Source organism: Sceloporus undulatus, chromosome 6, assembly GCF_019175285.1.
Source record: "Sceloporus undulatus isolate JIND9_A2432 ecotype Alabama chromosome 6, SceUnd_v1.1, whole genome shotgun sequence".
In the NCBI taxonomy this organism is placed as follows: Eukaryota; Metazoa; Chordata; class Lepidosauria; order Squamata; family Phrynosomatidae; genus Sceloporus; species Sceloporus undulatus.
The window spans coordinates 164755893-164867753 of NC_056527.1; the positions used below are offsets into that span (position 1 = coordinate 164755893).

Genomic DNA, 111861 nt, shown 5'->3' on the forward strand with positions numbered 1-111861 from the left:
GCCTGTGATTTGCATAGCATCCTTCTGTGGGAGGCCAAAGCTTGCTTACTGTTTGCTGGATCCTAATAATGAAATTTCTTAAGTGGGTGCTGTTTATTTTTATTGCAATTCTACTACACTTTCTCTACTCGACATGTCCCTTTTACTCCTAAGTAAAAGCTTAGCTCTATTCCAGAAAGGGCTGAAAAACACAGTGACATCAGTGGAACAATACCAAATCCAAATTAAGAGACTGAAGGTGGGGTGTTATGATCCATGCAAAACTGCACATGCCGCATTATTTATAAACTGTATATGCCTGCGATAAGCCAAGGCCGAAGGGCAAGCAACATAATCTTATGATCAGTTACTTAGTAACTCCAGACCCATTCTTCTACAGCTTCTAAGTAATCTATTTCCAAATGGGCACATCTTGTAGTGTGTGTTTCCCCCTTTACTCTCACATGCACACACACACTGCTTTTCTTCTCCTCCCAAACAAACGGCATGCTAGACCTTATTTGGAGACAGCACTGAGAGGTGAAGAAAAGGCTATCGAGAGTATGACTGTTGTAATCTCTGAGCTGCATTGTGCCCAAAAGCCAACCAGGAACGGAGACACAGGATCATACCTCAGTGTTGTACACTTAAGATAAGGGTCTTTGGAGATAACGTCCTGATAAAATATCCAAACCAACAGCTTGGTTTTGTCCCCCGGCTACATTTCGTGTCTCAGAGAGCAGGTTCACAGGGGCTGATGCTGAAAAGAGAAAATGCATTGTTGTTGTTTTGGGCCCAATTGTTTCTGACTTGTGGCAACTGTAAGGGGGAGCTGTCATGGGGTGGGTTTTCTTGGCAAGACATGTTCAGAAATGTCATTATTTTTGATCCAGCTAAGAGTAAGTAAGCTTTGGCCTTTCTCAAAAGTGGGTCTTTGCCATCGCTTTCCTCTAAGGCTGAGAGCGCGACTTGCCCAAAGTCACCCGGTGGGTTTACATTGCTAACTTTGTGGCTACTTCATCTCTGTCGGAACACATTCCCTTGGTCTCCAATGATTCCCTTTGGAGACCTGGCTCTCCCCTGTAAGTCTCAATTTACATTGTAGGTCCAGGGACACATCCCCAACATAAATGCAGACCTGCCTATATTTACTTATTCTCCCACCTTCCTCCCAATATGAGACCCAAGGTTTGCCCTTGCCAGCCTTTGAGACTGAGAGCGCATGACTTGCCCAAGGTTTCATGACTGAGTGGGGATTCGAACCCTCCTCTCCAGAGTGATAGTCCAACACTCAAACCACTACACAACCTTAGCTTTGTGTGAGTGTGTTTGTGGGGTGGGGTTTACCCTTCATCCAGGTTGCCAAGGATCATGGGCAAGGCTTGGGGTTTCACCCAGCTGGGCCAAGTCACCCTTTTTCTCTCAAATCTCCTCTGGCCCTCTTTCCTCCTCAGTTTCCATTCCCTCCTGGCCAGTTTAATGCCAAGAAAACCCCAGGAGAGGTTTGCCTTAACATGGCCATAAGTCCGGAAGGGCTTGAAGGCATGCAACACAACACACAGGAGGCAGGGATGGACCTTTCGAGGAGGGTTTGGAGCTTTGCTTTGGCTAGGGCCTCCAGTTTCCCTGAAATGTCCTCCCTTTTGAGTCTCACTAGGAATCATGCATGGGCCTTTCTAAGAGGGCTTGGAGAGCCAGGGCTTCCTGTTTTCCTGGGATGTCCTCCATTTTGACTACAGGAAGCATGAATTTCTAGGAACTCTGCTTTAACTAAGAAGCAGGGACTGACATTTCTATGGAGGCTCTGAGCTTTCCGGGTCCTCCAGCTCCTTCCCTTTTCAGCCTGAGAAACTGGAATAGGGCTTTCCAGGAGGGCTTGGAGCTTTCCTTTGGCCAGGCCCTCCATTCTTTCTGCCATGTCCTCCCTTCTGAGCCTGACAAAGAAGTGTGAGTGGACCTTTCTTTCTAGGAGGCCTTGGAGCCAAGTCTTCCCCTTTGGGCCAGACTAAGAACCAGGGGTGGCCCTTTCCAGGAGGGCTGGGGGCTTTGGCTTTGGCCAGGCCCTCCAGCCTCTCTGCCATGTCTTCCCTTTTTCAGCCTGGATGGCCCTTTCTAGGAGGGCTTGGAGCTTTTCCTTGGCCAGGCCCTGCTCCAGTTTGGGGCCTGAAGGGCCCTGTCCTCCCTTTGGGGCCTGGCCATGGAGCAGGAGGGCTGGGGGCTTGGGCTTTGGCCAGGTCCTCCTCCAGCCTCTCTGAGTGGCCCTTGCTCTTGGAGGCAAGGAGGGCTTGGAGGAGGAGGAAGGGCCCTCTTTCTTTCCCGGGGGCTGTGGGGCTCTGAGGGGGAGGCCTTGGAGGGGAAGGTGGGTGGGTTCTTCTTCGGTGGGAGCCTTCCTCCGTCCTCCTCCTCCAGCTGCTGCTGCTCCTCCTCTCTCTAGTCTCTGCCTCTCCTCCTCCTCCTTCCCTCTCCGCCCCGCGCCATGGCGAAGTGAAGCAGCCTGGAGCCTGGAGCCAGGGCCGGCTGGGGATGCTCTGCTGCGGCCCCTCTCCCCGGCTGCCGGGCAGAAGGAGACCTCGCCCCCAGGAGAGCCAGAGCTGGAGCCGGGAAGGAGCCTCCGAGCCATCGGGGGAGCCCTGAAGCCCAGCCCCGGCTGCGGAGAGGAACAAAGCCTTGCGCTGGCTGCAGGGCGCAGGAGGAGCCAGGAGCAGAGAGGGTCCCCATGGCTGCCTCCTCCTCCTCAGTCTCAGCCTCCTCCTCGCCTCCTTCTCCTTCTCCTTTTCCTCCTTCTCCGCCTGGGGAGCCCAGCTTGGCCGGCTAAGAGGCAGCCCCCCTCCGCCTTGGGAGCCAGCTGGACTCGGAGGCAAAGGAAGGAAGGAAGGAGAGGGGCTGGGGCTTTTTCCCCTTCTGCTTTTGGGGCACAAAAAGAGGAGGCCGGGGGGGCAAGGAAGGTTGCTTTGGGGAGGGAAGGTGGGAGAGGAGCCTCCTTTAGGAACCCCCCCCAGAACCCCCTGCAATTGAAACCCCAAAGAAGAGGGCTGAAGATGCAAGGAAGCCCCTCTCTTTGAGGCTAGACTCTCCATGAGATTTCTCCCCCCTCCACATACACACACACACATTGGGGGGGTCTATTGCTTCATTTTTGGGGTGCCCCAGGCCCAGCATTTGACCTTAAAGGCGAGGAGAAGCCAGCTTTGGGGCCCCCAAACCTCCCTGAAGTTGAAACTTAGAGGCAACCCCCAAAAGAGGAGGGTTTAAGATGCAAGGAAGGCCCTCTCTTTGAGTCCAGATTTCCATAAGATCCTCCCTCCCCACACATTGGGGGTGTTATTGCCTCAGTTTTGCCCTAGGGACCCCCATTTGGGCCCCAGCATTTGACCTGAGGGGTGAGGAGAAGCCCTCTTCCCTGCAGCTGAAACTTGGGGTGCTGGAAGGGAGGGCAACCCTAAAAAGAAGAGGTTGGAGGATGCAAGGAAGGCCCTGTCTTTGAGTCTGGACTTCCATAAGTGTCTGCCTCGCATGCACCGCGGGCTTCGTTGCCTCAGTTTTGGCCCCAAGAGCCCCCATTTGGACCCAGAGCATTTGACCTTAGTGGTGAGGAGAAGGCCCTTTTCCTGCAGTTAAAACTTGGGGGGCTGGAAGGAGGGCAACCCCAAAAAGAAGAGGTTGGAGGATGCAAGAAAGAAGCCCCCCTCTCTAGTTCTAGCTATAAGCCTCCCCCACACAGTCTCTTGCCAAGGAAAGGGGATTTCTTGTTTCAGTTTTGGCAACATTTGGGGTGTCCCAGGCCCAGAGCGTTTGGCCCCAGGGGTGAGTTTTGGGGGTGTGCTGAGGCAGGGGGTGTGGAATGGCTGGCAGAAGCCGCCACTCCTGGCTCAGCGTGTTGCTAGGTCTGGTCCTGGGCTTCATCCTTGCTTCCCGGCTCATCTTGCCCCGAGCCTCGGAGCTGAAGAAAGCCGGGCATCAGAGAAAAGCCAGCCTGGAAGGGTGCAGGGCCAAAGGCGGCGGAGGCGGGGGGCTCCTGCTCCACCGGGACTCTCGGGGGGCTTTGCTTTGGCACCAGGAGGCGGCCACCACCACCCAGCGCCAAGGCGAGATCCGGCCCGCCAAGAACTTTCTCTTTGTGGGGGTCATGACGGCTCAGAAGTACCTGCAGAACCGAGCCGTGGCTGCATACAGGTGAGCATTGGCATGAAGACACCCTCTCTCACACCCCCCCCCCTTCGAAATGGCAAAAGGGTCTTAGCCCCTTTGCCACCTCCTAAGCTGGCTTGTCATCTCTCCCTGATCTGTCTCCTGCCTTGGCATTCACCTCTAGTCTGCATCTGCTTTTCTCTTTCATGCCCATATTGTATGTGGCAGGGAGTGCCTCACTTGCACCCCTCACCTTCCTTTCCTTCTCCATAATTATGTGGCATGTCTTCAGCTTGTCTCTTTGCATAATAAATGGGGAGCAGTGCCTCTATGCCTAACCTTTTCCCCCTCAGGATTTGAGGCTTGCCCATGCTTGTCCGTTATTTCTTCCTCGAAGGGCAAGATCCACTCCTTCTGGGCCACCTTTTGTTCAAAAAGAACTATCACTAGGATACAGAATGCTGCCTTTCACACGACACACATTTACCTTCCAGCACAACGCACACCCCTTTGGAGAAGGGCTTGGCCGTGGGTAGAAAAGGAGACCCTCACGCCTCCTTTGTGCATCTGGTTGGCTTTCCATCTGGCCAAAAGAGGAGGGATTGCATTAGAGACAAAGGATATCTGGTTTGAGGTCTCTTCTGGCTTCCAATAAGCACCTCAAGCCTAAATCATCTTTGCGGGTGCGAGGGATTTCTTATGGCATACCTGCTTTCTAAGCACAGACAGACGGAGGACTGTCATGACTGAGAAGGCCTCTCTTGTGTCTTGAGGGGCAACCAGTCCTTCTAAGTCACTGGTTCTCAAGGAGAACCTAAGGAGAACTCAAGGAGTTGCCTAAAATCGTCGGAAAACACATATTTCCGGTGGTCTTAGGAACCGAGACACCATTCCTCTATGGTCGAGGGACACCACAACATGAACTGTATTAAAGGGTCGCAGCATTAGGAAGGTTGAGAACCACTGTTCTAAGGTTTCCATGCATGCTGTTTTGCCGTCTTTATGCAATTGAAATCCTACATGGATAAATTGCACCCTGGATGGATAAAACTCCTGAGGATGACCATCAGGTTGAGTGGTTTTGTCAGAAAAGGGTGGAGGAAACATGTATGTGTTCCGCGTCCGTGAAAAAATAAAGCAGACTGCTTTGTATACATGAGTATACAAAGACTGAAATGTTGGCCAGTCCCCTCCTTTTTAAAATGGAGCAAATTTCAGACGCACAGCACCCAGCGCCTTTAATCCAGGCTGAAGTCACGTTCTGACATTCTTTTGAATGGGTTTTCCTCCTCCCCCAGCTGCTGCTGCTTCTTTGGTTGGAGGCTCTGCCTTCGCTTGAGGCTTGCAGCAGGAGAATGACTGAGTTGAAACAGCTTGGGTGGGAGGTGATGATGACTGGCTAGACACCGAATAACCTGGAGCTGTGAAATTCTCCTGTCTAGCAGCGGCTGCTCTTGCAAAAAAGGTTGCTGGGAAGGAGTTCACAGGAGCATGACCTGTGCTCTAGGTCAAATTATTCCTCTTGTTTTTGAAAATATAAAAGTTAAATTGGTATTTTGTTCAGAAAGGAAGGCATCGCATTCCTTGGGTCCTCGACTATAAATCAACCTCATGTATAAGTCGAGGGCAAATCCAGGGCCCAAAATTATAGATTCTGATATGACCCATGGATAAGTCGAAGGTAAAACTTAGGACCGTGTAACAAAGCAGTGGTTTTCAACCTTTGGTCCTCAAGATATTTGAAACTTCAACTCCCAGCATTCCTCAACAATGAGCAGACTGACTGGGACTTCTGGGAGTTGAAGTCCAAAACATCTGGAGGCCCAAAGGTTTGATCTAAAGGATGAAGCAAAGGAAAATGCCAAAGAACACAAAATTCCAGCAGACATAACTGTTTGTGCTCACACTGAAGGCTGGCTGGATGAAAGAATAGAAGACGGACTGTGTTTCTAGGACAGATTATATTCTTGCTTTTCACCAGGGAATGGTTCCTTTTTATATATATAAGAATTAAAGTACAGTACTTTCATTGACTCATGGATAAGTCGGCTCAGAACTTTTGGGGCATATATACAGTATGTAAGTGTTCTACTTGTTTCACAAATGCCAGAGGCCTGTAAAATTTGATGGAGAGTTCCAATCTGTTTCCTAACCCCTAAAGCAAAGATGTTGGCTTGACTTCAGCTCCCATAACAATGTCCTGCAGGGCGGTTCGATTTATTTTTTCAGTTGTGTTTGTAGTCTGCATTTTTTTGCCGTTGAACTCACAGTAATTTGACTCTCTTTTTTCCCCATTTCATCTTTACAACATCCCTGTGTGGGAGATCGAACTTAGAGTTCCCAGATTTACCCACCGACTTTAACAGTTCAGTGAGAGACTTGAATTTGGATCTCCTTAGTCTCAGTCCAGCTACTAGATCATACTAGCTATAGTGTCTTTATCATGGGTATACTCTGTGGCATGAAGACCTATATCACACTCCTATGAAGGATCCAGTGCTAAGTTGCCAGCAGGTGATGGCTTTGGCTACTTAAATGATGCTCACAGCTGCCACAATGTTTAGTTCCCATGCAAATGAATGGTCACCATTCACTTCTATGGAAGAAAGGAAACACTCAGTGATACCTTCAGTGGAAGAGACTACTCTTAAATGGTGCACAGCTTTGGTCTGAATACCTTCCTCTCGGGTTCTGTTTCCTGGGATCCATCTACACTGTAGAAATAATGCAGTTTGACACCACTGTATCTGGCTTGGCTTTGTCCTACAGAATCCTGGATTTGTCATTTTGTGAGGCATCAGCACTCTTTGGCAGAGAAGACCAAAAACCTTGTAAAACTACAGGTCCCAGGGTTCAATAGTGGTGCAGCTGCAGCGCTTCAAGTGGTGTCAAACTGCATTATTTCTACAGTGTAGGTGCACCTTTGGTCATATGAAGAAGTTTAGGAGAACGTAGCAGAGAGCTGAGGTCTAGCTATTATAGATGAATGGGTTTTTAGTGGAAAACTCATTTTAGGAATAGGCTGGACTTCGCTATTCAAGTGTATACTGGAGCACAAACTGACTTGTTAAAAGTTGTGTGGGTCACCTGAAAAGAACGGTTAAAAAGTTTCCTTTGTTTGTGGTGGTTCTTTTTTGCTCTGAGTCATTTATGTGGCACCTACTATGTGTCCTTGTTCTCAATGAGACGCAGAACATCTAATGGTCGTGTACTGAATTATAACTTTTGGCAAGAAATCTGGCACAAATGAGTCTGTAATTGAAACCAGCTCATTTTCATTTCCCCCTTCAAACAAAGTGGAAGCTTTTAAATGAAATTGATTGAGAAATTATTTGCCCCTATTCTTGCAAGCCAGCAGGCAGAGAAAGTTGCACTTCTGGGGAACAAACTGCTTTGCTGGCGGAGGATTTCCGGCAATCCTAGGATTGTCTGCTGCTTTTTTAAAATCGGTGTCCTATTAATAAACACATCACCAGTATGTTCACAATGTTTTATACAGACATTTGAACCTTCATTTTGTGGTATCAACCCTCTAGGCTATGTATTGCCTACTCTGAATGGCAACAGCTAAGACTATAGGTAGTAGATGTTTTTTCTCAACTCTATTATCTGAGCTCTTTTGACTGATAGTGCAAAATGGGTGCCTTTTCCTTGAGTTACAGCCTTTCCATGGCAGTGTTTTCACAGCAAAACAAGCCATGGCTTGTGTTAACTACAATTCATTGTGTAAGTCAGAGAGAGCATGGCAGATGATCAAACAACAAGCATAGCTTGTGTTCTCGATTTCTGGTTTGCTTTCTTATTTCCCTCTCACCTCTTTTATCAGTCCTTGCTTAAGGATGCACAGTTGGGGAAACAATCCAGAGACTAGTCATTGTTGCAGATTTGGAGGTCACAACAAACCATTATCTAAACCAAGCAAAGTTTGTAAACTGTGGGTGGGTTTTGGCTCATTAAAAAGCCATGGCAGAAGGAGGTTTGCACACCTAACTGCGAGATATCAACAAGCCGCACCATGGCTTGTTGTGCCGTAGAAATGCTGTTTGCTGATCAGCATTAATATTTGGAATGGCCATACAGAAACCTGCTTACTTTTTATGTATCAAATAAGCTTGTCTTGGTAATTCTTGTTCCCTAGTTGTTCTGACCTCATATAGACCTGGAGCCCTTTCACTCTGCAGAATTACAGTCCTATGATTTTGCTTCAACTTCCCTCTTTTTGTCCTGTGGGATCTTGGAACTTGTAGTTTAGGGAATAATATTTAGAATCCTCAGTCAGAGAATTCTAGTTTGTCACCAGACTACAGAGTCCAGGATCCCATAGGATGAAACTATGGCTGTTAAAGTGGAATCATAGATGCATACATACATACATAGTGTGAAAGCCCCTCTGAATTGCTCACTGGCCTGGGAGGCTTCAGCCTGAACCCAGACATATTTCCCAAGAGGCTGCAAAGTATCAATTCTAAATAACCTTTATCAAGTCGGGAGGAGAAGCCAGGATACAGACGAGAAAAGTAGCATCACTTTTTTTATTTATGAGTTACATTTATACTTCACCTTTTCCTTCAGTGAGCTCAAGCCTGCATAGGTTCTCTCTTTCTCCTGACTTTCTCCATACAATAACTCTGTAAGCTAAGACAGGCTGAGAGGGAGTGACTGGCCCAAATATCACCCATTCTGTCACTTAGGATTTAAATCTGGATCGCTCACATCCCAGCACAAACCCCAAACCATTATACCCAAACTCTCTTCTCAGTATAGCTTGAATTTAGAATCATGGAAGGGACCACAAGGGCCATTTAGTCCAAGTGTTTGCCATGCAGGAATAGATGACAAGCACTCCTGAGAGGTGGCCACCCAGCCACTGTTGGATGGACTTCCAAAGTCAAGTCCATCATTCTCTGAGACAAGTCTATTCCATTGTCAGATAGCTCTTACAGTACATTCAGTCCTCCACGTTTGTGACTTTGGCTTTTGCGGATTTGATTGTTTGAAGATTGTATTAATATGTTATCCCTAGGAATCTCTGGGTTCTCCAACATGTCTCTATGGCCAACTTTTGCCAGAAGTTGCACAGGTGGACATAGAGAGTCCTAAAAAGAAAACTTTCTAGGGTCCTCCAGCACAATTCTTGGGTCAATTTCCTGTGGATGTTGACCATAGAATTGCATCAGATGATCTAGAAAATCCTAGAGAAGTGTTCTCTTAGGTTAAAAAAAAGGGGGGGGTTTGTGTGTGATTTTCCCACCTTAATGGAGTCCTGTGTGTATCCCAGTGAATGTGGATGTCCCACTGCACATAATTTCTTCCTAATGTTTAGGGGGAACCTAAACATATCTCACTTTATACCTGAGCAGAATGAAATGGTCTATCTAGCCCAGTGTTTCCCAAACTTTGGTCTTCCAAGGCCTGTTATAGACTGCCAAAATAAAGCTGCTTCGGGTCTCTTTGGAGGTATGCTGTTTAAATGATGCATGGGTCCTAAGAATCCGGAAGCTGCACCAAAGCTGCACTCCAGTGCTTAGGAATGGAGTATGGCTTTGGCGCGACCTCCAGACTCTTAAGACCCGTGCATCATTTAAATAGCACACCTCCAAAGAGACCCGAAGCAGCTTTATTTTGGTAGTCTGTAACAGGCCCAAGTGTTTTCGACTTCAGTCCCCAGTATGCCTTACTGTTGACTAGGCTAGCCAGGGCCTCTGGGAATTGAAGTCCCAAACACCTGGAGGATCAAAGTTTGGGAAACACTGTGTATCTAGCCCTTGAGATATTTCTCAGTGCATGCATGTTTCTTATTTTTTGACATCTAGCTGGCTTTGATTGATGGTAGTTCTATGAAGGAGACACCTCTTAAGAGTCCCAGTCACCAATTGCCCTGGCTAAGATCTTGCAACACATAGTTGAATGAAACCATCTGTAACATTTCCTCATCTCTTCCTATTGCCTTCTACTTTACTGAGTGTTATCATGGAAGACATTTTAAAAAATCCCCTTCCTTCCACCATAAGGGGAGAAAATCTATCTTGGAACTCAAGGAAGCAGGAGGCAGGCTGAATATAATAGAATTTGTGCATGCTGGGCTTTTCTTTTTGTTACAGGGGTTTTATTTCTCTATTTCTGTCTATTTGCTCTGGGAGCATAAAAATAGTATCACCTATTTGGGATGGAATAGTTGATTCAACTTCCTAATTCTGTGCATTGGTAGCTCAGTTCTAAGGCAGCTCCATTTAGCATAGTGTTCAGTTCTGCCTTCAGTAAAAGTTTCTTCCTTCTCCCTTTTCCTTCTCAATAGCTGTGTAACTGAAGTACAGTCACCCCTCCTTTTTCGTGGACTTGGGGACTGCGTCCCTTGCCCATTTGCAGGCAGCAAATGGAGGGAGACACAATGGGTTGTGTGCCGCTGTTCAAGCCAATGGGGCTTGAATATTGGCAATTTTCCATTTTCGTGGAGAGGTCCGGAATCGATCCCCCACAAAGAGGGGTGACTGTACTTGTGGTTTAGGATGTATCTACACTGTAGAAATATGGAATCTTGGGATCTGTAGTTTTACAAAATGACAAATCCCAGGATTCTGTAAGATGGAGCCATGGCAGTTAATTGGTATCAAACTTCATTATCTCACCTCCATTGATCTCGTTTGTACTATTGTTGATGTGTGCTTTCAGTTTATTTCTGACTTATGGTGACCTTAAGGCAAACTTATTGGGGCTTTCCTGGCAAGGTTTCTTCAGAGGTGGGTTGCTATTGTCTTTCTCTGATACTGAGAGAATATTACTTGCCCATGATCACTGGATGGATTTCTACAGCTGAGTGGGGATTTGAACCCTGGCCTCTCAGAGTCCCAATCCAGCACTGAAACCACTATACTACACTGTCTCTCTATGTGCCATTAGCATTCTGCATTTTCTTTCTGAAATGTGCAATTCTCTCTCTCTCTCTCTCTGGTTAATAAGTAAAAAGTGATAGCGAGGTTATAGATTATTGCTGAAGAAGCTGAAGGAGAGAATTGAAAAACAAAGTCCTTTATATGAAAAATCTATTTTGAGTCATATTCTGCAATTTATATGCACACAGACAAAGGCAGATCATGTTTGATACCACCTGAATGGCAATTAGGGCAGGGAATTCTGTATTGTCCAAAATAATGGTATGCACTATTTATTTTACCTTGAGATTTATATCTTGCTTTATTATTCAAATAAAAATCAAAGCAGGAAAAACCCAAGTAATTAGTGCCAGTATCTATTCATTAAAAAAGCAGCACTGCTAAGGCCGATACTTTAAACAGCAAGCATCAGTAGTGCTAAAACTATAGTCTTTTGTGGGTTTTTTGGGCTTTGTGACCATATTCTAGAAGAGTTTATTCCTGACGTTTTGCCAGCATCTAAGGCTGGCATCTTCAGAGAATGTTCAGATCATTCTCTGAAGATGCCACCCACAGATGCTGGCGAAACGTCAGGAATAAACTCTTCTAGAACATAGTCACATAGCCCAACCCTCCCTCAAAAAACTATGGATGCTGGCCATGAAAGCCTTTGACTTCAAAGTGCTAAAACTGATACAAAATGCAACTCGCCCAACCAAGTTAGCATGAGTAACGAAATGCTTACCATCCAGTGAAAGGCAGTAAAAAGGAAGGCTGGCAAATCTGTGCCTAGAAAGCATTTCACGGTGGTATACAAATCTGTGATCCCCTGGTTGTTCCCATACGATCCAAGTTTGGAATAGTTTCATGACATGAACCTATGGGAAAAACTAGAGGACCACATTATGCCTATCAGTGCAAGATAGCTTCCTTTGTTTCTACAGTACCTTACCCCAGGAAGCTATCTTTCCTTGAATCAGCCCTTTGGTTCATGTAGCTCAGCAATGTCTACCCAGGCATGGAGAACCTGTTACTCTTCAGGTGTTGGACTCCAGTTCCCATCAGAACCAGTCTACCTTGCCAGTGGTCAGTAATGGTGAGAGATGCAATCCAGGAACAAACACCTGGAGGACCACAGGTTCCCTGCCCTGATTTATTTGGAGTAGCTACAGTTCTCCACAGTTTGAGGCTGTTGTTATTCTAGTCCTGTCTCAGGGTGCCAAACCAGAAACCCTCCGCCTCCCATTTTCTTCCATTATTTAACTTTTTACTTGGCCCTAACTTGAAGTAGCTTCTGGTGATGTAAATGATGCCCTCCCTTCTTTGTCATCACAAGAGTTCTGTTAGGTAGATTAAGTTGAGAGATTGCATCTGGCAGCTTAGTTTCCCCCCAGTGAGAACTGTTAAGTTGAGTGAAGATTTGAATTTAAAATATAGTTACTTATACTTATAAAAGTATAATAAGTAATTAAATCATACAATATGTCGAGTGTTACGGTAATTTTAGATTAACAAGGCAAAGTTGAAGGGGTAAATGACTGGCAATTGGAAGAGCAGCTGTTAGAATGGATAAGGTGTGATAAAAAAATTTATGAGTGAATATACTGATGAATCTCTTCTGTCCCTTTTTTTATTAAAGGTTGGAGTACAAAAATAATTCTTTGAATACTTAAATTAATTCAATATGGGTTGAAGCAGCAGCTTGAATATATCGTGTAGTAGAAAGTATATATATTGTGTGTTAAAGAAAATAGGTTAGTAGGATATGAAAATAGATCGATTTTTAGAGATATGGGGAGGGTTTCTTTCTTTTTATTACTTACTGAGCTTTGATTTAGGGGCTGTCCGCACAGGCTAAAAGCTCCATGTCCCCCCTGTCTTCATGATGTCCTGTATGGACAATGCAGGCCAAAACCCTGTTGTGTATATATATATATATATGTTTTTAGAAAGAATTTTTAAAAAAAATATTTTATGTGTGTCCCAAAATAGTAACCACTCTAATAAATGTACTTTTATTTATTTTATAATAGCCCCCCGAAGAACGCCAATTGGTGACAAGACCAAAATGTGTGAGACCTCTTAAGATATTAAAGTTTTTGGACCATCACACAGTATGTAGGACTTTGGCCCCTACAGACAGGCCAAAATGAAGCTGCTTCGGGACACTTTGAAGATATGCTGTTTAAATGTTGCATATGTCCTTAAAGTCCAGTAGCTGCCCCAAAGCTACAATCTAGTCCTAAGGACTGGTTCGCAGCTTTGGCGCAGCTTCCAGACTCTTAGCATGCATGCATCATTTAAACAGCATACCTCCAAAGTGACCCAAAGCAGCTTTATTTTGGCAGTCTGTATGGGCCCAAAGGAGCCTGTCCAAAGGAGGGTGACTACAATGGTGAAGTGTCTGGAAACCATGCCCTATGAGGAATGACTTAGGGAACTGGGTATGTTTAATCCGGAGGAGAGAAGGTTAAGAGGTGATATGATAGCCCTGTTTAAATATTTGAAGGGGTGTCATATTGAGGAGGGAGCAAGCTTGTTTTCTGCTGCTCCAATGACTAGGACCCGGAACAAGGGATGCAAGCTCCAGGAAAAGAGATTCCACTTCAACATTAGGAGGAACTTCCTGACAGTAAGGGCTGTTCGACAGTGGAACACACACTCCCTTGGAGTGTAAATTATTATTATTATTATTATTATTATTATTATTATTATTATTATTATTGGAGTCTCCTTCCTTGGAGGTCTTTAAACAGAGGAAGAATGGCCATCTGTCAGAGATGCTTTGATTGTGTTTTCCTGCATGGCAGGGGGCTCGGATTGGATGTCCCTTGCGGTCTCTTCCAACTTTGTGATTCTATTCTAGGGTGTCATCTGGTGTGTTGTGAGCCTCCTGCCTCTACCTGGTGACACCCCTGAAACTATTATGAATGAGAAGTCCTAATCATTTGCTGCATCTCACCCAGGAATCTATTACTGGATCAAGATCTACATTCTACTTACCCTGGCAGAAAGCTACACTGACCGTGTGATGGAGCATCCAATACTTTGGTGACAGAACTGTGTGCAGTATGTTAGTGTTATATAGCAGACCGTGGGGGGTGCCTCACCGGAAATCAGCAACCTTTGAAACTTTCAAAGCAACTGCCTTGGTTGAATGTGGTGTTTGTGCATTGAAACTGCTGGACTATGTTTTCTCACTGTTGTCCCTTGCAGTTAATCTTTCATGGTGCTGGGAAGCAAGTCAGATAATTAATTGGCTTTTGCAAAGGGAAGTCATTAACGGGAATAGCTGGGGAGAACCTAATCTTGCCACTTTATCAGATGAATCTGTCTGGGGTGGGGGAAGTGCTCTTTGGTATAAGGTAGGGCTGCATCGACCACAGTGAAAGCAGCTTTCAGCGACAGATTAAACAAAACACAACACCGGATGTATAGTGCTGGATTTGGGGAGGGATGGCATTTCTTCACAGCTTCTTCTTTGCATTTCTTCTTAGGTTTTAAAATTCCTGATGATACTTCGGGAAACAAAAATGACCCAGAGTTGATGTTTGTTTGTCTCTTTCTGGGTTTTGTGGTGATGGTGGGGGAGCAGCAGTTTTGTTTTGGTTTTAGTTTTGTTTAATTTGGAGGAGAGGGGAACCCATCTTCTGGAAGTGATTTCCTAAGAATGAATGAGGAATTCTCTCCCGTCCCCTTTTATTTACTAGCTGCTTGCTGTAAGCTGTAGCCCTGTCTGTCTGGATTTAAAAGTAGTTGGCATGGGTGAGGAAGGAGGGAGAGAAGTATGGTCTCTCCCACAAAACAATATTTGCGTATGTGTGGGAGGGGAACAACAGTTTCCTAAATGGATCAACAATACCAAATTCTGGCCTTCCAGATTTTAAAAAAGGTGGATTTTAATCAAGAGGAGTTGTTCAGTTCATCTCTTGAGTACTGTACAGGTTGCGTATCCCTTATCCAAAATGCTTGGAACAAGAAGTGTTTTGGATTTCAGGTATTTCATTATTTGCACATACAAAAATACTTGCATTCAGTGGCAGAGAACAAAACTATATGGAACATTGAACTATCTCAACTGAAAACCATATTGGAAACTAATTGGAAATAGATCTAGAGACTAAATTTGAGAACCGATCTTAAATGGTAAACAGTAGCAAATCAAAACAGTTGGAAGTAGCAGTCTTCAGTAATAAGTAACCAGAGGGCTTTTCCTAATTGATATTTTCCTAACTGAAAATATAGGATCTTATATTACAAAAATACTTTCATTCAGTGGCAGAGAACAAAGCTATATGGAACATTGAACTATCCCAATTGAAAACCATATTGGAAATTCGTTGGAAGTAGATCTAGAGAATAAATTTGAGAACTGGTCTTAAATGGAAAACGGTAGCAGATCAAAACAATTGGAAGTAGCAGTCTTCATTAATGAGTAACCAGAGGTTTTTCCTAATTGATTTTGGTCTTTTGCTCTGCAGAACGTGGTCCAGCACCATCCCTGGCAAGGTTGAGTTCTTCTCCAGCGAGGGTTCGGATACCTCTCTTCCAATTCCAATAGTGCCACTGCCTGGTGTAGATGACTCTTACCCACCCCAGAAGAAATCCTTTATGATGCTCAAATACATGCATGACCACTACTTGAACAAATACGAATGGTTCATGCGGGCAGACGATGACGTTTACGTCAAAGGGGACAAGTTGGAGAACTTCCTCCGGAGTTTGAATAGTAGTGAACCTCTCTTCCTTGGACAGACAGGGTTGGGTACCACCGAAGAGATGGGGAAACTGGCCCTGGAACCCGGAGAGAATTTCTGCATGGGGGGCCCAGGTGTGATTATGAGCCGGGAAGTGCTGCGGAGGATGGTCCCTCACATTGGGGAGTGCCTTCGAGAGATGTACACCACCCATGAGGATGTGGAGATCGGGAGATGTGTACGAAGATTTGCAGGAGTGCAGTGTGTGTGGTCTTACGAGGTACGTTGGTGATGGAGCCTGCTTTTAATATTCACTGCTTTTTAAAAAAACAGTCAAAGTACTATTGTCATTCTAGGAGAAATCTCAAATTAGGTGACATAGTCATCTGGAAATCTGTGTGCTTTGTTTTTTGTTTGCTTCTAACCCAAAACATGTGGGCTGAAAAATTCCTCAAAAGGAGAATGACGCTGGAGGACTTCCAGGAAATCTGCTTTCAGATTTCACGGTTTTGGTTTTGCAAAATTTTGGTTGAATTTGAATCTGGGAAATAATCCTCTCTGCAGTTGTCAGCAGGGGGAAAAAGTTGTGGCTTGACATTCATGTCCCTGTGCTCCATCCTGTTGTTTCTGATTTGTTGGAACTCGGTTCAGGTAAGAGTTCATTGGAGCTTAGTAAGCCTCTAGATTGTCTTAAGCTCTTTAGCACTAAGGGAACACCCAGAGGATAACTGAAGGAGAATTCTGCAGTTTGCGCTTCCTTTACTGACATGTTGCTGAAGACAGCAACCCTGCTGTTTATTCTAGCTGCAGAATTTGTATATGAAAACTCTTAGGATAAGGCAGGGATATTAAATCTCAAACAACCTAAGGGCATGCTGCCTGGCGGATCTGACACATTTGGAGTATCCAGGTTGGAGAAGACTAATAATTAATGTTTTCATATTTCCCTTGTATCTTTTGTATACCTAGTCCATGATGGCAGGATTGATCCAGTGTAAGGACTAGTATAATTCTTACCCTTTAGTTTTAATTGATTTAAGAGTACCTTTCCCCTCTTGGCACCCTCCATATGTTTAAGCCAAAGTTCCCATCACTGTCCAGACAGGGAAGATGGGACCCGTAGTCCAAACCATTTGGAGAAGACCAAGTTAGAAAAGGTATTACAATTCAATAAGGAACTGAGGCCCATTATAAATGGGCACCCTAGGACGGACTCAGTCCGTGCTAGGGTTAGAAAGGGGCGTCTCTTCCAGACGACCCTAACCCTACCTGAACTCTCTTCACTCTATTGTCCCAAGCACTGAGAATAGAGACAAAGGGCTGGTGCAACAAGAGCGTGGCTGTTTTGGAGTTATCTTCCTTGTTAAAGAGCAGTTACTAGAGGGTAGGATTTTAACTAACGGCCAATTAAGAATCGTAGCGAAAGGAATCTGCATGCTGCCAGAAGCATAATGTAGGCAGGTGGTAGTTAAACAGTGTCACATCAATGTTATCTCTACGCAAGCCTCTAATATTACTGGCTGGTGACTGGTCAACTTTGTCTTGAGAAAGTAGCTTTTCCTTTCACCAGAGATGATAAAAGGAATTGCGCAGCTGTGATTTTAAGACAATGTGTTCTGTGTTAGTTCAGCTGTGTTACTTTTAAATCTTGATTGTCTTATGATTGACCTTCCTGGGATGGTAATAGGAAGGAGAGGGCAAACAGTGCATTGGGTTTGTTTATGGGGTAAATTGCTGGGAGAAGGGGAGACTGGCTTTCGTGAGAAGATGCACAGTTAATCTGCTTCCAGTTAGTTAAATGACCTCTCATAAGAGACTAAGCTGTTGGAAGTGAGAGATTGCCAGTATGTGCAAAGGCAACAACAATTGACTATGAAGTGGTGATGCTTTGCAATAAATGTATAGATACATGTGTGCATGGTTCTTCATCTAGCCTGTCTAATATCATGTAAATTCAGTTTCTTACAAACTTTACACCAAAAGGCCACCATAATCCAAAAGACATGGCATGCCTAAAATACCCCCAAATACATAATAGATACCCTACAGTGGCCCCACCAAAATCTCCACTGCAAGATAAAAGCAAAAAATGCAATCTTCTCCAGTCTTTGCAAGACTAATAACAAAATCCTTTAAACAAAGTCACACTGGGGAACTATTAAGTATCAAAGTGGATGACCAGATGATGTCCAGGGACGAGGTCTCGAATGTTCTTTGTTTTAATGTTGCCGTTTAATAATAAAGCACAATAGTATAGAACTGTTTTGTTTTGGGGTTTTTTCCCATTTAAAGTAAGAGAAGCAATGCTCTTATGAGTAAGTTTCTTCCTCTTCTTATTGAGCTTTTAATACCAGTTTCTTAGCGGTGTGTGCTTTTGAATCCCCCCCCCCCCCAAAAAAAGTCCAAAAACTATTTTTGAAGTTGGAAATGGAAACAATTGGCTGGATGTGAATCTGCTGAAAATAAACCTCCGTATGGTTTACAAAGGTGTTGGTGGTGGCCAAGCGTCTCCTTTGCAGTGAGGGTTCTCAGTTTTGCATGTGCCATTTCCAAAAGCTCCTTTGCTCTCTCTCTTCCCTCCCACAAAAGTGGAGCCTTATGACTGGGATGGAAACTCTTGCACAGACTGTCTCCTGGCAAAATGTGCAAGGGCTGCCAAACTGAATCCCATCCTCTCATCTGTGCCCTTCCAGGATCCTTCATTCACAGGCTTAGGTTACATCGAACCTTGAGCACTGTAGCTGCTGCCAGTGTTGTGGCAGTCTTAAGAGTTGCTGGAACTGAGCTGGAAACTTAGCAGGCATTGCATTGCTGTCCCATGTAATGAACTGCCAAGGGTTCAGCAGGGCTAAGCTGTGTGCGGTGATGTGTTCCTAGATTCCAGTGCTGTTGTATATGCCATACAAACCAGCCATTGTCTTTCCTCCTGTTCCCTGTATTGATCCTTGCCTGGGCAACATTTGGCTAATGTTTGCTTCTCACTAGCTCTGGGAACACATGGGTTGCATTTTGTTCTCTTTGCAGGACTGTATAGGGCACATTCGGACATCACAACAACCCATGGTTTGTGTTAACCTCAGTTTGTTGTTTAAAACATGAATTGCGTGGTAGACAACCAACCAAACTGACTTATCATCCCCATTTCTAGTTTGCTTCTCTCTCATCTCTTTTGCTAGCTCCTGTTTTATGGTTGACTGTTGGGCAAACAAGTCAGGGACAAGCCATAGTCGCAGGCTTAGAAATCACAACAAACCATGGATTAAACAAGTTTCAGTGAAATATATGAGTGGGAATCATGCGGTACTCAGTTTATTGTTGGACTGTAGCTCCCATCAGCCCTGACCATTGTTTATGTTGGCTAGGCCTGATGGGAGTTGGATTCCACCAACATCTGGAGGGCCTAGAAGTCTCCCAACCCCACTGAGTTACTGCAAATGTGAATCTCTTTTCTTGCTCAGTTGTGGGTTTAGTTGGATATCCTTTGGCAAACTGGATTTCCTTGTCCAGGTTAAGATAAGCTGTTCATATATTTTTTATTGTTGTTGTTATGTGACTTCGAATTATTTTCTGCCTTACGGACACTTAGGCAACCCTGTCACTGGGTTTTTGTGGCAAGATTTGTTCAGAGGGGGTTTGCCATTGCCTTCCTCTGACTTGCCTGAGGTCACCCAGTGGGTTTCCATGGCTGAGCCAGGATTTGAACCCTGATCTGTGAAACCTTAATCCAGCACTCAAACCATTACACCACGCTGGCTCTATGCACTCATATATTTACTTCCCCCAAATTATTTCTAATAGGAAGACTTTTCATTTTTTGCAAGATTGCATACAGTATCTGATCACGGCAATTCCCTGGCATGGTACCCTTTTCTCACTTCTCTTTATTGGCCTGTATGCTTTATGTCTACTTGACACTAGGAAACCCTAAAGGGGACAGAATAATTTCCTAATGTTGATGGTTATTCTGTTCTGACTGTTTGTTTTGTTTTAAGTTCCTCAAATAAAGTGGCAGAGCATCAAAAGGTCCTTGCAGTTTAGGATCTTGTAACTTCATTTGTATTATTATTGTTGTTGTTGTTGTTGTTGTTATTATTATTATTATTATTATTGCAAAGGAGTTCAGTTTGTAACTATTGCCTGACTATTGTCAGTTTGTAGCCCTTGTCTATTGTCTGACTGAACTGCATTTTTAATAGTCAAACATGACACATTCATGCCAGACAAAATTGTATGATTGTATCATATTATGTATCCAATAGAGGTCCAAAACACACTGCAGAAATAATCCAGTTTGAGACCACTTTAACTGCCCTGGCTCAATGCAAGAGAAGTCTGGGAACTGTAGTTTTGTCAGTCATTGAGCCTTTTTTTCAGGTGCCACAATAAACTACAATTCCCAGAATTCCCTAGCACTGAGCCAGAGCAGTTAAATCAGTCACAAACTGGATTATTTCTGCAGTGTGCTTTGGACCTATGTTCCCTAAGCAGCAAAGTGGGATTCAATCCATAAAGGATACCAGCATCACATTTTTCCCATTTCCACCCGGGAGAAAAAATAATCTCCCATAGCTTCAAATCTTCCAAGTATTTTACATCTCTGGTAGTGTGGTGTAGTGGTTTGAGTATTGGACAAGAGCGATGGGAAGCGAGGCAGGATTTGAATCCTTGTCCAGCCGTGGAAACCCAGTAGAAACCTTGAGCAGATCGTATTCTCTCATCCTTCAATGAAGGCAATGGCAAACGTCCTCTGAATAAATCTTGCCAAGGAAACCCAATGATAGGAGAGTTGCAAGTTGGAGTTGACTTGGAGGCTCATAACAGCGACAATTAGCACAAAACCCGATAGTGGTTTGGACTGATAAATAATTCAAGAGGGGGATTAAATGGTTGCCTTGTTTGGAGCTCTCTGATTTCAGCAAATGAATTTGGGTGTTTTCTGTGCTTGAGCTGCTGTGTTTATCCTTAATTGGGCTCTAAGACTTTAGCAGCATTTTTAGCTGTAATTTCCTCTGGGCAAAAGCTTATCTGAACCCCTGACGGTGTGAACTTTCTTGGCAACCAGCTGGAGCCTTCACAAAGCCTTGCCAAAAATCCTAATTGTCTAAAAGGGACAAAGTGACCTTGGAGGCTCTGATGCCAAAGCTGGAATATTGCAAATATTGGTTGAACTTTTGAGAAAGTTCAAACAGCTGGTTGGTTTCGTTTGAAGTAATGGGTGTCTCAAATTTAAAAGTTATTTTGATAGATAATGACCCTTTGAATCCTATTAGTTAGCAAAGATTTGATCTGTTCTGTTGCTTTACAGCAATATATGGAGAGTTCATCTCTTCCTTTGTACACAAAGACCAGATATTCCCACTTTTGCTCAATCCTGCCTCGTTTCAGTGGCAAAGAGTGCTGGACAAGCTCCATTTTCCTAAGTCTTTGGTAACAGCTATTTTTAAACCATCATTTATTTTTAGAAGGTCAGGTATTCATTTCTTAAATTGCTTTCAGAATAGATGTCTAAAATTTTGTGAGGTTAGAGCTTATGTATCAAGTGTGATGGGGGAAAGGTTTTTTTTTTCCTGCATTTGCCATATACCTAGACTTTTTTTGGACAGTAGTTTGCAGAATCTCCCGACCAGCTTTGCCATAATGGCTATCTCATTTTGGTGAACTAATGACAGGATCATGTCCAATGTTGGCTAGGGGACTCTGGGAGTTATAGTCCAAAACGTCCCCCCCCCCAAGGAAAGCTGTTCCATTTCTTGGTGTTTGGTGTGTCACTTCAAGTTGTAGTTGGGGAGTATTCAAACATTTCCACAACTCAAAATACAACTTTCAGATGTAAACCTATAGTACAGCAGGAAGTTTAAGCTAGCCTTTTTTTTCTGAGCCTATTTCTTATTGCTGCGTCAGTTTGCTATCCTATTTTCCTTCATGCAAGATGTGATTTTCTTTTCCTAGGGGAATATTTGAACTAAGAACAGGGTCCAGAATATGCTGTACCATTTATAACACCATTTAGTGTTGCTAACAAAGTACATGACTGTCCCTTCCTGCCAAGCCAACCATAATTGTGCATCCCCATCCCCACAAATATATGTCTTCTAAATCAATACTATTCTTTTCCTTATGCTCTCTGTGCCATCCTTCCACAACTGTTGCACTGGATCATTCTAGGGGCTTTTGGAGTCCATGTATTCCAGTGCTGTTGGCTATAATTTGCGCTATAATTCTTCTGCAGCCCTTACCCCGATGTTATATAGTGCATACCCAATACTGGGATGCTTCTGAAGTCATCCATTCCCTTGGAAGACTTATGTACCAATGTGTTGTGTGGCTCTGTCATGCAACAGCTGGTATGCCTCCTAAGATACAGTATGAAGTTTCTAAAGTTCTGTTTCATTTCACGATACAAAACAGTTATACAGAATTCTGGTATAGACAAAATCAAGTGTCCATGTCAAAGATCACCTGTTTTCAGTAATAAATTGAGAGAGATTATAGTGTTTTTGTGCAGCAGCTGAAGATCTGATTCACAGCAATGAAATAAAAGACTCAGCTGGGACCATACATAGTCGACTAAGCTTGTGACCTACTGACACTTTGATAAGAACAGCCCTATTGGTGTCAGTCGTCTGCGTAATTTTAAAAACTATGTCATCCTTCTAAACCATCCCGTTCTGATCCTTATAGGAGCTTTTGTAATAGTCCCACTGAAGCAGATTTTGAATGTAGCTGTATGTTTAATGGTGGAGTGATGAAGGCTGGTAACTAAAACCTACTGCAAATGAACCCCTCTATTCGCATCAAAACTCTGGATCTATCTCCTTGGTTCGTTCCTTCTTCACTTTCCCTTTGTATTAAACTGCAACAGCTAAGTCAAACCTGCTCTTTCTTTCTTATCCTTGCTCCTAACAGGTGCCCAGCTCTGAATGTGAGTGGGGAAAATGTTAACACTTTTAAAAAGCACTTCCTTTGAACAATAACCTCGGGCCATCAAAGTCCTCCTGTCAGAATGCCTTCCTGAAAGGAAGTACAAGTTTTTCTCTTGAATAACATCAGTGAAAGTATTCCTTTTATTGAGTTGGATTAGTGAGTAACTCAGGACTAGCAAAACTGATGGCTAGGATGGAATGGAAAGAATAGTCACAATATCCTTTTTTAATTGCAAAACAAAGTCCATATTTTCATGTGTCTATAAGCCATGATGAGAAGAATCCTGGATTGGTAAGAATGTTATCAGAACATATTGCAATTATACCCTTATTCTGCATAAAATTTGCATGTGGTTGTTTTGTACAGAAAACAACCTTTTCTGTGCAGGGAACAGCCTTTTTTGCACAGAAAGTAATATTTCTGCATGGATTTATTCTGTGCAAACAAGGCTGTTTTCTGTGCCAAAAAACCGCTGTATGTAAATGTTGAACTGAATTGCAAATGGACTTTGGGATCTATGTCGTTTTCAAAGACTCTTGCAGCAGGAAGGAAATGGTTAAAATTACCCATTGATTTCTTTGATAAGAGAATTAGTGAAGCAATGCATTGCTAGTAGTGGCTAGCCATTGCTCTGTGAATAGCGCCTCTACACTGATGAAGCTGTAAAGTGTTTGGCTGTGGTGATTACTTGGCAACAAGTCTCTGGAAAAAAACTTACTTGAACTAAACCAAAATGCATGGGCTATTGGCTTTGCCCCATCATGTTGGTGTGGGATGCTGAAGAACATGAAGGTATTTGTTTGATAGTGAATATAGTCTTGAGCCAGAAACCTTTAAAGAGTCTGACTGTGTAGCATGGTTACTACAGATGACAATATCAGCCTCCAAAAGTAATACTAGGACCAAAACACATCTCCCTCAAGTCAATCTTGAGATGGGGAGCAAAATCAGGGTGTAGTATTGCAATGATGATTAACTCCCCTCCACTGAGGCTGAGAGCATGTGGCTTTCCAAAGGTTACTCTGGGTTTCATGGCCAAGCTGGGAATTGAACTCTAGTCTCCAGAGTTATCAACCAGTTATCAACCAGTAAAATAAATGTATTTTAAAGGAACACCAATGTGAAAGCGAACAGTAAAGGAAGAATGAAGAGATTTGGAGGCGTATATTGCTAATTGCATCAAGGCTAACAATAAGGAATCTCTTCTATCAAGAGCAGGGATGTATTGAGCAGATGGCTGGACCATTGGTGGCAAGAGTGGATGTGTATGAAGGAGGAAAAGGAGAATACAGGGAAGCTAAACATAGGCATGTCAGGATGTTTTTAAGTGATCTATGGCAGCTGCAGAAGTCTGTTAGCAGTGCTTCAAACCTCAGCCTCAGTTTGGTGGCTGCTGCATTGTTTTGTCAGTTTAATAAGTGTATCAGAATCTGCCTTAAACCAGCAATTGTCCGTCTGATTACTGTAACTTGAGTCTCAAACAGACATCTTCCACCTCACCTGCTGCCTGATCCTCTTAACTGGAGATATCCGAGGTTGAACCTAGGACTTTCTGCTTGCAAAGCATTACTCTACCAATGCAGCTCCTTTTCAGGAGTATTTTAAAGTGTCCTAGCTTTCCCATTATTGTAAAAACAGTGTTTCTGGAAATGAAATTTGGGGAAGGGAGGGGGTGAGTGTGCACATGAGCTGGCTTGGCAGCCAAGCTTTTGTAAGCAAGAATTGCTTTATTTTTCTCCCGTCTCTGTTGGCAACACATGCTTAAAAATGGTACATTTTAAAAGACCCAAGGCAATGGAGTTCGCTCAGAAACATTTTTGAGCTGTGGCTTTCTTGCTGTCTTTCTCATGAGCCAAGAGAGAGCAAATTTCCTCACGCTATGATGGAACAATCTGTTAAGATAACATGGGCCCAATAGAATTGCTGCGTCCCATCCTCCATTTACAGAAAGAGGTAAGTTTGTGATCATTATCTACCCTGGTCTAAAACAACTGTAGGTTCAGTCTTTAGAACTGAACATACTGTATATACTTGACTGACTTATACATGAGGTCAAGGACAAGTTTTGGGGCTAAAATTATGGATTTTGCTATGGCCCGATGATAAGTCGAGGGTAAAACTTAGGGGCACGTAGCAAAGGATCTAAAGGACAAAGCAAAGCAAAACAATGTCAAAGAACTTATAAAATTAATTCTATGTGCTTATTCTTAAGATTGAATGGATGAGAGAGTAGAGGGGGTCAGTGCTTCACTTACTATACTCTTGCTTTTCATTAGGAGATGGTTCCATCTTTTCAATAACAATTAAGATACAGTATTTATATTGACCCATGGATAAGTCGATTCAGTTTTTGGAGGTCAGGTTTTTTGACCTACATTTCTAGACTTATACATGAGTATATAGTATGTTAGGGCAGATAGTAGTTCTCTTGGCAAATACATTTTGGGGCTTTTTTTGTGACTGAGAGTACAGTCTTTGCTTTGTTGCATAGTGGTGACATAGAAAGTGTAAGTCTATGTTCTTCTAATGGAGAGATCAGCGCCGCCATAATATCTAGGGGAGGAAACAACAGCTAAGGGTCATTTTCTGGGATTTGAAGTTGTGCAGATATATAATCAGTGATAGATCATAAAGGTCCCAGGATCATTGGTTGATTGAGTAGAGTGGTACTTAAAACCAATTGCTTTGCAATTCATTATAATTGCTGATGAATTTCAGGGTGGATTAAAACCAGTGCTTTAATTATTTTTTTAATTGGATGTTTTTATTTATATTGGATTTTGAAAGCAAATCTCAGCACAAGCGTGTTATCTTTTATTAACAGACACATAACATTGATGGCTCTGCCACACTGACAGCCACGGATTTACCTTCAACCAGAAATAAAAAACAAGAAGAAATAATATCTCTGCTTCAGTCTGTTAATAAAAATTAAACCAGGAACGTGGAAAGTAGGATCTGTCTGTACAGGTTTTAAGTTCAGTGTACATGTATTTACTGTTGCGAGTTTAAAAACGTAATTTTTTAAAATGACTTTTTTTTAAAGGAAACAAAGCAAAATTGAAATGTTGGCCAAATGGTTGAATCCGTGGATGTAGAATCCGTGGATACGGAGGGCACACTGTAGATAAAAAAGCACTGCTAGGTATGACATTATACGATTGTATTAATGTGCACAATTCTTGAGGAATATAATAACTATGTAATACTTTTATACTGGGTGGAATCATAGTGTTGTAATTGGATTTATATTGCTATAATTGTATAGAATGAAAGGGCCCTAAATCTAGAACATGAAGGGTAAATCTTAAAATTAATGCCAAGTGGAGTCAAAGTTGATGAACAGAAGAAAAGAAGGCATTCCAGAGGTAGTGTCCCAGTCAGCTCTGTTTGGGCTACTGAGAAGCACATCTCTCTTGCAGAAATAGTCTCATTCCTCTGGGATTGACACAAAGGCTCTTTTGTAGCAGCTCCATTGCACATCTGTTTTAGTATCTCTGACTGCCAGAGGTTTTGCCTTTTTCAGCGGATATAGTTTGCAGTACCTTGCTCTTTTCATATATATATATATATATATATATATATATATATATATAGAGAGAGAGAGAGAGAGAGAGAGAGAATGTAAACACACTCCGATAGTAAATCTCTGAATATAATTCCGATGTATTTATCTTTCCTCTGGGGTAGATGCACACAATACACTTTCCAGATTATACTGTCGTTCTGACTATTTGTTCCCCAAAGCCATCTACATGTCCACTTGCAGGAATGCTGAATGCAGCTGTTGCTTCACTTGGCACTGCATTGATGAAAATGTTGTATAATTTAGAAATCTGCACTTAATTGCATTCACACATGGCAAAGAAACACACCAATGGAGGGGTTCAGTGGTAGTTTGTGCTTTTGTTTTTGTAAATGGCCTTAAGGAAGTTTGCAAATGGCCTTGAGGAAGTTTGCAAAGAGATTCAGTAAGGCGGGTTACAAACGGCCCTCAAGGGGCCGTTTTCCCGCCGCCGCCATTCGCTGCGTAGGGAAGCCCCAGCTGCCAGATCGCGAGGCTTCCCTGCGCAGCAAAAAAGGAGCGGCGAAATGCCGCTCCTTTTTGGAACGCAGAAGTGGCGCCGCGAGGGGTGGAGTGCGCCCTCACGATGTCACTTCCGCCGCGACACGTCTGGACGCACAGTGTCCAGTACGTCAAAATGGCGGCGCCCATGTGGATGGGCGCCGCGAAAAAGTACACGCTCCGCACGTACTGGGAGGAAGGGCCATCAGGAAGGTAAGAACCTTCCTAACCCTAATACGGCCCTTCCTAACCCTAGTACGCACGGAGCGCGTACTTTATGGCGGTTTGTAACCCGCCAAAGTTTACTGCCTTCCAGTGTCTCATAATGATTTTTGCTTAAGCTAGAGCTCTGCTTTTAAGACCAACAGATTAGAGCAATTCTTGCTATTGGACAAGCTTGGATCACATTATATATCCATCCGGTTCAATACTGTCTACTCCCAGTGAAGTCATTCAGTTATTTCTACTAGTTCACCCAAACTGGTTTTTAAAATGTGTTGGGTTTGTCAAACCACTTGGGGACAGAAAACACAAAATCGTTAAAATTCTTGGGCGCTTGCTAAATGTCCTACAGCCAAAGTGAGATGAAAACAATAATAAATTATTATAGGGGTTATGAGCCCGATTCATTGAAGGTTATATGACTCATGTGTAAATATTTGAAAGTAGTTGATAGGACATAAACCACGATGGCTCCTTTGCCTCTGCTCCAGCTTCTCCCACTCTACTAAATCAGGAATTAAACACAAATATATTTGGTCACTTTGCTGGAGAAAGAGCCAAGCTGTGTCCCAACTGCTCTGTCTCCACCATTCCTGGCTAAAGGCTAATGAGATGCTGCCCAGGAGGATTCTCCTCACCTGGACCCTGGGGCAGCAGAAGCTTCTGAGATATGAAGGAGCCCCTGCTACAGATAAGAAAACTGCTTGCAACATAAAGCTCTGTGCCAGCTCTAGCTGCAGCCGCCCTGCAGCCCTTGGACCTCATCCTCCTTAACATATACAGTCAGCCCTCCGTATTGGTGGGACTTTGGTTCCGGATAGGGTTCCCATAATGGAGGACCTCCGAACTGGGACAAATGTAGGACCAGGTTTGAAAATGTAGGACTTTATTTTTTAAATTTCCTGGCTAGGAAATTAAAAAAAAAAAGTCCTACATATTCAAACCCTGTCCTCCTCCTCCTCCTCCTCCCGGCTTCGGAGGACGCCTAGGCCGGCTCTCAAGCCAGGAGGAGGAATGGGGGCCGCTTGGAATCGTGGCGATTGCCGCGGTGCCAAGCAGCCTTGTCCTCCTCCCGGCTTGGGAGGAAGCCTAGGCCTGCTCCCAGGCCGGGAAGGAGGCGGGGGCCGGCTCCCATCGCGGCGATCGCCGCGTTGGGAAGCTGCTTCCCCCTCCTCCCGGTCTGGGAGGAAGCCTAGGCCGGCTCCCAGGCCGGGAAGGGCGCGGGGAAGCTTGGCATCGCGGCAATCGCCGCGGTGCCAGGCTTCCTCCCCCTCCTCCCGGTCTGGGAGGGAGCCTAGGCCGGCTCCCAGCTGGGAAGGAGGCGGGGGCCGCCCCTCATCGCGACGATTGCCGCGGTGGGAAGCGGCCTCCTCCTCCTCCCTGGCCTCGTGGAGGCCTTGAGGACTCCGCGGCCGGAGCTCCGACCGCGGAGCCGCCTCCAAGGCCTCGCTGGGGCCCGGGAGGGAGCGTCTCCGCAGCTGGAGCTCCAACCGCGGAGAGCCTTCCCAGGCCTCAGCAAGGCCTTGGAGCCGCCGCGGGGGCTGAGGTGGCCGCGGTGGGCGGGGCCGTCCCGGTTTGGGCGCCAAACCGGACCGGGACCGGGTTGGCCCCGCCCAAACCGGGATTGTCCCGCCCCCCGGCGGGATATGGCAACCCTAGTTCCGGATCCCAATGCAGATCCTAAAAATTGCAGGAACTCAAGCTCCATTATTGTTAATGGACACAGATGGCTAGTCCACCAATACAGAGGGCCAACTGTGCACATTTTGAATGACACCACTGTCTACTTCTCTTGACTTGTGGCTTTCCAGGCTCTGTAGCAAAAGTCTTTTCCATCTCCTCCTGCTTAATCTTTCTGATTTTCTTGCATTTGTGGTTATGTTTTATGGTGTAATCATTGACTGTACAGTGTCCAGAAAAAGTAAAGAAAATGGGCATCAATGACACGGATCGGACCTGGGCCTTTCTTGTCTCTGAGATGGACACTGTCCAACTGACTTTCAGACACTGAAACACTAGCCAAGATATGAAAAACTTAGGATGTATTCTATATCCATACAAGCCTTGAAGTCCTATTGAATCCAGTGAGACTTTGTGATGTAAAAACATGCCAGTTCAATGGGTTTATGGAAATGCGTTTCTGTAATTTGTCACGTTTTATTCCACTTTTAGTGCAGAATTCTAGATCTCTTGGATAGGACTTCTTGACATTTTAGGATAGTGCACAAGTGATCATATGAGAGGACTCCATGTGTTGAACCAGGAGGCTTTAAAGAACTTTGGTTAGGAAGATTGGTTTGCTATTCCTAGACTCATGCATGCATGAGAGGAAATGGAAAGGACCAAAGGTCAATTGCTCTAATACGGTAGTTTTAATTTAGCATTTTGGCCAAGCAGGCGACCTAATTAAAAGTCTCATGCATGATTCAAACATCAATCCTTTTACATCAAAGAAAATTCCAATGTGTCTTAGTGGATGTTTTTCTTGCACTGATGCTCTTATCATGAATTTCAAAGTCTTTTCTAACTGGAAAGGGGAAATAAGAATACAGTATGTAACACTTGTTTTAATTTTTAAATGTGCAACTGTAGTTTCCTAAAATGTTGTTCTATGGTATATGGTTATCAGGCAAGAGACCATGTCCTAAACAGAGTAACTCTTCCAATTGCAATGTCTGCTGTTGCTGAAACATTATGGCATTCCCAATGCCAAAGGAAAATGGGGGAGTGCTAACATTCACTTAGAGTTGATCACAGTTCTTAGGCTGTAGGCCTCTGAATGGTGTCAGAAGCACAAGTGAACATAGCATTTGAATTGACTGGGCCTGACAGAATTCTTAGTGATACTTTCTCAAGACTTTCTTCTTTGTTCCAAGTCTTAAGATGCCACAAAAAGCAATGTCTTGCCAGTATTGATCTATAGCTGGTGGTAGCAATGTGTTTTCGGTTGTGTGATGGTAACTGCAGACTATTCAAATAAAAAAGCCTTTGGGGATGTTTTCAGAGCATTTTGGGTCAGTTCAAACCACACTGCTTATCAGCTTTTGTAGAAATGTGTTCACTAACACACCATAGTCCTTTTAACTTGTCTTGCTTCCCCACTTCCTTCCTGGCAGTATTACACACAGCCTCAGACCTACTTTTATCTTGGCTCATTCTTTCTTTAGTGGCTTGTTTTCACCACCTACTGCTACTTCACCTTTTAAAATTTCAGGGCATTCTGTCTGTCCCACTTCTTTTAGGTGCCTTGTCTCTTGCTGACCAGTTTCTATAGCATATCTGTCTCCTACCCTACATAGTGAAGTCCTGCACAGTGAATTTTCTTTGGAGCAGACCACAATGTTCTTTCATTAATTTGTTCTTCCATCCATTCTCTTTTCTGCCTTTTCCCCTTGAATGTTATTCTTCTCTTAACCTTCCTTCCTTTAAAATTCAGAGCTTACTCCATCTCTTTGTTCAGTTTCTTCCCCTTTAAATGCTTCTTCTTTGCCTCCTTGTATTCTCTGATGTTTCTTTAGATCTCATTATGTCTTATATTGAGGTTTTCATTCCAGGTAAACAGCTTTTTTCCTTTCCACAAAGAAGCTGGATTCTCAGCTTCTTTGTTCCTTGAGCTACTGGTTACTCCATGCATTCACACCAACTCAGCCCATCAGTGCCAAAGTCTTAATTATTGTTTTATTTTACTGCAGTCTTTTAATCTTCCCTGCATAAAGCATCTTATTCAGTAAATTACTCAACATAGAATCCAGACCAGAATAAAAGATAATTTGGAAGTAATGGGTCAGGAAATTGGTCCCACTAGCCTAAATTCAACTGCCTCTGCTAACAAAGTAGATAAGCTTCCTGGGCATTATTTCTTTAGCAGAAAGTTTAGTAGCAGAGGTAGAATTAGTAGGAGAAAAACAGGTTCAAACTGTATAAAAAAGAGCAGTTCAACATGTTTCTATAAAGTTTTTATTCAACATTTTACAATATGCATGCTTGAAATAACCAGATCTGATAAACCTGGCACAAGTGAACAAAAACATTACGGACCTTTCTGAAACCACTTAAAGACCACTTCCAAAATGCATCCAGTGATATCTGCATTGCATTTCTTCCATATCTTGTAACAGCTCACTGTGGCAGGCTAAAGCTCTGAGCATAGTTCACTTTACCATAAAGTCAGGATCATTTCAGACCAAACATGTAAGGCACAAGAAACCTCACTTGTGCAATCAGACACAATCTTTGTTGTTAGCAATCACTCACTCTGGGACAACATCTTCATTGTTTTATGCATTGCCTGGGCTCTTTTTGTGCCCTTTGTTTCTCTATTGGCTCTTGCAGTTCCTTATTCGCTAGTGGCCCATCAAAGCTATCCAATAAATCCTGGACATTGTCTCTGTCAGTGTCATCAAAGTCAAGTGCCTTCCTCATTTCTACAACTTCACTATTAACTGCAGGAAGCTCGTGTTTCAAGCCAACACAATCTTTTATCACATCAGACCACAATTTCTGTCAAAGGCCATTAAGGCACTTGCCTGTCACCTCCTCCAAGGCACCTTTGATATTGCTGAGGTATGGGCCAAAAAAGGAGACAGAAAGGAGGAGGGGGACAGCAGTGTTGTTGTCCTAGGAGGCAAAGCAGTCTGAGGTGCAGCAGAGGTGGCTTCAGAGTGGGGTGAAGATTTTTGCTGGAGCAGAGTCTGTACCATTCATGTTGGAGTGAGTGAGTTAAAATACAGTGCGCTCTTGGTATCCACTGGGGTTTGCTTCCAGAAACCCGCATGGGTACCAAAAACCATGGATGCTCAAGTCTCATTAAATATAACGGCACAGTAAAATGGTGTCACTTATATAAAATGGTTTGCTTTTTGGAATTTATACATTTTTTTGAATATTTTCAAGCCATGGGTACTTGATTGAATCAGTTGCCAGAATAACTTAACAGGCCTTGTGTTCAGCCTAACATAGCAGGCAAAGGAGATCTCCCACCCAAACAGAATTCTGTTGGCTGTGGATCTTGTGCACCAGTAATGCAGGTGGTGTTAGCATCTGAAACCACCTTTAAGTCCTACTGTTATATTATGGTCAAACAGGAGTTCTGGTTAGCCATAACCTTGTTTAGTGTTGGTCAGCATAGTCCTTAACTGTGGTTGAGGAAGGAGGGAAGAATGTATTTCTTTTTATTTATTTACCCTAAGATTTATAGCCTCCTTCTCCTCTCCGAATGAGGCAGGTAATATCCGTTAAAGAAATGTTGAAATGCTGTCAGTTCTATTTAAAATTCAAGCAACCAAAACTTGATACTGTGTGTGTGTGTGTATGAGCAAAATTTAAAACAAGCAATCCAGAAGACCTCTAAGGGGCAATAAATGTATCGATGCTTTTTGCTAGTGTTGCTTATATTTTCACATAAGATGGAGAAGTGCAACCTTGCAACTGGCCTATGAGTTTTTAGCCCTGATTTCTTCATTTTGGCCCTTGTGTGAGCTAGCTGGAGAAAAGCACTGAGTCAGTGAGGAATAAGCAAGACTTTATGACAGAACGCCAAGTGGAAATGTGGTAAATGAAGATGTGTGGGTCTCAACCGAGGAGAAGGAGGCAGAGGTGTGGAGGTAGGCTGTCATTGATCTTGTGCAGAAAAATGAGCCCCAGAGCTGTAAGCGGATACAGCTTGCAATGCGATTTCTAGCTAACTGATTTCTAGGAAATGGGATACAAAAGAGTCTTTGTCTGTGGCGGCTGCAAAGTCCCTTTTCTGGCCAATGCAAAGTCATGCCAGCCAGTCGCGACGATGGGTGATGCATGAGAGTAACAGATCTGTTACTGTGCAGAACTCCTGGCGGCCGCCCCCTCGGAGCTGGAGCAAACTCCCCACTGAATCCTGAATGAACCATTGCTATACTGACAGCCAGCCCTCCTTTATAGGGAAAACACGTGATCAAGGATTTAGCTGCGTTTTAAAAACTGTCTGCTCTCTCGCAAGATGTCTCTCAAGTTTTTTTTTAAACTGCTTTTAAAATGCATTGCAAATATTGTCTCTCTTTGGAGTTAAAATGTGTGTTTTAAAGAAGCCTAAGAATTTAAAGATTTAAAAGCAAATAAGCAAAACCACATCCAGACTGTGCTCTTTATCCAACTCAAATTAACTGTTCTGGTGAATGACATTTCAGCCGTAACACACTTTCTCAGCATCCCGCAAAGCAAAACAACCAATTCTTGAAGTTGAAATTCCCAGCAGTTGTACAGGCTTTTCCCATTCCTAAAGATTGACATCCCTTTTCTAAGGTTTAGTTATTGGCAATTAGAAATTGAAATTATGGTAAACATGTGGGATGTGGCCTCTGAGATCCTCTGTTGCTCTGATACTTGTGCCATGTGATGGCTGTATGGATTAAGTCAGAGTTTCAGCATCATCTTCCTTAGCATCACTGGCTAGACATTTCAAACCTGGCTGGTACTGTATAAGAAAGCTGTGAGTAATTGTAACCAATGACTCCAGTGCCCACATTTGTCAGCTTGGAGAGAGGATTCCAAGTTAGATGATGAAATTTCCAGGCAAATCTAAGCTACGGCACCTTCATTATTAACCATGAGTGTGTCTCCTGAGTGTTGGCATATACCACCTCTCCCCAGTGTGATATATCCAAAGGGTGCTGGATCATGAATCCTCCTATGGCTATTCTGGTTGAGCATGATGGGACATAGAATCATAGAATAGAATCATAGAGTTGGAAGAGATCAAATCCAGTCTGCTGCCATGCAGGAATACATATGTAGTCCAACACATCTGGGAATGTCAGTGTGTGTGTGTGTGTGTATTAAATTAGTAGTCTAAAAGGATTGGCACTATGCATACTGAAGTTGATTTTTATTAGAGTATCATATATTTCAAGAGAGGTAACCAGGCATGTGTGACCCACTGAGTCATTTGTGTAGCTTTCCAGCCCCTTCATGGTTGCGCACTAAGAGCAAACTCCAATCCTAAGAGTGCTTATTCTTTTACAGCATTCATGCCCATCAGGTAAATATCAGCAGGCTTTGAGACTCACAAAGAATTATTTATGTATATGTGTATGTGGCACTGGGGAGATTAAGGAGGCAAAAAGTCTCAGATGCAACCCAAGAAGGACTGAGCATGCTTCATGGCCATGACATACCGACTGACTACTTACTGGTTACTGCTGGGGAAGTTAGGAAACCGCACATCAAATGAGTGTGGGATGGAGTGGACTATTGTGGAAGAAGGCATGGCTGGATGGATAGAGGAATAGGAGCTGTCTACCCTGCGACATTTTGTTGCAGGTCCCATTTGGCATCCATAATGCCATGTTAAATTCAGTTTAAGAAAATGCATGTCCCCTGTTGGTTAGCAAATTTGTGTTTCCATTTATGGTTTTTTGTAAACAAGCTGTGATCAAGTACATTTAGAATCAGCCCAACACAGAGAACTGTGGCAGAGGAAATTTTCCTGGCATACAGAAAGTAATATCAGTGTTTTAAGCTACTGTTAGAAGTAATAGAAGCAGAACTGGTCGAACAGACAGTAGTCTTGTCTTCAGGGAGGATGAAGTGAGGACTCAGTCATTCTCAGTGGAAGACGTCAGTATTGTTTCCTACTAAAAATATTTTTGTTTACTCATAGTAACTAGCACTGTCAATTTGCAGATCATTAGGATTTAGTTGCAAATGATGATTTTGTAGCAATGGGGTCAACAGAGAGGCTCATAAGACAGTAAATGGAGGAATAGAATTACTCTGTATAATTAAAGACTTATGAATGCTTGGACATGTCTTGACTTGGAACGCACTGTTTTGTTCAGGAAGTGAGACTTTATTTCAGCAAAAACAGTATGCGATTCACCTTTCTGGATAAGGCCAATTTCTGTCTTATTCAGAAAACATTTCTATAAAGTTCCAAGCAGAAAACATGAATGAGTTTCAGATTTTCCAGCCCAGATCTGTTTGTGTTCTGGACATTTTGCCTAGATAACATAATTGAAAACCAGACCACTATATGTGGGTTTCAAAAGTGTGGCCACTGGCTGGGGATCCTTGGAATCACAGGACAAAAAGGTAATGTTTCCAAGCTTTGGTTCACCAATAAGAAAATAAGGCTGTAGTTCAGTGGCACTTCCACACAAAAGGTTCCAGGTTTGATCTGTGCCATCTTTAGGTAGAATTAGGAAAGATTCTTCCCTGAAATCCTGGATAGTTACCACTATTCAGTGGCAACAGTACTGGGATACAGAGGTCAATGATCTGATAGGCCAGAAGACAGCTTTCTGTATTTTATTGCTTATCATCTCTTACCCAGTATCCCTGGCAATGCCCAGGGATTCCTTAGTACAGAGGTCAACCCAGAACACTGCCATGGCTCCATCCTATGGCATCCTGGGGTCTGTAGTTTGATGAAGCACTAGAGCACTCTGACTGATCATTCTCAATTTTCCTCCCTATACTACAAATTCAGTGGGATGGAACCATGGCAGTAAAAATGGAACAATAGCTCTATAACTATGTAGCACAGTGGTTCTCAGCCTTAGGACAAGAAGCCCCAGCCAACTTGGCCAGTGGACAGAAATTATGGGAGCTGAGGTCCAAATCATCTGGAGGACCAAAGGCTGGGAACCGCTAGCATAGTGTAAATGGACTTGTGGTTTGGCAGCACCCTCAGAATTCCCCCTGAGAACTGTTTCTTAGTAGTGACAGCATCTACTTCCCATAGCTATGTGGTAGCAGGAGGGGGAAAGCTAGTCTATCCAGTAAGAACTATCCCTTGTGCCGTCCACTATTTTAATTCTCTGGGGCCCTAGCCTAGCATTGCTCTGTAATAAAATATTTGCTAGCCTCAAAGGTTCTCATATTGATAGGTGATAGGCTATAGAGTGGGGAATCTATAGTCGGCCAGATGGTATTCGACTCCAGCTCCCATCACTCCCAGCCAGGTGCTGGTGGTGATGGGAGGTGTAGGAGATTATCACACCGGGGAAAGTAACAGGAGTTTACCAGGATGCTTTCATCACTATTGCGTTAGTGTGCTAAGATTATCAGACAACATTGCGTGACGTCACCATAACCCTGTCGTTTTCATATGATTAAAAAATCCTGTAAATTAAAAAGTCCCTTGAATAAAAAGCGGCCATAGAATTCCACTTTATTCACCCGATAATGATGGGATTATGGTGACGTCTTGCGATGTCATCTGATAATCTTAGCACACTAGTGTGGTAGTTTCAAGAGCATCCTGGTATGCTCCCATCACTTTCCCTGGTGTGATAATTTCCATAGTCCAGTAATGTCTAGAAGGCCAAAGATTTCCAATCTCTGCTGTGGATATTATTTTTGGTGCTTGAAATCAACAGCAAAGTAGGCTGTTGGAAGTTGCCCTGTGACTCCTAATGTCAAGCCAGTTTGCTTCTATACCTAACCCATCACATCTTAGCTATGTCTATGCTGGCCCCTTAACTGTCTTAACTGTTCATTGCATGGGTGAATCAACTTCCAGGATTCAGAATAAAATTTAAGGCAGTCTAACATAGTATGTATATTTTCATAGAATAGATCATGTTATTTACAAAGCATTCATCAAAACTGCAGAACATGTTTAATCTAATATATTATTTTACCTGTTTATTTTGATGCCCTCTATTAGAGTCATTTTTCTTAGGTGATAACCAGTCTTGATTTCTATGCATGTGTGTACTTGCTTTGTGTTATGTGTGCGGTTTTTTAGGTTGAAACTTCCTGTGATAAAGACAGAAAATAGCTGTATTCTGACAACAGATACAGCTAAATACAGAGAGCTTTGCCCCGGATGCTTTTGTGTCTTGTCTAAAACTCTCTTGTATGTGTGGTTTCTTTTAATGTTGAAACCACAAAGGATTGACTGTCTTATGAGCTCCTATCTCTCTCTCTCTTTCTCTTTTTTCCCTCTTTTATAAGTGCAGGCATTTCCTGCACTTGAAGGGTTTTGTTAAATCTTTCTCTGTGCAACTTTTCTGAACCTTGCTCTTTGTTGACTCTGAAAACCCTTTTAGAAAACACAGTTCCCCTTTTAGAAATGTATGCACTAACAGGAAGTGCGTAGCAATTTTAGCATTTGGTTTCTGCTACAAAATTCATTACGTCTTTTAAAAATCACAGCTCTGTGTTTATTGAACAGGACGGCTGTCTCATTGGGGAGAAAAGTATTGCTCAGGTTTGGATCTTATGTTTATTCTTTCCATGGATCAACAGGGTTACAATTGATTTTCATGCGTCATCATCATCATCATCATCATCATCATCATCATCACATTTATTTCTATCCCAGAAAATATTTTTTAAAAATAGTTAAAAATGACAGCAATCAAAATACATTAAAATCAGTTAAAATATAAACTATAAAAAACACAACAGCACAACCAAAATAGCTAATGGAAAAACCAGCAAATTGTATAAGGCCACCTGGTCAAAACAGAAACATCTTCACATATTTATGGGAAAGGGTTGGGAAGCTTTTTGGAATATATATATATATATATATATATATATGGAATATTTTCAAGCCATAGATGGTTGAATCTGTAGATAATGAATCTGTGGATGTGGCAAGCCAACTGTATTGCTCTGATATATTACTCAGCACTGGCTATGGCTTTTATGGATCACAAGTGCATGACTTGGGCCCTTTACCTCCACTACCCAAGCATTCCCTGTTCACCTCATGAAACAGGAAAGACCAAAAGCCATTACACCACTCTGCTTATTTAGCTAAAACGTCATTGCAGTTGTTTCTAAGAAATCCTCTTTCCTTGTCATCTGCAGTACTGCTGCTGCCTAGTAGCTGTTTGGCACATTTGATTGGGGTCTTCGGCTAAAGCCTATCTAACATGGTTGACTGTCAGTAGCATTGCCACTTTCAGCATGGCCTCTTAATGCATGGGAATATATAGTTTCAGCACTGGGAATGGCAGTACTAAATTTAGACTAAGGACGTTATCAGACAAGGTGGAAGTGTAATCCAATGGCAATCCGAACGCAATCATGGGGTTTAACGTTATTGCATGATAGACTACTACACGCAAATTCGGGCAATGGGAAGTCAGTCCAAGCACAATCATGGGGTTTCACATTATTGCATGAGAGGTAATCACATGCAAATTCGGGCAATGGCATGCTATTTTCAGGCAATGGGAAGCCAGTTTGAATGCAATTTGCATTCACGTAAATTAGCTGAACTAGCAAATTCAAGTAAATGTGTTCTGGCCCCACTTTCTTTTCCTCCAAAATTAAGAGAAATTCCTCACGTGTGATAAAGTCCTAAATTACTAAAGTGAGGCTATCATACTTTGGGCATACAATGAGACTATATGATAGAAAAGATGCTAACAACTGGAAAAGATGCTAACAATTGATAAAACTGAAGGTCATAGAAGAGAAGGAGGACTGCTCTCAGATGGATGGATTTAATAACTCAGGTTTGCAAGGTTTGAGTAGATTCAAGTGCCAAGTATCTCCCCATTGCAAACAAGATACACTCTCCTCTCTAGTAACTCAGCCAATATGTTTGAGTGGAGAGTGCACAATGATAGTAGCCCCCTTAAAATAGCTTGTGTGGTCCCTTTTGTACTGTCAGTGGAACTGGCTGTACTAAAATGCTTTAGTGTGCTACCTATTCCCATCTCTTTGTTTTGAAAGAAAGGCATTCAGGTGGATTATGTCCTTCAGGGTGAATTCATCCATTCAGCAAAAGTAAGATGTATGAGACTGTACAGTGTGTTCAAAGGCAGGCAATTCCTTGGCAGACTAGTTTTCTTTGCTGGTAGGCTGTTGGGGTGCATTTTATCATGGAGAGAGCATTTGAAAATCCAGATCCCTTAGTAGTCATATCAGGTATAGATATAGATATAGATATGTATGTATCCCTTGTTTTTCAAAACTAGAAATGATTTTTTGTCACTTTTGGTTTTGCATTTCTGGCATTTAGGGGAGTCCATGCAGCCCTGCGATTGATTGATTGATTGATTGATTGATCGATATAGTTTATATCCTGTTTTTCTCCCATATGGTATCCTGGGATGGTCTCAGGGGCAGAAAACCTAGTCCCCAGACCAACCACCATTTCCAGCCCCTGCTTCAAAAGATGACTAGGGCAGACAGGGAGGCAACCGTGTCTTTTTCTGAGCAGTTGTATCTGCATCTGTATGCAGACTGTCCTCTCTGGCGAAACTGTGAAACTGGCCTAATTCTAATGGCTCACGTGGAAGCCATAAATCTTGTTTAAAAATCCCCAAAGCCTAGGACAGCCATTTTGCTCATAAACAGTGGCGACTTTATTGCCCAGTATTTGCGGCTTTTATAGGGTTCCCCTGCAGTAATGTGTTTTCACACTGAGAAGCGGCAGCAGTCCTGTAAACGGACAGTAATGTATATCCTTTGAGCATCACTATAAAAGTACATATGAAGAAGCTTTCTTGTCCTGAGTCAGGTCACTGCATTGTTTAGTTAGTTATCATCTACTCTAGAGCAATTCTTCATTGCCTCAGCAGAAGTCCTTATCATCCCTTTCATCCGAACATTATGAGATGGGGAATAAATCGGAGTTAGAGAATGGGCACCAAATTACTGGGTCTTCCCAATCTGTTCAACCAATTTTATTGTCACAGATCCTCTAAGACAGCGGTTCCCAACCTGTGGGTCGGGACCCCTTTGGGGGTCGAATGACCCTTTCATAGGGGTCGCCTAAGACCATTGGAAAACACCTATTTCATTACAGTTATGAAGTAGCAATGAAAATAATTTCATGGGTTTGGGTCACCACAACATGAGGAACTGTATTAAAGGGTTGCGGCATTAGGAAGGTTGGGAACCACTGCTCTAAGATTTCTCAATCATGGTTCCCTGGGACCTTAAGGTTCAGTGGATCTTGTTGGACTGTAATTACAGCCCTTCAGAGATATGCAAAGATTTGGAAACTTGGAAATACAGTTGGCCCTTCTTATACACAGATTTTTTATACACGGATTCAAGCATCCATAGTTTGAAAATGTTAAAAAAAAGGTATACATTTCAAATATCAAACCTTGATTTTTCCTATTTATATAAGGGATACCATTTTGCTATGTCATTATATTTAATGGGACTTAAGCATACACAGATTTTGTTATCCGCGGGGGATCTTGGAACCAAACCCCAGCGTATAACAAGGGTCCACTGTATAAGGATATGAAGATTAATAATTTTGGCCTTATCTTTTTTCTTTCATTAATAGTTAAGATGGATTCCAATTGAATAAGTCACAAGAAGAATTTACTTATAGATAATAAGTAATTTTGGAGCAAGGTCTGTCAATTATGTGATACTTTCCAACTCATTTAGGTCAACAAGGTTGTCTTTTCGCAACCCATTCTGTGGCTGGTAGTGATCATCAGCCACTAAACCTTTCTCTACAATGGTCCAATGACACTAATACAAATCCTGGCACTCACTTAAGTTTTGATCAGGCACTGTTAATATCACATATGTGGATCCAATTGAATTCCCTTACTACAATCTGAAACAGAAGCTCTGTTCACAAAAAAAAAAAAAACAAAAACCCTTATTATGACTAAGGACTGTAACTCCCGACAGCCCTAGCCATATAACCAGCGATGAGGGAATGCTGGAAGTTGCAGTATTTTGGAGGACCACACATTATTCATTTCCTTTTAAAGAGATTCCTGTTCCATACATTAAACTCCCTTTAGTTCCAAGGAGAAAGATAATGACTGTTCAGTTTCAGAGGTGGATTTGCCAGTTCTTCCTCTGAAATATAGCCTGCAGCACCTGGTTACTTGTTGGTGGTTTCCCATCCCTGCTTAGCTTCCAAGATCAGATGGGATCTGGTGCCTTTAGGGTATTTAAGCCTACAAGGGGGAGTATTTTTGACTTAATATCTTAATAAGAACATTTTCCTCCATTAAATCGTAAGCTTTTCTGTCTTCTTGTGATTCTGTCAGCTACACGCTTTGCGTTTTTTTTAAAAAAAGATCATTGCTGAAATACATTAAGCTTTTAAAAAAACTCAGCAGATTTCTCTTCTATTCGTCCATTTATTCCTCTTTCAGCCTCAAAGCTGTTGATAAACAGGCGTCTTTCCAAATTTCTGCCTCCCATCACAAAGCAAAGCTTCTTCCAAGAAGATAATGGTATCATTAGTTGTAAGGCCACCTCCTTTTAAGAAGCTTTCCTGGTCCATGAACACAGGAAAAAATTATCTTAAGCAAAATATGCAGGTTTTCCTCTGAAAAATCAAAGGGGCCAAAAGAGGTTGAACCGCCTGCAGCTCAAAAGCTGCTATTCTTCATTCAAGGCTGAAATCTTTCCCCAAAATCAGAGAGCAAATTCATTCCTCAGGAAGGACTGCTGTGGCATTTTGCTCCCTGACGCAGGTCACCTTCCTCCAATCCCTGATCAAAATTCACACACATGCAAGGGATCGTCTAACGGATTTTGCAACTTGAGAGAAGTTGTGTAGTAGTTTTTGTAAAGAAAAAATACTCTGTTGTTTTGTTGGTTGGTTTAAACTTTTGTTTGTTTAAACATTCACATTTTAATGGGGAAAAAACTGAATCCCGCTTATTATATGAATATTGTGATTTATGTATTACAAAGCTTTGCTTTTTTGGTAATATTTTTTTTGTAATGGCCTTTAGGGCCTCAATTGGGTCTCCAAGGCATTTGTCAAGCCTGAATATACAAACTGATACGGTGAAAGATTGAGAGGAATCAAAATGTTAAACCATAACTTACAGTGTACACCGTCTTTAAAAAATATAATTATGTAAACGTTATCTAGCCGTTTGTACAGCTTTTTAAACATTGTCTGCCTTGTTTTTAAGTAATGGTTTATCCAAGTATATGATGATCAGGGAGTGGTCTCTGATCTTAATTTTTAAACAAACAAACAAATAAACATTTGTATTGAAAGTGCATTTATTGAATTATTTTTTTCTTCCCATTAGCATGTTGCTCTTTTTATTTGGCTTGTTCTCTGTTTGCTCAGTGGAGAAACAAGCCAGAGTGCTGGGTTTGGATGTCATGATAACCAAGTCAAGGATGAAAGGTCTGTTGTCTGTTTAACTGCTCCTGCTTTTGTGGAGGTGATGTGTCAGAAGGCATCAGCCAGCAGCTTCATCCCCAATAAACCAGGATTCTCAAAGGTTCTGCCTTGTTGTTGCATGCAGATACTCTTTCCCTTGTTGTTTTGCTGAAATTATGAAGTCTTCTAATGCTTCCAGGTTTGATGCTTCCTGCTGAAGCCCTCTGCAGCCAAGCATTAGCTGTTTGGCTTCTATTGTCTTCCCAGACATCTTTAAACATTTTGTTATATTCTGCCTTGTCCGGTCCTTGCGTATGTTTGAAGATGGTGATTTCTGAGTGCATTTGGGGGAAGTGAGAGAAGATACATTAATTATCCACAGGGGAAGTCTTGAGGATATCTTTAACTTTGCCAAATTCTTGAATTGGATTGTTTGCCTGGTTGACATTCTAGCAAATGTAAAAACCATCAGTTGACTTGGGAGGAAGTTTATACCCCCAGGTCTTGGAGCATACACCTGTTTGGATGTCTCTCCTCAACACCGTGACTCACCTTTTGGCCCTTTCCTTTTGCTTTCCTTGAAACTGCAAATCGTCTCCAACTCTTTGCACAGCTATATTTGCAGAAAGAGGCAGGATCTGGTTCTGAAGTTTCTCAGTGCTGTGTTTTGGCCTGTCCAAGTTAATCTGGTTGGAAGGTGATCTTGCATGTACTCGTTTATTATTTATGCAGCTCCATCAGCGTATGTGGCAACTGACAGGAGGGAGGGAGGGTTTTCTTTCTTCAAGGAACATAGAAATCTAAAATGGAGACTTCAGGTGGACCACCTGGGTCCCAGAGATTCTCATTTTAATTTCATGTGGCCCATGGCCTAATTTCAAATGCTTTCTACAAATGATCAGTTTAGATTTCTTTGGGCCTTCCCCTGGGAGCCTGCTGGGCAAGGAGGGAGAGAGAGAGAGAGAGAGAGAGAGAGAGATGGAGTGACAGAAAGGGAGGGAAGAAAAGTGGGTGATCGTTCACTTTTGGCATTGAGCATTGATTCCCAAACCCTGACTTTCCAGGTGTTTTGGACTTTGGCTCCCAGAATCCCAGACCCTTGGCCAAGATGGGATCTGAAGTCCAAAACACCTGGAGGACTAGAGTTTAGCAATCGCTGAGCTAGAGCCACTCCTGGCCTGTAGCCCCCAAAGATTACTGCCTTCCCAAAGGAATGGAGCCTTTGACAGAATAAATCTTTATCATCCTCGGTTTATAGTGAATGTATGAGAGTCTCAGCTTAGTGTCATCAGGCATGCGGGCACATTCCTGCGATCCCAGTGAAGTCAGTAGAACCATTTAAATGACTATTTGCAGACTTCTGAATTTCTAAGAGGTGTTAGGGTTGAGTCAAACTCTGCAGTGTTGAGATCTTGCAGAGATACAAGGCCTTTTTATACAAAATTTGCCAAACATGAAACTTAATACTGCCATTCACAATGGCTGTTTATCAGTCTTGCTAAGGGGAAAAAAAAGGAAAATGCAGAGTGGTACAGTGGTTAGAGATGTCTGTGGTGGGAGAAGCCCAGGATGAAATACCTATTCAGCTGTGAATCTGAATGGAAAGCAAAGAGCAGAGTTTGGGATGGAGAAGACAAGGGCAACAAGACTAAATATCTACAAAATACAGTTGATAGTCTTTAAAACTACATCACAGTTCAGAATAAGAGTTATTCCCAATCCCACTTTTACCTTTCTAACTGAAGATTGATTTGAAAGAAGGAGCAGTAAATAAACAATATATATATATATACTTGCATGCTTAGGAAAAACGTTCCACACATGGCATAGTGTATGCATGTAGTGACATCTAATAGATGGAGTTGTTCAGAAGAGATTTTATCAAAACATTAGGAAGAACTAGTGCGCTTCTTCATTTTTCCCCATCTGCAGGGATACGCAGAACCAGAACCATGTATATGGAAAGGGCCCACTCTAAGCTTGTAATGATCTTTGTATGGCTCACTTGTGAGAGAGCTTCTCCTTCACATCAGAAGGCAATACCTCTCAAGATCAAGTGGCACATTATGTTTATTGCACAAAAGCAATTAATGTTCAGAGTTAAAAAAGCTGCCATGGAAATGGGGTAGCCTGCAAGATCAAGACCAGAGGATAAGGACTAACACTTTTTATGCAATGCAGCCCTAATGAAAATCCCCCTTCCCCACCTGCGTAACTTGAAGGAAATCTTCTGAGGTCAGTGGTTCTGTGGGGCAAAGACTTCAATCAAGACTGTGGCAATGGGGGCAAGGGATAGTAGTTCTTCTCCTCTCATGCTACATTTTTGATCATCCTTATGAAATCTTGTAGTGATTATTTAAATTAGAGTAACTCATTTTTTGGCTCTAGTAATTTGTGCATATATCTAAACTTGCCTTTGTTGATTCCTATTTAAATTGCAGATTTAAGTCACTTATCCACCATGAAAAAGTATACTCTGACTACCTGTGGGGTCTGCATATGCTTGCATGGGAAGGAATTCACATACGATTGCTCCATGCTCTCCCCCTCTGTGTTCTTTTCTCACTGCACTTTTTGTTGACTCAGCACCAGTGTTTCAGCCAAAATATGATATGAGCAAGAACAGGAAGATGAATCTCTTGTCCTCCATGATAACATGTACAGGACAGACCAATGGGGAGACATGCCCCTTGTGTAACTGCATTCCAGGCAGGCCTCCAAATTGCAGTGGCTCTGTTAGCTCCAGAAAGAAAAGCACCACACTACACTACACACACCCCATGGAGATTTGAGAGCTGGCATAATAGAGAACAAGGACCAGGTCCTTGTGCAAAAAGGTCTGGGGAGGCCTTACTTTGCATGAATAAACTGCCACATTCAGTCTTTTTGCATTTGCATTTGCTAAAAGAAAGGGGAGGAAACAGGCAGCATTTGATTTCAAACTGAGCTTTGTATCTGGGAGGACTAGATTAAATTGCAACTATGGTAAATTTCTCTAAATTGTAGCAGCATAAACCTGTGTTCATGTTTGGCAACATAAACCCGTGTTTATACCCACTCCAAGTGGGAGAATGCATGTTGTATGTCTGGAATGCTTCAGCTATCTGCAGCCCTCCCTCCACCTCCAACCATTCTGCTGTTTTCTGTACTGGACATACATTTAAAATAGTCCTAGTTTTGTTTGGAGAGTTGGCTCATTTTAGGAAATTCTCATTGTTACAGTTCTTGCTACATTTCATTTGTGTCTTCTTTGCTTCATAGTCTGTGGATCTCAGAGTTTGATGGTTTATAATTGAGTTCTGGATTTTACTACATTGAATGCTCAGAGCCATAGTTGCAGCACTTACCAACATAAGCATAACTTAGTACTGTATATGCTTGGAGCACTTTTTTGGTATGCAAATAGGCCTTTCTTTCTCTTTCTTTCCTTTCCTTTCCTTTCCCTTCTCCTCCCCCCCCCCCCCTTAGTAACTCTAGAGATCAGCAATGGACATGTTTCTGCTTGAACATGATTATACCATGGAAAATTAATGATCTGAACTGATTAGCTACACTGAGATGGAGTTTGACTTCCTGTGCTTTATGGGTGTTCATTCACCCTGCGGCTACTAAGACCTTTTACAAGGCCTCTCCTCAAGGCCTTTCCAATCCTGCACATGGTAAGCAATTGGGAGCAAGTCTGGACAACACATGAGAAAGCTGACTTGCCTAGTTTTGTAAAGCAATTAACAAACAGATATGCTAAGAGGCAAGACTCCTGAATAGTTCTTAATTGGGAGAGCTCAATTTGGTCTTGCATTGCTTACTTTTTAACAAAGTAGTTGCCCCACAGAGTGTGTTTAAATTTGCAAAGCACTAATGCTCAGGGAAGGCATAACTAATCAGTGTTTGATGATGTTTTTGCTAGGAAATGTCAGAGGTGCCTCACTGAACCAGATCAAAATTATCTAGTTCAACATTCTTTGCAGGAATTCCAGAAACCAGCAGGTGCTAAGTGCTTTCCTGCAGTTTTCATAATTGTAGTTAAGGTTGGACTCTAAGCTTGTATGTGCCCTAAGCTTGTGCATCTCAGGTTGTCTGATATGGGGGAACCAACAATTATATTTTACCAGTGTGCCAGAGAGGAATCCAAGATGATCCAACTGAGGCTATTGTACCTTGGCCACATCAGGAGAAGGCACGACTCATTAGAAAAGACATTAATGCTAGGAAAGGTGTAGGGAAGTAGAAAGAGAGCTAGACCACATGCTAGATGGACGGACTCTATTAAGGAAAACATGGGCATGAAGTTACAGGATCTAAGGAGAGCAGTGGAAGGCATGGAGTCTTGGAGGTGTTTCACCCACAGGGCGAAACACATGGGTTGGGGATGAATCAAAAAGACTGGCACTGCATTGCTGCTCATTGATTACCATTTTTAATTTATTTCTTGGAAACTTGCCATCGACCGCAACCAGTCTAGGAAATAGCACCTTGAGTAGCTATAAGCCTCTGTTTTCTGTTTTTTAAAACAAACAAACAGTTACCACTTTTGGTGTGACTTATCTTAGGTTGGAGCATGGACTGCTAGATGAATCCTAGTAGCTTCAACCAATGGTTTTAAAACATTCATGCTTAGGTCAAGAGTGAAGAACCTCTTTCAGCCTAAAGGCCACATTCAATTTTTGATAAGTTCTCAGGGACCCCAGTCTAACAGTGAGTGGGCCAAAGGAAAAAGAGTGAGAACAAAAATACAAGCAAATTTTAACTTATCATTTGGAAGTAAGCTGGGAAATCACCAAAGGATGTTGCCAAGGAGATGGGTGCCTGAAGAAGCTTATAGGGCTGCGTTGAGCCCTAGGGCCTGTGCTTATCCCTTCCTGGTTTAGATGGAATACATTCCAGAGCAACTGCTCTCTGCTAGGGCATCTCTGCAAGTCTGCCACAGGATTCCTGTGCTCACCAAAGGTGAGCCTGTTCATTTCATATATTACAGTCAGACCTCTATGTTGGGGGGTGGGGGTCTGTTCTGGAAAGCATGGACCTCAAGTCCCATTATTGTCAAAGGACATGGATGGCCAGCCTGCCGATATGGAGGGCCAACTCTTTATGATGCTTGCCCGGACACTTGGGCGTCATTGTTACCTTGCAAAGAGGTGACCTATAACAGTACTAAAGCAATCTGATGTGAGGGACTGGTAATTATTTTTCCCCCACTTTGCCAGGGACTGGCACTAAACTTGTGCCTATTGGGTACAACTGTTTCTTCCTTTCCAGGAAGCTTGCCAGGGACCAGAAGCCAATTACTCAGTCCAGTCCTGGATGACTGAATCTATGGATAAGGAATCCATGACCTTGGAGGGCCACTGTACTAAGTTGGGATTGTCTGTGCCATCATATTTCCAATTTCTATGTATGGTTGTGAAAGCTGGACAGTAAGGAAAGCGGATAGGAAGAAAACCAACTCATTTAAAATGGGGTGCTGGAGAGGAGTTCTGTTCAAAAGACGAATGAATGGGTCCTAGAGCAAATTAAGTCTGAACTCCCCTAGAAGCCAAGATAACTAAACTGAGTTTGTCATACTTTGGACGTATTGTGAGAAGAAACGACTCACCAGAAAAGACAATAATGCTTGGTAAGATGGGAGGCAACAGGAAAAGAAAAAGACCACATTCCAAATGGATAAACTCAATCAAGAAAGCCATGTTTGCCCTGAGTCTGCATGGTCTCAACGGGGCTATGGAGGATAGGGTGACTTTGAGGTCTCTCATTCATGGGGACTCCATAAGTCAATGTTGACATGATGGCAATTAACAACAGAAATCAATGAACTAGATGAGCAAGTGCGTTACTTCCTATGAACCTTCTGGATTCCTTGCAATACAATTTGAATGGAAGCCATTGGTCTAGGCTAGGCAACCTTACAGAAAATGTCATTGAACAGAGTTCCCCCCAAGAACTGGCAGGTAAAAGAAACAAAAATTGCTGCGGGCTTCTCTTTCTCCTCCTCCACCTCACCCCTGCCTTTTTGAACACAATCTGTGGCTCTAGGCATTCCATTACATGCAGAGTTTGCAGTGTTGCAAGTTGATCTCATGCGCTGAAATTCTTGATTGCAGGAGAGAGGAGCAGTGAAGAAGGAAATTCCAGACTGAAACCTCTTCTGTATTAAAGTCAGATGCTTGACATTATTTCCAAGCAACTTCTTGTGCAATCCCCCCCCCCTTTCTTCCTAAAGTTACTCAAACATTTTTAAGCACTCTGACAAGATTGCTTACTTTGCAGATGTCTGTGGTTCTTCTCTCCTTCTTTTGTTTTTGCTCTGCAGTCTTTCCCACACAGTTTATCAGAGAAGCTAAGTTTTCCTTCCCAAGTGTTTCTGAGTGCAATGATGTAGCAGCTTGTACACACCCTCTTTGCTTTGGCAGGAATGTTTCCTAGCTAGACTTGAATGACATTTCAAACACATTAACAGTCTGACTCTGGATGTTCTCTTTCCTATCCCATGCTGTGCAGTCCTGGTTCTTACCCTCGCAGCTGCCTGCAGCAGGTTTGGCTTCAGCTCAAGGGGAATGGTGCCTTTCGGCAAGATGTCCTTTGTAGGACCCACCTCATCCTTACTACTGTTATCACTTTCTGTTTGCATACTTTCTTCTTTTAGGCTCAATCCACATTGCTACCTTGAGAAAGTGTTCAAAGGCTGGTATTCCTTCTCCATTCTTCTGACACTGCTTGGCACTTAAAGGACTTTAGAGTCATCTGCTTCAGACTGAAAACTCCTCACCCTTCCATAGGGATGCACAAACTCTTGGTAGCAAGTCTAAAGTATCTCTTAGGCCTGTTACAGACTGCCAAAATAAAGCTGCTTCGGGTCTCTTTGGAGGTATGTTATTTAAATGATACATGGGTCCTAAGAGTCCGGAGGTCGCGCCAAAGCCACACTCCAGTCCTAAGCACTGGTGTGCAGCTTTGGTGCAGCTTCCGGATTCTTAGGGTGCATGCATCATTTAAACAGCATACCTCCAAAGAGACCCGAAGCAGCTTTATTTGGGCAGTCTGTAACAGGCCTTAGTATTCTGGCCAGGTTTGCATTGCAAACCTGAGCAGCTGGAAACCTGGTGCTTGTTTTTCATTTTAAAAATGGAAAAAAAGTGTAACCACAGATAATATCAAAATCGGTATATGTGTACATGTACACACACATACATACACATTTTATGTTGAATTTCTCCTTTTGTAGACACTTTTGTATGCAGTTTTTGACATGCATTCATTTTTGTACACATTTCTTTGGCTGGAGAACTGCATTGCAGAATGAAGTGATCTACAGAATCCCTTGCAAAAACCACAGGTTTGGCATGTCGGGTGTGTTGGAATTTGAAACAAATAAATGTCCCCACTTTTATTCTAAAATATAGGTGTAGCGACCGTTAGAGGTTTAACTGTCTTTTCTTCAGAAGGCAGTGTTTGGAAATGCTATGAAGCAATTGATGGTTTCAAAGGGACTTATCTGGTATTTCTAATCTACAACTCTTCCGTTTAAGATATAGCATAATGCTACAAACATTTTAAGAACACAAGGCTGGGGTTCCTCTGTAATAAAAGCTTCCTTCAAGTTTGTTACAGTAATTTTTCCTCTTCCAATTAATGCTTTTGGGATTGCCCTGCTACAGTTGCTGTTTGGTTTTTGGGTAACATTACTGGCCACAAAGTGGAAGTAATGAATTACAAGAAATATAGTTACCAGTAATGGCCTACTCCTACTTACTAAAACATTGTTGTCATTATTGATGTATGTATTTGGTAAGAAGGATGAAACTAAGGCCTGGGACAGATGGGCCAAAACCAATATTATTATCTTAAAGTAATACAAAGAAACAGAAATATAATGCATTATCCTCTTTTTTTTGGCACATACAGCTGTCCAAGGGGCAGGACTCAATCTCCCAAATAGGTTCAACTGCTTTGGATAGCTCCATTAAATTGTAGAGTAAACTCCAGCAAATATCATGAAAGCTATTTAACTGGTGTGTATGGCCATACATACTTTTCCAGATTGTTCATGGGGAGGAGGAAAAGAGCGAGCCTTTGCATTTGTGAGCTCTCCGATTATCTGCCTTGCCATGCCCCTTGCTGTGAGGAGAAATGAAAGCCCAAACATGACATTTTATAGTTATTGGATTGCTATTGAGTCTGGGATTAAACTCATAGAGAATATGTGAGCTAACATTTTGGTTTCCCTCTCTGCAAGAACTGGACAATAGGTCCTATCAGAACACAGAAAGAGATATAATTATAAAAGTAATTTTAGTTGTGTTTTTCACTAAAATAAAAGTAATTCCATTTGTGTTTGCACTCCACCATCTTAAAAATATCCTCGTTGTGTTGGCAAAGGGCTTTCCCTGAAAGAAGGCTCAGGAAAGATGACCGTAGGGGTAAAGGGAGGGAGAAAGGACTAAGTGGAACAACAAGTCAGATATCTGATCAAAAATATTTGCCTTGGTGAGCCACAGGGCTCTCTAAACAAGCCAGCTTTAACCTCACAGAGATATCTGCTAGTGAAAAGTTCTGCGTATCTTGAAAGTATCAGCCATTTGACATGAACTGATCTAATAATAGACTGTTTCTTGGTCATTTGCACCGAGGAGTTAGATGCAAAGTTGTGTTTTAAGATGATGTGTGTTCAGTTGTAAAATGAGTGGGAAAATGCTGTGGGAAAACAAAGGCCTGTTACAGACTGCCAGAATAAAGCTGCCTCGGGTCTCTTTGGAGGTATGCTATTTAAATGACGCATGGGTCCTAAGAGTCCGGAGGTCATGCCAAAGCCACACTTCATTCCTAAGCACTGGAGTGCAGCTTTGATGCAGCTTCTGGATTCTTAGGATGCATGCATCATTTAAACAGCATACCTCCAAAGAGACCCAAAGCAGCTTTATTTTGGCAGTCTATAACAGGCCTATGAGAGCAAGAACAGTCTACTTAGTCCTTTGCTGTCTCATTTGAGTGTGATGGAGAAACACACTATCAGTCTATATCCAGATGGGATTTCCAAGCCCATGTAGAGTGGAAAGAAGGTCTTAGGCAAAGCATCTTGCCAGTCTCTGCTGGATGAAATCTTTTTAAACCTAAGACTTTCTACACAAGAACCTTGTGATCCATTGCATATTGACAGTCCCACAATATGCTGTCCCTGTGTCTATTTAACACAACATATAGTATCTTTTATGTATGACCTTCAGGCATTGCTCTAATGCTGCACTCCTGAGAAAAACTTTCAGTTATGTGCTCTTGTGAATTATAGCAAGGACAAGAGCATAAAATGGAAGACCATTATCTAAACCAGCTCTGTTTTCTTTAGTCTGGAACAGAGCTACAAAGGAAAACAATTATATTTTTTTGTATTAAATGTTGGCAAAGTGTTTCTTATTTAAAACCCTGGAAATTAGAAGTTGGACAGAGGCTCTTTTGTCATTTAAATGGCAAACCTGTGTTTGGATTGGATTACATACATCAGCTTAAAAGTGAGGCTTCCCATAAGACTTCTTTCCTGCCCTGTCTGGAATTATCAGAGAATTGAAAAGAGAACCTTCTTCAGCCCATACCTCTGTGTTTTGAAATTTCAGCAGGCATTACCTATATGCTTTTAAAGCTATTGGGCCCAAACAGACAGGCCAAAGTAAAGCTGCTTCAGGTCACTTTGGAAGTGTGCTGTTTAAATGACACATGTGTCCTAAGAGGCCAGAAGCCACACCAAAGCCATGCTTCATTCCTAAGGACTGAAGTGCAGCTTTGGCGCAACCTCTGGCCTCTTAAGATGTCTGTGTCATTTAAACAGCTTACCTCCAAAGTGACCCGAAGCAGCTTTATTTTGGCCTGTCTGTTCAGGCTGCAAGGGTTAGATACTGCATTTTTAAATGAAGAATGAGATTCTGAAGCTGCTTAATTCTGTATCTTGAACTGCATTCTCTAGATCTTCTGAAATGACGTCGAATGACAGTCAAAGTTTCCTGCAGATGTGGTGGTGATGAAATGAGTACAGTACAAATATCTGTCAGCCTGAAGGTTAAGATTGACTCAGTGCTGAAACACTTAAAAGTCGGAGATGGAGACCACAGAATGAGGTATAGGTTAAATTCCTAGTGGATCACATTAGCTTAGAGGAAATCTCTGGGAAGCAAATGAGTCTCAACTTCTGATTCTTTTTCATCATTATAGTTTGTTCCATTATTCTTGGTTCTTGGAATAAGCTTTTCCTGGAATAAGCTTTCTTGCCCTTCACTAAAGTTGCTTTTCTTCATCTATGATTGCACTCTTCCGATTCTCTCATCCTCACTCTGCACCCCATTTGCCAAAACTGTATCCATCCATCTTCCTTCAACTTGTTTTTTTTTTTAAACAACTTATCAAATGTGTTTTAGGATTGCTGTCCTTTTTTTTAAACCTGCAAAAATCGTCTTGGTCCTGAACTATTCTGTGGCACAGATGATATCCTTTATGCATGCACAAACTTTAATAATCAGCACCTATGGCTGGTCTGCATGTAATAGCCATTACATGCAGAATCTCCCAACCAGGTACTAACCTGGACTGCCTCCACTTAGTTTCTAAGAGCATCCTTACCCTGTACCTTCCAAATAGGTACAGGGTAAGGATGAGAGAATTGGAAGGATATAATGATAGATGAGGAAAATGTTGGCACATGGCTTAATTTTGGAATGATAGAAGCAGAAAGATGTTAAACCTCCCCAACCTATGATATTTTGCACTACAACTCCCATCTTTCACTGTCCACAGCCAGTAACCCCATAGGTAGGACTCTGATACATCAGGCTGGTGTAGATGATGCTTGATTCAGCCAGACCTAAAATACACAGCAGCCCATTTTTCTGTGTATATTTTTATAGGGTACGATATATAGGGTGCGATTGCTTGCTATGTGTCAGTTTTGTGCATACGGTAGTTTGCGTGAGATTCGCTGTATAGATTAATAGCCCCATTTAGCTTTAAAGATAGGCTCTTTTTCTTGTAAATGAATACTGGGAAAGATTTATAAAACAGTTGTTAATTTGCAAACAGATTTACAGTCTTCTGAGTTCTTTCTGCACAACAGCTGCATGGGGCTTGTCTTTCCTACATCCCATTTCTATGTCTTGAGGTTGAAAAGGGACGTTGGGGAATTGGGTTGAGCCACTGTGTTAAAAACAAGAAAATCCGAATAATTCCCTATATTCAGATCCCAAGACCTAGATGTGCAATGTGTAGGGGTATGTTAACTGTGCTTTTGCTCTTTCCCTTCCTCTCTTGGACACAAACACCTATTGTAATGTAGAAAACCATGAGCCATGATTTATGTTGACAGCAGTGTAGTGTAGCAATTAGAGTTCTGTACCGAGATTTGGAAGATCAGATTTCTTCTTTCTTTATTCAGCATGCTGCTTTTCTCCTGATGCGGGACACAAGTCAGCTTACAACAAAGCTAAAACAAGATGATAAAAACTTGATAATAAAAAAGTTGCAACACATTTCTAGCCCCCACTGAGCCATGAAATTTACTGGGTGACCTGGGGCCATTCACTGCTCTCAGCCTGACCTGCCTTATGGAGTTATTGTGAGGATAAAGAGAAGGAGGCATGCATGCTGCTTTGAGCTCATTGGAGAAAAGGCACCATAAATGCTAATATTAACAACAACCAAGCAAAAATCTGTTAACTATGGCAGGGGGGTTAGACCAAATGGCCTTTGTCCAACTCTGCGATTCTGTGATTCTTCAGTTTGTTGCTGTAACCACGAATTGTCTGACTTTTGTCTTGAGGGAACAAGTAGACTTGGACTAGGAAAGCTTGGTCTACAACTTCTTTCTCACCATTAGTATCAAATGTGCTGCTACACACTCTTTGCATACTGTTGACACATGTTTAGCTTATGGTCTGTTAAGACCCCTAGTTCCTTTTTACTTCTGCAGCTGTGAAGCTGTATCTGTGCATTTCATTTTTCCTGCCTGCATTTATCTCTGTTGAAATTCCTTTTGTTAGTTTTGGCCCAGCTCTCTGATCTGTTAAGGTGACTTTGAATCCTGATCCTGTTCTGCAGTATGAGCAGAAGAAGACAGGATTTGGTGTCATCTGCAAATTTAATAAGCATGCTTTTTCTTCCACTATCTAAACCATTTATAAAGATGTTGAACAATATGGGGCCCGGTGGATGAGCAGGATGAGCAGTCACCATTAGTGAGCTCTCTTTCAGTTTAGCATGGCCTAGCCCATAGTTTACCAGCTTCAAAACCAGTATGGCAACAAGCTATTCTGTGTAGGGGATTCTGGGAGCTGTAGTTCAAAAATGAACTTTTCTATGCTCCTAATACCTGAAAGATTGGATTCAGATTTCCACTGTTTCTACTCATTTGTTCAAGTGTCTTATTTGAACCAGCTTGAGAGCCAGTGTGCTGTAGTGGTTTGAGTGTTGGACTAGGACTCTGGAGACCTGGGTTCAAATCCCAGCTCAGCCATAGAAATCCACTAGGTGACCATGGGCAAGTCACACCCTCTCAGCCTCAGAGAAAGGCAATGGCAAACCGCCTCTGAAAAAACTTGCCAAGAAAACCCCATGATAAGGTTGCCATAAGGAGGAAACAACTTGAAGGCACATGACGACAACAAATCCCAAGTCTTCAGAGTTATTTTAGAGGTAAAATGCATGGAGAGAAACATTTATGCTCCTGTAAGTAAGAGTCTCAGAGAAAGAAGAAGAGAAAAATGTACCTGCCAGCATTGGAAGATGGCTCTGCTTTAGGTGTAAGAGAATGGTTTTGTTCAATATAATACAATGAGCAGACTTCAGGGTTGTCAGAGCTACTTAAAAGAAACCCATACCTACAACAAGGGAACCTTTGAGCACATCCTAAATCTAGGGATTTGCTTTCAGTACCAGAGCTGAAAAAATAAAGGACGGGCATGAACACCCTGAAAATAAATGGTGTCCTAGAGAATATATTGTCCAAATCTAAAACAACACATGACTAGCATTTTTTAAAATGTTGAAAGGTCAAAAAAGCAACATGATTCAATCGTTTTAAGCCAACTCATGAAGGTCTTTGCTGCTAGATGAAATGGGTTGTGTTGACTTGTTGTCCACAAAAGATAGTTCAACAATAGCAAAATAGTTCACGAAGCCAGCGTATCAGTCTGTTTTGAAATCTTTCCCCATGAGCAGCGCTAGAGAAAACACAGCTGGAGGAAAATCCACTAAAATGTTCTGCAATAGATACATTTTTTTATACTTAAAGCGAAGCTGGATATAGTTATCTTCTTCCACAGCTGCATCCAAACGATAGTCTTGATAATGCCCCTTAAATTCACATTTTGTAATCTTAACCCAGAAGGGAGACAAAAGAGACCTTTGTCCTTGCAGACTGTTAAACAGAAGTCTGCTATTCTCAAGAAGATTCTTGCTTGGGTGCTGATGTTGTTTTTGGAGACGCACCCCCCGCTTTACTCTTTTCTGGGCTTTTTTGTTGGAAACTCTTGGTCTTTGTGTGACTGACTCAGGAAAAAGCAGCTTTGTGAGTTTATTACCTTTCCATTTTGGTCCCAAGAGTGAGTGAGGATCTTCTTGGTCAGGATGTGAGTCATACTCTTTCTCCCACCTCTTCTGGGCTTCAGAGTGGCTTCAGATTCAGAACAATTGTTCCAGGGTAGTGCTGAGGTACATAATGTACATCTTTCTGTATGTTTCCTGTCTTAGAGTGCAGTGGCATCACTAAGGTTGGCATCACCCGGTGCAATAACTCACAGTGTCACCCCCCATTGACCTCCTCCCATCCCACACTAGACTGAATCCTTAGTAATATTTTTTGTACTGTTACTCATCAATCATAGTTTCTGCACATCACTGCATGTAATGGCAATAGTTGGGACACAAACAATTAGCAAATTTAAAATTACATTTAAATAACACTATCATATGCAAGCCTAAATGTATTTACATGTACATAGTTTCGTGTGGTTACAGTGAAAAACTGGTTAAATGTGATGTTTTTAAATAATATTTTAAAGGTTAAAATTGTAAAATTTTAAATGTAATTAAAAAAACAGCAACTGAGGCCTCTTTTCTCCTCCCGCTGAGCCTCACCCCACTCACACCATCTCTTCTGCTGAGCTCCATTGTTTTCAAGGGAGGCAGGTGAACACCATCGCCCATTTCTTCCCAACAGCAGATGATTGGGAAGCAGTGGTGTCACCTGGAGCAGCCCACATACCTCTAGTCATGCCTCTGTTGGAGTGTACATCTTATGCCCTTGCAGCAGTGTTGTTATTTCTGCCAGAATGGTTTCTGGAAGGCTGCCTTGAGAAAAGGAGAATGGGAGTGTGACATGGTCACGTGAAGAGCACCAGTCTACTGCAGTCTGAAAACCAAAATGCTGCAGCAAAGTATATTCAGTGCAATGAATTACAGTACAACAGATTTGCTATTGATTATACAAAACACTTAACCCCTTTGATCTGATGGTATGGCTGAACATGATCTGTTAACACTGGGATTAGTTTACTGTGTGCAGGGGATCACTTCTGACGATGAGTTTTCTTAAACCAGCTAAGGGACACATAATTTGCCCCAAATGTGGTAGCCATGCATTGCAGAGGATTGTAGCAGAGGGTCCTAAGTACTACAAGCATAGAGTTAATTTGGGGTGGTGGTCAGGCCTGCTGGGCCTTCATTTTTTTCCCCTTCTTAATACACATACTAGGTGTACCTCTCATTCTCTTCCTCCTTCTTTTGTTCCTTCAAGTCATTTCCAACTTGAATCCTATCATGGAGTTTTCTGGGGCTGAAGAGTGTGTGAATTGCCCAAAGTCACTCAATGGATTTCCATGGCCAACAAGGAATCAAACCCTGATCTGAAGCGTCATATTCCAGTGCTCAAAGCACTGCATTGTGCTGATTTTTCTAATGGTTGCATATTGTAGGTGAAAATTGGTAGTGTCAGTGGACAAATCATATTCGGTCATGAATGATTTACTCAGTATGGAATACTTGATATAGTTTTAAGGAATCCTAGGATTCCACAGAACATATATGAAGACAATGTCTTTAGTTTATAGAGTCAGTCTTAAGTGCCACAAAAATAGTAGCTCATTTTGCATCTGTGTGCTCTTTCTTAATTGCAAATGTGCACAAACAGTGATGTTGTTGTGCCTTCAAGTCATTTTTGACTTACGGTGACCCCAAAGGTAAACCTATCATGGGAGGTTTTCTTGGCAAGATTTATTGAGAAGAGGTTATACTACTCATAAAAGTAGACAGCAAATTAGGAATCTGTAGAAAGCCTCCTGTTTTAATTAGAGTGCCACCTTTTGATGGCTTGCATGTAGTGTGATGATTGTCTTAATTGGCTCACTCTGTTGGGCAATTGTTCTGACGTTTGGTGATCTTTCCTGATAAGCTGCTGTGGAACTGCAAGTTTCCTCAGAATACAGTTTTCAAATTACTAGTATAAGACTTACAAAGGAAGACTGTTCTTCTTTTCCTAACATCTGAGTCATGAAAAGGAGCATGCATCGCTCTCACACACTGTTTGCAAGAAGTCTAGGAGTGGTTGCCTTCACAGAATTGCTTTTTCCCTTTTGAAACAGACGTGAGGGACGTGGCACTTTTTTTGAGATGTGAGAGGTCAAGATAATTGTGGGAAGAGCTATGCATAATAGCCATGACAGCCTGCTTAGCTTACAGTTGGGTAGCTCTAAATATACCTCTGTGCGCTACTCACACATCAGATGTTAGATGGGGCCATAATAGCAGAGGCTTTTATATAGCCACTCAATAGAGCAAAGTAATCATTGCTTCCAGATGAGCAAATATAGGGGACTGTTTTGAAAATTGCGTGGGAATTTTTCCCACCCTACCTGGACTGTTGAGGAGCTACAAATGGCTTGTATTAGGAACATATGGACTACTGGTCTGTCAGGCTTAGTATAGATAGACATCAGGGAAGGAAATCTTTGATTCATAGAAAGCTTGAATCCAGCCCACAGGAGACCAAAGATCTGCTCTACTTGTTCACCAAATTGGGAAGGTGAGCAGGGTGGCAAGGAGATCCCCTTGTTAATTCTGATCCATGACTAGCAAGTTGGTTCCCCAAGATTTTAGGCATGAATTTTTCTCACCTTTACTTACAAATGCCAAGGACTGAACTTGGGACCATTTGAAGGCAGGGAAGCTGCTCTGCCATCCAGCCACTCTAAAATCATGTGAAATGCTGCTGACAGACAGAAGACTGACATGAATTTGGAGAAAAGCCAGAAAGTCCTAGCAGAAAATACTTTGCCTTTGTTAATTGCTTCATTATACTTATAACCTTGTTTTTCTCCTAGGAGCTCAAGGTGGGGTGTGTAGTGCCCCATCTCTATTTTTTTTTTTTTCTTTACAGCAATTCTGGGAGATTGGGTAGGTCGAGAGATGGGATAACCAGTTGCTATGTGGGGATTTGATGCTGGGTCTCCTTGGTTCAAGTATTCTAATCCCTTCACCACACTGCCTCCCATTAATATATTCTGGCAGGCAGACTAGTAAAAATGGGTGCATAGTTCTGTGAATTTATTTGCGAGGCTGCAATAACATCATAACCTGGGTCCTGAATGTAAAAAGGCTAGATTTTTCTCCCCTTCCTTTTCAAATTAGGATCTTTGCACATGGTGCATTTAATTTGCTTGCTTCAGACAGTGTTTGCTGCCAAAGGGATTAAGCAAAATGCTCATAACCCGTCTTGCTCATGGTGCAAACACATGGGGTGCACTTGTGTCTGGGATGGCTGGAAAAAACATGCTTTCCAGTTAAGAAGTTTACAAAGAGAAGTCCAGACTTGCACATAGTTTTCTGTTTGTGTCCATCTGGGCCTGCTCATTTCATCCTCGCCCCTTGGCAAATGTCCATTCTTGTATGATGCTCCCCTACCATGCATTTTGACCTTTGGCTCTTGTTGACTGTATGGGTCATCCAACTGCAAGCAGAAGCCGATATTCTCTAAGCTGCTGATGGAAAGTGGTCAAATGTGGTCAAGAAGGTGGCCATACCATATGGGCAGGTATCAGGAGTTGGCTCACCTGTTGTTATCAGCCAAATGGCATCTTCTATTGCAGCACGCTATCACCAAAAAAGCAGCCGATTCTCACCTGTCTGGTTTTCATCCAGACTTGGCTGGGTCCATTTCAATGGCTCATTCACATGCTCCTTCTCCAAAAATATATATGCTACCGCTGTTAGCAATTCCTTTTCCTGTGTACATACGATGGGCCCTTGGTTTCCACTGGAGTATGGCTCCTGGGCCTCCCATGGATACCCAGATCAGTGGATGCTCAAGTCTGTAAACCTGTCCCTTTTTCCAGAAGTTTGGGGAGTGATGTCTAGACAAAAGAGAGTGAAGGATTTCCCTCCTGACGTGAGGAACGCTTTACTGCCGAAACAAATTGTTAGACTTTTCCAAAACAGTCGCTAATTTTAATTCTTCCTAAGAATTTAGATGGGTGTAACTTCTCTCAAAACTTAATGGAAGCCAAAGGTCTTGTTTCCAGATGATGAAATAAAGGAAAGAGGTTTCTTCTTTGTATTCCTTTCAGACGAGGGATGTATCAAAATCGTCAGCTTCATGGGCAGACTGAATATAGACAAAGGGCCCTGTCAAGTATTGTAAGCAGAAAAATGGATGGGAGTGCTTCCATTATCCAGGGCTGGTGAGCCTTCTTGGTCAATACCAAGAGCCAAATCTTGCAGTCTGCTTTGCCAGCTGCAATGAGCCAACCTGTGGCTTTCCTTGGTAACCACCTTGACTGTAAAAACTGTCTGCAGTCTGGGATTGTGATTTATTTTTTGTTGCTTATGCTATCATTTGTTCCTAGTGTATGCACAAAGCCAAAACAGTGTGACTGATTGTGTCTCTCCTGAGAAAGAAATCCTGTAAGTTGCAGTCACCCCTCCCTATCCATCGATTCCTTATCCATGGATTCAACCATCCACAGCTTGAAAATATTTTTAAATATATAAATTCCAAAAAGCAATTTTGATTTTGCCATTGTATATAAGGGACACCATTTTACCATGCCATTGCATTTAATGGGACTTGAGCATCCATGGATCTATGGTATCTATGGTGAGCCTTGGATCCAAACCCCAGCAGATACCAAGGGCCCACTACAGTTAAAAATTTATATCAGAATCAAATATACCTTTCCTGAATTAATTACCATCAAGTCAGATTTGAGAAAGTATGTCAGTGAGAGACCAACTGCCAAGCTGAGGTCTTGCAAACACAGGAATTGTCACTTCCTTGGCTGCATCTGCACTGCAGAAATAATCCAGGTTGACACCACTTTAACAGCCATGGCCCAATGCTATGGGATTCTGAGAATTGTAGTTTTGTGAGACATTTAGCCTTCTATGTCAGAAAAGCTCTGGTGCCACAACAAATTCCCAGAATTCCATAGCACTGAGCCATGACAGTTAAAGTGGTGTCAAACTGGGTTATTTCTGCAGTGTGGATGCAGCCTTGATTGATCCAATCCGTTTGTAATGCACTCTTCCTTTTTCCCTAATGTCTTCCACTTTGCAATCTTTCGTCTTTCCTAGCGATTCACATCATACAAGATATGTCCAAAGTACAACAGCCTCAGTTCAGTTGTGTGCCTTCTAGGGAGAGTTTAGGTCTGCTTTGTTCCTGGACCCATTTGTTTTTCTTTCTAGTAGTCCATGGTATTTGTAGAACTCTCTTCCAGCACCACATTTCAAACGTGTTCTTTTTTCCTTTTCTTTTTTATGTCCTCATGGAAATGGGTTTCTCCGGTGAGTGTCTCTCTTCCTTGGTCTTATTCTGGTCTGTGAATCATCATCAGGCAGATGGTAATTTTGGAAGACCAGCAGACACAGCAAACTGCTAGTTTGGCTTTGTTGACTTGCCCACAGCCCTGCTGTAAGTGAAAACGGTGAATTAAAGACAAAAATAGAAGAAAAAGGCTACTCTTTCTCCTCCTCCTGCCCAAAAAAACCCGGAGGAACATATAATCTTCTATATTGCCAACTTGGACTGCTTTGAAGAAGTTGGGGGAGCAAGAGGCCCTGACTGTACGAGAGTAAAATTAAAACATTTGGATTTAAATAGTTTGTCCAGTAGTTGAGAAATATATGAGTCTAAAAGCCTTGAATGACTTAGTAGGGAATGCATGCCATAATCTTTCAATGGTTTTGAAAGCAGACATTCAAATCTTGGCTCTTCATGCAGTGTTTCTTCCCCTCATTTTTGTGACCTGCAGTGGAGCTGGTCTTCCCATGCTGGATGAGCCCAAGTGGGGGGAAAAGGTTGAAACACCTTACTGTTTTGTGTACAGTTGTATCTCAGTCGCCTTGATGTATGAGCTTTGAAAGGTGTCCTGATGTGCATTGTGTTGTGCTGTGTTGTGATACACAGCAATACTCCCTGGCTGGTATTTCAATACACAATGCATTGCACATTAAGTCCCAGTGTGCATTGAGACCAGTGTGCAACGGTCACTTTGCCAGCTCCCATATGTATTAACATAACAGTAGCCTCTTATTAGGTACAGATGTTACAGAACCACCTAGTTCTAATTTTCACAGACATCAGTCCACTTATGGAGATATAAATCTCCAACTGGATTCTGGCCAGTATTTTCTGAGTAATTGCTATCTTGGTAAAACACACAAAGGGCATTTGCATTTCTTTTTGCAAAAACATGGAACCATCTGGCCAATCACTTAGTATGCCACTTTGAGTAAGTATATTTCCCAGGGCACTCACAAGCTGGCTGCAAAGGTGATAGGCTTCCCCTATTGCTTGCATCAGGTTTTCAGAGGAATATCGCCTGTCTACTTATGAGTCCCATTTTTTTGCCTTTGTATACCATGGGAAGTTGGTGCAAATGTGCTTTATGCAGACTCTGGCAGCCACATGGAAAACTTAATGCAAGGATAGGACATTTGGCCCTTCTGATGGGTCTGTTGGACTTCAGTTCCTCAGTTCCATCATTACTGGTAATGCTGACTGGGACTTCTGTGAGCTGGAGCATCTGGCGGGCCAAAGGTTTCTTATTTCTGAGCTAGTACATACTTCTCAAATGTGCTTGTGATGTTTGATTGATTAATGGATACTGCTTAGCTCTGTATTAATAATATATTGTTCTCATCAGCCATGTAGCCACTTCCTCCAAATCCGGTGGCTTGCTGGGCACTGAAGTTTTCTCTTGCATCCATCAAAAAGACCAATGGAGTCCAGTAATTCTTTGTGTGATGTGTATTTCTGCATATCATCTAGCTCAATGGTGACAATATTAAGCACTATGATACTTCTAAATACAGGCAAGACTGTAAAGCACGCCTTTAAGTGCTGTCATGTGCCAAGTCCCTCAGGCATAATTTATTGCTCAAATGTGCACCATCTCACAACTGAATTGGTACACAAAGCCTATTATTTTGGGCATCTACCTTCACCCTTCTGGATAATGTGGCTCACTGTTTGGTTTCTTAAAATAAATGTGGGCAACCTCTTTTTTTAGCACCAGGAGGCCTTGGTGGGTGGGATGCTATTAGATACTAAAAAGGATGATGCGCCTAATAAATGTACATCTTTCTTTCATATAGTACATATTGTGCTGTTCTTTTTGGCAACCCAGAATAAACCACTCTGATATACTTTTACAATAGTGTTTTATAGATAATTCTGTCTTTTGGGGGGGGGGGGAGTGATTTATGTATGCAGTTGTGCACTGAAACATCAATGAGATTTACTGGTTGTGCATTATAAAGCCTGGATGGTCCAGACATTAAGGGTGCTTGCCTTATTTTCTGGATCCTGCATTGGGGCATGGATGGGATGTGGGAGATGGAAAGGGGCCAAGGCAAGAAAGGAGTGGTTATTGCTGAATAACAATGCATTGCTTCCAAAGGCCTCAGGTTCATCCTTGGCATCTCCTGTTAAGAAGAATTATGGTATCAAATCTAGGGAAAACATCTGGAAGACTTACTACCTGTCTTGAGTGTATAGGATGGGGACAAAATAGCCTCACCAAGTCCGATGTCTGCTAGATGTATTGGACTACTAATTCCACTATCCCCAGGTGGCATAACAAATATTCATGCTGTCTGGAAATCATGCCAGTCAAAGTCCAGCACAATTGGAAGGTTCAAGTCTAGGCTGCAAGTACCAACACTATGGTTCTATATAGTAATTTGTTAGATAGTGAGCAACAAGCAATACCAGTGAGATACTTTTGGAAATAATGTGCCTTGAATTATTATTATTATTATTATTATTATTATTATTATAATATTCAGTTTCTGGGCTTCCCAGAAATATCTAGAAGACAATTGCCTTCTTTCCTGGATGTTCCTAAGAAAGAATAGCCCTCTCAGCAAAACTAGATGGCAACCAGTATTCCAAATATCTTTCTAATGGTTCACCAGTGCTGAGCAGGGCTTGGAAAGTTACTTTTTCAAAACTAATTCATTCGATTTCCCAACTGTTCAAAGAGTAATTTGATATTCATTATGCTGATCAGGAAAGCTAATTTATTATATCAATTGTTACACTTCTCGTTGATGTTGTTGTTGTGTTGTGTGCCTTCAAGTCATGTCCAACGTACGGTGACCCTAAAGTGAACCTATCATGGAGTTTTCTTGCAAGCTTCTTCAGAGATGGCTTGCCATTGCCATCCTCCGAGGCTGAGAAAATGCGACTTGCCCAAGGCAACCCAGTGTATTTCATGGATGAGCAAAGATTAAAACCCTGTTCTCCAGAGTCATACTTTTCCATTACTTTCTTTTACTTTTTGAAGTGGAAAGAACCTTAAAACAGTAAGAAAATGGCAGAGAACTCTAAAATGCTGGATAAAATATTTTTTCAAAGTAATTTTGGAGAATAACTGGTTCTCATCACACAAAAAGGTAATTGGTGGAGTGTTTTCAAAATGATACTCCCATTATACTATTGCTGCTCAGAAAAATGATTTTAAAGGGAACAACATTACTTGTAACTCACGGCTGCCACCAAATACAGATTTTCAAATTATTAACAGCGTCTGAGAAATCAGGATTAGCTCACCTGCCCCCTCTGGCATTCTAACAGACATGAATCCCACTCACAGCGACAGCTAGGTATTAAACCAGTGACGTTTAATTACAATTATGGGGTCAAAGCTGATTAAAATACCTTAAGAGAGACCACGGTTAGCTTATAGCCACAGCTGACATACATCAGTACTTACATAATGCTTAAGTGTAGTTACAAGGAAAGAAGAGGACTCTCCCCTGCAGTTAAGAGAATGGCCATTATCTGCACATCTCTATTGACCCTAGGTGTGTACTGTATTGGTAACCTCTGTATTTACTTTCTGATAATCAATACAGTTTTGTTCTTTGTGAACAGTGAAACCCAGATTTCATCCATAGCAACTCCAAGATGATGCTCAGGTGTTGTTCTTGGGTAGGAATCCTCTCCTTCCTTCCTTCACTTACTGTCACCCATGTTAAAATATGGATACCATATGTGGGCAAGGTTGTATGTGATTTGGATAGGCAGCTAATACTTTTTTCCATTTTATCTGCTTGTTTTGTTTGCATGACTTCAAGCACAAACTTAAACACATCTCCTTGTTGTTGTTGTTGTTGTTGTTGTTGTTGTTGTTGTGTGTCTTCAAGTCATTTTTGACTTATGGCGACCCTAAGACTATCATAAGGTTTTCTTGGCAGGTTTCTTCAGAATGGGTTTGCCATTGCCATCCTCACTCTTATCCTCAGTGGAAGGCAAAAGCAAACCTCCTGTGAACAAATCTTGCCAAGAAGACCCCATGATAGGTTCACTTTAGGGTTGCCATAAGTCGTAAACTACAATAACAATAACAAAAAGAGAACCAGTTTTAATTTACAGCAGCGCATAGTCTTTAAAAAGAAGTATATGAAATCCCTCCAATAGGCTCTTGGGTGTCTTGCTGACTAAATCTTCACCTTCCTTTTAAGGGAAATCCACAGGTATGATGTTCTGCTATCCGCTGATGTTGGATGGAAAGCTTTCTATTGGAACAAGTCGCATTATCAGTGAAACTGGTCAACTGAAATGGATGTAATATCTGTTGAATCTAAAATAAAAGTTGTAATGCACTTTATATCCCCAGGAAACCTATTTATGTGCCAACCTCTTCAGTCATGCTAAAATTAGTATGCTTTCAGTGTCTTTATTTTTTTAACCTTAGAATCTATTAAGTTGTTCTTTATTAAAATATTTACAAGTGTTTCAGGTTCCAATAAAAAGCCACTTCCTAGTAAAACTTTAATTGAATTTATTTAAATAGAACATTTAAACCACACTGTGTGCATCTGTCTCTGTTTCCTCCTTGCTGCAATAGCTTTAAGACCTCTCTCTGATACTTGGTAAGCATACTAAGCAGAGGCTGGACATGTGAACATCGGGGATATTATTATTATTATTATTATTATTATTATTATTATTATTATTATTTAAATGAATTTATTTAATTAATTTTGTAGCCTGCGGTACAATCTTTGGTTACTAGGTGGCAGACTTCCCAACCAGTGCAAAGGAAGCTGTAGTTGGACTGAACATAGTCATTTCTCAGGAGAGACTCTAGGCAAGTCAGAGAGCATCCTTCTGCAGAGCCCTCTCAAAAAGGTGGATGGATGGATGGAAGATGTTCAGCTATTTAATGGAGTGGGAGCAGGGAGTAGAAGAGGGAAAGCTGGATGCACACTTGGTTGTAATGAAAGAGAGGCCAGCAGGAAAGAAAAAAATGGGTGAGTGGAGGGAAAAAGTACCTAGGTAGATAGTAAGGAAAGAGTCCCACCATGGGGTGGGAACTAAGAGTTTTCTAATAAATGAAAACTAGATACTTTGCTATTCTATATAGCCCAGGTTCACTACCCAGCAGATCTGGCTGAGAGGAGGGAAAAAACCCTGAAGTTCATTTTAGACAGTCCAGAACCTGAGGGACTACTGGTCTGATTCAATATAAAGCAGATTTTTAATGCTCAGTGTCCACGCACATTACTTGTTTTGCTTCCACTACAAACCCACTATAGATAAAATGAACTTCATTGGTAACTTCATGGCCAGCGCACAGCTTAGCACGTGCTTAGAGCTGATGGTGTATCCTTGCTGTGCAAATCTGCAGTGTCCGTATGCGAATTCATGCCCTCACATGATAGTCATACTTCTGCCTCTGTGCGCAGTTGTGAGCAAGTAATCAGTATCCTTTAAAGGGGTTAACGGCTTTACTGGAATTTGTACAAGATTCTTTTTCAGCATGCTTCAAATTAAGTTCTGATGCTTATTTCTTAGGCTTCATTAAGTTTGCGGTCTGACAATGTTATGCTCTTTTCTGCTAGCAGTTAAGGGAAGGATTACTTTTAATATCCTGATCTATATTTCTTAATATCCTGTAAAGCATTTTTATAATGCTAATGCCAAACAGGTTGTGGTGCATTCAAAAGGTTCAAGCTAGGTTTTAAAACTGATGCATCAGATTTCCTCTTTACTAATCACAATTTTGCATCCAGTATCTCTCTCTTCTACTTAATGATCTACATTTCATGCTTTACATCTGGTGATCCTCAGATCATACATAAGGGGTTAAAGGCTGATAGAAGCATATGATTTTGGACCCTGATCAGTGGTGCATCCCTTGTTTTTCATGCAGGTCTCAGATTCAATTAAAGGCATATGAGGACATATGAGAGGGGCTTTCTGTGTTGTGGAAACCTACATTAGCATTATTATAGCATTAATTTAAAATGTCTTTTTGTTAAAGCTTGGGTGGGGTGAGGTGGGGCGGCTAATGATTTTGCCCAAATCTGTACATATACAATACATGGTTTTAAACATTTTGAATTGTTAAATCATGTGATATTTTGAGACAGTTTAGATGATCTGCTACTGTTTAAAACTTTAAAATTTGATTTAAAACATTTAAATTGATCTTGTTTGTATGTTAAGCTGAAATCATCAGATACAGGACGAATCTCCCTTATCCAAAATGCTTGGGACCAGAGGTATTTGGGATTTAGATTTAGGAATATTTCCATATACATAATGAGATACCTTGGAGATGATGGAACCCAGGTCTAAACATGAAATCATGTTTATGGCATATGTGGCTCTGACAGTTTTGTATGTAACTTGTACACATAGCGAGAAGGTAATTTTGTACACAATGCTTTTTAATAATTTGGGGCATGAAACAAACTTTGTGTACAGTGAACCATCAGAAAGCAAAGGTGTTGCTATCTCAGCCACCCGTGTGGACAGGATTGGATTTGGATTTTGGAATTCCAGATTCCAAGTGCATATGAAACATAAATGAATTTAGACTTGGGTCCCATCTCCAAGATATCTCATTATGTAACCAAATACAGGTATTCCAAAATTGGGGAAAAAATCCAAAATCTCTCTGGTCTTAAGCATTTCACTTAAGGAAGAGTCAACCTGTATAACTGTGAGCCTGTTATACTTTTTACATTCAGGGGCTCTTGATCAAAGCAGAGGTGGAAGGAACCTCTCACCTTCAAATTCTGGTGTGAGATACTCTCTGGCTTGGACTATAGGCTGTTGTAGCATTTTAGTACACACTGGCTAAATTCTCACTACTTGTCAGGTAATGCTGGTACGTCCATCTGGACCACCATTTAAATTGTTTTAACTATGGATAGCAGTGAGCTAGGATATCCTGAGATATCCTCAGTGTTTGGTAGATTGATAGCTATTAATCAGTCTAAACAGAAGCAGTCATGGGAGTAGTTTGGTTGTCTTTATGAGTCCAGCAATTGAGTTGCTTTAAATTTTTGGCAACTGAGAAAAAGAGAGAAGGTTCTTCAGATCCATATTTTAAAAGAGAGACACACACTCCAGACTTCAGGTGACTCATTTGAGGAGAAAAGCAGGGTTTGAACATCTGTGTTTGCCCTGTCTGGATTTTATTTTATATTGGCCTACTTTTATAGTTCCTGTAAGGAGATTTATAACAATTTTTGTAGCGTACGTGTTCATCTACCAAGGAAGGGGAAATTAATACATGTTGTGCAATGTATTGCATATAACTGCCTGGCCCTCTGCCAGTCCAAGATATCAAAATTTAAAACTGCCTAAAACCTTTGTCTAGTAAATTCGTTATGGGTTCATTTATTAATGTTTATAATAAGGGCACTTCCTGAAAAGAAAAGAAAAGCTCAAGAAAGTGTCAGACTTGTATTAATAAAGCAATCATAATAAAAAAAATATATCCATGGAAGTGATTTCCTTGAAATGAATGACAAACCAATCTGTTCACAATGTGGAAATGTTGTTAGGATAAAAGTAGTTTTGGTTGCACAGACATTAATCTTTGAGACTAACTGTGCAAAAGAAATTGTAGCATAAGCTTTCATAGACTTGGTCTACTTCCTCAGATGCCTAAAATAGTGGATTAATGCTCCTTTCTGAATTTCCCACTTTCCCTCTAGTTTCCCGAAGACATCCAAGCTGTGTTGGCATCACCATATGCAAATGTTAATTTTGGTTTCTAATTTGAAGCCAAAGAAAATGCGATGGCTTTCCATCATGGGATCATTATACTATAGTGTCAGCAGTGCTTTGAAAGAAGGATGGCACCGGGCGGGTGCTGAAGTGTGTGGTTTCTTCACACAATGCAAGCATGTCTCCCACATAATGAGGGAGTTTGTGTGGGGTTTTTTTTCCTCTCTTGCAGATCTTGGCATTTGCCAAACTCTGGTTTTTGGCAGAAGGTGTGGGTTTCTCTTTAAAAGGCACTTTCCACAATGCGGCCAAGCTTTTACTGATGAGCGCTGGATGCTGTCTCATCTCTCGCTCTTGAGTTTGGAGACCATGTCCAAGTAAGAAAAGGAGACATTGCATGAATTAGTTTCAGAATAATAATAATAAAAACCCAGCAATGGGTTATGTTTTCCTCCATTGCCAGACACAGTTGCTGCTGCGTCTGGTTTTAGATGACGTGGAAATTTTCATTGATGTGGAAATTTGGCTAGGTAGCTTAGGCCAACTCCTGCTGATTTAAACTGTGCAAGCCTTTGGGTTACTCAGACCTCTTTTGACAAGTCAAATGGCAAATAACTAAATATTTTGATTGCATATGTTTAGTAGATGGAATATGACATGCTGACTCTAAGGTGCAGAAGGTACCTTAGAAGGGAAAAAACTGTTGGGTCAATTCATGGTGGTTTAGGTTAACATTGGCCCCATACAGACAGACCAAAATAAAGCTGCTTCGGGTCACTTTGGAGGTATGCTGATTCAATTATGCATACATCCTAAGAGTCTGGAAGTTGCACCAAAGCTGCGCTCCAGTCCTTAGGACTGGATTGTGGCTTTGATGTGGCTTCCGGATTCTTAGGACGCATGCATCACTTAAACAGCATACCTCCAATGTGACTTGAAGCAGCTTTATTTGGGCCTGTCTGTATGGGGCCATTGTAAGTATTTATGCTTCACAGCTCTTTTTAAAAACCAAGCAGTTTTGTTGTTTGATCAGCATCCCAATCTTGCAGTGACCATTATTCATGAATTGTCCTTTTTAATAACTTAAAGGATGTATTGGTGTGCGTTAGCGAAAGCGTATCCTCTGGCTTAACCTTGAAGGGGAAGGCAGAGGTCTGTCTTCTGCAAATCCACTGGGAATATGCTGTTGTCATTTTTCTGGTTCTAGAAACGTCTAGATGCAAACTCTGTTTTAACGTAATTGAGCAATTAGCTTTCAAGTAAATGCAGATGCCGTGGCGTTTCTGTTTGTTCACCGGACAAGGAGAGATTATAGCTTAATGAAGTCACTGCCTAATAATTTGAACGAAAGATTAAACTGGAGCTCATTCAGCTTCTCTAATTCACAGCTGGGTTTGAAATGCCTTGGGAATTGAGTGACCTTGGGTTTGCCTTACTGTAAAGAGTGTCTTCAGAGAGAGCTGGCTTCCTTCTCTGGAGGCTGCAACTTTGCGAAGCTCAAGAAATCTGCAAGTCCTGATGGCCTTCCTTTTTTACAGGGACCGAGAAGAAAACCACCAGTGCTGTTTTATAGCCTACTGTTAAAAGCCGTTTCTTCTGCCAAGTACAGCTCACTCCTTCCAAACACCAAGTTTTGTGCTCATTTAATTGCTTTCTCCTCCACACTCTCAATACATGGCTCATTGCCTAAAGTCCTTTTTCTTATAACATATATAATGAATCTTTCCAAAAACTTGCTATGAGTTGGATCCTGCAGTATTCTGAGGGCAGCCTAAAAATGCTGACTTTGCTTTATAGAAGTCATATGGAGACGTCTCTTCACGTGGTGTGAGCTGGTACTTGGTTTTTTCAGTTCAGCTGCTTGAATATTCTGGCTGGTGCTTTATCTAATGTTGGAGGTTTTTATTGTTTCAGGTTCTCTGCATTTTATTGCACCTAGCCTGGGGCAGTTCTTTGGCAAATACATGTGACACATGCTCTATCTGTATTTTTTAAAAGCTCATTTATGGGTTTTTACCCTGTTCTCCTGCCACCTTTTACCTCTTTCTCTGGTGACCTATAACAATTCCCCTTGGAATAATTTTTGGACTAAAGTGGCTGAGCTTTACACAAGAGGTGGTAATGGCCACCAGGTTAGACACTTTCCAAACGGTTCTGTACAAATTTATAAAGAGCAAGGCTGTTGGGGGCTACGAATCTTCATGCTTATATACCTTGGGTGGCAATTGTGAGAGGCCAGGAGTCATACTAGTCCCTTGGGAGACTTTGAAGGGTTGCACCTATTGAGGGGGAAAAAGCCCATCACTTCCAAATGCCTTCTAGGAGACAATTGCTATTGGAAATGGAGGCCCCTCAACTGAACTGTCCATGGTTTGATAGTCTCTGGCCAATTTCCAGGAAGATATGAAGTGAACAGTGGGCCTTTGATATCTGCTGGGGTTTGGTTCCAGGACTCGCCATGGATACCAAATCCATGGAGGCTCAAGTCCCATTAAATGTAACAGCATAATAAAATGGTGCCCCTTGTATAAAATGACAAAAATTAAGTTTTGCTTTTTGGAATTTATATTTTAAAAAATATTTTCAAGCCGTACATCAGATACCCAAGGAGCACTGCTTGATATAACTGAGCAGAGAACAGATTTGATTCTCTCCCATTTGCTTTTCTGGCTCTTATTTAGCTACCAACAAATGGGCAGAAAGGCAAGAAAAACATTGATGGCTGCTAACTTATTTGTAAGGGTAGCTAGAAAGGTGTTTTGTGTTCGAAAGTAAATATCTGCAGGATTTCAGATGTCTTCGGAATGACACCTTAGAAGAGATAAAATATGGAGCTCCTCTTGGGCTGCCTCTCCGTTTCCTATATTTTCTGTCCTTGTTTTTCCCCAAACTCTGATTTCTCCAATGATAAGAAGGAGAGAGGTGGTTGGGTTAAGGCACTCTGCAAAACAATTTTGTGATGGAAATGAACATAACACAAACTCTTCCCAATAAAGCTTTCTGGGCTGGAGCCAATGGCTCCTAGAGAAACAATATTCAGTTTCTCATGATGCCGTCATAAAGAGAAGTGTCTTGATGTAAGAAGAAGAAAAAATTAAGGCTTCAGTAAGTTAAGAGCAAACTTTAGGCCACTGGGTTTCAGATTGTGTTCCTGGGAACCCTAAGAGGTTTATCAGCAGTTTCTAAACAAGAACACTAGTAATAACAGATCAACATCCCTGGAAGACAGCTGGCCTATAACTACAGCTGAGTTGAAGCCTTGCCATGTTTCCATGTTTGTGGGGTGTGAAATGCTTCCTTCTGGATAGACCACCATATACGCATTTAGAGAGTAAGCCTGAATATGTTTACACAGAAAGAAGCCCAGCTGAGTTAAATGGGGCTTTCCCTCGGGTAGCCAGTTATAGGACTGCAGCCTTAATTCATTTTTTCTGTGGCTGTTGGTGAAGTTTACAGCCACTACGGTCTGTCTCTCCATGTCAGTTGCTGGAGCAAAGTGGGGCATTTCCTAGGACCCTTTTTCATTGTACAGTTGTAACACTGTGATTCCACTCTGACTGCCATGCCTACAGATTCATTTCTTCTTCTTCTATTTTTTGCTATGTTTTCTGATTTTATCTGTTTTATTTTGTAAGCTGCTTTGAAAGGGTTCAGGCAGAAAGATGGCCTTTAAGTAGGTCTGTGTCTGTTGCCAAGACAGCCAGCTGGTTCTGCTGTTCTTACACACTCTGTGTCAGATAAGGAAGGAATGCCAATTAGCTAGAGCAGCCTTCTTTTGCCACTCATCTTGAGACGAACATGGAATATCTTGTTCTAGGCCAGTGCTACTCAAACTGGTGGCCCAAGGACCACTGCTGGTCCCTGATCCATTGACTGCTGCTCCCTTGCAAATGTCCAGGAATTAAAGAAACAATTGTACCCAATGGGCACAAATTTAGTGCCAGTCCGTGGCACAATGGAAAATAATAATTGCCGAGCCCCCACATCAGATAGCCTGAGATGCTCTGGTCTAGGTCATGAATTCTGGTCAACTGGACCAGCAATGATGCCCAAAAACATCTGAAATTCTGGCCAACTGGATCAGCAGTGATGCCCAAAAACATCTGAAGGTGCACAGCTGTCCACCAGGATCTAGGGCACACATTGAATGTTTAAGACAAGCCAGATGGATCTTGTTTTAAAAATTCAATGTGTGCTCTAAATTCTGGTGGACAGCTGTGGCCCTTCAGATGTTTCTGACCTGCATCTACTAAAAGTCTTAGCCAACATAGACAAATAGTGGCTGTGGACTGTGGGAGTTGTAGTCCAGAAATATCTGGAAGACCACAGCCAGAACTTCTCTGGCAGACAGATTAGTGTCAGACAATTTCCTGGAATATAAAACATTTGCAAAACCACACGACTTTGACCAGAGGTTCATTGTATTTGTATGCTTTCCGGACATCTCCTTCTGTTGGACTATTTAGCTCCGTTGCGGTCGTGACAATGCAAGTCTTTTAACTGCACAATTTGGATAAGTGCATTCCCAAAAATGTGTAAGGCTGGAAAAGACATTGTGCTGGGATGGATCCTGTAGCTAGCTAGTCATTTAATAGCTTCTGTGTCACTGTCTGCGGAGAACTGTATGCGTTCCACGTCATTTGATTCCTCCTCCCTTGCTGGACTTGCGGTGGCCAGAAGTCACGTTTATGGGATGGTAATAAAAGATATCTATACCTTCCAGTAAAAAGAAAAGTCCAAACCTCTGAAATTCTAAATGGCCAGGCACATTTGGTCTTTTTTCATAGCTGTCTTCTTTTCAAAAACTAAATAATTAATTCTCTTAAAATACAACACTTAGGTCTTGGACATGTAGCACATCTTGGGTTTTTTCTGTGCGCTAAACTATTGCAAGAGTGAAGAATCTGGTACCGGCTACAGAATTCAGCATCCTGTTATTGTCAAATTACATTGAAAGGGAGGAGGAAATGTATCCAGTCCTTTGGCTGAAAATATAAGAGAATTGCCAAATGAAATTTAACAGGGGATATGGAATAGTTTTCTTCTGCGGTTGAAGGTTCTTTGCTCCTCATCCTCATGTGTAGCCAAAACAGATCAGAGCGTGCGCAATCGTTGCACAATACAATAGAAAATCAGAATAAATTAGTCAAAAAAGAAAAACCATACTTGGCCTCCCTGCTCAGTTTCAGTTTGATTGACTATAGGAGCCCAATTCTTTGTTTCTTGGTACTCCGTCAGAATTAATTTTTGGCAGGGCAGTTCTTTGCTTTTGTGTGTGCATGAGAGAGAGAGCCTTCAAGTCATCTGCGACTTATGGTGACCCCATGAATTTCATAGGTTTATTTTTTTCTTAGGCAAGGAATACTCAGAGGTGGTTTTGCCAGATCCTTCCTCTGAAATATAGCCTGCAGTACCTGGTATTCATTGGTGGCCTCCCATCCAAATACTAACCAGCCTAGTTTCCAAGATTAGACAGGATCTCACGTCTTTAGGCTGTTTAGATTAGCACACAACAGTCTGAAATTTGCTTGGTTCTCTGAGGTGGTGTGGACTTCATTTCCCCTTGTTGAGATACCAAGGAGAAATGGGACTATAGCTTTTGTGGGGTTTTGGGGCAATGTGGCCATGTCCTAGAAGAGTTTATTCCTGACATTTCGCCTGCATCTGTGGCTGGCATATTCAGAGAAAGGGGATTCTTTGTCTAACACCCTTTTGAATTGTTCTCCGGGTCCTCTTAAATTGTACATGGGCAAGGGGAAAGCCAACATCTGGAAAGCCAAACTGTGAAAGTCATTGGTTCATTTCTTCCCGTGTGGTCCTGCTCAGCAGTTGTCATTTGTGAAAAGGAACGTCTTGCAAGCTGCCCATGGTGTAACCTTGCTTCTCAGGTTTCATAACATCTAGACATTTCCTATCCACCAGTGGCTTGTTAGAATGCAGTTGTGTAATCAACAAGTGCGTCGTCTTCTCTTAATTTCCTGTCCGGACTGTTTGCAGATTCTATCAACTGCTTGTTGGAAGCAGTGCTCCAGGGCTGAATGGATTTGATTTTGTGCTCATGCCTTTCTTTCTTTCTTTCTTTTGTAAAGCATAAATGGCATTTCAAAATATTTTTTTGCCAAAATGAACGTTGCTGTAGGTAATCTAAATTAATGAAATTTGGGAGGGGGAGAATATCATAAAAATGTCTTGTTTGCTCCTCTGCAACTGTTTTTTTTTGGGGGGGTTGTTGTGTTCATTTATTCTGTTGATTTCACACTATCAATGTGGACAATATTTTTGGAGCATAAAAATACATGTCTCTGGCTTGAGGAGCTTGAGTTTCAAAACTGACACAAAGGCTTTCCCTTGCGTATATGTGATTAAAGGTACAATGGGCCCTTGGTATCGACTGTGGTTTGGTTTCAGGACCCAATGGATCTAAAGAATACAAATGTCCATTATGTGACCAAGTTCCCTTATATACAATGGTGTAGTACAATGGTGTACCTTAAATATTACTTTTTGTAATTTAAAAAACTTTATTTCAAGCAGTGGATGGTTAAATCCATGGATGCAGAATCTGTGGATATGGAGGGCTAACTGTGGCCTGTTACAGACAGGCCATAATAAAGCTGCTTCGAGTCACTTTGGAGGTATGGTATTTCAATGATGCATGCATCCTAAGATTCCAAAAGCCGCACCAAAGGCACACTCCAGTCCTAGGACTGCAGTGCAGCTTTGGTGCAGTTTTTGACTCTTAGGACGCATGCATCATTGAAATACCATCCTCCAAAGTGACTCGAAGCAGCTTTATTATGGCCTGTCTGTAACAGCCTGTATTCTTTTACATATGTATGCTATATGATTGCATACATGTAGCTTGGATATTTTAGGCATAGTCATAATTGTTAATCCAAATAACAGGAACGTCCTTTACAAAAAGACTCCCTGGCACATGTTCTTTGTTAAAGAAAATATACACTACAGTATTTTCCCATGATATGGCTCTGTAGATCTTTAGGCCATGGGTATGTAATGGTTTGCTTAGCATGATCCTCTTTTTCTTCAGGGTTTCTGTGACTCATGCTCTTATTTGGGAGAAAGGTGGGATAGAAGTGCAATAAATAAATAAATAAATACACTTTGTGTTTGTGCAGAACTGGTGAGAAGCTTTCAGAGCAAGCCAACAAGCCTGTTTTCAGGTTCCCACCTAGATGCCCTGTGTCCACTGCATCAGCAACAGCAGAGGAAGGAACCTCCAGCTTTTCACCTAAGAGTTTTCTTTTGGTTCTTTGTGTATTTCCCTCCATTCTTCATTTTTCTCCTGCATTTCTTCATAATCTTTTGTTGCCCTCCATCACTACAACAAAGAGGTTCCATGCCTTCCCATGTCCTCTGTTGTCCTGCCATCCAGATGGTCATTTTCAAACCAGAAGAGGGAGGTCTGCATGTTACTCTCCCCTCTTTCACATTTGTTGTTTCATTTATATCTTCCCTTCTGTTCCCGTTATTTTTTGAAATTGGAGATTCTCAACAGAGACCCTTTGGGATGTCAAGTCACACCAAGAGGCTAGGTTTTTGAAGGCCCTGGTGCCATATACATAGCCTGCTCACCAGAAACTCAGGCTCCATCCCAGCCCAGCTGTGGCTCCACCAATGCTATCTTTAAAATCACACCCTGAGACAGCCTTAGCTGCCAGACACATACCTGGTATTTTCCTAAATGCATTTTGTCTGGCAGAGTTTGCTGGCTGTAGCTTAGCAGGTGTTTAAATTCATTCAGTCATAAATATTTATGCCGCTGGGCATAACCTGAGCCCTGATTTTTATCTCCTCCCATGAATATTTTATGGCTTCGAGATACCTGTGCTTCCCACTGCTGCTTCTTGATATCAGCAGAAAACACTCAATACATCCTTGGATATAATGCAGAGTGCATCTACCTGCGCTGCTTTGGTATTTGAGATGCCCCTCGGTATTTGAGATTCCTCTCACCATCCATGTCCTATATCTTGATTTCTAGAGTTACTTAGGGGGAAAACCCCTTTTAAGATATTAGTGCACTTAAGCTAGTGGTGATTCCCAGATTTCTAGTCAATGAAACCACTTCACCTCCTCCATGAATTAAAACTTGAGACACACTTCGATCTTGGCTCCTGTAAGTGAGAGAAAATACAGGAGGCCTTATACCATGGGGTTTTTGTTTACCTATTTCTATCTTATTGTATATTCTGAGAGTTTTTTGCCCCACCATTACTACTTACTATACAGAAACAGAAATGGTAAAACTGTGATATGTGATAGGCTCCTTGTACAGTTTCTTGGAAAGACAGTCTTGGTGACAGGTGACAGTAATACCCAACGTGGGATGGATGTTTGTTTTTTCTTCTGGTCTGCAGTCTATAAGCCTCTTAATTCCTTTAAAGCAGCAGCTGATATTACTAAAACCCTTGCCTAAAGGCAGGGAAGAGCTTATCCCCAAAGCCCTTCTGTTCATGGAAGGCATATGTGGAGTGATTGGCTATTTATCCATTATCATCTAGTAACATTCTTTTCTGTCTTTTCTCCCCCTCAGATGCAGCAGCTGTTTTATGAGAACTATGAGCAGAACAAAAAAGGTTACATCAAAGACCTCCGTAACAGCAAGATTCACCGAGCGATCACCTTGCACCCAAACAAGAGCCCACCCTACCAGTATAGACTCCATAGCTATATGCTGAGTCGCAAAATAGCAGAGCTGCGTTACCGGACCATACAACTGCACCGAGAAATTGTCCTCATGAGCAAATATAGCAATACAGAGGTCCACAGAGATGATCTCCAGCTAGGGATCGCACCTTCATTCATGCGCTTCCAGCCACATCAGCGCGAGGAGGTCTTGGAATGGGAGTTCCTCACAGGAAAGTATCTATATTCTGCTGCGGATGGGCAGCCACCGCGTCGAGGCATGGACTCCTCTCAGCATGAGGCACTGGATGATATTGTGATGCAAGTCATGGAGATGATCAATGCAAATGCCAAGACCAGAGGGCGGATCATTGACTTCAAGGAGATACAGTATGGCTATCGTAGGGTCAATCCAATGTATGGGGCAGAGTATGTTCTTGACTTACTCCTTTTATACAAGAAGCACAAGGGGAAGAAAATGACGGTCCCTGTCAGGAGGCATGCGTACTTGCAGCAGACCTTTAGCAAAGTTCAGTTTATGGAGTATGAAGAGATGGACGCCAAAGAGCTGGCCAGTAAAATCAACCAGGAATCAGGGTCCCTGTCTTTCCTCTCCAATTCCCTAAAGATGTTCGTCCCATTCCAGTTAAGTAAGTCGAAAGCAGAAAAGAAAGAACCCAAAGATAAAAAGATCAACATCTTGATTCCTCTCTCTGGACGCTTCGACATGTTTGCACGCTTCATGGTAAACTTTGAAAAGACTTGCCTAATTCCTAACCAGAATGTCAAACTGGTGGTCCTGCTTTTCAACTCAGACTCCAACCCAGACAAAGCAAGGCAAGTTGAACTGATGAGAGACTATCGCCTGAAGTATCCCAAGGCAGACATGCAGATCTTGCCAGTATCTGGCGAGTTTTCCCGCGCCCTGGCCCTAGAAGTTGGATCCTCTCAGTTTAACAATGAATCGTTGCTGTTTTTCTGTGATGTAGACTTGGTGTTTACAGCCGAGTTTCTCCAGCGGTGTAGAGCTAACACAGTTTTGGGGCGACAAATTTATTTCCCAGTCATCTTTAGCCAGTACGATCCAAAGATTGTCTATAGTGGAAAAGTTCCTAGCGATAATCATTTTGCCTTCACCCAGAAAACTGGCTTCTGGAGGAACTATGGCTTTGGGATTGCCTGTATTTACAAGGGCGATCTTATCCAAGCCGGTGGTTTTGATGTTTCTATCCAAGGTTGGGGTCTTGAGGACGTGGACTTGTTCAACAAAGTTATTCAGGCTGGATTAAAGACTTTCCGGAGCCAAGAGGTTGGAGTAGTCCATGTGCATCATCCTGTCTTCTGTGACCTGAATCTTGATCCGAAACAGTATAAAATGTGTTTGGGGTCCAAAGCATCGACGTATGGGTCGGCACCGCAGCTGGCCGAACTGTGGCTACAAAAGAACGAACCGGGCTTTGGGAAGAACAGCATTGCAAATGGTTCCCTGAGGACAGCCTAATATCCAGCTATGCTGGGCAGAAAACAGTTTAAAAAAACTACCTATTTCAATTTTTTTATTGCCCTAATTTATTTTATTTTCATTTCTTTTTTTGGAAACATTTTGATAGTAGATTTTTTTAAAAGAAAAGACCGCACAAGGGTATATTTTAGAAACCATCGTTTTCTTACAAGGATCTTCTAGACCTTTTTTTCTGAACAAAACTGTGATGATCAACCTTTGCCTTTTCGAACAAACATCAGTGGCTGAGTATTATGAATTGCCTGATTCTGACAACTTGAAATAAATCCTCCCTTTCCCCTTTAGATAGATTTTTGTTTAAGGAAAGTTTAAAAATGCCTCCCTTTCTATATGCGACACCTCACTGTTCATTTAGGTGCTTGGGTTATTCCAGCAATGCAAAGTGGCACAAAAGATTTGCTTAATGTTTGGGGGTTTTCCCCCCTCTCTTGGTATTCTTACAGAATAAATGGATTCTTCCTTGAATTAAAAGTATTAGAACAAAGAAAAGGATATACAGTAACAGTGTTAGCCAATTTGCTTACAGGAATATTCATTTTGGTTGACATTTCAACCTAAAAACGTACCTTTTGCTCACTTGTATTTGGAGCAACCAGAAAGGAAAGGGGAATTGAGCACAACCTTGATAATCCATACCTTTGTTTTAACAAAAAGAAAGAAAAGAAAAAGTACTTCCTTTTTTTGGTCCATATTTGGATCAAATGTTTAGACAAAAATCTGTAGCAGATTCTGAGATCTTCTAAATCCGATGTTTTGGGCAGGTGCCTGGATGACAAAGAAGAACACTTTAGTTTATAGAGGGGGAAAAATGATATTTCTTTGCTGCAAAAAGCAACAAATGTAAATCTGAGACACTCCAAATTCAAGGTGTTGGGAAAATATTTTATTTCCCCCCCAACCAGTTACAGTATTTGGATTGGGAACAATTTACTCTGTTTCCTTTGCGTAATTAGTTTGGTTTTTTTGCTTTCTGTATTGGGTAGGCCTTTAATTTATTTAATATCCTTTGTTTTTAGGTTTCTGTCCTTTTTTATTTTTAATAACGGCTAGACATTAATATTAATATTTATGTATCTTAGGAATGTATTGCATTTTCTTACTGTTAAAGATAGCCTACATCTTGCTTTGCAGTAAACCGATCTCCAAAGAGTCTCTCAAAATTGTTCTTGTTTATTTTCTAAGAATTACTTTTTAAAAGGAGTCATTGAAACCTTCAGATTTCGGTAATAGAAACTGTGGGAAAACCTGTGCCTCATCATAATAGAAACTTTAAAATATAGTGCTCATAACATATCTCAATGCATTTGAATAAAAAACCCAAGCTCTTTTCTATTGATCCTTACAGTGGCTCCAGAACATGGGTCCATAGTACAGTTCCATGTTGGCAGTGTGTGGCAAGCTTTATTTCTCCACATAGAAAATGAAAATGAGTAAATAATATGTTCCTGTACTACATTCTTCATTTCTGGTTGTGCTTCGGCATAAAGTTATTGAATCTACATATGGAAGCAAAGTTGTTAAAATGGCTACTGAAGAGAGTGGTGCTTTGGATCAGAATGGTAAGATAGTTCTTCAAATTGCCACTCACCTGGTTGCCTGTTACAGGTAAGATCGCCTCTAGATGATTCAGCTGAAGGTTTTGTAACGTTGCAGGATGTCAGTGTGACAAAAAGACTGGTATGGGTGTCTGATGAGTAGCCACACCTATAGCTACACACCAGTTAGAGCTTGAGAATCTTACCTTTTTGTATGGGAACTCCCCAAATCATCCCCTGATAATGCTGAATAAGGGATTCTGGGAATTGTCCATAGATGTACCTTTCCAAAGCTCTTGCTTCACCATTAAGAGCATCCTGATTCTGATAGCTGCCTTTCATGGTTTTATGTATTCCAAATGATATTTTTTATTTATTGTGATTTTACTGGGGTGGTGGTGGATGCTTGTTACTGTACATTGCCCTGAAGGGCTTTAATAAAAGGCAAGGATGTGAGTGTTTTAATCCCCTTCCTTAAATCTCTCCCTGACATCTAGTGGTTCTCTCTGCAAGTTCATTCTTTTTATTGGAGAAGGTGGGACCTTCCACCCGGGTCCCAGAAAAGTGTTGCCACTTCATCCAGTTTATGCCATAAACGAGCCCTGTATATAGGGTGTTATAGTGCTTTTATGCATGAAGTATTCTGTCAAACCAGAATGCAATGCTGCTGAGCTGACACTGAAATGGAAGGGGTGGAAAAGTTATTTTCTGGACTCCAGCTTTCAGAATCCCTTAGCTAACTTGGCTTGGCTGCTGTCCATGCTAGATGGAGGCTTCTGGGAGTTCGTCTTTTAAAAGCAACCTTTCTAAGCTCTGATGGGAAATGATGTCCTTCTTCAACGTTGATTGAAACAAGGATGGAGAAAATGAGACAATGCAATCGCTTTGGCCTTTGAGAAGGAGAAGTGATGAGTCAGACTTTAAGCAAAAGAAAAGCCAGTGGGGAAAGTGTGTGTTCCAGTAACAGAAATTAAGAGCAAGATAAAGGGAGAGAGAGAGAGAGAGACAGAGGAAGGGAGCAAGGAAGGGGTCATGTGTGACTCTCATAAACAAGTTTACTTACAAAATCATGCGTATGCATATTCATATTGCAAAGAAGCAAAATGAGGTAGGAAGGAGTTCACATGCTTCTGGAGAAAGTTTCCTATCAGCAGGCTAGGGAGTCATGCTACTCAGGGCAAGAGCAAAGGACAGATAATCGAGATTCTTTCAGGGACAAAAGGCGAGGTGTGCTCTTAGTAAACAGAAAGTGAGGAAGGGCTGATAGCAAGCAATAAAACTACCACAGACATGCCCTTCCTCATCAGATTGTGTGCATGAATTTTCATATCGGTGTGCTCGCTTCATCCAGTTATATTCTCTGCTCAAGAAAGCTTGACGCAGCTTTGGTTATCTTCAAATACCTCCATTGGCTTTTTATTTCATTTATTCCAAAGTCAATGAACATTTGATCAAGCCACTGTAGTTCTCTACAGGCTTCTGATGCAACTATGTATTGTGCTTCTGTGGAAGATAGAGCCAATTATGACCGCTTCCGACTCCAGAACCCCGATTAAGGGCAGCACATTTTGTAAAACACAAAAGAGGCTCAGATTGGGCATTGCAATCTCAAGATACAAGACAATCTCAAGATACAGGAAAGCATTACATTTCATTGTCTTGGTTTTTCAACAGCCTACATAAAAAGCTGTATGCAAACAGCTGCTTTTGAGAACCCACAGTGACAAGAAGAAGGATTCCTCCTTTCTCTTGGTCAGATTTCTTTGAGTGAAAAGATGGGGAAAATAATTTCACGGAGTCTCTGTTTCCAAGCAGCTGGAGACGGAGTGGGATGAAGTCATGGCAGGGGTGCTCCGCATGCACCCCTCCCCAGCTATTTGGCTCAGGAGGCTTTGGCCACCCAGATGCTAAGAACTGTCATTTTACTCCCTAGCTACTCATTTTCCTCAACAACCCTGGACAGGAAAGAAGGAGAGTGTTTAGTGTTCTGTAGAAGGGAAATGGAGGGGTGCATTCATGGGTTGCCTTGCGGAAGGCAAACCACTTGTTGCCCATCTGTGCCACGCTGTGAATTGTCATAGAAATCCAGATCGTTCAGTCTTTTGACCATGAAAATGTGCAGTGTAGCAGTTCTGATAATATTTCGTGGGTTGAGGTAATCGGGGTATGTGGAACGACTGTCTTAATTCATGCAAAGACATCATGACGGACTGAAGTTTGGAAGCCCCTGGCGGCTGAGCGGAAATGTTCCTACAGATGTTGGAAACTTTCCAATCGAATTAAAAATGTGTTTCTGCTCTAAAACATCATGAAATGGGTAGATCAGGGGTTGAGTGTTCTGTATTAGTGAACTGAAACCATCATTTAAATGATATTTAAAATCATGTTTCCCACTGATTCACTATATTTCCTGAACAATGATTCAGCTCCAAAATTGCATTCATTTTATACACACACACACACACATCTCAAACTGCAAGGTTACTTTCCCCCCCCACTTCCACAAATGACATTTAACCAACAACAATGAAAATGATTAAAAAGGTGTAGGATACAACTTAACAACAAAAAAACGTGTAGGGGATGTGTAGCATAAACACACATATTTTAGAAACAAACTGATTCTTAATTTTTTGGGGGGAGAACACAAAGCCCCCACCTGCCTTATATTCAGTGTATCAACACTGGCTTAGCTTGCATTAACTGCTGGGGTTAATGTGCATATAGTCAACTTCATCTGTTGACATATGGCAACCCCATGAATTTTGTAAGATTTTCTTTGGCAAGGAATAATCAGAGGTGTTTTTGATAGTTCCTTCCTCTGAAATATAGCCCTACAATTTGTTGTGTGCCTCAAAGTCATTTCTGACTTACAGCGATCCTAAGGGTTTTCTTGGCAAGTTTCTTCAGAGGGGGATTGCCATTGCCATCCTCTGAGGCTGAGAGAGTGTGACTTTCCCAAGGTCACCCAGTGTCTTTTTATGCTTGATCAGGCAATAGAAACATAAGGCGTGTTACAGACAGCCATTTAGTACGTGCTCTGCATGTACTAGGGTTAAAAAGGGGCGTGCTAGGGTTAGGAAGGGTCTTACGTTCCTAACGCGTGGAGTGCGTAGTAAATGGCGGCGCCCATCCACACGGGCGCCACCATCTTTACGTCTCGGACGCACAGTGTCCGGACGTGGCACGGCAGAAGTGATGCCGCAAGTGCGCGCCTTGCGCCTCGTGGCACCACTTCCAGGTGCCAAGAAGAAGCACCATTTCAGTACTTTTTAGCTGCGCTGGGAAGCCTCGCAGTCTGGCCGCAGGGGCTTCTCGGCGCAGCTAATGGCAGCCGCGGCAGACCGCCTGCTTTTGGGCAGTCTCTAACGCGCCATAATCTCCAAAATACCTGATATTCATTTGTGGTCTCCCATCCAAGTACTAACCAGGGCTCAATATTAACCAATCAATTCTTCAAACAAAGCTTAAGATTTAACAATTCTAAAGATTATATATATATATATATATATATATATATATATATATCTGTGTTGTGTGTCTTCCTCCAAATTTAATAATTGATTCTATATGTGGACATGGGAAAATGGAATGTTACGCATCAGCAATTCAATACCCATCATTTCCAGCTTTTAGTTCAATCACATATCTTTGAACCACATTCATTAGTCATTTGTCAATGCTTTCAAGTTCTGATTTCAAAATTTTGAAATACTGATTTTTTAAAACAAAACAAATGGAAATAAAAAGGCTCTGCTTAAACCTAAGCCTTTGAGCAGATGCAGGGGGTTAGCCAGTTACAACATCCGCTGGAAGGGATTTTAAGTCATTGCAAGAAGACAACCCACCCCTTTGCCATCTGCCTGAGGATGCACAACCTTCCTCGGTGTCAGCTATTAGCCCAGCTGTATGAATACTTTTAGACAAAGCAGAGCTCTTCCATGAAACACTGCTTTTGTTGTGCAAGGCAGAGGGAACAGCCAGCCAGAACTCCTTATAGGTCCATCCTGGCCTTTAAAACCTAGCATTCGGACTGCTATAATGGGAGCTGCATCTTCTTCCTGACCACAAAAAGGTTTATGACCCATTTCCTGTCCATTTATACAAACAACTCTGGAATCTGTTAAATTCCAACAGCAAGTGTCTCTGTGTTCATTGCTTGGCAAAGACCTCCAGCAGTTGATGCAATGCTAGTTTAGAGCAAGGTTTCCCAAACGACATGCTGCAAGCAGTCGCATTTCTATGGGCACAGAATTGCTGCTAGTAGACCTCAGTCAATGAATTTAAATCTCCCAGGAGCCTCAAAGGTCCCCTTGAAGGAGACAACTTATAAGGATGGCATCAGGTGGCTTAGACTGTGCTTTTGAGAATTCAAATGTACTACATGTATGTTATTTTGCTATTTGTGCGATATCCATATAAGCGTGGTCAGTATTACTATTCTCATATTGCAAATCTGGAAGGGAGACTGTTGAAGGGGGAGCTTACTGAAGGTCAACATATAGGAAGTTTGTGGTAAATGCAAGATTTGAACTGGGGACTTTACTATTTATGGTCACAGTATTGGCAGTGAATAGAATTGGTACCTACCTTTACCTTCTAACTACATTACTATGTTTAGAATGCCTGCTTTAATTCTCACCATCATGGTTCTGTAAAGCATCCAAATGAATGGAATACTGTAACCTTGCCATGAGGTGCTGGTCTTTGTTGTTATTGGCCTTCAAGTCACTTCCAACTTATTGTGACCCTAAGGCAAACCTGTAACTGGGTTATCTGAGGCTGAGAGTGTGTGACTTGCCCAAGGTCACCAAGTGGGTTTCCATGGCCAAGCAGGGAATCAAACCCTGATTTCCAGAGTCATAGTCCAGCATTTAAGCCTCTGCACTGGTTCTTGTTATTTAAAACCTACCACAGTGAGAAAGTCAAAAGCCTTTGTAAATACAAACACTTTTGCCTGCTAGCAGAAGGACAGAAAAGTTTGTGGTTGTCTGATCTCCTCTAACAGGGAGTTTCAGAAGCTCTAGGCTGCTGCTGAGAAGGTCCTTCTCTTTAAGATCCTACTAATTGTAGGATTATTGGACTCATGTGGCTGGTCTTTTCTCTGAACACTGGCTCTGCTCCATGAACTAGGATGTACTCTTCCTCCATCTGATCTTGCTGGATGTTGCAATTTTCCACATGGAAAATGCTGTTTTCCACCATCTGTTAATGCTGGTTGCACCTCCTTTACATTTTGTTTTGTTCGGCCACTCAACTCAGATCCGCAGACGCAAACGCTTAAGTCAGGAGCCATCCCTGATTTTTATGCTGAAAATAATACACAAAGTCAGCATTCATCTGCCCGCAGGCAAAAGGGCTTGTGACAGGCTGTGCAGATAAGGAAAACAACAACATCATAAGATCTCATGACCCTGAATCCTGATGCCATCTGCATCAGATTTTCAAGCGGTTTTTCAAGCCTGTCATCATGTTGTCCTTTTACAACAACAAAAATGCTCTGCCAGACCTTGGTGGAAACTTGGTCAGACCTCACCTTGGATGCTATGTTCAGTTCTGACCATCACAAGTCAAGAAGGTTGTGGACAAGCTGAACCATGTTCAGAGGAGGATGACCAAAATGGTGAAAAGTCTGGAAACTTGTGAGGAGTGGGAGCTTTAGCCTGGGGAAGAGAAGGTTAACAGGGAACATGATAGCCATGTTTAAATATTTGACAGGGTGTCATATGGAAGAAGCAGCAAGCTTATTTTCTGCTGCTCCAGAGACTAGAACACAGAGCAATGGCTTCAAGCTACAGGAGAAGAGATCCCAGCTCAACATGAGGAAGAACTTGCTGACAGTAAGAGCTGTTCAATAGTGGAATACACTGCCTTGGCATGTGATGGAGTCTTCTTCTTCACAAGGTTTTAAACAGAGGCTGGATGGCCTTGTGTTGGAAGGGCTCTGGTGATGTATTCCTGCAAGGCAAGGAGTCGGAAGATTGTCCTTAGGGTCTCTTCCAACACTATGATTCTGTAAAACAATTCCCATCCCTAACATAGTGCTCTTTAGGTCTGTTGGGCTACAATTCTCATTGGCCATGTTGGCTGTGATACATGAGCCAGGTGTAGTGCAGCTTTTCTTAACCCTTTTACCATAGAGGAACCTTTCAAATAATTTTCAGATCTCAGGGAATTGGTTGGTATCTATAATTTTGCATTTTGTCATCTGAAGCAAACCGTTTTATTGTGAGCTGCTGCCTTGAGTTGAATTCAGTGCTAAACAACAGGGTAGAAATTGACTGAAATAAACAAATAGATTGTGTTGTTCCGCATTGAAATCAACTCGGGGCATTTGAAAGGCAGAGAACAATCTTGTTCCCTTAGTAGACTTAACTATCAATGTAAATCTCCGTTCTGATTGACCAGAATAACTGGACGTTGGGTTCATAGTTTTGGAAAGCAGGAAACATGGAATGGAGTCCTTAAGCTGCCTTAAGCACTTAGTTACTGCAACACAGTTGGTAAAGCCTGTTCAGATTTTCCCTCTTGTCTACTTCCTATGTTAAGATGGTGGTTAAGTGAGTCATTAAACAACCATCAATCCAAGCTAATTGTTACATATGGCAAGATGCTCCTCTTCATGAATTTCATTCCAGACTGAATTGATAATATACATCTCTGTTAATGCCTTCAATTTAAATCCACAAAACGTCAACAAAAATGCAAAAGCAAGCAGGCAAACCCAAAAGAATCCAGATGCTAAACTGGAAAGGACCATATGCTTTACCATGTGCGGGGAAAGTTAAGCCCAGGAGTTGCATGTGACCCAAATCATGACCCCCTTGGGCTCTCCTTTTACTGAAATAAAGGGGGAATTGAATGACTTATTTGGAGCCCCCAGCCTTCCAATTTTCACCTATGGAAAGAAATCAGATGGAAAGACAATCAACATATTTGAAATGTGGGGCACCTTGTTCAATGGCCATTCTGCTCTGTTGGAAGGCAGATCGGTATATTTCAAACAGTGAGGTGCTACTAGGGTTGCCAGAGTGGCAACTGATAAGGGCTCCTGTGCCTCTAATGGTTGTGCATGGATGTTGTGTGCCTTCAAGTAATTTACAACTTATGATGATTCTAAGGTGAAACTATTGTGGGGTATTCTTGGCAGTATTGTTCAGTGGGGGTCTTGTCACTCTTGTCCCTTTAAAAATTGTGCCGAAAAGAGTTTAAAGGGACAAGACTGGGTACCATTTTCTCCTTTGTCTCGGGTAGCCAAATGTCTTGGGCTGGACATGTGGGCAGGAAAGCTTTGTCCACTATTACTCATTGTCTGGGAACCCCTGTGAGGTTTAGGTAACCTGTTTAGAAACACAACATCTGAATCACAGGTTTAAACGAACATCTCTCCATGGCCAAGGAAGATGAGCTGGCCTTCTGGAATCCAAATTTCCTGTTCTCTTCTTCCAGTTTGGTTTTTAAAAGATTAATTTCCTTTGTATTTGGGACACCAGAATGCAAACTAGGGAGTCTGTGCTTGCAGTTTTTGTTCTTTTAAAGGAAGTGACCAGGGTTAAAAACAGAAGAATTGCATCTTGAATGAACACAACAAGTTTTGAAGAGGTTGCTCTCAAGGGCTCCATTTTGTTTTCAACACCAGCTACTCAAATGCCTCTGAGAGCTCTCAGGCAATACTATACAACCAAACACAATGTAATTGCAGAGAAAGACACTTTGTGGAAATGGGAACAGGCTTATAGCGAGGATAAGATGCACACATAAACAATCGATCCATAAATCAAATTACATCTGATCAATGAATGCATAAATAATTACAACGATAAATAATTACATGGAAGGCCTCCAAAACCGGGTGCAGAGGACAATGAAAATGGCAACAATAATTACAGGCTTCAAAAGTACATTATTGAAATGCAACCGTGTTTGCAGACACTTTGGCTGGTCTCCGGAGTCATAGTCCAGTGCTCAACCTTTACACCACACTAGCTTTGGTATTTGTTTTGTATTTGTTGCTCTGACTCCCAGTTCTGGGGAAAGAGCTGGATACAAATAATAATAATAATAATAATGTGTGTGTATTGGATGATAAGCTGTGAGGAACTGTGGTTGGGATCTATATCACTGCGGCTGGATCTCGGTCTCAGGTTTTGGACCAGAAACCTCAGGCCTTGGATGATCCTGAAGATGCAACCCTAGTTTCAATGTTTCCCCACATTCTCTTAATGAATGGCTTTAAGACTGACTGCCTCTGTAGTAGCCTTTCTACATTGAGACATCTGCTGAGAAGTCTCCGTACATCCGTTATGTAACATTGGAAAGGATTTAGGGCCATGTTAGAGGACTCACCTCCGGGCAGACAGATATAAGTCATTTCAGCACTGAGCCCACTGTGAAATCGCATCACATTTGAAACATGCGTACCAAAACTTTTCCACTTTCCTTAGAGCAAACTATGCACATTACTGGTTAGCGGTCTGTTGTGTACACCATGAAGCACTCTCCCTCATCCCACATTTGTGTCATTTTCAAAGTGTTAAAAATGGGGTGGGATCTTATTTTTGAAAGTGTATCTCTTTCTGAGTTCTGTGAGGCCAACTTTAATTGAATACAGGTTGAGTCCCCTTTATCCTGAATTCCAAAAACTGAAGTATTCCAAAATTGTCCATGTGGGCGGCTAAGATAGTGACACCTTTGCTTTCTGATGGTTCAATGTACCCAAACTTTGTTTAGTCTATGTTTATTCAGACAGGCTTTTAAAACAGAAAGTCTTTACATAGCGGGCTGGGGGTGTTGTATTGTTCTAACTGTACTGTTTTGAAGTGCTTTTCTCTTTTTAACTGCATTTTCTTTTATTTTAACTGCCATGGCAGGCTAGCTGAAATATTCAGCTCCTGAGTCCCTGAAAGATTCACCCCACAAGCATCCAATGAGGTGCCAATGCAGGACTTTTCTGCCTCTGCTGTTCGGTTGCATTGCAACATTTGGATGCAAATCATGAAGGCTTAAATAAAAAACAAAATAAAAGCAAATGTAATATGGACATTACACTATAAAGGATGTACTCCTTTGTTCCCTCTAAATACACACATTGAAATTCCACTGCATTATTCAAAGGGGAAGGGGCCTATCCTTAGCCCTTGCAAACTGCAGCTCCTCTCCAGTTTTTTCTCTCCTTCTGAATTCATTCGCTTCTTTAGAGTTTCCCCACTCACTGGTCCAAACCAAAACTCATAAAGGTTATAAAAGCAGTAACCAAACACTTCAGCAGATGGTCTTTAAGGCACTAGAGAACAATAAATGCCAAAGGAAGAGCCCTCTTGAAGCCTGACACTCAGGGCCACTTTTGATCCAGAGATCCTCAGGACAAGAACAAAACTGAGCCAACAAGATCTTATTTCCAGACATTCGTATATTGAGTCTTAACATCCTGTGGCTTGGCCTGTTTGGCCTCAACTTTCCTGAGCTGAGATTCCCTTTAGAGCGCACCCAAAGAGAAAAGCTACCTTTCATGGATGCATGTCTGCCGTTACTGCTCTTCACGCTTAGTGACTCCTGCTACGCTTCTGAAGCCCTCCAGAAAGCTGCATCTGATAATTATGCTATTCTGAATCTCAGCCCTGGCCAAGGTATGATCACATTGCTTAAGATTTGGTATGGCTTGCATGCCTAACACTTTGCTGCTGGCAGCAAAAAGCTCTGGGGCAACATGGCGTGTTTCCAGTGCCTGTTTTGAATGATGGATGGCTCAGCCATCCATCAGTTGAGCCAAAGGGGTGCCACCTGCTTCAGGGAAGGAAAACTGACCCCTGCTAATCTGCATATCCTTCTGTGCTAATTTGATGTCAGTGTAGGCCGCATGCCAAAACTCCTGGACTGTACAGAAATAGAAATCCAAACAAGTGGGACAGAAAATGGAAATAGCGGGTCAGCACAGCCAGCCAGCTAGGTGCTCAAATTGCTTGTCAGTCCATTGGCACACTTTGTGCTGTTTCCCAGTGGCTGTTGAGCAAAGCACTGTAGCAAAACTATGAATTTTGTGCACACTTTTCTGATTTTCTGTTCAGGTTACCCTGGGATAAGAGACAAGCCAATGGCAAAGTGGCCATACTATCCAGCTTTTCCTTTGAGAGCTACTACTCCCATTCCCAAATAACTGATTCCAGTAGCTGCATTTGGAAAAGGTCCTGCATAAACTATGGTTACCACACCTCTACCTTTTCCCAGACATGTCCTCTTTTCTATCCAGATGGATTTTTAAAATGTCCATTGCTGCTTTGCCTTCTGCCTCTTAAGTCCACTAACTTCTTGGTTCAGAAATTCAGGTTTCAGTGGTAAAAGTCAGAAAAAAACCTTTATTCAGCAACCATAGATGTTCACCAGAAGCTGCAGAAATAATCCAGGTTGATACCACTTTAACTGCCATGGCTCAGTGCTATGGAATTCTGGAAGCTGTAGTTTTGTGGGATATTTACCCTTCTCTGTCAGAGAGCTCTGGTGCCACAAAAAACTACAGTTCCCATGATTCCACGGGATGGAGCTATGGCAGTTAAAGTGGTGTCAACATGGATTATTTGTGCAGAATGGATACAGGTGTGTGTGGAGGAGTAAGATGGCTGGATAGTGGAACACATTGACTTGGTGGAACAGGTAAGTTGGCTATTGGAAGAGGAAAAATGAAATCATTGTTTCAATACAGTGAAGGTTAGGAATATTTCTAGTAACAGTTATCACAATAGAGGTATTTAAAGTGAGAGTCATCATAGCAATGAGTTAAAGTAGTCAGTAAATGTGTCCTTTTTGTTTTGAAACAATGGTAACCCTAACATAAATGCTTCCATAAAGTTACTACATTTTACATATGAGTACAGTATACTTATTATTATTATTAACCTTTATTTATAAAGTGCTGTAAATTTACACAGCGCTGTACATACAATCTTTTAGTTAGACGGTTACTTCAGTTAATGCAACAGACGTGTTCCTGGGCATTGCTTCTTTAACTGAAAATTTGGTACCAGGGGCAGAAGTAACAGAAATAGGTGCCTGCACCACACAAAAGAAGAAATTGCCATATGTTTCAGCAAAGTTTTTATCTAGAAGTAACAATATGCAAGCATGAAATGTAAAACCAAGGTCAGGCAAGACTTGTCTAAGTAGACAAAAACGTTTTTGAAACTTTCTTAAAAACTCTTGGAAAGCTTCTTCCAAAATGCATCCAGTGATGTTCCCTTTCACCAGCATCTACTTTTCTTATGATGTCCATTTTGGTGGCCAAATTTATAGATCTATGGTTAACACCAGGAGGAGGGATTCCTGTGAATCAGGTTTATCTGCTTCCTCATTTTCTTTCTGCTTTGCTATTCATGCATGCTTAGCAAGAGACCTTACATTTTGCAGGTAAGCAGAATCAGCTGCAATTGAATAATGTTCTTTCCCAAGTCAAGCATTATTGCATTGTTTACTGCAAATACACTGCTGCAATCTGACACAAAAATTCTGTCTTCATCCAGCTCTTTTTCCCCATCCTCCCAATGCTGATGCTGCTAAAAAGCTTTCTATCTAGACAGAGGAAGGGAAGGAAACAAGGGGTTTGCATGAATATGGAAAGGGGTTTTTTTCTATTTAAAGGAGCTTCTTTGTCAGAGATTTTGTTAACTGTGGTATACTTATAATGATGTACAGAGAGGAATCAAAGTTCTTTGATAGTTTTAATGTGTCTCAGCATTTGTCATACAAAGTTGTCTAACGCTGACAATGTCGCTCCTTGGAGTGCGGAGTGGGGTGTTGTTTGTCATTAGTTTCATGATTAATTTTGTGATTAAGTTTGACTGTTGTGTTGAAATGCACCACACTTGGAAAGAAGGGTGAGAGGTTTAAGGGTTTTTTTTTTGGGGGGGGGGTTGTCCAAGAGATTTCCTTCCCACAATCCCTTGGGGCTTTTATTTATCTTCTCTGGCTGTCAGTCCAGCAGCTCTTTCTGCCTTACTGGCGTATGTTGCATTCATTTGGCTTTCTTAACAATGCAACAGATGATCCCAGAAAGAGAGCTGCCTGCACAGTAACTGATGGCGTTCACCCGCAGACGGTATGGCCTCCGAATACCAATGAACCCAACAAGGTAGCTTTGATGGCTTCTTTGGACTTGTTCCTAGAAAGCATGTTTGTGAGCCAGAGCGGCTGAGACAAACCCATTTGTATTGCCTTGCAGTTCCGCAAAAGCCACCATCCTCTTATTTAACACTTGGGAAAGGTACTTTTGGGGGATTGCAATTCCCAGGATGATTCTTGTTGGTGAACTCTGGCTGTTATAATTCAAAGGAGATTGCTGCATGCTGCTTTTAAAGCACAAACAATGTGGAAAAATAGCATCTTTGACAATACCTATTGCATGACATCGCCTCCAATCCATACTGCTGTGTCTCTAAAGCAAGGTGAGGGCATCCCTTTCCATTGATGGGAGAAACCTGTCAATAAGCTCCCAGTTGCACTATTGTCCCATTAGTCCCTAGGTTGAAAAGTATTTCGGTGGCAGTTCTGGTATTGGGCAGTTGCATGGTGTCACAGTCTCCTCTGCTCCCCCTTGCTGTTCCCAAGCAGTCTGATTTTCCTTCATTTTTTTCTTTATTTCTTTTCTGTTTACTTAAATTGCATTAGTATAACTCTGGAATTGTGTAAAAAAATTAAATTTAAAAAAATTAAAACCCAAACGTCACTCCAGATAAGGCATAGAACAGAGAGGCAGGGTTAAACAGGAGTGTGGAAGAGAATGCGATAGCAAGGATGGCCCTACTTGCACTATTGCAGTGATGTGCAATTATAGCTGCTCTCAAAAGGTAGGTTTCCATTTTCATTAACTAACCTGTTTGCAGCAAGAACAGGGCTTGTGTGCCAATGTCCAAAGAAAGCAGCTTTCCCAAGCGTCATCTTCATCGCCCATTTTTGTATGTGCAAGAATGCAAGAATCTAGTAGTATACTCTGGGCATGCTGCTGTTGACTGTGTTCACTGCTCTTTGAAGTTCAGTTGCTCCCCTTTTGCTTCAAGGATATCCAGGGTGCTTCTAAACAGTGGGCTGTTGAGTTACTGATCAAAAGGCGATGTACAAGAATTTGGCTTTTCCCACTGTGACGGAGCCACACTTCAGGTTGGTTACAAATTTCCAGCCTTTGGGCTCCTGTCATTCACCTTGCCTTTCCCCCCATAAGATCCCTCCCTGGATCAGGTACTCAAACCTCCCAGTGACCACTAAACTGGACTGTGTGGATCAGTGAAGATGGTGTGGTAACATGTGTCCAAAGCCACCTTATCAATTCTTTAATGAAAACATTGAGAGTGGTACAAAATAAAAAAAATGTTAATGTTTTATTGGACAACAAATACATTTGTCATCCAGCCTTATGCTGGTTCCTCCCATACCGCTCACAATGACACCTCTGTTTCAAACAAAGAACACTTCTCCCAAAATGGTTTCAAGATGGTGTGTTAAAACGGGATGTTCAGACAGCTTGTGATTGTCACACAGCCTTGGTTTATTAATAATCTCTGCTGCAAAGAAAGCTGAGAGTGAAACAGAAACATGGAACTGATAGAAACATGGAACTGATAGGTTGTTGTGTTGTGTGCCTTCAAGACATTTTTTACTTATGTTCCTGTTTCCTTTCATAATGCGATTGCCACGAGACACGAGGCTTGTGTTATATTGTACGTAGAGTCATTTGGAAGAGAGAAATGGAAAAAAGCTGGTACTGGAAGAAAATGGAACATCCTGGAAGATGCGCACTGCAGCATTACATTGCAGATCCCACTTTTACAAAGCTAAACAGAAATCAAGACTAGATTGTTGAAACAGAGCATGCATTGTGCACCGTTAAAATGGCCAACCAACTATATAAGTGTCTAAATTAACCTGTTAAAATGTCAAATCCAGGAGGTCCACATAATTCAAACTGTGGCTTGCCTATTAAGCACCACAAGACCTTGCTAAGCAAGTGAGGCTGAATCATCTTAACAATCATGTATTGTGTGCAAGGATTTTATTCGGATGGATTTGCGTAAGAACCGGGAGTGACTGAATAGAACTGTAACCCCTCTTGACCACATTTTTTATCTTCACCTATTTCCTCCTATAGAGAAAGAACAGAGTTTTGCCTTGATCATTTATACAAGAGCAGAGCAGATGGAATATTTCTGACTGGTAAATTGAGTTAAATATTAAAATATATTCTCTGAGCCATAGGGAAGATATTTAATGCAGTTTTTAGTGCTCCTATGGCTTGTGTAAAAACTTTGCAATAAAACAGATCTATTTCATTCTTCTCTTTCTGCATCTAACTCTGAAACAATGATGCATTGTTCAGTAATTGGAGGACACATATCAATACTGTCAGCACTATAAAATAACCAGAAAATATGCAGCGTCACTTTGGCTGTCACTTTGCTGGGATTTCTGTATATACTTGACTATAAGGTTGATCTCTTATGTAAGACGAGGGCAGGTTTGGGAGCCAAAATTATGGATTTTGATATAACCCGTGGATAAGTCGAGGGTAAAACTTAGACAGTCAGTGCTTCTTTTGGGTGTTTCTGGGAAAAGTGTAATAAGTTTGCTGAGTTGTGTATCTCTGAAGGAAATCATTGCTGGTGTGCAGTAGAAAATGTGTTAATCCCACAGAATAAGCATATCCCTAGTTTGACCCAAAGGAAAACGGATCACATTCTAGTCATCCCATCCTTTGTGGCCCTTTTGCAAAATCCGTTGTAGACCTTCATTTTGGATGCCAAACTCCTTTTTCCGTCTTATGATGACTGTTGCAGAGACTTTGGGAATTATTTTCTGAAAGTTTTTTCCAAGCCCACAAAACCATGTTAGCTTGTCTTTCCAAACATACCTATCTTTAGCCATTGTTGACTTACAAAAGCACTGTTTATAAAGCTTTTCTCTTAATCTTCTGGGCCAAACTATTTCTCCAGGTGAGTGGCTGTTCTACAACAGAGACACTTCAGCCTGGCTGGATTCGTTTCTGAGCTCTCTTTTTCCCTACCTTGAGGGATCCAAGAGACTGGCTTTCCTTCCAGCTCTCTGGCACCCTTTGCGTCTGTGAAACCCTAAAGTTGTCTGGATTTTGTATTGCAGGAGGAGGCAGAAGGTAGATTGAGATCTGCTGGTAGATTGCCAGTTGATTTGCAGATACTACAAGAGTATCCAACTTCCAGTCAATAGCAACAGCAATAGAATAGCAACGACAAAAAGAACCCATATTCCCTCCTAAAATAAATAGCAGCGATTTGTATATTGTTGAGCATATGTTCAAAGTGTACCTTCCAAATGTCCAAATTTGGACAGTCTCAATTCTCTATTGTCCCACTTGTTCAGCTGCTTTTAAAATGTCCTAGTTTCTCTGTTCCTCTCACTGTCTCCCTTTACTCATCTGTGAAATGTTGGAAGTCATCAGCTCTGGTTAGTACTTGGATGGGAGACCGCCAATGAATACCATGTGCTGTAGGCTATGTTTCAGAGGAAGAAAACCATATGAATTTCATGGGGTCACCATAAGTTGTCAGGCAACTTGAAGGCGCATACACATGCAAACATGTCAGAGGCACTTTGTTGCACAATTCTGCACCTGCCTTCTTGAGTCGTTTGTGGCAGTTGTGAGTCTAGTGAGAAACAAAATTAAAACCTACCATATGTAAACCCATATCTGCCCACCCCCATTTTGTCCAATAGTCAATTTTATTTTATTCGGTTCTGGGATCTTATTGCATGTCCTAGTGACATGGTTGGAGAATTCTTTGCAAAATGTAACCTGGTTTTCACTTACATTTAATGTGGCCATGTGTCCTATTTGACAGAGCATAGTCCTCTTTGTGCCAGCATGGAGTACTGGTTTGAACATCGGACTATGCCTCTGGAAACCAGTGTTCGAATCCCTACTCGGTCATAGAATCCCACTGGGTGACTTGGACCACTCAGCCTCAGAGGATGGCAATGTCAAACCCACTTGGAAGAAACTTGCCAAGAAAACCCAGTGATAGGGTTGCCATAAATCGGAAAAGACTTGAAGGCACACAACAACAACAGTCCTCTTTGAAGGACTGTCTGAAGCTGTCCTCTATTTAAAAGGTTGTCCAATCCAAGTCTGTTGTTGAGATTAAAAAAAAACCTGAAAAGTTGAGAGACAAGGGGATTTGAAGTTGTCCATCCATCTCAAACATCAGAATGACAAACAGATACATATATCCTCTGTTTCCCATCTCCACCACCACTTTTCTTATACTGGAACACTATTGCATGCACCTGAGATCCCTTTTGGATGTAAATTACTTTTAACTGTAAAAACTCTGCACAATGCAGACTGCCCTTGTTTGCAGGTTTAGGGACTGAAACGTCCAACGCAAAAGTCCCAATGATCGCTTCTGAGTTCCAGCTGGTCTTCAGCTACTTCTCCCTCTTTGCAAGCAGGCAAGATGCTTCTATCCCTTATTATCTCACTAAGAATAAGGCAGTGTTAGGCCTTCTCCTGACATCGGCTCCTTGGAGTTAAGTCATCGGTGAGTATGTGTGTATAAATAAACAGAAAAGGAAGCCAGCTGGCTTAGTGAGACTTAGGCTGCGGCAGTAGTTACAAGAAAGCTGGGCCATTTGCCCAATGATACTCTCCTTAAATTGCATTACCAGACCAGAGATACCGAATGAGAGACCCTGCTAACCGATATGACAATCAGGCTTAAAAGTGGGGTAGTAGAAGTGGATTCTTGGTTTCATCACTGAAGCTAAAAGATCCATAAGGAAGTTAGACTTCCCCATGATGGGGATACTTGCGGATCGGGTGATGCCAAATAAGACTATTTATGTGTGTATGCTCTATTTGTGGAAATAGTCTGGTTCTTTAGTGCCAAATTAGAACACTAAGGGCATTTTTGTGCCATTTCAAGTTGCATGATGACAACTTTCTTTGGTTGGTGTTCCTCTCTCTGGCAACTAAGACCAGAGAAGAAAGAGGGTTTGTTGTTGTTGTGTGCCTTCAAGTTGTTTCCGCCTTGCGGCTACCCTATCATGGGTTTTTCTTGGCAATATTTGTTGGGAGGAGGGTTGCTATTGTCCTTCCCTGAGGCTGAGAGACTGTGACTTGCCCAAGGTTACCCAGTGGGTTTCATGGCCAAGCTGGGAATCGAACCCTGGTCTCCAGAGTCTTAGTCCAGCATCAAACCACTACATCCCAGTGAGCCTTGGTTAGTTTGGCCAATAGTTGAAGCTAGTATTATATTAATAATATTTACTATTCTGACCACATTTAGATGATTAGATTTAGATTTGGATTTGGATCCTTGACCATACATGTCTTGGTTTTTTTCTGGATGGTATGCATGACTGAAAAGGTAATGCTGATGCAGTTGTTTAAGTTTTATTCTGGCTGCTTCCTTTACAAACAAGCTCCAACAATGATGTATAGGCTAAGCTGAAAATGGTTATCCATTAGGTTTTTTATTGTTATGGATGTATATAAACGTATACCTTGGGCCAATATGTCAGTCCAGTGATGTAACATATTGAAGATGGGTTCTTTTAGGCTATGCAATAAGCCTTTCTGCAGTGTTGAGGTTTTTGCAGTTTTCCTTCTGTTTTGTTGTTTTGTTTTATTTTCTGACATCTACATCAGTCAAATGTCTTTGCAGCTTTTGACTTCCTTTTTCAGCTTCTGCATTTCAGAGGGAAAATCCCAAACAACACCAATTCCTGGTGGTTCTCTGTTTTTATAGCATGCAAAGTTTCGTATCAAGATTTGCATACTGGCGGCGTAAGTCCAAATATTAATCTCAAATAGAGCATAGCCATTTCCCATTGATTCAGTGGGGTCTTCTGCAGTTGGAACTTGCAACTGGATTTAGGTTTATACCTGAACATGTTCCACTTTAGCAAACAACTCCTTGTACTTCCGTTGGTTTCATCCTCTTCTTATTGAAATGGTTCCTTTCTGTTTACTTTGCCTACTAAAAGAGAGTTGGCCTGGTGTCCTTCCCTGCAGACAGCTCAGACAGACATGATTTTCCATTCCCCAAAGCTCTTATTTCTTGAGCTACTAGAGCAGCAAATGATTGTCTTTCATTAAAACTCCTTTAATATTCCATTGGAAATTAAAGCGGCCTTTTACAATAGCAGACCTAGTTTTGCAAAGGTGAAGACTTAGGATGTGCTTGTTTTGTTTGGCTTCTCAAAACTTCTCTCCTCCAGCAGTTCCTGCTAGTTCCCCAGAGATTTCTCTCTGGGTAATTTCGTGGATTAGATTTCTAGCAAGGCAAATGGATTTTCAAATTGCCAAATTCTGAGCAATCTTGGCCACGTAGAAGTAGTTTTTTTCAACATGTTTGTATTGTCATGTTTGAATAGTGTGGCGGCAGCTTGCCAGCTAGTGGTGGGGTATGGTGAATGCAAAACGAAGAATGGTTTGCTTTCAGCTGCAGCCATACTGTAAAATATTGATTTTAAGAAAGGCTTATTTGGACAGGAATCACTGATAATGGGAGAACTGAGACAAAAATGGGCATCTGGAGATCCTTTCCGCATTAGAGACCATTGGTAAGCAACCACTGACTGGTGCTGCTTGTAGTCAGTATGTTTTTTTCATACTCACCCTCCTGCATTTCATTGATGAAAACCTGGGTGCATGTGGCCAAGCAACGTCAATGTATGGTCAATATGGCAAAAGTTATCAATGAGGAGGAACACTCAAGCTAGAAGAGGCTGCTTTTGCCTTAGTTACAAGATTGCACCAGCTCCTGTCCTCTTCCACATGCAAACTATTTCTGCATTTTGAACTCTATACTGTAGAAATAATGCAGTTTGATACTACTTTAACTCCAATGGCTTCATCACACAGAAACCTGAAATTTGTAGTAAGAGCTGTTCGACAGTGGAATACAGAGGCTGGATGGCCATCTCTTGGGGGTGCTTTGATTGTGTATTCCTGCATTGTATTGGACTGGATGGACCTCTTTGTCTCTTCCACTTCTATGATTCTGTGATCCAGAGAGGCAGCCCTTAGTTTTTTGTGTTAACATCAGTGCTGGATTTACTCTGAAAAATTACATACAGCTGATTCTAAAAAAAATAAAAATACAAAAAATCAGATGACTGCCAAGCTGGAGCAAGCAATTTGAAAAGGAAGGGAAGATTTCCCTTGCTTTCCAAAATGTGGAGAGCCTCAGCCTTCCAAGGTAGCATATTTCCACCACCCTTTTGTGGGCAAAGGAATGAAGTGGTTCATTTCAAAAAACCCTTAAAGATGCATGTTGGTGGGCAGTTGGTGAGACCATCTGGACGCAGACGGCAGCGGCTGCGAGGAAATTATTTCTTCCTTTACATTTAGCAGAAGTTAGAATTAAAGTGGGAGAATATCAGCCCCATCATGATTTATTATGCGCTGGGCTGGGAGCAGCCAAACCGAAGAAGGCTGATGCATTAGCAGTTTTTCTACTGGGGTGGCTGCAGCCGTGATGATGACATATGGAGGAAAGAGCGGTTTCTCTGGCCTGGGGCCCAACACTTGCTTTCTGTATCTGATCTTAAAGCGGTAATTCACAAACTGGCACTAGACCATGCCTTGTGTAGAGGAAGGAGTAAGTAAACAATTAAAGGCTTCTGGGATCTGAGCACTGTTCAGGCCGCCCCCTGAGAAAGCCAGTTGGCCTTCTGTCTGTTCAAATGATGGGATCATTTAGCTGTTCCTGTGTAACACAATTATCCCAGAGGTCTCCATCCATAGAGGATTCCAGCTGTATCCTGGTATGATTTACTGCTCTTGCCCATTGGCCTCCTTCCCACTGGCCTCTGTTGTGTGTGCATATCAATTCAGATCCAGCTCTAATGACTTGATCATTGAGTCAATCCCACCATTGTTGGCTTTCCAAGAAGGGTGCCATTATGTCTCTGCCTGGTCCAGTGGCATCACTAGCGGGTGCGGACTGCGCAAGGTGACTCCCTAATAAATACATTTAGGTTGTGCATATGAAACTGTAATTTAAAAGTATAATTTTAATTTTGCAAGTTGTTTATGTCACGGTTGTTAGCATCACACTCAGCGATATACGGGAATTACAATTTCAGAGTAACAACAGGACGAAAAAGCATTACTAAGGGTCCTGTATGGTGCGGGATGAGAGGAGGTCAATGAAGACATCTTGAAGAAATCCTAGAGAAATCTTGTCTAGAAAATCCTAGGCAATGATTCCCATAAATCAGACTCAACTTGAAGGCATACAACAAACAACAACTCACAAATGCATCAGTGTAACAGTCCATCCTAAATATACCAAACATTTATCAGAAATTTGTTTGTCTTAAACAAACTGGTCGTCAAAGAAAGACAATTTTTAGACCATTTTATTTTTTTCTCCAGTCATTTTTCCCAAAATGCAGTTGGATCAGGATTGCTTTATTCAAAATATTGTTTTTCCATTTCTTAAAAGCCTTATAAAGATCCCTTTCACCCTTTTTAATTTCCAGACAGTTCACTATCAGCTCTGGTCAAGGAAAACAATTAGAAATTAAGAGCATCAGAAAAACAATTGTAACCATTTGCTGTCAGGGGTAAAAAAAAGACAGCACAGATCTTTTTACTGTGCCAGGCTGGCAAAAATTGTGCATTGTGAGACCTCTCCTTCTAATGACTTTTTCATTACAAAACATTCCCTATTTGAAATGCTCAAGAATCAGCAATTTCAGCACAAGGCATTTATTAAAAGAGATCAACTCGGCCCTTCAGAGTAGAGGTCCATTCATAATGCCACTGAAACGGTTTGGGAAATGGTAGCTCTGCAACCCAAATGTGTGGATACCGCCCAAACCAAATAGGGCTGATACAGAGATTTGGCTTGAAGAGCTACTTCAAGTAGAACCATATGCCAAGCTTTGGGGTTTGGCCATGGCCCCAGGGACGGAACAGCAGATCAGGCCATGGATGAAGTTTTTTATCTGGACCCAGTAAGAACTGGACCTCTAGACTGGAATCCATTTTCAGTGCAACGTCTCAGCCTTTTGTATACAGAGGAAATCTGGAAATACTTCTTCCCATGGTGGCTGGGGAATTTCCGAGAGCTAGAATCAAAAACAGTAACTTTCTCAAGCTGTGCTTCCAGTGGTCTTTTTCTATCCCCAATAGCACCCATGTTTTTGATACCCTAGTAAACTTTCTGGATCTCAAAAGAAGTATCTATTTGGGTTGCTAGTGGAATTATTTCTTGGACTTTAAGATGCTTTGTCTCCCAGTGCCTACATGGCCAGAAGGAGGGTTGCCATGGGTCAAAATTGACTCAAAGGTGGATAACATCAACAGCCCACATGGACAGAAGGAGGAGTAGCCTACCTGCATTGATATCTCTCCATACTATATTAATTGAGAACAATGACAACACTATCTTGACAAAATGCAGGCCTGTGACTAACATATTCATACTTTTTTTTCTCCTGTATGATTCAGGATTGATTTGCAGGCGGTTAACAACAACAAATTATTCTTAATATCTTTGCCTGACAAAGAAGCTAGTGGAGCTTTGAAAGCGTGCAACGTGTATTTTGTGATTTTATTGTTGGCCCATTAAAAGTATTGCTCTTTTGTGGTTTTTGGATGCTTTTGTACTTTGCTATATGGTCAACATGTCTACCTGGGATATGTTCCCTTTTATGATGTTGCCTTTCTTTGAGACTTGAGGTCTGCATTTAAACACACACACACACATTTTATTAGTGTTTTAAATACTGTCCACAATAGTCTTTTCCTTTCCACCTCCTTTTGCAGCAGCCTGCCTGCATACTAAATATTGCTGGCCATGTTTCAGTGGCAGCTGTACTGTCATAACTACATCCAGATCCGTTTGTTGGAGTAAACATTGTGTTAAAATTTCTTAATGTTTTTAAGACAAGACAGTCACGCTCAGTTTACTCACACACCTGTGTCATAAGACATTCCAGGACAAAGTGCTGCACAGCGAAATGAATGCCACAGGCAAGGGCCAGCCTTTGGTCATCATGGGACCTATGGCTGAAGTACATATGACCGGTTGTTGAATGTGGAGGGACCGTAATTGCAATGGAGCACCTGCTTTGCATAGAGAAGCTGCCTGGCATTTCTAGTTTAAAAGGTCACTCCTTCCCAGGCTTTCTGGCATGGGAGATTGCTGCTATTCTTCCCCTAGTAATCCAGGGACTAGTATCATAATTGTGCCAATTGGCTACAGTTCTTTCTTCCTTTCCTTGATATTCACCAGGGATCAGCAGCTGATGGCTCACAGACTGGCATCTGTCCAGGGACCACCACTTTGAGTAGCATTGAATTAGTTGATGATTGTCATAGCATTATGGATGAGAAAGATATTTTAGAGACCACTTAGTCTAACTCTCTGTTCCCATGCTGTTTTCAATCACAGTACCCCCGACAGATAAATATCTATTTGTGTGCATACTGAGAAAGAAGACTGAAGAAATAGGGAATGGGTTGGTTTGAGAAAATGATAGTAGCAAAATGTTTTGCAGTGCATGAGAAAATAGCACACCAAGGATTTGAAGCTGTAGTTGGTTTAATCAGGCTCTGCTAACACTTGCTCTTTAGTTCTGACTTCTGACAGTGAACGTCTCTGGTGTAAACCTTTTGTTGTTGTTGTTGTTGTTGTTGTTCTTGTTGTCATTGTGTGCCTTCAAGACATTTCTGACTTACGGAAATCCTCTGGGGTTTTCTTGGTAACATGTTCAGAGGAGTTTTGCCATTGCCTTCCTCCGAGGCTGAGAGCATGTGACTTGCTCAAGGTCACTCAATGGGTTTCATTGCCATGCGAGGAATTGAACCCTCATCTCCAAAGTCATAGTCCAACACTAAAACCACTACACAACAAACTGCGCGCATATAGTTACTGAGTTACACTCAAAAACACTAAGGACTTTATCATGTGATGCTGCCAAAGCTGAACTACAGCAGGATAGTGTCTGTGGCCATGCATTATCACACAATGCTGTTTCCATGGAGTGCTCCTTTTCATTGATGGGCAAAACCTGTCAATGCCTCCCAGTCGTGCTGCTTTTTCAATATTGATTCACATATGATATGTTCCTCCTATTGCAATTCTGATGGCTATGAAGGCCAGTGCGCAGGAGAGAGTGCCTGGGACTATAACAGCACCATGGCACTTTTGAAAAGCTGTACAAAAATAACTGTATACCCAAACCAGTATGTTTTCATATCCTACACTAACACTACTGTGGCTGATAAAAGTCCTTAGAGAAGTGGAAGTAAGTACAGTACATATAAGGGGAGTCCTTGCATGTAAAGCAAGGACAGATCAGGATCTTCACATACTCTCAAATAAGTGCCATCAAAGCTCCCTCGCTCTTCCAGTCAAGAGCTCAACAGTTCTCTCCAAAAGTCCAACTGGTCTCAATCAGATTTTAATAGAAGCGAGGAAACCCAAACGAAACTGCAAAATGTTGTTCTTCCAGGGCCTTCCAAGTTGTTGTTGGAATACATTCTTGTGCATGTTGTGGTACTGTGGTGGTGGTGAGGGAGAGATTGATTTATGGGGTGATAATTTAGAAAGGAGGACTTGGCAGGCCTGCTTAGATTTCTAGCATTTTACCTGTTCCTCCATCGCCATCTGTGCATCACAAAACGTGAGAGTTAAAAGGCTAGAGTCCAGATTGTAATACTTATGGGTGTCGAGCGGCTGTAACGTGGCCACGCATGTCTTCTGTTTGTAAATAAGGGTACATTTTAATTGACAGGCATGTCTTGAACGAATGTGGCAGTGCGGCCAGGAACAATTTCCCCTTTGTGTTAGCAGAGACGTCTGCAGGTGTTTCGTCTTCATAAAGGTCTGGGGCATTTTACCAGGTGCTTTGAGGGTGACCTCTTTTTATTAAGTGCTCCTTGTTCCTTTGGCACTTATTACGGGCCAGATCTCAGAGTGTTGGATGATTTTGTGTGTGTGTGTGTGTCAGGGAGTTATATATGTTTTGGATCTGCATAGCCTTCAGGAACCAGGCCCAGTAAGTTGGTAGGCTGGCTCAAGCTTTAGGAACAGAAGCTGGGATAAAATGTGTGATTGTTGAAAGCTGGAATGCATTGAAAATCTCCCACTCTGCACCCTGTTACTTCCTTCCAGAATTAAAAGAGCTTGGAACTCACTTCTATCCAGAGAGAGAAAGTTAGTAGAAAGTAGTCAACAATTGAACTGGCAGCTGAGTATCTGTCTTGCTAACAACTAAGAGTTAACTGTTAACCTTCCCTTTTCTTTTTAACCAAGGGTGTATCTATGTTGTTGTTGTGTGCCTTCAAGTCATTTCCAACTTATGGCAACCCAAAGGCAAACCTATCATGGGATTTTCTTGGCAAGATGTGTTTGGAGGAGGTTTGCCATTGCCTTCCCCTGAGGCTGAGAGCAAGTGACCCGATCAAGGTCACCCAGTCGGTTTCATGGTGAAACTGGGAATTGCACCCTGGTCTCCAGAGTCGTAATCCAACACTCAGATCACTGTAGAAATAATGCAGTTTGACACCACTTTAACTGACATGGCCCCATCCTACAGAATCCTGGGATCTGCAATTTGGCAGAGAAGGCTAAAGACTTTGTAAAAGTTCAAATCCCAGCATTTCATAGGATGGAACAACAGCACTTGGTGGTGTCAAACTGCATTATTTCTACAAGGCTCCCATATGTGTTATTTCTCTTCCATACTTCCTTGGACTCTTTCACCTCCCTTTCCCACTCACCCTGTGTTACTTCTAGACTAATACAACATTTCAGAAACTGATGTTCACCCATTTTATGTTATTCAGGAGTTACCATATTGTTAAAGGTCTATGTGCTTTAGCAAGATTATACCAGTGAAAGATTAGGGATCATTTTGTTTTGGTGCAAGCATTCCCTTTTCTTCCGCTTGTTCCAGGAGCATCCCTAAGGTTGGTGTCACCCGGTGCGGGAACTCATGGTGTTCCCATTGACCTCCTCCTCCCTTTTCCCACCCTACAGAATCCTTAGTCATGCTTTTTTGCAGTAACGTTACCTGTAAATCATAATTCCCATATATACCACTGAATGTCATGTTAATAGTTGTGACATAAATAACTAGCAAAATTAAAATCAGGCCTTCAAATTACACATATCATGCACGTAACTTAAATGCATTTACATAGACATAGTGAAGATTTGCTTAAAATGTAATGTCTTTATTTTAAAATATATGTATATATATCTTAAAAGATTATACAAAAAATAGAACAGTAAAAGATGGCTAAAACCCTACAAAAATCTTACAATTATAAAATAAACTTTCAAAGCTTTCCAAAGCATCACACACACACACACACACATATATAGTTCTATACAGTTTAAGGTGTTTGAAATAGATTGGACCATAGCGGCAGGTTGGAGGGTGGACAATTATAACATTTGTAATATATATATATATATATATATATATATATATATATATATTCTTTTAAAATTACATTTTGTATTAAAATATATTTTTTAAAAAATTGAAATTTGAATAGGTGTGTTGGCTGGTGGTGACTATCTTAGCTAGTTCCTGGATACTACAGTCAGACATGTAGGTCTCATTCCCACGTACAGATAAATCAGTGTGTGATCGGAATCGATGGATCAATTCGACAGCGGAACATGGTTCCTACTACATTTGCCCCGATTGCATTTTTCCCTCCAAAATAACCCACTTGTGGTTCCCATTCACCAATGAATCAATTCAAAATGGTTTGGTTCCAGCCGGCCGAAGGGGAAGTTTGAATAGATTCCGACAGCGTCCAAAAGATGTGAGTTAAATGGGTTGAGAGCATGGCCTTCCTCTCGGAATTGCGATTCATATTAAGTGGGAACCAGGGTCGTTTGAATCGGTTCAAGCCGATTCACGATCTGATTTAAAAGATAGTGGGAATGAGGCCATAGACATAAATTTCATTTAGGAATTCACTGGATTAATTTAAACTGACATGGGAAGCAGGAATGAAAAGTCCTTAGTAATGTTGGGAGTTCCCAGGAAATATTTCAGGGTAAAGAAAATGTCATAGGGATCTCCAAAGAATAATTGCTTTGTACAGGAACAAAATCTAGGACTTTCAGAGACTTTTTTCTTATCTTGAAGGATTCATTGTGAGGTTTTTGCATCCTGGATATCTCATTTTTGTATCTCAGATTTCTCGCAGTCGTGATTATTTGGTAAAACCTGGTTATGTCTGCTAACAGTTTTTAATCATGATGATTGCTAAATGGAATCACTAATACAGAGAAGCAGATGGAGTATCAAATAGCAATCTCAAACCATTGGCTTTACAGTGCCTTGAAGAAGTATTCATCCTCCCTTGACTTTTCTGCATTTTATTGTGTTGCAACTGGGAAATGAAATAGATTTAATTGGGATTGTTACCTCTTGAAGAACACAAGATACTCAGCAAGGTGAAGCAGTGGCATCACTAGGGTTGGTGCCACCCGGTGCAGTAACTCATGGTGTCATCTCCCCCCTCCCAATTTACCTCCTCCCATACCACACCCATAAGAATACCTAGCAATGTAACTAATTTATAAATCATAATCCCCATATATCACTGAATGTAATAGTAATATGATGCAGAATATGATAGTGGTTTGAGTGTTGGATTACGGTTCTGGAGACTAGGGTTCGATTCCCAGCTTGGCTATGAGACCCACTTGGTGACCTTATGGAAGTCACAATCTCTCAGTCTCAGGGGAAGGCAATGGCAAACCTCCTCTGGACAAATCTTGCCAAGAAACCCCTGTGATAGGACCTTAGGGTCACCATAAGTTGGAAACTACTTGAAGGCACGTAACAGCAAGCTACTTGTCCTTGCGGTATCTTCCCGGGATAGACTAAAAACTATCCCCTGGTTATTAAGACCTGTTGTCTTCATTGCCAGGCATATTAGTATATTATCAAATGTCAGTAGGTGGGAGGGGGGAAATAATCTGATTTGTATTACATTGCAGCTGATGACAGTAAACTCTGGGAAGGGGAATCATTGGCCTCTTTGTGTGCAATGCGCACCTGCCTGGAGCAATTGCAAGGGCTCTCACAGACAAGCAGAGGCCTGATGAAAGTACTTTTCAAGACATATGCCTGGAGAAACCCTGACCACACATAATTCTTCAGTTGCACATTTACAAACCGATTCTCCAGGGATGGCAGAGCACATTGTGGCATGCCCACTGCGGTGTACATAATTGATCTTTGGCTGAAGAATGTGAGATTTGGGCTCAGAGCACCTGTTCCCATCTAGGGAACGTGACACTGAGTAGACTTTGGAATGAGAAAGTGGCAGCCAATTGATATGCTGGAGTTAACTGGATAGTTGAACCGGGGGGGGGGAGAAATCAGGAGGTAATAATCCTTGTCTGCTACATTACTGTAAACTTTTCTACAGTGAGACCAAAAAACAAAAAATGGACAAATCCTATTGATCAGAGACATAGCTGTGTTAGTATCGAATATCTGTATGCAAAAGGCTCTTGTAGCCCCTTTGAGACTGTGTAAAAGTTGTAGCTTAAGCTTTCATAGGTTTGATCTACGTCCTCAGATTATGGAGTGCATATGCAATATGGAACTACAGTGTACGACTGCAAAGGAGAATGCACAGTGGCAATGAACAATGTGAAATGTCACATGCAACTGCCTTACATAATATTATCATATGTCCAACTCTGTTTCTGCTGCTATCTGCAAAATATGTCATGCCATGGTGAATAATTTACCCCATAGGCATAACATGACTTATGCATGGGTATGTCAGTAACAGGGTGCCAGCCAACAACTGCAAAACACACACACATGGGACGTCATCAAGGGGATGCAGGGGGTGTGGACTGCGCCAGGTGAAAGCCCAAAGGGGGGTGAATACCCAGTGGGTCAGTCATTCGCCATCCATCTCGAACTTTATGCTGCACAACCACCATTCAGAGCTCCTCTGCAAAAGGGGGAAGAATGCTCCCACTGCAAGGTAGAGAATTTACTGGCTGAGTTTGCAGAGTGCTGAGTTTGCTGACTCCCATCCCAAGCTGCACAGCTGTCCAAGTCTTTCTTGCACTAAGGAAATTGCATGCCAGGCAGTAGATGGAAGACAGGGGTGGGCAGGTGTGTCTGTTGTTGCCACTGCCATGCCACACCAGGTGTCACCACTGCTTACACTGTCCCTGAACTGGGATCGCTCCCAGACAGACCTTGGAAAGAACTTTCATTATCCCAGCCTCAGACTAGATTCCCCATTTTGGACTTATGGTGACCCTTTTGGACCACATCTCCCAGGATCCCCCAACAAACACCATCAAAGACTTCACAAGTTTTTTGGGAGTTGTAACTTTTAAAGCTGTACCCGAGACTCATAATAGTTTAGGTTACTTAGTAACAAAGCCACTCCTGGACTAAGTTTATGCACACATGTGGGCAATTTTGCACAAACAGAGCAACTTTCCACTTGCCCTCCTGTGGGTGCTGCAGCCCACCTCCACATACACACACACACCAGGAGCACAAAGGCCCTTTGTTGTTGTCGGCAATTGGAGTTAACCATTTTGTGGCTCTCCCAGCCTATAAACACTGCAAGCCATCAAAGCCTCTTGTGCGAAACATCTGCCTGGGGCAGAGAGATGGCAGCAAGGGGAGGAAGCGGCTGCAATGTTAAACAAAAAGGGGGAGAGGGGGAGTGAGCCCCATTCCCAGGAATGAGCTAATTGAGCCCGAGGCAATTCCCAGCTGCCGGCCGGACCGGTGTTTCACTGCCTGTGGGAAGCAGCCCTCGCAAAGGCCCAGCTGCCAGGAAATCTCTGGCTTCAAATGAAAGCCATTCGGCAAAGGCCTCCCCCTCTTTCTTGCACACAGAAATGGGGGCTGGCTGAGCCTGTGATAAAAGACAGGGAGCAGGAAGCAGAAATGGGGAAAGGGCAAGATGGATCTTAGCTGTCCAGAACTATGGCTCTGGTGGGGTTTTTTGGCTGGTCTCTGTGACACAAGAAGGAGAAGTAAGGATCAGACTGCTACTTCGTGTGTGCGCGCGCATGTCTTCGACGTATGGCAACCCTGTGAATTTCAGGGTCCAGGTTATGGCAACCCTATGAACGTGGAGGAAATGTAATGTAGTGGTCTGGCTTTTTGGGCTATGTGGCCGTGTTCTGGAAAAGTTTATTCCTGATGTTTTGTCTGCCTCTATGGCTGGCATCTTCACAGGATGGGTACCCCACACATTTCCATGCCACCACTCTCTGAAGACGCCAGCCATAGAGGCAGACAAAACATCAGGAATAAACTTTTCCAGAACATGGCCACATAGCCCGAAAAAGCCACACAAAAAAATATGGATGCCTGCCATGAAAGCCTTCAACTTCACATTTATTTATTTATTTATAATGAATATTGAAATCCCAGTTTCAGACATGGAGATGGATTGGTTGCCAAATGGAGATCTTCTTTTTTGCTTAGCCCTTGAATCTAAAGAATTGGAAGGCTTCTGCTTATACAGACTACAAAATCTCCACAAATGGGTCCTGGTGAAACGGTTAATGCTAATTAAATTGTCCTTTCTGTCCTTTATTTATTTATTTTAAAAAATTCCCTGCTATTTTGACTTTGGATTATCAAGAGCGATACAAGAGATAATAACATCCTTACTGCATAATCCCATTTGCAGCATTTGTAGGAAGTGGAGCGGAACGAAAAATTACAATGCAGCTAAATCGCCAGATTACTAGACAAAAGCACAATAAAAGTAGATTTTAATCTGCTGAGTGCCCCAAACGTTTACAGAGAAACAGCAGGCATGACTCTGAAGGGGCATGATGTAAAGGCTCTTGGTTTATCCTTTCAAAGATAGTGAAGCTTTGGGCCTTAGCTAATATTTTAGTTGTATTCACGCTTGCTCTGTCAGTTCTGTACTTACAAAAATCCTCTTCTCTTCCCTCCTACACCACAAACAAAAGGAATATGTATTTGATGTGCGTTTAAAGGCTTGAAGCCAGCTTCTTGGTGCAGAGGGCATTAACACATGAATCCTATTCTCGCCGCAATGAAAATGCAAACTTGAGAACTGCTATTATCGTATGCCTTCACAATTGTGCAACTGAGTCTGTTGCTGCCCTTGCACTCTCTTCCGAATTCCCTTTTAATCCCACTTTCTGCCCTAGCCCCTATACCCTACCCAGCATGCCTATATATATATATATATATATATATATATATATATATTCTTAAACACTATTCTGCGCTGGTGAGAGCTATTGACGGATTTCCTCCATCAATGAAAAGTGACTCCCTAACCACACTTGGCGCATCTACAGGTCAGAGGCAACATTGTGTGATAAGTATCGCCAAAGGCCCCATTTTAATTATGGTTTAAAAGCCACATGTGATGATGTCCCAAATCTGAATGATTCAATAAAGATACATGACTTAATGAACACCACACAGATTAAATGACAAAATGGACTGGAATGGTCTTATGAATTAATGCATGCCAACTATGGCACAGACTGGAAATAAATGGATCTGTCTATCTATAGTCGGTGTATCATGGGCAGTTTATGAATGGAGTCCTGGCTGTGTGGAGCATTAGGAGGAAATGGACAGAGTAAAAAATGTTCATTTGTTTTTCACATTGTTATGATAGCGCCACTAGAGCTAGGGTAGAGAGATTGTGTCGCACCTTTGAGATCAACTGAAAGAAAGAAGTTGGCAGTATGAGCTTTCATAAACTAAAATCTACTTCTTCAATGCATATAGAACTAGGGTGTCACCCAGTGCAGAGGGTGCACCTGGAAATGGCATGCGTTCACTATTCCTGCACTGAAGGGGCACAAGAGCCCAACCTGGTATGATTGCACCCAACCAATGATGGCACTACACTGTTAGGTTACTAAACATCTGTGCTTGAGGAAGGCTAAGGTTTGCTTTGAGGCAGTTCTTTGGACAGAGGATGGCACATAGCTTCCAACTAGCAGTGTGACTCAAAAACTAGATTTTTGTACCATTTTCGTTCTCACTTTAACATATGAGTAAGAATGAAATGGGGGTACATAATTCATCTAAAAAGATATGTATTTTGGATGCTTACAATGTGCTGCCCACTTTTACTCGTGTGTAATCCAGTTGTTACCTGTAAGTAGATTTCTATAAACTTGAATTTTGTACTGGACTGCATCTTGCTGCTACTTCTGCATAGAAATGTAGAAAGGAATTTGCTTGTGGGGCTGCTTTTGTAAAGGGCTAAATTTTGGGTGCTCTGAACATCCTGGCCTTGCTTACTGAATCATGAAAGGAGTGACTGTGATGATCATTATTGCCCTCATTACATGTAGAGAGAGATTTAGATTCCATGTAATTATAGGGTGTTTTAGCAGGATCATAATTTTTTTTTTGCTCTACCTGACAAGCCGTGCCTAACAAAATCCCCTCTTTTATACAACTAAGTAGTAAATTGTAACTAAATATCTGGGTCTGAAAAGGGGCTACCCTTAGAAGACCTTTTGGTAAATATATTTCTAGCTACTAGATGCATTCCTTTATTGTCACTCATTCATCTCACTGAGACAACATATGGTGAGGTTCCTGCTTTTAGTATCTGAGCTTTCCTGATTTAAGCCTCTCCCAGCTCCATCTGTGCCTTGACAGCTCCTTTGCTTGGATACCTATGTTCTGGTTCATCAGCCTAACCTTGCTAAAAC

The 111861-nt window shown here is 41.9% G+C and overlaps 1 protein-coding gene across 1 annotated transcript; it reads left to right on the forward strand.

The window, feature by feature from the left end:
* Window positions 1-2423: 2423 nt before the first annotated feature.
* CHSY1 (chondroitin sulfate synthase 1) lies at window positions 2424-80579 on the forward strand. Its single transcript, XM_042476403.1, has 3 exons — window positions 2424-4152; window positions 15458-15953; window positions 76992-80579. The coding sequence occupies exons 1-3, from the start codon at window positions 3821-3823 to the stop codon at window positions 78582-78584; spliced, it is 2421 nt and encodes an 806-aa protein (XP_042332337.1). The 5' UTR covers window positions 2424-3820; the 3' UTR covers window positions 78585-80579.
* The last annotated feature ends 31282 nt before the right edge of the window (window positions 80580-111861 follow it).

Excerpts from the sequence above, each read along its gene's own strand:
- CHSY1 (XM_042476403.1), top strand. The coding sequence starts at position 3,821 with ATGGCTGGCAGAAGCCGCCACTCCTGGCTCAGCGTGTTGCTAGGTCTG. Across the intron at positions 4,153-15,457 it reads CGAGCCGTGGCTGCATACAG|AACGTGGTCCAGCACCATCC; the intron begins GTGAGCATTGGC and ends TTTGCTCTGCAG. Across the intron at positions 15,954-76,991 it reads AGTGTGTGTGGTCTTACGAG|ATGCAGCAGCTGTTTTATGA; the intron begins GTACGTTGGTGA and ends TCTCCCCCTCAG.